Source organism: Haliotis cracherodii, unplaced genomic scaffold (genome assembly GCF_022045235.1).
Source record: "Haliotis cracherodii isolate W230 unplaced genomic scaffold, xgHalCrac1.p SCAF_9, whole genome shotgun sequence".
Taxonomy (NCBI): domain Eukaryota; kingdom Metazoa; phylum Mollusca; class Gastropoda; order Lepetellida; family Haliotidae; genus Haliotis; species Haliotis cracherodii.
Window position 1 is genome coordinate 54,985,698 of NW_027266343.1, and position 126,562 is coordinate 55,112,259.

At 41.4% G+C, this 126,562-nt stretch overlaps 2 protein-coding genes across 3 annotated transcripts; one reads left to right on the top strand and one right to left on the bottom strand.

Annotated features, from left to right (window-relative positions):
- Positions 1 to 24,751: 24,751 nt before the first annotated feature.
- Positions 24,752 to 77,269, bottom strand: LOC139452285 (armadillo-like helical domain-containing protein 3). 2 transcript variants are annotated; one of them, XM_071233695.1, is made up of 27 exons: positions 77,250 to 77,269; positions 76,277 to 76,420; positions 73,840 to 73,896; positions 68,254 to 68,319; positions 67,227 to 67,307; positions 65,023 to 65,130; positions 64,266 to 64,358; positions 63,448 to 63,522; positions 62,490 to 62,576; positions 62,062 to 62,118; positions 61,391 to 61,434; positions 60,718 to 60,778; positions 59,624 to 59,670; positions 59,361 to 59,436; positions 58,241 to 58,316; positions 55,987 to 56,091; positions 54,495 to 54,553; positions 54,066 to 54,131; positions 52,742 to 52,811; positions 51,591 to 51,651; positions 49,114 to 49,202; positions 48,485 to 48,567; positions 47,412 to 47,538; positions 46,699 to 46,774; positions 45,510 to 45,588; positions 40,583 to 40,699; positions 24,752 to 26,465 (listed from the first exon to the last, which is right to left on the bottom strand). In XM_071233695.1, exons 2-27 carry the CDS (start codon positions 76,394 to 76,396, stop codon positions 26,373 to 26,375), a joined length of 2,073 nt encoding a protein of 690 aa, XP_071089796.1. In that variant the 5' UTR covers positions 76,397 to 76,420; positions 77,250 to 77,269; the 3' UTR covers positions 24,752 to 26,372. The 2 variants fall into 2 exon arrangements, with proteins under 2 accessions (XP_071089796.1, XP_071089795.1); XM_071233694.1 differs by lacking the exon at positions 77,250 to 77,269 and adding an exon at positions 77,003 to 77,065.
- Positions 77,270 to 77,487: 218 nt separating this feature from the next.
- Positions 77,488 to 89,343, top strand: LOC139452589 (LRP2-binding protein-like). The gene is made up of 8 exons (XM_071234113.1): positions 77,488 to 77,565; positions 78,747 to 79,000; positions 81,427 to 81,540; positions 83,077 to 83,222; positions 84,650 to 84,807; positions 85,438 to 85,609; positions 87,200 to 87,365; positions 88,144 to 89,343. Exons 2-8 carry the CDS (start codon positions 78,785 to 78,787, stop codon positions 88,207 to 88,209), a joined length of 1,038 nt encoding a protein of 345 aa, XP_071090214.1. The 5' UTR covers positions 77,488 to 77,565; positions 78,747 to 78,784; the 3' UTR covers positions 88,210 to 89,343.
- The last annotated feature ends 37,219 nt before the right edge of the window (positions 89,344 to 126,562 follow it).

A 126,562-nucleotide genomic window follows, 5' to 3' on the forward strand; every position in this document is an offset into this window, starting at 1 on the left:
ATTAGGGGTCGTAAATATTACAGACACTCTCCGGTCTAGTGGGACCTCAGTATACAGGACCGCCGTGGTCTCGTGGATAGAGCGTCTGCCCAGAGAATGGACGTTCGGTGGTTCCATCCCCGGCAGGTAAAGAGATACTTGTTGTTACCCTGCTCCGCTCGGCATTAAGGGGGCAAAACAAGGAAAGATCGGCTATCCGAGTGGGGTATTAATGTTAAACTGCGGCATGGTATCTCAGTGGAATAGCACCTCAAATCAGCATCAGTCCGAAATAATACAAGCAGTCACACACACACACACACACACACACACACCCACGTGCATGTACGTCGCTAACATAGGTGCAGTAACCTTTAATCTTGAACGCGACGTTAACCCCATTGCACTTCATCTGATTACATAGCCCATGCAAGTCTATGTTTAGCAGGTCTAGATTACTGCAGATTACTTCTGAAAATGAAGAAAGTCTCTGGGCACTTTCTTATTATGTTTTATAACTATAATTTAACAACTATTTTTCTGTAAAATATGTTCATTTCAGAGACTAGACGTTACTCTAACTCTCCCCGTCTAAAGGGACGTGTTCCCTATTCACCACCGTCTACACGTCATGTATAAGGTTAACTCATAAAACGCACATTCCCCAAGTCTTTAAGCATTTAGAAGTTGTAAGAACATGAATACATAACACTTTTTATGGATACCAACGTCTGTATTCATTAAATAGGACGTGTAGCTCCTTCGTCAGATGACTGAGGAATGGATGAGGGAGGGACATTCACCTGATGAAGAGGCAAGAGATAGCCCTGAAACGCCGATAACAATGAATAAAGAAATTGTTACACACAAAGAAGTGTCATATATTCATACACCCCTAGTCTAGAGGGACATGTACAGAACGGTTTGCGTCGTGGGGTATGAGGTAACGTTCTGCCCTCTGTAAACATAAATTGTCAATGCAAAGAAATAACCAGTCTAGATTATCATCATGAGTCAAGGCCTTGCATCTTTGAGATCACTTTGACAAGACAAGTTTGAGATTCTTTCTCTGATCCTACTCCTGCCCCTTTTTCATTGAGTGAGTTAATGCTTTACGTCACATCGGCAATATTTCAGCCATATCGTGACTCTGTATATTGAACTTGAAAGGTATATATAGGTATGTTTGAAAGATCGCACCAACGTGTGTTGGGAGTCAGTAGAGATTTCATCATCGATGACCGATTATATACTGCAATTAGTAAGCTGTGCGCTTCCCAGAGTTTCTACGTTTATCATATTTAGAATTGTATCCCACAATGCAACTGATTGGTTTCGAGCGTGTTCTGTAGACATAATGAACTATTGAGCATTTGAATACACATTTGACATCAAATAAATAATTCAGGTTTCTATTATGGACGCTTTGTTAGAGATACAGGGTAACCATCAACCCCCGATTACAATCGATTATCTCAACATGTCTATTAAAAATATATAATGTCAACGCCAGACAATAACATATCTCGAACCATGGTATAAAAGGCAAAGTAGCGAAGAAAATTATATGAATGGATCCCTAAAAAAACCCAAAAAAACCCAAATATGAGAATATCCTCTGGTCCTTGCTTCACATTTAAACATTAACAGCCGGTGACAAAGTCTACCTTGTACAAACCTTGTTCCATGTATATATGTCTCCAAATATCTGTAATTTTCATGTTTATATGTTTATAAACATCAATGTATCTTATACATTTCATAAAATGAAGTAAAGCAATGATAAGACGTGTGACACAAACAATTAATCATGATTTCGGTAAACCTACTATCAACACAGATTTGTAACAGGCTGTTGCCGGTCAGAATTTCTGCAATAAATACTTGAACTTGGACCTACCAAGACAAATTCCATTTCATTCGACTTACAAATAACAGGCACCCATAATGACATCTTAATGTATGGAGCCGTATAACCCATCTAAAGTCAAGTGCCAGTCCAGGAAAGGAAGTATCTTGGTAAGACCATTTTGGTTTGGCGCCATATGTCTTTCTGCTTTTCTAATACAAGAAGAGTTCAAACACTTGGTTTATCCATTTAGGTTTTCTCCTCGTTCAATCACGTTTCTGAAAAAAAGAAACCCCTACAGTCCAGGGCGATAGTTTACTGTTGTCTAAGGGTTGCTAACCTTTGTCCTCAAAATCAAGGTGCAACCCTTAAAACGTCTCTCATAACTTCAGGGTGAAGGTGCGTTTTAGAAAAAGTGCGCCACGTGCATGACAACGCCCCCTACCTTGACCGTTCATCTCCATCAGGCGAGTTTCTTGTTTATCCATACGAGCGGGTACGCCAATGAGAGCCATACCCCGTCCAACTTCCTCTTATATATCCAAGTCTGGTGACGTGACCTCTACAGACACCTTCGCCACCTGTACAAACTCCTCACACCGTTTGGCAACAAGCCTAATAAGGTGCCGCTTCAAATGTCTTCAGGGGCTGCCGTGGTACTTTTACATGTCGAAGGTGTAAAAACAGTAATTCGCTGCTAAAAGTTTCCTTAAGCAAAGCCGAATCACCTTTGACCTGTCTTTTGACCTTTGACAAACTGTTGTACCAGCGACTGCAGTGACTGTGCGTAGAGCCTGCTACCCGAGCCGTGATCTAATCATGTGTGTCTCGGTCAGTGACCACATCCTTCGAGCAATCTCCTGAACAGGAAGTGAGGCACTGCCAGGAGCCCGGACATAACCACGCTTTGGAATTAAGAAGCAGCTGGTTCTAAGATGGCGCAACTTTAATTTGTAAACTCCTCACAGGGTCTCACCTGTGATTCGCATTGAACAAAGTAGTGTCAAAAAATAATCAGAGATTTTTTCTACCGGTGCTCAGGGAATATTTAAGCCGCAAGATGGAAATGCCAGAGAATGAAAGCATCATATCACTAGTACGACCCCTTGACATCGCCAGCAGATAATGGAGTTAGCTCCCGTACCAATAACGACAATATTAAAGGGTGAAAAAAAACTGAATACGATTCATAAAAAAAGTGGTAGTAATATTATTGACTTGTGACCATTGTGCCCACGAAGGATGGAAGACAATTGTTAAAAGATTGGTTGACTCGGCGTGAAGGGATTTCCTCCGCGCTGTAGCCTGGACGCTGTGATTGCTAAATAACGCCATCAAGTCCCTAGAGATATCACCAGTAGGGTGGAATTGTTGCGAGTTGATTACAATAATTGACAATTGTTCCTCTTCAAACCTGACATTCTTTGAGGACTTCCTGAAAGTGAAATAAAAAGAACACTAACGTAAATGGTGGTAAAATATACTGATGGTAAAAAATTAAGCAACTACATATATTCGCGAAAAAATAACTACAAGCGTGTACATATATCAAGAACCGAAAATATAAAGTACATTTGATGACGTGCTGCTGCAGGTTTTTCAGTCTTCAAAGTGTGTACACAACATTTGTAACAACACAATCTCCCGTAACAACAGTCGTGGATGTGTTCAAGCCTTTGAGAGCAATTCACACCTCAGATAATGTTTCCCTTGAAACTAGTTTGATTGGAATTGTCAATTACCAGACAATTGCGTGTGTACTGTACAGTAAAACTGATAAACGGCAAGTTGATATTGAAAATTCAAACAAACGTGTTTTTTTTTATTATGACACTCGCGAGAGCCATCTCACAAGGCATAAACTAAGCACCATTGCAGTGAAAGTCATCTTTAAAACAGATAACGACTGACACAATTTGTCCCGCTTTTCAATATTGTGTACTGTGTGTTTTGTTCTTGTTTGTTTGTTGTTAAACACAACTATATGACAGCGATGTTTAAATATTCGAGTCTGGACAAGACACGCCAGTGACTGACATGATCACCGATCCATGCAATTGGGATACGATGACAGGCATCTACCAACTCAGCGAGCCTCACGACCGATTCATATAGTCGCCCCTTGTGTACCCGGAATGATCTATTTCTAGGAGGGTGCACGGGTGGCCCAGTCGTCTAAGGCGCAGCGATTCGCTGTGCAGAGTTGCGTCCCTTAGACACGCCAGAAACCTATGATTGTGGGTTCGAATCCCGGTTCGCCCCGATTATGTTTCTAGGTTTGTCAGCACCATACCCGTGCTCGTGGGTTTCACCGAAGTGGTAAACGTCTTAGACCTGCATCACTTCGGGCTTTCCTCCCACATTAAGCTGAAACGCCGTGATATAACTGGAAAACTGTTAAAAGCGGTGTTAAACCAAACTCACTCACTAACTCTATTTCTAGGAAATTCCATGAAAACCACTTTAATACAGCTGACACGCCGTGATATAACTGGAAAACTGTTAAAAGCGGCGTTAAACCAAACTCACTCACTCACTAACTCTATTTCTAGGAAATTCCATGAAAATCACTTTAATACAGCACTCTATTGACAGATTAACTTTAGTGTAGTAATATGAAAGAATAGGGTGGTCCTTACCTCCTTTGAGTAGTATATATTGTTAGTTCGGTAAATACGGGTGATAACGTAAAGGATGTGAATGCTCTATGTATTGCCTGTGTTAATCTGGTGAAACTATTGGTAATGTGAGCAGAATACATTGTCAAGTGTGATGTGTCATCTCTCCCGAACATTATGATTTTTATCCGTCTTTTTAAACATATTTTTCATGGTAATATTTCGTTCGTTACATTAAACCATGTTTCTCCAGGTATTCATTTCACTGCAATATTATCTGAATTTTTCGTTTCGGCGATTTGCTTAAGTTAGAAAAATCAATAGTTCTTAGTTTCTTGAACTTTAGATGGTCAGTATATTTGCAGTGGCGGGTCGGTATCCTAAAGCCTTCGCTCGTCACGACGTAGACTCGGGTTCGATTCCCGACATGGGTATAATTTGTGAAGTCGATTTCTGGCGTTCCCCGCCGTGATATTGCAGGAATACAGATAAAAGCGGCGTAAAACCATACTCACTCACTCACTTACTCATGGTCACCACCATGGTGTCAGGTGATGGAGGCCTACAGCTCCACCTGGTGGGCAACTTGCCAGTCAGAAGATCGGGACTTCTGGTCCCAGATCGGGGTGCAGTAAGAGCTGGTCACTGGGGAAATGACTGGAAATAGCTCAACAACGCTGCCTCCTTCGTCACGTCCCCCAGTGACTTGACAGCTGCTGGTTCGCGGAAGTTAATAGTCCAATCGCGTCATTATAATCAGAGGTTAAGTTAGAAGGGAAATAAATCTCGTACCTTGATTTTTCATTTCAAATATTTTTAGACTGTGATTAACGTCTGTGAAGAACACGTGTTTTCTAATATCCTCGGTGAAATGTTTCTCTGCAAATTGCGACTAAAATGGCGATCAGTTGATCAAAGTGACTGGTTACAAATAAATGTAGTTAATAGATTTTAACCCCTCAGGCGATTTTCTGAACTGAACTATATTTATTATGGCCGCCATCAGAGCACAGCGCTGTATATACGCTACATACAATGGTACGTCTGGGTGTCAACATAGTTTACAATGAAGTTATGTATATACCCTCTAGAAATTCATAACTTTTCAGCATAATTTAAACGTAAACATGATTAATTTACAAAAATTTGGAAAGAATACACAATATGCCTAATTTTGAACTGCAGTCATTTTGAACATGTTCGGGTTTTTGATAGAGTGAGTGTTAAAGGATTAGTTGTTTCTGACTGTTTTAGATGCTGGGCGGAGAAGCAAATGGTGGAATTCGTCACCGGAATCAGTGAGGGTGCATAAAATACATTTTCGTTCAGTGCATACACGTTGTGTGTGTGTGTGTGTGTGTGTGTGTGTGTGTGTGTGTGTGTCTTTTTGGTATGGCACGGCCAGGGATCGAGCACCGGACCTTCAGCTCTCCGGGCGGACGCTCTACCACTAGACCACGGAGGCAGTCCAAGAGAGACAGGGGTCAGGTTATGACGACAGTGTATAACGAGTACTTGGACGGCTGGTCAACAGGGTATATCAACTCCCATCTCCGGACAGCGCAGACGGGGCATTGCTCTCACTATCACCCATTTTGATCACTTAATATAGAAACACCACCACGCTTTCATTTGAGCGCAAAATACATTCATGAAAGTTGCTACTGAATTGTTTGAATCGTTTTACTGTTGAATTGGTCTATAAAGTGAGTGAATATGGTTTTACGCCGCTTTAAGCAATATTCCAGCAATATCACGGCGGGGGACAACAGAAATGGGCTTCACACATTGTACCCATGTCGGGAATCGAACCCGGGTCTTCGGCGTGACGAGCGAACGCTTTAACCACTATGCTGTCCGACCCTGAGCCCAAAGAACTCTATGCTTGTTGGACTCAACTCCGGTAATTACAGTAAACAACGTTTATAACAAACACGCTTATAACCAACTAACGGACATGACGAACTTATTATTTTGTCCCGGTCACGCCTGTATATATGCTATCTTAGCTTAAAACGAACTACGTTTATAACGAACTAAAATTACTGGCCTCTTTGTGTTCGTTATAACCGTAGTTTACTGTACAATGTTTGACCTGGATGACAGAGTGTCATCGGACCAGAGGACCCGACACGTGTTGGTCATGCTGTCAACCACCCGCTAGTAGGGACTTTGAGCATGACAGTCCAACACATTAACCACATCCCCATACTGTCGGAATAGCAAGCGGCATCCCTGTCGCGAGAGGCCTAGCTGCGTCTTGATCTTCACGCGGGTGTGGATGAAGGTGAGGTGAGGTGAGGTGAGGTGAAATTGGGTTTAACGTCGCGTCCAAGATGATTGTAGCGTCCAAGACTATAGCGACGTGCATGCACGTGTGTGTGTGTGTGTGTGTGTGTGTGGCTGCTTGTACTAGTCCGGACTGATGCCGATTTATAGTGCTAGCTCACTGAGATACCATGCCGCAGTTTAACATTAATACTCCACTCAGACACAGTATACTGACTCCGAGCCGACCAGTCCTTGTTTTAGCCCCTTAATGCCGAGCTTCAGACTGGGTAACAACAAGTACCATCTTTTAACGTCTTTTGGTATGACGCGGCCGGGGATCGAACCCCGGACCTTTAGCTCTCCGAACGGACGCTCTACCACTAGACCACGTAGGCGGTCTTGTGGATGAAGGATAACTACATGTTTTTAGTACAGTATGTGGTGTTCTGTAAGTTCCGTTCCATTGATGTGTAAATCTCCCGGTTGAAACATTTGGTCAAATGGTCAATTTACTCTGAACTCGCCAACAAACACCTCAAGGGTCATCATCGACGACAACGTCACCAATGGCACAAGTCCAAAATGTCTGGTATCCTGGTCGGTGGGATTACTGGATGATAAAGAATCATTACACTGCATAAACAATCAGATACCCTCGGGGAAAGCACGAGCTCTTAATGTAGTATCAGTCTGTAAGCTCCGATTGAAGACCACGAATGAAATGAGTTGCGGTTATCGAATACGCGCATTGCTTACAGTTGGCTGCAGACGGCCAGCGAAGTGGGGTTGGGTGCGCGCCGGTCTCGGAACAACATGTCATGTGAATAGTTACGTTCTTCATGAAGTGACCACATTTAATGAACCACATCGTGGCTGTATTATGCTAGACATGTAGCAGTCCCTACACACACAGTAAAACATGTTTTACTCACGGATCTAATATACACGTTGGAAGTCTTCTCGCAGAATACGCCATGTTTGACATGGTGTTCGCTCAGGAGGAGAAACCCCTCCCAGACTTGTACATAGAGGTACATGGGGTCGCCTGCACGGACGTGGTATGCATACAGCAGGTACAATGAACCTACTGCCTGGTAAAATAATTACACAGTTAATTGAATTACAGACTAAGTATTCACAAGTTCTACTCACAGGTTTTTTGTTCACAGATGAACAAGTTCTACTTCCAGATTTAATAGTCCTACTTTTTTAAAAACTCTACTTACAGACTAAGTATTCACACTGTAAATAAATTTCCACTCACAGGTTCATTGTTCACAGATGAACAACTTCTACTTCCAGATTAAATATTCCTACTTTTAAAAAAGCTCTACTTATAGACTACGTATTCACACTGTAAATACAGTTATACTCACAGATTTATCGTTCACAGATGATTAAGTTCTACATCCAGATTTAATATTCCTACTTTTTAAAAAAATTCTACTTACAGACTAAGTATTCACATTGTAAATAAAGTTATACTCACAGATTTATAGTTCACAGTTGAACAAGTTTTGCTTCCATATTTAATATTCACACTGTTCATAAAACAACTTACAGACTAAGTCTTCACACAGTAAATCAATTTATACTTACATACTTCAAACACTCAAAGTTAATTAATTCTACTTTCCGACTAATTTAAATAATCACTCTGTTTATCAAGTTCTACTGACTGACTAATTAATCACAGAAGAATAAGTTATACTTGTAGACTTAATGTTCACTTTAATCCTTGCACAGATAAACAAGCTCTTCTCACAGATATAACGCTTACTTATTTAAAATCTACGATTCCGACTATATCGGGAGCATGTGTTTATGAATCACAGTCAAATAGTGGTGATGCCAGCTGTTCGCGAATAGTTAAGCGTATCCTGTCCCACCGGTAGCACACGTCACAAACACATCCAAATGCGAGTCAATTGCTCACCTGAAAAAAACACGGAATCATATGATATGGATCATAAGTCAAAATAGGGATTTGCATCGAACATCATGTTTGTCACTGATGTGTTAAATTTGGAAGTGTCATCCACGTGTCTACCTACCACAAGACGTTTTGAAAGCACTACTGAGGTATTGACTGTTGCAACCCTGATCAATAACGTTCTTAGCAAGAATCATATGACGCTCTTTGAAAGTTTGTATAAAGAGCACGCTCGATTGTACCTCAAAAGTTGGACACACCAAAGGCTGGAGCTGATGAAATATAGCTCCACATACAGGGAAGGTTGACAAGTGGAAAGTCACCCCTCTTGTCATACAGTCTTGTGGAGAGTGTTTTGGCACTCTGAATCTTAATGCATAGACCTAATTATGAAACAGATGAGGCGGTCTCACTGGTCTCCTTTATTTCCTGCTCAGGTAGGTAAATCAGTGAAAGGGCATTGACTATTTGATGGTTATTTAACGACATTAGACCATCGATATACCCCAAACATAAGTTAAACCTATTTGCCAAATGCCCTTGTTATGATTTTGCCAATCCGTGCTCACATTCGATACATATCCCAAAAGAAACCGATCAGCTAGAAGGGGAGCACAATTGATGCCCATGGGGATGTCTACTTTTTGCCTAAATGTTTTACCCCAAAATTTCAAATCAATAATGAGGAAGTCCCACTTTTGACATATTGCTTTCTCGGTTTACTTGAGATTTACTTCCTTCTTAACAAATTGTCCTGGTCAGTCTTTGAAGGTGGTGATATAACTATATCTATGGTCATCACGTTTAGTGACAAATGCCCCATGGATCAAGGAATGGCTTCTTTCCCTAAAGTACTGGCTCTGCTAATCTGACTAAATATAGTTTTCTTTAGGTGATGTGAAATGCGGTTCAACGTCGCGTCCAAGATTATTGCACTTATATATTCTCTCTCTCTCTCTCTCTCTCTCTCTCTCTCTGTGTAGTAGTAGTAGTAGTCCGGACTTATGCCGATTTTACAGTGCAGGCCACTGAGATATCATGCCACAGTTGAACACGAATACCCTTATAAGCCCAGTCCTTGTTTTAGCCCCTTAATGCCGAGCGCCAGGCAGGATAACAACAAGAACCATCATCTGACATCGTTTGGTATAATTCGGCCGGGGATCGAACCCCGGACCTTCCAATCTCCGGGCTGACGCGCTACCACTGGACCACGGAGGAGGTCGTGTTCTGCTTATAATATATTTAATACATGTCATATCCCCGTGGGGAACCTTGGCCAGAATCGGTCCCCAGCACCCTAAGAGGCGACTCAGTGGATCGGGTGGTCAGACTCGGTGACGGCCTTGGTCATAATATCAATCACTGTATTGTCTGGTCCAGACAAGATTATTTACAGGTCGCAATCATATAAGTGGAATATTGCTGAGTGCGGCGTGAAACAAGAAACATATAAACACACTGTAGAACATGTTCCTCTTACAGTGCATCTAAGATCAATCACTCTGCTGTTATTACATCGTTAACTTAACCTATTCAAAGATTTTATAAACTCACTATATAGACGATATAGATGTTATTACAACTCAATTTCCGAAGACTTCCATATCTACAAAACGGCTTTCGGGAACGACTTCGAATCTGAGACAAATTGTGAAGCAGCGTCAGGACCGGTTCGATATGGAAAATGGGCCAGTTAAATGGCGATATAGCACATAACTCAGCTTTCATGTAAATGTAAATGTCTGCAGCTCACATCAAATCCCTTTCTCAAAACAGGTTAAATGCTACTCAGCAAGCAGTTGGAAGTCAATTCTCTCCGAACATATCACTTCAATATATTTTATCGCCTATCCCCCAAAGCACGGCCCCACTCTGCTGAGTTTACCATACGAAAAGCTCCGACTGTTAGGGAATCTGGACGGATTGGAAAAATCAGAATAGACCAATAGCTTGGGGTGATGAGGTATCCGCACACCTCCTTGTCATTGCTCTGTAGTGAAGTGATGGGGCTGAGGCAGCATTACCAGGATTACCTAGTTCTTGTAATGGAGTCAATGCCAGCCTAACCTTCTGGCCAGTGTGCGATGCTCCATCAGATCGATGCGCTTTTTCCATTTCCAGCGACACATTCCCTATACAGCCATGTCGTAATGCCATCTTACGTCAAGGAGGCGAGAACTGTTCCTGGACGGGTTACGCTTGGGTCTAGCGCTGACGCAGTAGCTGTGCACCAGTTGGCAAATCGTTCAAATGATCTTATATCTTTCCTGAAGAGGTTATATTGGTGTGTCTAGCGGACGCGGGGCTTTTCCTGACTGGCCACATCTCAGTCGTGCGGACACTTGAAAATAATGGTTTTGCTTCAAGTGTCACACACGTTGAGCATATCGTTATCCCGCCATGTCACTCCGTCTTGCTACCAGATGATGGAGAGACGCTCGGTGATCCAGACGCTTCGCGCCCGACACATAATGACAATGATAACACCGGGAGACAATGTCACACAACCACTCGATAAACGCAAAGCTTTCTTACCATATAGGATCGCTTCTACTCAGACAGTTTGTTGGGAGAGGATGTGATTAACTGTTTATGGTCGTTAAGGCCTAAATCTGTCTCGGTGTTTGTGGGGCGCATGGCCAGCCATTGATGAATCTGCGCTGCAGGATTTTTGCATTCAACTAAATAACACCGCGATGAATATTGCACCTTAATAATACCGTGGCACATTTTGCAGTATGGGATAATTAAGTTTGTTAAGTGTCAGCTTGGTGTTTGTGGAGAGCCCGGGGCGATGCAGGTCGTAGAATTTACAAGATGAATACCACGAGCGTGGAAAGATGCTGACAGACCCAGGTTCACAACCCAGGTTAATCTTGTATTAACTGGACTGGATACGATACAATTACAACGTAAACGAGGCATCAAAACACTTGTCAACAGCATATTGATTATGTGATCTTCAGAATGTTTTATCAACAGTGACAAGCTGAAGGAAGAAGTACTTGTTTTTTAAATGGCAACAATTTCCTGATGGAAATTGCATTACAACGTCTCGTTATAACTCCCAGTTGACGCAGGCAGCATATATTGACTGACTATAGTCAACAATAGCCTATGAAAACATTTACATGACAAACAGAATTCGGCTTTCTTTTTGTAGTCATTGTGGGTCGCTTTTTAAATGGAAATTAATATGGTGGTGAAATGGGGTTTAACGTCGCGTCCAAGATTATTGCACTTATATAGCGACGTGCATGCACCTGTATATGTGTGTGTGTGGCTGCTTGTACTAGTCCGGACTGATGCCGATTTATAGTGCTAGCACACTGAGATACCATGCCGCAGTTTAACATCAATACCCCTCTCAGACAAAGTATACTGACTCCGAGCCGACCAGTCCTTGTTTTAGCCCCTAAATATCGAGCGCCAGACAGGGTAACAACACGTACCATCTTTTAACGTCTTTTGGTTTGACGCGGCTGGAAATCGAACCCCGAACCTTTCGCTCCCCGGGCGGACGCTCTACCATTAGAACACGGAGGCGGTCAAATGGAAGTTAATAAGGAAACATTACTATTAGACACAGTAAAATGGTATGCTGTTATGGCTTCCCAGCCTTGTCTACCAAATACGCGTTTCTTTTAGAGTGAGTGAGTACGGTTTTACGCCGCTTTTAGCAATATTCCAGCATTATCACGGCGGGGGACACCAGAAATGGGCTTCACACAATGTACCCATGTCAGGAATCGAACCCGGATCTTCGGCGTGACAAGCGAACGCTTTAACCACTAGGCTACCCAACCGCCCCGTTTCTTTCTGAAATGTGTTGAATTTGTATGGCTCTATTTCAAATGTACTGACAGTGGAGCTTATTTCCCAATATTTTTCATTGTTCCCTTATTTGTTTCCATCAGAATATTTCAACGCATCAGTAGGTCAACATTTGGCTTGACCCGGAGCTATGTCTATTCCTTCGTTGTACTGCATTCCAAAGCTCCATAAAAAACGTACAAGGAAAGATATATTGCTGGGTCCAGCAAATCTTCTGCCAAATCCCTGTCCCGTGGATTAACCGTAATCAAAGAAAGGGTTTCTTTATCTCCACAGCATATATTTGAGACAAGTGGAATGAATACCATGTGGATTCTCAAAAACTCAAAGGGTTGACTTTTTATAATTTCAGAAAAGTAGGTGTGCAGAGTTGCATCATTTGGGCACCCTAGACACCGTGTTTGAATCCATCTTCGCCCCGATAATGTTTCTCGGTTTGTCAGCACCATACTCGTGCTCGAGGGTTGCACCAAAAGGACATCAGAGACATGCATCACTTCCGGTTTTCCTTCCACATCAAACTGAGTGAGTGAGTGAATTGGTTTTAACGCCGCTTTTGACAGTATTCTAGTTATATCGACGCGTGTCAGCATAAAGTGGGGGGTAGTTTCTGAATAATCCTTGATTCTTTCTGAACAATCCTTGGTACTTTACGAGCAATCCTTGGTATTTTCTGAATAATCCTTTGCTCTTTCTGAACAATCCTTGGTACTTAACGAGCAATCCTTGGTAGTTTCTGAATAATCCTTGGTACTTTTGAAGAATCCTTAGTACTTTATGAACAATCACCCGAGTGGGTGTATGCAGGTGTATCACCTATACAAGAGTTCTCCCCTCGCTGTTTTGTCCATGTGGTACGGTACGCACACGACGTTTTCAAGAAAGATCCTCTTAAAATTGACTTTAATATATTTTCGTTGAAGGGGTATAACCGTAAAATGTCCACACTGTGTAAATCCGCGTAACACAAAACAATTGTAGACAACGATACGTATTCAGGGACGTCGTTCAGGGCAACAATGCAACACAAGCCCCGCCCTCTCTATCATCAGCCAATCAGGAAACAGTAGTCCACAAGTGGACGTGGCCTAAATGTTTAGGTTTATAGAAACATTACCGCAAGCTATGTTGCTTGGTTAGCCAATCAAATGTCACGAATCACTTGAACTTGTGTTTAAATCAACCCGGACTTACCAAATGATAAAACGTCTTATTAAACTAAGGTAAATCTCAGTCCATATTGACCAGATTCCACAAAAGCCAGTACCTTGAACAAAGCTTGCAACATCAAAGGTTTTACAACTAAAGCTCATCATTGTCGGAACATTATCGCAGTGGGACAAACCCTTTATTTTGACTACAGAAACCCTTTGTTCTTAAGTGTTAACCACAAGAGGGATGCACGTCGCTATGTGCAGAGCTTGACGTATCAGTAAGACGTTCTGGCTTTATCATCTAAAGCAAACAGAGGACCTTTGGACGATGAGTCTGACAGGTCATGCGATCCCAGGACAAAGGTCTGTTTTATCTCTAGTACTATCTCTAGAAATAGCTCCAACCTCAAAACATCAATGCCTACAGCAGGCTGGGTATTGTGTTTATAGCCCTTAAGCTTCAATGACAGTCTTCTATTAAGACGATGATGGTCATCAGCTGTTGGTGGTCATTGGCCTCAACTGGATAATATCCTGAAACATTCCCTTGGGAACTGTATGGGGGAGGCAATTGATCTGCAGGGTTTATTCACCGATTTGGTTCTGTATGGATATGAAGAGAGTGCATGAATTAATCACAGGGCTTTACTCCGCATGAAGCAAGTGTCTATCAGATCAGTGAAACACCTGAACCGGGCGGGTGCTACTGGTAGGGCAGCCGCCTCCGTGGTCTAGATGTAGAGCGTCCCCCCGGAGAGCGGAAGGTCCGGGGTTCGATCCCCGGCCGCGTCATACCAAAAGACGTTAAAAGATGGTACGTGTTGTTACCCTGTCTGGCGCTCGACATCAAGGGGCTTAAACAAGGACTGGTCGGCTCGGAGTCAGTATACTGTGTCTGAGTGGGGTATTCATGTTAAACTGCGGCATGGTATCTCAGTGAGCTGGCACTATAAATCGGCATTAGTCCGGACTAGTACAAGCAGCCACAGACACACACGTGCATGCACGTCGCTATATAAGTGCAATAATCTTGGACGCGACGTTAAACCCAATTTCACCTCACCTCACCTACTGGTGGGGCAGGACATGCTTTCCCGTTTGACGAACACCTGGTGGCATAACTGAATTTCAGTGATCTATTCATATAGTTATCACCACTATTTTGCCTTTTACACCCAGTGGGATAATCGAGTTATTCTCTGGCATTCACATATTGTATTCATGTAGGGTCGAACCAGAGTGGTCAGAGTGACGTGTCATCCTTTCTCTTCCTCCTACTAGTCTACCACCAAGTGCATGCATCTGAAGAGAGTGAGAACTTTGGTGTACACATCTGAGGTTCGGAAGACAAGACTACACAATATACTGTTCACAGAGGAGTCCAGGTTTCATCTAGCTCTGATAGCCGGGCAAGGAACTACAGGCACCGAGGAGAACGTTTCTGCGACGCTTGCGTTACTCAACGCTGTCAGTGAGTGAGTGAGTTGGGTTTAACGCCGCTTTTAACAATATTCCAGTTATATCGCGGCGTGTCAGCTTTATGAGGGAGGAAAGCCCGAAAGGATGCAGGTATCAGACGTTTACCACTTCAGTGAAACCCACGAGCACGGTTATGGTGCTGACAAACCTAGAAACATAATCGCGGCGAACCGGGATTCGAACCCACAATCATAGGTTTCTGGCGTGCCCAAGGGACGCACATCTGCACCGCGAATTGGGCGCCTTAGACGTCTGGACCACCCGTGCCCCCTCGCTGTCAGTTTTGGGGTGTAATGGTATGGGGTGGCATCACAACCCATGAGAGAACACAACTCAGGATTATTTCTGGCAAGCTGAAAGGCGTGCGCTTCGTGAGCTCATGTTCTTCCCTTTGGAGCAGGATAATGCCGCCCTCACGCTGCACGTGTTGTAACAGACTTTTGAGGGCATAATACAATTGCGGTACTGCAATGGTGGAGCGATGCTTATGACAGGACCGGCAGGTAACGCCAGCTCAGTTGGCACCATCTTTAGTTGACATTTGGAACAACATCCCCCCGGCTGTTTTCAGTCCCCTGGTGTCTTCAATACACCGCGGCTGCCTCGCCCTTATCAAAGCAAATGGCGGTCACACCCTGTATTGACGTTGTTGATAGAGTTGTTATGCCACCCTTATTTTAGGGCGTGTCGCTCTGCCTCGTGTTATCAAGCATGGGTTTTGGCAATGAATTTGTTTCTGAGCCACAATGCCAATTTAAAAAGTTCTACTAGACAAAGTGCCAAGTTTTAGAGCCACAGTGTCATTGTATACGTTCTAGTAGACGCAGTGCCATTGTATAAGTTCTACTAGACACAGTGCCATTGTATACAATCTACTAGGCACAGTGTCATTGTATAAGTTCTAGCTATTGTAAAAGTTTTTCCAGTCTTTGGCCTGTAGAGCTCTGATTACAGAAAACAGTCACACTGTTGGATTTCCCTCTTTATTCAATGACCCAGTAGTGAAACCCTCACGGGAGCTATTCAATAACACCCCTCCACACAGAGGGTGTACCGTGATTCATGCTTAGTGCTGATCTGCATCCTGACTTAAACAACTAATCCCAATCATCACAGAACTGGCGAAGCAGGATGAGAGGGTGACACAGATATTTTTTCGGTCACTGCTTTAAAAAATGCAAGATTGGGCAGTCTCTTAGTATATACATTCTGTCACATGCTGTAAAACAATCACAAAACATGGTTAGAAACTTATGGTGCTCTACAAGTGATTCTCATAAAAAGTAAATAACCACACAGTGAATCCTTGTTACATCTGGGCGTTCAAAAGATCGATCATAGGCAATACATTTATATTTTCATTCACAATTAGCAGATCAACAGTTGCCTCAAGCCAGGATAAAACATATTCAGATACACAACCTAAAACATTAATAAAATAATGCAAACCTAATGTAAAGTAACACAGTGTGGCATTAGTGAAACAGCCGTTGTAATGGGTCTATAAGTGTGTGTGTGTGTGTGTGTGTGTGTGTGTGTGCTAGTCTGTTTGTTGTGTGTGTGTGTGTGCTAGTCTGTTGTGTGTGTGTGTCTTGTGTGTGTGCTAGTGTGTTTGTTGTGTGTGTGTGCTTGTATGCTTGCGTGTGTGCGTGCGTACGTGCGTGCCTGCGTGCGTGTGTGTTTTTTTAACGCAGTACTCAGCAATATTCCAGCTATACGACGGCCTGTAAATAATCCAGTAAGGACCAGGCAGTCCCATGAGCAACCACCCATGCCCACATAGCAACCAAAGTCTGTAGGAACTTATACTTTGTACACAGTTATAGATCTGGCACTGCAACACTCCTTGTCCATACACTACACTAATTACCATATCAAAGTTCACACTGTGGAATGAATGAGGAGACATAACTAGTTTCCATACCTCAAAGACGTTTACAATCAGAAAGTAAGTTCTATTCCACAACTTTGTGTCCACCCGGATTGAGACGACTATTGACAACACATCAACTAACATCAAATGTACATTAAGCATCAAAGATAAAAAAGACTTAATTTTCATAAATATTAAGATGGGGGTTAAATAATTGAATCAAAGAGTTGAATGGCACTTATATGACCAAATTTAAAAAATACTTTATCGATATTATTTGGATATCAAGGTAAAAAAAAATGGCAAAAGAAAATTTGCCTTCTTGACTAGCCTGTATTTTCTGGACCAGGCAGACAGTCCAAACAATGGTAAAATTGTTTCACGAAAGTCTCACACAATAACTTTTGTTATTGGTTATACCAGAATCGGTTATTTGTGTTTCTGCATCAACATGACCAACCCTAAAAATGCTATTTACATATTTGTAAAAATCATGACAAACTGTGTCAAGCATAATTCACCTGATCATGTTAATAAATATAATGGCTCAGCTCTATAAATTGCACATTCAGCTTCACAAAGCACCAAGACAATTATGTAACAGATTTATCAGGCAATCAGATGATGTTTTGGAACCAGGTTTACTCAGATCCAACCTCCATCAGCCTTGACCTTCACTAAATAATCCTCCTTCATGGAACACAGGGACAGCAATAACGTTCTACAATTGTAAACTACCCAACGTATGTTTGGGCTAACTGACAACTTAACATGACTAGCCAATGATTGTAACATGAATGAGTGAGTGAGTGAGTTGGGTTTAACGCCGCTTTTAACAGTATTCCAGTTATAAAACGGCGTGTCAGCTTAATGTGGGAAAAAAGCCCGAAGTGATGCAGGTCTCAGACGTTTACCACTTCAGTGAAACCCAGGAGCACGGTTATGGTGCTGACAAACCTAGAAACATAATCGGGGCAAACCGGGATTCGAACCCACGACCATAGGTTTCTGGCGTGTCCAAGGGACGCAACTCTGCACAGCGAATCGCGGCGCCTTAGACGACTGGGCCACCCGTGCCCCCATAACATGAATGAACTAGATGGGGTGACACTTAGATTGCTGATTGAAACGGAGTTCCAATGTAAGGTGTTTGTTCTTTAATGCCACTCTCAGCAATATTCCAGCTATATGACAGCGGCCTGTAAATAACCAAGTCTGGATCAGACGATCCAGTGATTGACATCAATAATACAATTGTGATATGATGACATGCATCAATCAAGTGAGAGGGCCCGACCACCCGTTCCCATTAGTCACCTCTTATGACAGGCATGGGTTTCTGAAGACCTATTCTAACCCCTGTCTTCCCAGGCCTGTAAGATGTCTACAGCATGTGTGATAGTAACAGCTACAGTGCTAATAGGGATACACTGAAAATGTCCTGCTTACAGTGTCAGCTTTGTCTGCATCCTCAAACTAAATTTTCTTGGAACAAACTGTGACATTGATCTACAAGATCACTCTGTGATAAAGCCAGTCACAGTTTGAAACCTTTGGGAAAGAAATCCATTGCATGTCTGTGTGATACCAAGCAAGTTAGATGAAAAGTTTGGAAGGAAGCCATTGAGTTTTTCTGAAAATATTGAGCAGAATAAAACAACACACTGTAGAGTTGAAATTGCACAGTTGTCAGAAGAAAGAGGAGATGGAACATTTACTTGTTATTTATCATACAGGGGAGATTGGATGAAGTCAACTGCATCCTTCATAGCTGTTACAAGATATGAACATTCTCCACATAAACACATCTCACTGTCTGAGCAGCTTTACCGTAAATCATTGATTAAACAGCTTGTATATTGTTTTTGACCATCACTTGATACATAGGGTTTATTGAGTCAGGCTTATATCTATGGTAACATTCCTTATCTGATCTGGCTGGGACTGTACAGTAGGAAGGCTGGCGGCAGGACGAGTGGGTGAGTGAGTGAGTAAGGTTTTACGCCGCTTTTCGCAAAATTCCAGCAATATCACAGCAGGGGACACCAGAAGTGGGCTTCACATTGTACCCATGTGGGAAATCCAACCTGGGTCTCCGGCATGATGATTAAACACTTGGACCACTAGGCTACCCCAGCACTCCTTTATCAACTCGTGATGACAAGTTTGACTCTATTTACAATCCAAAATCATATTTCCAACTTTTTCTGTTCATAAGAAGTGTCACAAGTGCATAATGTACTCCTAACCAGCTTTAGTGACAGAGAGATTAGTGATGTCATTTGTCTGTGATGTCATGATGACTGATGATATGACAATGGTCTGCAAAGCATTGTGATGCAATGTCATTGTAGTGATATGTTCTGTGGAAGCCAGCGCTTTAACCGCAAGGCTACCCACCATCCTAACGACAGAGGACTAAGCAGTGGATAATGTTGACACTACAAGGTACGGTAGCTACCTTCCTATAAACAATGTTGTAAATAGTCTATCAGATACGGCACATATCATCCCTTATACCACTGTCAGTGAACAGGTGAGGTGGAGTACTGCTTTCAGCAAAGTTGGCAAAGTGAGAAAACAGTCAACTTCATAAATCATGTTCCCCATGTTTGGGTACAAATTAAATGCAAGAACCTCTAGGCCCCCTCAATGCACCCTCAATACCATGAGGTAACAAGAGATATACACAGCACAGCATGGGTTAATCGACACTGTGGTGGTACTCAGCATAGTATGGGTTAATCGACACAATGGTGATACCCAGCATAGTATGGGTTAATCCACATGATGGTGATATACAGCACAGTATGGGTTAATCCACACGATGGTGATACACAGCATAGTATGGGTTAATCCACACGATGGTGATACACAGCATAGTATGGGTTAATCCACACGATGGTGATGAACAGCATAGTATGGGTTAATCCACATGATGGTGATATACAGCACAGTATGGGTTAATCCACACGATGGTGATACACAGCATAGTATGGGTTAATCCACATGATGGTGATACCCAGCATAGTATGGGTTAATCCACACGATGGTGATGAACAGCATAGTATGGGTTAATCCACACGATAGTGATACACAGCATAGTATGGGTTAATCCACACGATGGTGATACACAGCATAATATGGGTTAATCCACATGATGGAGATACACAGCATAGTATGGGTTAATCCACATGATGGAGATACACAGCATAGTATGGGTTAATCCACATGATGGTGATACACAGCATAGTATGGGTTAATCCACACGATGGTGATACACAGCATAATATGGGTTAATCCACATGATGGTGATACACAGCATAGTATGGGTTAATCCACATGATGGAGATACACAGCATAGTATGGGTTAATCCACATGATGGTGATACACAGCATAGTATGGGTTAATCCACATGATGGAGATACACAGCATAGTATGGGTTAATCCACACGATGGTGATACCCAGCATAGTATGGGTTAATCCACATGATGGTGATACACAGCATAGTATGGGTTAATCCACACGATGGTGATACACAGCATAGTATGGGTTAATCCACATGATGGTGATACACAGCATAGTATGGGTTAATCCACATGATGGTGATACACAGCATAGTATGGGTTAATCCACACGATGGTGATACCCAGCATAGTATGGGTTAATCCACATGATGGTGATACACAGCATAGTATGGGTTAATCCACATGATGGTGATACACAGAATAGTATGGGTTAATCCACATGATGGTGATACACAGCATAGTATGGGTTAATCCACATGATGGTGATACACAGTACAGTATGGGTTAATCCAAACCGTGGCACTACACACCAATACATCACTCCCTGATGTCTACAGCAAACAAACATTCCTCCAAACAAGACAAAATCAATAGTCAGCATAACACATCTTTACAAATAACAATCCCATCAAATAGGAAGAAATATCTCCCTGCATTGGGACATAGGCTTGTTTTGCCCAATTGCTGGTTGAGCATGTCTAGGTTGGGATGATGCTAGCATGATCAGTAGAAATAGAGGGGACTAGCAGGGGACATTTAACTTGTGGCAAACAATGTGGACATAGTAACTCAGGATGAGTGAGTGAGTGGGTGAGTGGTCGGGTGAGTGAGTGAGTGAGTGAGTGAGAGTGAATATTGTTTTACGCCACTTTTAGCATAATTCCAGAAATATCGCAACGGGGAACACCATGTACCTACCACACCCTCCCTGGTGAAGGAAGTGTAGTCATAGGTATTATATTACAAAGAGAAAGGTTTCATATCAAGCAACAACGATTGGATAACTTGACAGGGTAATATTAGTTCTAGCGCTTAGAGCATAATCAACAGATAGCCTATAGCGCATGACAAAAATCTATTTATTTAAATATTTTATTATGGAGCAAATATTGTTAAAGCAATACAGTGAAGCAAGTATTGTGATACATCATGGAGCAGGCAGTGTGTGATATGCATGATTTAAGCCCTATTGGAGACATCAGTACAATATTGTCTGTAAGTACTGCCAGCTGAGGTATATAACACAACCGTAATCGGCGGTAAAATTCTCTCACTACATTTACAAGATTCAGCTTTGATTATCGTTTACAGAAAGGCCGACAAAACACATCCACCGATAAAACTTGGAAAGATTTGTAAATGATTTTTTTTGTACTATCCAGTTACTTTGTTGACTATGATATGTAACATGTATCAACTTGGATGATTATGTTAATCTAAGTGACATATGTATCGAAACAATTTGATTGCAGTGTTTATTCCCTGATCTATGTGTGAAGTGCTAGAATCCCTTGAAGGGTTTCGACAATCAATATGGATATATCTATATCAACACGATAAAGGGAGGCTCTAGCTGCGGCGCCATTTTGTTTGCAGAGAACCTAAATACATGCATGTTTAATGGAACAATACTTGCAATATTTGCACATATTTTTAATGACTAAAACATACACAACAAGAAAAGATGGTATAACTGACCATATACGTAAATATTCCCATTCATGATCATTTGTCTGCCAGTGACGCCATCTCAATTCAAATAACAATCCATTGGCTATATACTATACAAATGTACAACAAATTTAAATAGGGTTTATAACAGAAATGTACATGCATTTTGATTATATACACATATACAACATACCACGCAGTATTATAACACTATCAACTAGTTGACACTACCACAGCTGTCTGACATATACTGGCAATCAGTGTAATATTGCTGCTTCTTTGGTCACAAAGTCCATCATCACCGTTATTTGGCTAAAAAATATTCTTGGATCTCAGGCACCCAAAACACCTTGACTGAAAGCATTTTCTGTTCATTTGTACAGAGAATAACAGATTATTCACAAAACATGCTGACAGTCGGCACCAAATTTTAAAAATGGTACAACCCATGAAATAATCTATATGCTTCGTGTCCACAATTACAAACATCAGTGAGGTCAGCGGACACACCTGCACCAAAATGAAACACAATATCCAATATATACTACTCAAAAGAAGTTAAAGAACACCTGATTCTTTCATATAACTGTAGTTAATCCATCATGACAGCGATTCTTTCATATTGCTATGATTAATCTGTCATGGCATGACAGATAACTACAGTAATATCGAAGAATCCTTTAACTTCTTTTGAGCAGTATATACTACTCAAACCTTTACAGGGTTTTGACATAGTGAGTTGGGTTTAATGCTGCTTTGAACAATATTCCAGTTACCGTATTCAATGCAATAAGAGCCCAGGGTGCTCTCACAAAAAGAAATAGGGGGCTCTTGAAAGATAAATTTCGGGGTTTATGCTGACAGCCTGAAATGTTTATGTACGACATATATTTTTCTAGAATTTAATTGCCCATAATTAAGGTAGCAAATAACACACGGGTGCGTATTATACACGAATAAATAAGTCTTGTGTACATTGCTCAATCGGAAGGGGTGCTAATTGGGATTGTTCATTAGCCAATATATTAGCAAATATCCCCGTGGGCGCTTATTACGTCGAATACAGTATATCACGGCCTGTCAGCTCAATGTGGGAGGAAAGCCCGAAGTGATGCAGGTCACAGACGTTTACCACTTCGGTGAAACCCACGAGCACGGGTATGGTGCTGACAAACCTAGAAACATAATCAGGGCAAACCGGGATTCAAACCCATGATCATAAGTTTCTGGTGTCCCAAGGGACGCCAACTCTCCACAGTAAATTGAGAACCAAGACTACTGGGCCACCCATGCCCCCTTCCTGCGCTAGAAACTAACATGTTCAGTCCACTAGTAATAATGATAACATCTGTCAAAACCCTTACCAATGTCAAATTTCTACTAGTCTTTATGATACCTTAACTATTTGGCAGTTTGGCACAGACTACGGGACTAGTGTTAATGTCTAACGCTGTCTTCTTGACATAAGTTGAGCAATATATTTGTGAAAAAGCATGTGAATGAGAACACACGGTTGTAGTCTTCATGGACTGCCCCATACTCCCTTCAGTTACCAATCAGCAGAGGACCACGCTTGAACACACAATGTAGTCTACCGTGAATACAAACATTCCAAATATTATCTCTACACTGTGATGCTAACTGATTTGATCACAGGGACAAGAGTGGTTGGTTGATTTGTTGTTTAACGCCCCACTCAGCAGTATTCCAGCTATATGACGTCTGTCTGTAAATAATCGAGTATGGACCTGACAATCCAGTGATTGATATCATGAGCATTGATCCACGCAATTTGGATCAATGACATGCATCAACCAAGTCCGCGTGTCTGACCACCCGATCCTGTTAGTTGCCTTTTACGACAAGCATAGTCGCCTTTTACGGCAAGCATGCATAGCTGAAGACCTATTCTACCCCGATTCTTCACAAGAGTGAGCCTTTGCCACTTGCAACAGTGTCCAATCACCTCATGACAGGGATCTATCTCCACCAGCTAAGTGACCAATATTCAACCCCAAGTCTGCAGAAAATGTCTGTTTAAATTCCAAAATTGGAATTACAAATTTCCCAATTCATGTTACATGGTATTAACTAATGTTCTGGCTCTGTAGAGGGGACTTGTCAAGGGTGGATCCAGCATTATCAAAAGGGAGGGGTCCAAAATATCAAACACTCCCTCAGATAATCTTACTGCCTACAACATAACACATTTGGTTTTTTGAAAGTGGGCGTCTGGACCTCCTGGACCCTCCTCTCCTGGATCTGCCTAGGTTTGTGTTTCACAGACCGATTTGGGCATATAATGATTTTCTCCCAAACTGCATTCCAAGTACACTTAATTTGGATTCCTGGGTAAATCCCTGTCATGGTGTGTTGAAGACAGACATTCGACACTTTGTAGCAAAACCCATGAGCACAAACATGATGGATCACAATCGAGAAAAAAAACTGAATCTGAACTGGTGGATTTTGGAACTGCTAAGGGATGGAAGTCTGCATGGAGTACAGAACGCTAAGCCTTTGAGCACCTCTGTCTCCTCCAGACAAAGGAATAATGTTTTGTTGAGCAAGGACAGTTGCAGATCCGTTATAGACATAAAGTCTCCTTCTTAACATCCACATTGCATCATAGGCATGCAAGAGTAGTGACAGATATCATAGATACCTCAGTAACATATCAGGGAGGGACTGAGTTCATATCCTGGTTGCCTGGCAACAAACCAGTGGTTGATAGAGTGACACCCCCCAGCGGCGATGACAAACAATCAGTGTTGGTGTTTCCAATTGTGAGAATTTATTTAATTCGCTTCTGTCATTAGCCTTGATCCAAGGCTGCACTGAAATAAAAGTCCATACATGTGTAGTAATTCTATCCTCCTAAGAGGCAAGTCTAGATATGTGGACAGTAAGGACTCCAGCTTCTCATAGGGACAACTAGAATTTATGATTTCATGGCTGGACACAAATGGCACCCCAGTATGTTTCTGCCCTACAAGATCCCATCTCTGAGCTCTGAGAAATAATGACAAATGATTCAGGGTTCTGCTTCACCTGCAAAATGAAAGACTATCAACTTGTGAAGTAAAGGGGTTGGGGGAAACGAATCATATCACACCCATAGTATACATACCATATGCTATCGCAAACCCACCATATCGCTACACCTCTAGGATCTATACTGCATCCCTACACTGATACAAATGTGAACACACCAGACAACTTGTCACTCCCACAAATAAAACAACATATCTATTCACTATAACAAAATCGGACCACGACAAACATGACTTCCCCATGTCATGTTCCTACGTTCATACACCTATATACCCTCACAAACCCTCCATGTCCTGACCCAGGTGTGGCCAGGTGTGTTCCCCAACATCAATACACAAACACTACAGTTCATGCGATGTACTTTGTTGTCATGGTAACATAACAAGCCTCTTCACAAAAGTCTTCCTATGTCTGCTAGGACCAGTCAACGAACTCAATCGTTCCTGATCAACAGGATCAGTTTCAGTCTGTGTGAGCCACTCGTGTTCCCCTGGAGTCGAGGTACAACAGCCAGGTCTGGCCCTTTTTCCGGTGAAGCACAAAACTTGGATCCATCCGTTCCACAAACAAGCTCAATATTCCAGTTCTTCAGCAAGTGTCTTTGAGCCATCCTCATTGGCAGCAAACTGGAGGTATATCTAACTGTTTATGTTTAACAGTCCATGCTGACCAGGTTTGCTTGTTATAAGTTAAAGCTGTCCAGTTCTGCTTGCTACAAATTTAACCTGATCAGTTTTGCATGCTACAAAATTAATCTGATCAGTTTAACTTGCCATAATTGCATGCTGACTATTTCGTCTCTGGCAGTCCATATTATTGTCCTTAAGTATTAGAATAGCTTGAATCTGCTGTGTAGAGAACATCACCGAGGTTTTACTCAAGACTGAGTTCGAATCCATGAACCCACAAGTTACACAGGTAATCTCTGTTGCATGCTGACGTCCAGAACCTTGATCACATCCACAGAGCTGCTCCTTCACAATGCAACATCTTCACTGCAAGAACTCTCAAAGGATTTCAAACATCTTGTCCAATCATCCAACAGTACATTTCCACTGTTAATGTTGGCCCACATTTACCTTTCTCTATTGATATGATAAAGTTCTGACGTTTCAACCAAGCTTTGATAGTGAACTAAGCCTTGCATTAATCCACACAATACCAGTAAAACAGGATGGCCGGTGTGAGGACCGCTGTATAACCCTGTGGCAGTCACCAGGAACCATGTAATGCTGTTGTGAGAATGAGTAATATGTAAAGCCTGGCAACTGGAACCTGGCAATCAACAGCATCTAGACTCCAGTCTTCTTGCTGCATCTGGAGCCTGTATCCCAGCACCTGTTGCTAGGACAGGGTGGACAGTTCGTGGAGGACGTCCTGCTGGTGACCAGCCAGGTTGGATACACCGCGTCTCACGTCACAGATGATCAGACGGACCTGAAACAGTGAAACAGATTGTGTCACATCATCCCATCACAGGTGATCACAGTCTGATTTTTGTTTGTTGTTTAACTTACCACTCACCAGTATTCCAGCTAAATGACGGTAGTCTGCATAAACAATGAGCATTGACCTACACAATTGGGATAGGACAACATGCATCAACCGAGTCACCGAGCCTGACCACCTAATCCTGTTAGTCACCTCTTATGGCAAGCATGAGTTGGTGAAGATTCTAACCTGAATTTTCAGGGTTCAGAAAGGCAAATATCGGGAAGGCTGCCAAACGTCATAAATAAAATACCCCACTCAGACTCAGGCTGCTGGACAATATGAAACTTTTCAAATGTCTAACTGTGGACTACAGAAAATTCCTGACAAAATCATTGACAAAGTTACATTTTATAGCCAAGGACTGGAAACAGAAATATAAGTGTAGAATCTGTGCTAGAGTTAGTACCTGTTGGACTCTCGGGAACATTCCCATGTTAGAGTCAAACAAATATGAATTTTGAAAAGCAATTCTAGTTCAAGTCACATTTAATGTTATTGTGCTTCTGACATAACATCAATTGGTATTCACAAGCCTCAATTGCCACTCACCATCCTACTCTGATCAAATTACCTCATTCATTATTCAATCATTGAATTATCTGTGCTAGTGTGTTCCCTGGCTTCGTGTGAGTAATATCCGCTAATTCCCTTCACCGAGTGTCGCCCTTCCACGTACACCCCAGATGCTCTTTGAAGTCTGGCCAAGGGGACCTGTAGGTAGGAGGTGGGGGGAGACCCTGTGGGGATATCTAGACTGTACGATCTCGGTCTTTGGGGGGTGGGGGAAGGTGCAGGGCAGGGCAGCCTGGAAGTGGGGGTAATAATATTAACAGTATCGCTAGCAAGGGTGGCTATATATATGCATGATATGATCAATCCCCACTGGAGAAAGCATGGGTACTGCCTAATTTTGCCTTGAATTCAAACTGGAAACAGTTATGGTGTTCTGGAACCTCATCTGGCTTTGAATCCAAAGTTGAAACAGTATCATAAACCTATCACCATGTTACCCAATATAGCATTTGGTTCCTGACAACCTCGGGAAAATCTTGCAACCAGCTCATCTTCCAAACCCAGGTTTTGAAATGACTCACTTCTAAACCTGCTGTAAGGTTTAATATTTCTATTGTAGTACCTAGGTTTTAACAATTCATGTTTTGACACTTAATGTGAACACAATTGTGTTTGATGATTGGCTAAAAGTCACAATTTTTTCTACATGAAAATTCCATGATGCGAATTGAACCTGCAACCTCACATATTGTATTAAGTTTCGTAACCCCCTGTTCTCCCACTGAGCTACCATGGCAGGTGATGAGAAGTTGTTCAGTTTATCATGTCATGACTCCAACTAGTCCATGCTGCACATGGTTTATTTCTCGCACACTTTGAGCAAATTCCTTTTATACCGCAATACACTGTATTGTTTCGCTATAAGCATAAGGTATGTCAATGTTTTCTTATTTTTTCTGTTTTTTCTTGCCTTTAGATGGTTCATAAGTTGGATAAAACTGGCTTTTCCCACATCGCAGTTTTACATTTTCAACCAAAACCTCTGAGGCATGTTTTATCCTATACATAGAGTGCTGGGGACTTAACATGGTCTTGAATCCAAAGTAGAAATGGTCATATTTGGCTGGGACCTAACCTGGCCTTGAATCCCTACTGGAAACAGTTATAGTGTGCTGGGGGCCTAAGCTGGCCTTGAATCCCTACTGGAAACAGTTATAGTGTGCTGGGGGCCTAACCTGGCCTGGAATCCCTACTGGAAACAGTTATAGTGTGCTGGGGACCTAACCTGGCCTTGACTCCCAACTGGAAACAGTTATAGTGTGCTGGGGGCCTAACCTGGCCTGGAATCCCTACTGGAAACAGTTATAGTGTGCTGGGGGCCTAACCTGGCCTTGACTCCCTACTGGAAACAGTGATAGTGTGATGGGGGCCTAACCTGGCCTTGACTCCCAACTGGAAACAGTTATAATGTGAAAGGGACCTAACCTGGTATGGAATCTCTACAGAGTGTTTGTATTGAATGGGACTATACCGATATGCCACAGCCAAACAACTACACTTGGAGGTTACCATAGTTACCAGTGTACTAGGTCATACTAGAATAGGGATCAATCTTGAAAACCAAGCATTTCAACTAGCCTACGGAGAGATTCATTTCTAAGTGCAACCCTGTTATTTCCAGACAAAAACCTTGAAATTTCTTTTCAAATGTAGTCCCTGCTTCTGCTTGTTAAATGAACAATGACAAAAGTATTTTCAGCATATCACCTACATCCACATCAGAACATGATAAATTAGGAAACAATTATCCATCAAAATTCTCATATAATAACTAACATGTTTTCTACACACACATAGAACACAAAACCCTTTCACCATGTTCACAAAATAAGCTATGTACGTAACTGTATTCCACAACAGTTTTGATTGACACAAAAGCAACAGAGGACGTCCGGTGATGAACAAGTCAATACCTGAAGCACATTTAAGCATGTTAGCAAAAAGGAAATGGTGGCACAGAAATAGTTTTCTAGAATTAGAATGAACTATTTTAAGGAGACGTAAGTCATAGCACTAGAGCTTGCCGATCCTGTCTGAGAGGGTCGGAGAGAATGGCCAGGGATTGACAAGACCACACCACCAATAAGCCTGACTTTGTCATTTGCATCCCAGCGCAGTCGAGGACTAATCCTCGATCAATATGCAGTAAATCTCATCAAAGCAAACAAAGTGGCAAGTGCTTGGCTGTGGCTGCATTAATGCTGGAAATAAATACAGGTAGTGATACAATAGGACCAGCGTAACCTCACAGCCGGCAAACCTGCATACTCGGGATCTCTTCAGCGTGTAATGTACTCGGACATATTAACTCTTTACTTAAGCTTGGCTCAGATAGAAAACAGGTTGGGTTTAATTGTAAGTTTGGTATAATAGCATGAGGCAAAAACGTTTTTTACTCAAATGGAATTAGAAAATGGAAGACATTAGAGAGAGCTGAACAGAAATTTGAATAATATTGAACCATATTAACCAGAAGTTTGGCTTAATGAAAGATGTGAACTGACGTCAACCTCCTACGATGTTCTTGGAAAATATCGGGAGACAAACAAACTTCCAATCATTTTAATTTTTCTGACTACGTTGCTTGATTTAAATCTAATGCTATATTACGGAAGTTGCTGATCAAAGGAAGGAATGAGTAAAAGTAAATTAATATTTTGGCAAACATAACAATGAATGCAGTGGCCTACACATTTGATTTTAATGACATATTACCTGACAGACGCTTGAGCATTATTTATTGTTGACAGTGAACTTGTCATTTAGAATTTACAAATTTACTCAAACTGTATATATAATACCCTGAATAACAAGGCCACACCAACTGTATGTAACACCCTGAATAACAAGGTCACACCAACTGTGTGTAACACCCTGAATAACAAGGCCATGCCTACAGTATGTAACACCCTGAATAACAAGGCCATACCTACTGTGTGTAACACCCTGAATAACAAGACCACACCAACTGTGTGTAACACCCTGAATAACAAGACCACACCAACTGTGTGTAACACCCTGAATAACAAGGTCACACCAACTGTGTGTAACACCCTGAATAACAAGGCCATACCTACTGTGTGTAACACCCTGAATAACAAGACCACACCAACTGTATGTAACACCCTGAATAACAAGGTCACACCAACTGTGTGTAACACCCTGAATAACAAGACCACACCAACTGTGTAACACCCTGAATAACAAGACCACACCAACTGTGTGTAACACCCTGAATAACAAGACCACACCAACTGTATGTAACACCCTGAATAACAAGACCACACCAACTGTGTGTAACACCCTGAATAACAAGGTCACACCAACTGTATGTAACACCCTGAATAACAAGGCCACACCAACTGTGTGTAACACCCTGAATAACAAGGTCACACCAACTGTGTGTAACACCCTGAATAACAAGGTCACACCAACTGTATGTAACACCCTGAATAACAAGGCCACACCAACTGTATGTAACACCCTGAATAACAAGACCACACCAACTGTGTGTAACACCCTGAATAACAAGACCACACCAACTGTATGTAACACCCTGAATAACAAGGCCACACCAACTGTGTGTAACACCCTGAATAACAAGGTCACACCAACTGTGTGTAACACCCTGAATAACAAGACCACACCAACTGTGTGTAACACCCTGAATAACAAGACCACACCAACTGTGTGTAACACCCTGAATAACAAGGTCACACCAACTGTGTGTAACACCCTGAATAACAAGGCCATACCTACTGTGTGTAACACCCTGAATAACAAGACCACACCAACTGTATGTAACACCCTGAATAACAAGGTCACACCAACTGTGTGTAACACCCTGAATAACAAGACCACACCAACTGTGTAACACCCTGAATAACAAGACCACACCAACTGTGTGTAACACCCTGAATAACAAGACCACACCAACTGTATGTAACACCCTGAATAACAAGACCACACCAACTGTGTGTAACACCCTGAATAACAAGGTCACACCAACTGTATGTAACACCCTGAATAACAAGGCCACACCAACTGTGTGTAACACCCTGAATAACAAGGCCACACCAACTGTATGTAACACCCTGAATAACAAGGTCACACCAACTGTGTGTAACACCCTGAATAAGAAAGCCACACCAACTGTATGTAACACCCTGAATAACAAGGTCACACCAACTGTGTGTAACACCCTGAATAACAAGACCACACCAACTGTGTGTAACACCCTGAATAACAAGGCCACACCAACTGTGTGTAACACCCTGAATAACAAGGTCACACCAACTGTGTGTAACACCCTGAATAACAAGGCCACACCAACTGTGTGTAACACCCTGAATAACAGGGCCATACCAACTGTATGTAACACCCTGAATAACAAGGTCACACCAACTGTGTGTAACACCCTGAATAACAAGACCACACCAACTGTGTGTAACACCCTGAATAACAAGGCCACACCAACTGTGTGTAACACCCTGAATAACAAGGTCACACCAACTGTGTGTAACACCCTGAATAACAAGGCCACACCAACTGTGTGTAACACCCTGAATAACAAGACCACTGTCATAGCGACTGATTTACGACATCCATTGTCTGAAGAACATTTGATTGCAAAGGCTCATTACCCTGGAGCCATGACATCTATATGCCTTGAAACACTTAATTGCTGTTATTTATTAGATGCTAATCCTATTTGTTAATCCCCATTTTTGTGTACATCGACCGTCTGCCATCCTGAACAGGATGTGCAAGTATGTCACTGATGATTTACTGTTTACATTTATATTTATTATTTACTAAATGTCAGGTGACCTTGGCTATATAAGCCTTGGTCCAGAGAGGAGAGAGATTGGAAAAGGAGAAAAGAAAGGTCTTACCCTTAGCCTAGCTAGGGTTAGGCTGGGTGCTCCGGGGCACCTAGACAACAACCACTAACACTATGTGCTGACCAGGCACATAGTGTCTTTTGTATGTACATGTATATATCAACAGGTATAAAGTATAACTGTATATACCACAAGCCATCGTCTCCAAGTTGTCACTTCCTACTGAGAACCATACGTCGTCCCCTTGCATATACGAGTATGCAAATTGTTCATTAATCGACGTCAGACCGACACGCGTTGTTAATTTGGTGGAGCTATCGGGTATGACAGACTTCTTAGTCTGTCCTTTCCTGTACCTCTTTGCAGCATGGCATATGGTTCACAAAACTGTAGGAAGTGACAATCTCTTATTCAAAGGATATACTACCTTCCTGGGGGCCAATCACCAAGAACGAAGAAATGGCCTTTAACAAGATTGAAGAAAGAACAAGAACCTCTCCAATCAAGAACAAGTTCTCCGATCCCAAACCTTCCCTGCTCGAATATCTTAGCAACACTGCTAAGACTTCCCCTTCAAGATGTCGTTCCTGCACATGACCTAAGTAAAGAAGTATACACGCCTATCCCACAGAGACCCGACCACAGCAATCTTCATGCAGACCCTGCACAATACAGAAACCGTCTCACGGGCACCTACAAGATGGACACTGTGTACAAGATATCTCATTGTGACTTACTAATTTGTGTTTACTTACATGGACTCAATCAAGGATATATATTGTGTGACTGTTGAATAGTGCAACCAGGTATGTTTAATCAAAGCCAGTATATTAATGCCAAAATGTGTCTTTCCAAAATTCAGTTTTGTATATGTGCAATATACTCCAAATTACATCTTTAGTCAGCTAGATCTTTGAAGTTATTGTGTAGGGAATCTTTGAAATGTCTCCAGGCCACGCCAGACATATAGTTGCAGCTAGGGCCCAGACAAACCTAAGCTGTAGGGTTATCGAGTCACACCTCTAAGCTCGACTCGTAATTTCATAAATCTAAACGACAAATTTTGTCATTTGTTACAAGTAATTAATGTGCACAGTTTGGTACAAAATTGAATGTATTGTCTAGGACTTTGAATTCAGATTAGGGATATTCTTGGGTGAGCCACCCCTACACATATGTTTATTGTATGTCAGTATTAAGTAATTAACAGCACAGCAGTATTCAGCATTTCAGAATTTTGATGTCGGAATTAAGGATTTTTTTCTTGGGCATCGCACCCACAATATCTGGGCAAGCTCCGTCAAAGACACGGGAAGAGCACCCATTGTACTTAAAAGGGCAATAGTACCCACAAGTACCGTTTGAGTCACGCGGTAAAGCTAGACTCCTGGTTTCAAATTTCTTTATGCAGAATATTTGCTGAGATGTTTAATTTGTACTTTTTATGACATTAATCATTATCATTATTCGGTACTGAGTCGCACCGCCAAGCGTGACTCCTGAATTCAAAGAACCTTCAGTGATATATTTATTGAATCTGTGCAAAGCGGTAATTAACTTGTAGTGAAATTGCACATTACAAAGATCACTTGGTTAGTTTTCAAACTGGCACTAATTCAAATTGGCTAGATGATCACTTTCATACCGTCATTGCATAGATATATTTGTTACATAAGGATTTCATATAACTGATTTTGATCACATTTGCATGGTTGTTTTCCTTGGTGAAAAAGTTCACACATATCAATTTGGACTCATGTAAGCTTGGAGTCCAAGCTTCACGTAATGGAGGGAAGTTGTCATAGCGACTGATTTACGACATCCATTGTCTGAAGAACATTTGATTGCAAAGGCTCATTACCCTGGAGCCATGACATCTATATGCCTTGAAACACTTAATTGCTGTTATTTATTAGATGCTAATCCTATTTGTTAATCCCCATTTTTGTGTACATCGACCGTCTGCCATCCTGAACAGGATGTGCAAGTATGTCACTGATGATTTACTGTTTACATTTATATTTATTATTTACTAAATGTCAGGTGACCTTGGCTATATAAGCCTTGGTCCAGAGAGGAGAGAAGGGGTTTGACTCTCTTACCAAGCAGACCTCTCTCCCACAGCCCAGAGTGTGTACCGACTCTCTGTGGCACCCTCAGTTATTATCTAAGTATATTGTAAATTGTTAATTGTTCTTGTAAATAAAATTGTGATTAGTCTCCTGTGACTCTGGCTCTTTGCTGACTAATTCCCCAAGAAAACCAGCACGTCATTTGGAAGGTATTGTTCACCCAGAACAGTTCCATGATACCACACCAACTGTATGTAACACCCTGAATAACAAGGCCATACCTACTGTGTGTAACACCCTGAATAACAAGGCCACACCTACTGTATGTAACACCCTGAATAACAAGGTCACACCAACTGTGTGTAACACCCTGATTAACAAGGCCACACCAACTGTATGTAACACCCTGAATAACAAGGCCATACCTACTGTGTATAACACCCTGAATGAAAAAGGCCACACCAACTGTATGTAACACCCTGAATAACAAGGCCATACCAACTGTGAGTAACACCCTGAATAACAAGGCCACACCAACTGTGTGTAACACCCTGAATAACAAGGCCACACCAACTGTATGTAACACCCTGAATAACAAGGTCACACCAACTGTGTGTAACACCCTGAATAACAGGGCCACACCAACTGTGTAACACCCTGAATAACAAGGCCACACCAACTGTATGTAACACCCTGAATAACAAGAAGACACCAATTGTGTAACACCCTGAATAACAAGGTCACACCAACTGTGTGTAACACCCTGAATAACAAGGCCACACCAACTGTATGTAACACCCTGAATAACAAGACCACACCAACTGTGTGTAACACCCTGAATAACAAGACCACACCAACTGTATGTAACACCCTGAATAACAATACCACACCAACTGTATGTAACACCCTGAATAACAAGGCCACACCAACTGTGTGTAACATCCTGAATAACAAGACCACACCAACTGTATGTAACACCCTGAATAACAATACCACACCAACTGTATGTAACACCCTGAATAACAAGACCACACCAACTGTGTAACACCCTGAATAACAAGAAGACACCAACTGTGTAACACCCTGAATAACAAGGCCATACCAACTGTGTGTAACACCCTGAATAACAAGACCACACCAACTGTGTGTAACACCCTGAATAACAAGACCACACCAACTGTGTGTAACACCCTGAATAACAAGACCACACCAACTGTGTGTAACACCCTGAATAACAAGACCACACCAACTGTATGTAACACCCTGAATAACAAGAAGACACCAACTGTGTAACACCCTGAATAACAAGGCCATACCAACTGTATGTAACACCCTGAAATACAAGAAGACACCAACTGTGTAGCACCCTGAATAACAAGCCACACCAACTGTATGTAACACCCTGAATAACAAGACCACACCAACTGTATGTAACACCCTGAATAACAAGAAGACACCAACTGTGTAACACCCTGAATAACAAGACCACACCAACTGTGTGTAACACCCTGAATAACAAGGCCATACCTACTGTGTGTAACACCTTGAATAACAAGGCCACACCAACTGTATGTAACATCCTGATTAACAAGGCCACACCAACTGTATGTAACATCCTGATTAACAGGGCCACACCAACTGTATGTAACACCCTGAATAACAGGGCCATACCAACTGTATGTAACATCCTGAATAACAAGACCACACCAACTGTGTGTAACACCCTGAAAAACAAGACCACACCAACTGTATGTAACATCCTGAATAACAAGGCCACACCAACTGTATGTAACACCCTGAATAACAAGACCACACCAACTGTATGTAACACCCTGAATAACAAGAAGACACCAACTGTGTGTAACACCCTGAATAACAAGAAGACACCAACTGTGTGTAACACCCTGAATAACAAGAAGACATCAACTGTATGTAACACCCTGAATAACAAGACCACACCAACTGTGTGTAACACCCTGAATAACAAGACCACACCAACTGTATGTAACACCCTGAATAACAAGACCACACCAACTGTATGTAACACCCTGAATAACAAGGTCACACCAACTGTGTGTAACACCCTGAATAACAGGGCCACACCAACTGTGTAACACCCTGAATAACAAGGCCACACCAACTGTATGTAACATCCTGATTAACAAGGCCACACCAACTGTATGTAACATCCTGATTAACAGGGCCACACCAACTGTATGTAACGACCTGAATAACCAGGCCACACCAACTGTATGTAACATCCTGAATAACAGGGCCATACCAACTGTATGTAACATCCTGAATAACAAGACCACACCAACTGTGTGTAACACCCTGAATAACAAGACCACACCAACTGTATGTAACACCCTGAATAACAAGACCACACCAACTGTGTGTAACACCCTGAATAACAAGAAGACACCAACTGTGTAATGACCTGAATAACAAGACCACACCAACTGTATGTAACATCCTGAATAACAAGACCACACCAACTGTGTGTAACACCCTGAATAACAAGACCACACCAACTGTATGTAACACCCTGAATAACAAGACCACACCAACTGTGTGTAACACCCTGAATAACAAGAAGACACCAACTGTGTAATGACCTGAATAACAAGGCCACACCAACTGTATGTAACACCCTGAATAACAAGGCCACACCAACTGTGTAATGACCTGAATAACAAGGTCACACCAACTGTATGTAACACCCTGAATAACAAGACCACACCAACTGTATGTAACACCCTGAATAACAAGACCACACCAACTGTATGTAACACCCTGAATAACAAGACCACACCAACTGTATGTAACACCCTGAATAACAAGACCACACCAACTGTGTGTAACACCCTGAATAACAAGAAGACACCAACTGTGTAGCACCCTGAATAACAAGGTCACACCAACTGTATGTAACACCCTGAATAACAAGACCACACCAACTGTATGTAACACCCTGAATAACAAGGCCACACCAACTGTGTAATGACCTGAATAACAAGGTCACACCAACTGTGTGTAACACCCTGAATAACAAGGTCACACCAACTGTGTAACACCCTGAATAACAAGGCCACACAAACTTTGTGATGCTAAATTCTAAAGGTCCGCCGTTTTGGCATAAAAATGTACTAAATTAATACCTGGCAACTGGCAACTGATATTGTATTCATATGCTGGACCTAGATGGGAATTCCCATAGTCTGATCAAACAGGGTTTGAAAAAGTTATAAATGGCAAGTAATAACAGTGTTGAAAAAACCTGCCTGCCCGACAGACCGAGACAGTCTATATTGGGCGGTCAGTCTTTAAAAGTTGCATGTCTGTCAATGTAACAGGTAAATTAACTGTAAACGTTAAAAACATTATTGATGAATAAAATTTCAATGAGTTAAAGATACTAAGTTGACAATCCCCCAGTTTATTTTCTGAGAACTAACATTAAACAATAATATTCTCATGTTTACCCTTTTCTTACTTTTGTTTGTTAATCTAGAAAGTTCTGGACTGGCAACATTTTATCTGGTCTGGTAACGTTGCAAAGTTGCCAGTCCGATCTTCTAGGCGACATTTTAGGGAATTTATACACAGGTAATAAGTTAAATACTAAACTCACTCGTCAAATACCAATACTATTCACATGTTAAAATTATATTACACAAGAGCTTGTTTAGTATTCTATAGTTCTGAATACCTGTATTTATTTTGTGGCTCCCATTGTGCACTTTGTGTGTTCATATGGCCATCATCTCCATGTGGCATGTTTAGCTGTGGCTTCATATAAACACAAACATTGTCACAAGATGTTGTTGTGATAAAATAGGATTTCTAACTGTGTTCTTCACGCACAGAGAACTTCTTTTTAATCATGCCACGAACATTTTAACAGTACACTGAGAAACAAGGAATTTTGAATCCTTAAATGCTAATTGGGCTCTGTTCATAAGTCAAAACTGGCAAGTGTTTGAATCAAAAGGGTCCAGAAGTGTCCATATCATAGCTTGTTCTCTGGAGTTAATTTCTGGTGCCTGATACTTGTCCAACTTTCATACTTTTGTCAACATACTCCTGTGCTGGCTAGAGGTTGGAGGCTAATGACACCATGACTCCACCATACAAATATTTCAAACCAGATGTTTAGGCTGTAACCATCTAACTTTACACTTGTGATACTATCTAAAAAGTACTAGCAAGTGCTTTTACTCATATCAATATTACTGCAATACTAATGAAATTGTTTACAGCCACTTCTTGCTGTAAAAGGTGACTATGCTTGTTGTAAGTGAATGTCATCGTATCCCAATTGTATGGATTGATGCTCATGATATCAATCACAGGATTGTCTGGTCCAGACAGACTACATTATTTACAGACCGCCGTCATACAGCTGTTTTATTGGTGAGTGCAGCCTTAAACAACAATGAGTGAGTGAGTATGGTTTTATGCCACTTTTAGCAATATTCCAGCAATATCACGGTGGAGGACACCAGAAATTAGCTTCACATATTGTACATGTTGTACCTATGTCAGGAAACGAATACTAATGTAATAGTACTGCAATAGTAGAAATGCCCCTGATTGTCACAACAACAAGATACTGAACAGATTAAGAATCACAGGGCTAATTTCACCTTTAACATGAAAACAACTGTACAGAGGATGGCCCAACACAAATCTGTAAAGACTGAGAAACACACCGGGGCCTTCATCAGCTGCTATGAACATTGCTAAATCAGCATCAATGATAGCTTCTTATTCCCTCTGATACACAGGCTTAATCCATTGAGCATAGGCAATCTTGCCAAACAGTGTATCTCAGTATAATCACAGACAAATCAGATCAGGTTTGGGACATAATGAAGTGGATCGGGATAGGCAGAGGCTGTGGTGACAGAGGCCTCTACTGCTGGGGATAGGCACAGGGCCTACAGCACAGACAGTGGTGACAGAGGCCTCTAGTGCTGGGGATAGGAACATGGCCTACAGCACAGACAGTGGTGACAGAGGCCTCTAGTGCTGGGGATAGGCACATGGCCTACAGCACAGACAGTGGTGACAGAGGCCTCTAGTGCTGGGGATAGGAACATGGCCTACATGACAGACAGTGGTGACAGAGGCCTCTACTGCTGGGGATAGGAACATGGCCTACAGCACAGACAGTGGTGACAGAGGCCTCTAGTGCTGGGGATAAGCACATGGCCTACAGCACAGACAGTGGTGACAGAGGCCTCTAGTGCTGGGGATAGGAACATGGCCTACAGCACAGACAGTGGTGACAGAGGCCTCTAGTGCTGGGGATAGGAACATGGCCTACAGCACAGACAGTGGTGACAGAGGCCTCTACTGCTGGGGATAGGAACATGGCCTACAGCACAGACAGTGGTGACAGAGGCCTCTAGTGCTGGGGATAGGAACATGGCCTACAGCACAGACAGTGGTGACAGAGGCCTCTAGTGCTGGGGATAGGAACATGGCCTACAGCACAGACAGTAGTGACAGAGGCCTCTAGTGCTGGGGATAGGAACATGGCCTACAGCACAGACAGTAGTGACAGAGGCTTCCACTGCTGGGGATAGGCACAGGGCCTACAGCACAGACAGTGGTGACAGAGGCCTCTAGTGCTGGGGATAGGAACATGGCCTACAGCACAGTCAGTAGTGACAGAGGCCTCTAGTGCTGGGGATAGGAACATGGCCTACAGCACAGGCAGTGGTGACAGAGGCTTCCACTGCTGGGGATAGGAACATGGCCTACAGCACAGACAGTGGTGACAGAGGCCTCTAGTGCTGGGGATAGGAACATGGCCTACAGCACAGACAGTAGTGACAGAGGCCTCTAGTGCTGGGGATAGGAACATGGCCTACAGCACAGACAGTAGTGACAGAGGCTTCCACTGCTGGGGATAGGCACAGGGCCTACAGCACAGACAGTGGTGACAGAGGCCTCTAGTGCTGGGGATAGGAACATGGCCTACAGCACAGTCAGTAGTGACAGAGGCCTCTAGTGCTGGGGATAGGAACATGGCCTACAGCACAGGCAGTGGTGACAGAGGCTTCCACTGCTGGGGATAGGAACATGGCCTACAGCACAGACAGTGGTGACAGAGGCCTCTAGTGCTGGGGATAGGTGCATGGCCTACAGCACAGGCAGTGGTGACAGAGGCCTCTAGTGCTGGGGATAGGAACATGGCCTACAGCACAGACAGTGGTGACAGAGGCCTCTAGTGCTGGGGATAGGAACATGGCCTACAGCACAGACAGTGGTGACAGAGGCCTCTAGTGCTGGGGATAGGAACATGGCCTACAGCACAGACAGTGGTGACAGAGGCCTCTACTGCTGGGGATAGGGACAGGGCCTACAGCACAGACAGTGGTGACAGAGGCCTCTACTGTTGGGGATAAGCACAGGGCCTACAGCACAGACAGTGGTGACATTGTACCCATGTCGGGAAATCGAACCCGGGTCTTCGGCTTGACGAGCGAACGCTTTAACCACTAGGCTACCCGACCGCCTCTCATGATAGACTAACTGACAGCATGTCTCAGTCACTCACCAGTTGTGTGAAGAAGCCGGTTTCTTTTGGTTTCTCAGAGTACCTCTCGTACTGATCTAGACTGTCCTGCAGTTTGAGCGTCAGCGTGTCGTAGTTACTCTTCACAACCTCCAGCACCTGGAACATCACAAGGGCAATGTCATATCAGGGGTGGAGTTTCGTGTCATATTAGGGGTGGAGTTTCATGTCACATCAGGGGTGTAGTTACGTGTCATATCAAGGGTGGAGTTTCGTATCATATCAGGGGCAGAGTTTCGTGTCACATCAGGGGTGGAGTTTCGTGTCACATCAGGGGTGGAGTTTCGTGTCATATCAGGGGTGGAGTTTCGTGTAATATTAGGGGTGGAGTTTCGTGTCATATCAGGGGTGGAGTTTCGTGTCATATTAGGGGTGGAGTTTCATGTCACATCAGGGGCAGAGTTTCATGTCACATCAGGGGCAGAGTTTCATGTCACATCAGGGGTGGAGTTTCGTGTCATATCAGGGTTGGAGTTTCGTGTCATATTAGGGGTGGAGTTTCGTGTCATATCAGGGGTGGAGTTTTGTGTCATATTAGGGGTGGAGTTTCATGTCACATCAGGGGCAGAGTTTCATGTCACATCAGGGGCAGAGTTTCATGTCACATCAGGGGTGGAGTTTCGTGTCATATCAAGGGTGGAGTTTCGTGTCATATCAGGGGTGGAGTTTCGTGTCATATTAGGGGTGGAGTTTCATGTCACATCAGGGGTGGAGTTTCATGTCACATCAGGGGTGGAGTTTCGTGTCATATCAAGGGTGGAGTTTCGTATCATATCAGGGGCAGAGTTTCATGTCACATCAGGGGCAGAGTTTCATGTCACATCAGGGGCAGAGTTTCATGTCACATCAGGGGTGGAGTTTCGTGTCATATCAGGGGTGGAGTTTCGTGTCATATTAGGGGTGGAGTTTCATGTCACATCAGGGGCAGAGTTTCATGTCACATCAGGGGCAGAGTTTCATGTCACATCAGGGGCAGAGTTTCATGTCACATCAGGGGTGGAGTTTCGTGTCACATCAGGGGTGGAGTTTCGTGTCATATTAGGGGTGGAGTTTCATGTCACATCAGGGGTGGAGTTTCGTGTCATATTAGGGGTGGAGTTTCATGTCACATCAGGGGTGGAGTTTCGTGTCACATCAGGGGTGGAGTTTCGTGTCATATCAAGGGTGGAGTTTCGTATCATATCAAGGGTGGAGTTTCATGTCATATCAAGGGTGGAGTTTCGTGTAATATCAAGGGTGGAGTTTCGTGTCATATCAAGGGTGGAGTTTCGTGTCATATCAAGGGTGGAGTTTCGTGTCATATCAAGGGTGGAGTTTCATGTCATATCAAGGGTGGAGTTTTGTGTCATATCAAGGGTGGAGTTTCGTGTCATATCAAGGGTGGAGTTTCGTGTCATATCAAGGGTGGAGTTTCGTATCATATCAAGGGTGGAGTTTCATGTCATATCAAGGGTGGAGTTTCGTGTAATATCAAGGGTGGAGTTTCATGTCATATCAAGGGTGGAGTTTCATGTCATATCAAGGGTGGAGTTTCGTGTCATATCAAAGGTGGAGTTTCGTGTCATATCAAGGGTGGAGTTTCATGTCATATCAAGGGTGGAGTTTTGTGTCATATCAAGGGTGGAGTTTCGTGTCATATCAAGGGTGGAGTTTCATGTCATATAAAGGGTGGAGTTTCATGTCATATCAAGGGTGGAGTTTCGTGTAATATCAAGGGTGGAGTTTCATGTCATATCAAGGGTGGAGTTTCATGTCATATCAAGGGTGGAGTTTCGTGTCATATCAAAGGTGGAGTTTCGTGTCATATCAAGGGTGGAGTTTCATGTCATATCAAGGGTGGAGTTTTGTGTCATATCAAGGGTGGAGTTTCGTGTCATATCAAGGGTGGAGTTTCATGTCATATAAAGGGTGGAGTTTCATGTCATATCAAGGGTGGAGTTTCGTGTCATATCAAGGGTGGAGTTTCGTGTCATATCAAGGGTGGAGTTTCGTGTCATATCAAGGGTGGAGTTTCATGTCATATCAAGGGTGGAGTTTCATGTCATATCAAGGGAGGAGTTTCATGTCATATCAAGGGTGGAGTTTCATGTCATATCAGGGGTGGAGTTTCATGTCATATCAAGGGTGGAGTTTCATGTCATATCAAGGGTGGAGTTTCGTGTCATATCAAAGGTGGAGTTTCGTGTCATATCAAGGGTGGAGTTTCATGTCATATCAAGGGTGGAGTTTTGTGTCATATCAAGGGTGGAGTTTCGTGTCATATCAAGGGTGGAGTTTCATGTCATATCAAGGGTGGAGTTTTGTGTCATATCAAGGGTGGAGTTTCGTGTCATATCAAGGGTGGAGTTTCATGTCATATAAAGGGTGGAGTTTCATGTCATATCAAGGGTGGAGTTTCGTGTAATATCAAGGGTGGAGTTTCATGTCATATCAAGGGTGGAGTTTCATGTCATATCAAGGGTGGAGTTTCGTGTCATATCAAAGGTGGAGTTTCGTGTCATATCAAGGGTGGAGTTTCATGTCATATCAAGGGTGGAGTTTTGTGTCATATCAAGGGTGGAGTTTCGTGTCATATCAAGGGTGGAGTTTCATGTCATATAAAGGGTGGAGTTTCATGTCATATCAAGGGTGGAGTTTCGTGTCATATCAAGGGTGGAGTTTCGTGTCATATCAAGGGTGGAGTTTCATGTCATATCAAGGGTGGAGTTTCATGTCATATCAAGGGTGGAGTTTCATGTCATATCAAGGGTGGAGTTTCATGTCATATCAAGGGTGGAGTTTCGTGTCATATCAAAGGTGGAGTTTCGTGTCATATCAAGGGTGGAGTTTCATGTCATATCAAGGGTGGAGTTTTGTGTCATATCAAGGGTGGAGTTTCGTGTCATATCAAGGGTGGAGTTTCATGTCATATAAAGGGTGGAGTTTCATGTCATATCAAGGGTGGAGTTTCGTGTCATATCAAGGGTGGAGTTTCGTGTCATATCAAGGGTGGAGTTTCGTGTCATATCAAGGGTGGAGTTTCATGTCATATCAAGGGTGGAGTTTCATGTCATATCAAGGGAGGAGTTTCATGTCATATCAAGGGTGGAGTTTCATGTCATATCAGGGGTGGAGTTTCATGTCATATCAAGGGTGGAGTTTCATGTCATATCAAGGGTGGAGTTTCATGTCATATCAGGGGTGGAGTTTCATGTCATATCAAGGGTGGAGTTTCATGTCATATCAGGGGTGGAGTTTCATGTCATATCAAGGGTGGAGTTTCATGTCATATCAAGGGTGGAGTTTCATGTCATATCAGGGGTGGAGTTTCATGTCATATCAAGGGTGGAGTTTCATGTCATATCAAGGGTGGAGTTTCATGTCATATCAAGGGTGGAGTTTCATGTCATTTTGTATCCCGGTTAATTTGTATCTCAACACTTTCGTCACCTCTAGTTTTTGCATCTCATCAGTTTCATACACCTTCGTCAGTTTCGTAACCCGTTATATGTTTCATGCATTGTAGTGATTCAATGAGTTAAAATTTAATGTTTCATCAGCATTATTTCATACAGCGACTGATGTATTGTAACTTGTGTTCGAATCATTGCTGTACAAACACAAGCTGCTTGTCACTTCTATCATCACTCACTCTGTGACATGAACAGCTTAGTTAGACATGACAGTTCAATATGCAAATGTCTGCAGTATATGGCCTCAGTAAGTGTGTTTTTCTCCATATGTGCTGGTGATAACTTCAACAGATAATTTAAGATTTTTCCTATCATAAACATGAACATATTTAATAAAGTAATCAGTAAAATAATAAAATATGTCATCGAAGAAACTGACTGCACAGGTCGTCGTTGTTGTTGATTGTTCACATTTATTCACGAAAAAATGAAACTGGTGAAGGGATATGAAAATGACGAGATACCAAAAGAACTAGAGGTGACAAACTGCCAAGATGCCACTCTACTGAAATGCGAAATGACTGGTTACCCTCAGGGGTATGCAATATGGTGGAATGTAGTCATGATAATGGTCATCCCAGTTTACAACATCTTGTTATGAAACAAGCCACTGCTACCTATTATTTACCAGCTTTAGCAATACATGTGGTATCACTATGTCTGAGGGTCCACAAGGGCGAACTGATAAGACACAAAATAACACAGAAATGGCCAAGTTCTTGTAAATAATGACATTTTCAGTACTTCAAATGTCAGTTGTGAGCGATGGAAGATAAGCATCATAGGACATGTAAGTTTTTTCTGTTTTCTGAATACACGACCATGTTTGTGAAGCCAGTCTCATCATCCTCATAACAAGTTAGTTGGCTTTCAGCAGACTAGAAACTATAGTGTTGTTCAGACAATCATTATACCCCACGTCCACTTTTTGTTGTTGAGGTAAGTGGTTCCGTAAACCAATGAGAAAACAAAGTATTTCACTCAGAATGAGTGAGTGAGTTTGACATGGAACAGGGTTCCCGTTGAATATCACAGCTTGTCAGCTTCATCATGTTCATGCTGGAGGAAAGCCCGAAGTGATGCAGGTCACAGACGTTTGCCACTTCGGTGAAACCCACGAACATGTATATGGTGCTGACAAACCAAGAAATATAATCGGGGAGAACCGGAATTCGATATATTTCCAACAAGAATTATCATCAATTACAAACTCACTAAATTCCTTCTTGTCTACAAAACATATCTTTACATGGTTTATGCACAACAACAAAAACTGTTAATGCAAATTTTGATAAACAAAAGACAAGCCCACAACTTGAAGAATTTCTTTGCAGACTTTCCTTGGACGTTCAGATAAAGCAGTTGTTAAACACAAAATGATAAACTTTACATTTGAAACCAATGATCTGTTCCACAGACAGATGACTACAGACAATGATATCTAAAGCCATAGTTACCTGCTCTTCTGTGAGGGAGGACAAATGGTTGGCAGCGGCCCAGGAATCTACTTTTGGTGTAAAGTGGTTGATGATAGCTCTGAAGTAAAACAAGAGTTATCAGTCATTCCAAAAGAAACGCTAAATCAGGAACGATGTGTCAAAGTAATAGGTGTGACAGGTACTTTATACTGTATGGGGGAAACCATGTCATAAATGATTGTTTAATGAGTCTGCAATATTCCAGCTATATGATGGCAGACTGTGATTAATCAAGTCTGGGCCCACTTGCACAAAGCCATCTTAACGCTAAGATGATCTTAACTCCCATACTTTAACACAGACATACTACTGTCATAGCACTAAGATAGCTTTGCGGCCCAGGGCCCTTGCCAGACAATCTAGTGATTGACATCATGAGCATTGATTTACGCAATTGGGATATACTGATTAAAATTTCAAAGTTTGGTCCATATGTTACTTTGTAAACAATGACTACCTAACAACTGTACAATCAGTTATGCCAATTAATTCATCATTCATTTTAGTTCATCTGGAGTGAGTGAGTGAGTGAGTGAGTGAGTGAGTGAGTGAGTGAGTGAGTTGGGTTTAACACTGCTTATGACAATATTCAAGTTATATCACGGTGGGTCAGCTTCATGAGGGAGGAAAGCCTGCAGTGATGCAGGTCTTAGAAGTTTACCACTTCGGTGAAACCCACAAGCATGAGTAAGATGCCGACAGACCTAGAAACATAATCCGGTGAACTAGGATAGTTCATAGGTTTCTGGCAGAGCCCCTGGCCTCGAGGTTCTTTTAGATAACAAAGTGCATAAGATTGTCTTACGCCGCACTCAGCAATATTCCAGCCATATGACGACAGCCTGTAAACAATCAAGTCTGGACCAGGCGATCCAGTGATTGATATTGTGAGCAACGATCCATACACGCAAAGATCCAAGTCATGAGCGTGACTACCCGATCTGTTTGGTCTCCTCTTACAACCAGCAAAACATGGAATCCCCACAGGGTCAATTCTTTATACGTCTTGTCTTCTGCTGAAATGTCAGAGCATCATGTGCATCTGAAGCTTGATCATGTCCAACTCCGTCAGTCCTGTGCTTCAGTTGTTTGCGGATACTTACTCAACTGTTTAATGTAAGCATAATGTGTGAACATGTGTGGGGTTGCAGGATGATGGTTGCCGTACCTGACATTCACAAGATGGTTGGTGAGTCTGGCTGCTGAATCCCTGTGCTCACTGTCATTGGTGGTGTAACGTAGTGCTGAAATACATAATTCATACAGACATATAAAGTGTGTCGTTTACTCTACATGAGAAGCAAATGACTGCAGCTGGGGTTTACAGTTAACACCATTTTCAATTCAAATAACTTAATCAATTTGTAACCAAGCATGTCATTATTCATGATTGTTTGTTTGTTTATTGCTTAATGCCACACTCAGCATTATTCCAGCTATATCAGGGTGGTCTGTAAATAATCGAGTCTTGACCAGACAATCCAGTGATTGACATCATGAGCATCGATCTACACAAGTTGGATGCAATGACATTCATCAAACAAGTCATTGAGCTTGACCACCCGATTCCTGTTAGACCCCTTTTACGATAAGCATAGTCACCTGTTACGGCAAGCATGGGTTGCTAGAGACCTATTCTACCCCGGATCTTCACGGATCAATCCACAAGTAGCCACACAGACAGTCATTGTGACCACCCAATCTCCCATTTAATTAGCTTTTGCAAAGACTGTCTCTCTTCTGATGGACTGCAGAAAAGACATTCATGAAACGAAAACATTCTAACATGTTCTCGAATCACGGATAAATTGATGTATTTTTTATGTTATCAAGGACTTTGATGTATGTTTCTACTTTAATGTTGTGTGGCAGGTGACTTACCCATGGAGTAGAGGTTGTCAAAGACTTGATGCATGCGGACCAGTTCGTAGTACAACTCATCGTAGCTGTTGGGGTTGGGTAGAAACGTATCCCCATAGGTGATGAACAAGTTGAACACATTCACAACCTGCAAGGGGGAAACAGTTGCTACATCATCTAGATAGGCGTACAGAGTCAAGAGTGTCACATTATTCATGCTTTGTATGATCCGAGTTTGTTTGTTTGTTGTTTGATCAGAAATAGTCCAGCCCTATGACAATGGTCTGTCAATATACATGTAGTCTGGACCAAACAAACCAGTGTCGGATGTTATGAGTAGTCAGGGGAGTGTTGCTTCTTTGTTTGTTTGTTTGTTTGTTTGTTGTTTAACGCCCCACTCAGCAATATTCCAGCTATATGACGGCGGTCTGTAAATAATCAAGTCTAGACCAGACAATCTGATTGATATCATATTCTAGCTATATGACAACAGTCTGTAAATATGGTAAATAACCAAGTCTGGACCAGACAAACTAGTGATTGATATCATGAGCATTGATCAACACAATTGTAATACGATGACATGCATCAACCAAGTCAGTGAGTCTGACCACCCGATCTCTATAGTTGCCTAATCCCGAAAGTAAAATCGCCTTTTACGACATGCATGGGTTGCTGAAGATATTTTCTAACCCGGATTTTCACAGGTCCCGTTGCTTCTAACAACAAGTATATGTTGTTGGGGACCAATTCTAATTTGGAATCCCCCAGGGTCAACATTATTTCAGTTAGGTGTGCTTCATGTGGACAGAAGTGATGTAGAGAGCTGACGTTTACCACTGTTAACCCAGGAGTTGACCTCTCATTTAAAATAATCCAACAATTGGGGTGAATCTGGTGCATCAGCAGATCCTGGGACAACTAAGGGAGGCACCTGCAAATGGATGCCATCCTATCCCCTTGGATGCTGAGATCAATGTTTTAGGTAAATATGTTCAGTGCTAGAACAAGAACTTGAATAAAACATTTCCTATCATCAATTGAAGATTGACTTGACAGAGTTTAAATGTGAATGAATAACAAAAAAATCTCACCTTAGAACAAAGATGAAAGATGTTATGTTTTTTTACAAGCTGCGACTCATGAGACATAATGAACTTCAGGAGGTTGATGAGAGCTGAGGGAATAATACAGACAAGTAATAAGATGTGCATTCTTTTCATTCTTTTCATTGATGGACAACTATCTTATTACCATGATTACCAGTCGATGAGCTCCAAAATAATAGCTGTTTTTGTCAAGGAATGACCACATGAAAAGCGTAAAAACTCCAAAAGCTAATCAACATCTCGTAACAGAAATACCACTTCTTGTAACTTGTATCTTTCCTTGAAGAGACTATCTGTCCAGATAAATCCTGTTCCATCAAGTTTTGACAGGCATTGTACAGAGGTTACAAAATATTACCTTTAAAAAAATGCTGGGTTTAACTAAACATGCACTATGAACCTGTTTTGTTTTTTAAAACATTTTCTTGTAACTTTTCTTGGTGATATTAACCTCAAATCAAACAATAACTGTAGTGTACATTTGCTATCTTTCAAATTCGTTGGTACTTAACTAAAAGGTTATCCTTAGCAATAAAACCAATTGGCCTGGTGTTCTGTAAACACTAGAGGACAATGGACAGGTATAGGTGTCATCTTGTATGTAGTCATCTTACCTGTCCACATCTCCTTCCAAGGATGCTGTATCCGCACACGGCATCGCTTCTGGTAACACAGCACCCGGTGGATGATGCCCAGACACCTCCTACATCATCATCATCATCATCATCATCATCATCATGACTTTTATCAATCATCATCACCACAACATTCATCATCCTCATCATGACTTTTATCAATCATCATCACCACAACATTCATCCTCAGCAGTAGAAGCATTTATCATCTCATCATCATCATCATCATCATCATCATCATCATCACGACTTTTATCAATCATCATCACAACTAGATTCATCCTCAGCAGTAGCAGCAACATCACCTTCATCATCATCTCATCATCATCATCATCATCATCACCAACATCAGCAGCAGCAGCAACAACATCACCTTCATCACTCATCATCACCACCACATTCATAATCAATTATCATCATCATCATCATCTCCATCAACATGATCAAGAAGAAAAATTCTAAAATACTTTATTATCAAAATACTTCATGTCTATAACTCTAAAAACCTGGACCCAACACCCCCAAACTGGGAAAAAACATTTGAGGGACAGAGTCATGGATGTGTTGCAGGAAGTTATTACTGAATCATGTTTTTTTTATTTTTTCATCATTTCAAGAAATCCAAAATATATGTTCAGTGTTTAATCTATTCTATCAATAGTTGGAATATAATTTCATTCATCTCAAAAGCACTAGACAATGAGGCAACCCCGCTCCCTGCAACCACTGTGACCTGTCCAGTCATGACCTCATGGCGGCCAACTTCAGGGAGGGACGTAGGAGGGGGACACAGCCCTAGTTATAGACATAGTGACCGACCAAACATCAAGACAATGACCGTGGGATGTGGAGCTAAGGGAAGTAACTCTGCGCAGGGAGTTCTTGTACCTCGGACAACTACTAGGCACAAGGTCATCATTTAAGTGTCTTAATCAATGTTGATCTATCTAAACATTTATCACTAAATTATTTCATTACAGCATGAAAAAAAGCATGAAATGATACCTTCACAATCACACAGAAAGTAAGGACATAGGACACCGGAGAGAGTCACAATCACACAGAAAGTAAGGACATAGGACACTGGAGGGAGTCACAATCACACAGAAATAAGGACATGAGGACACTTGTGAGAGTCACAATCACACAGAAAGTAAGGACATAGGACACTGGAGAGAGTCACAATCACACAGAAAGTAAGGACATAGGACACTGGAGAGAGTCACAATCACACAGAAAGTAAGGACAAAGGACACTGGTGAGAGTCACAATCACACAGAAAGTAAGGACATAGTACACTGTAGAGAGTCACAATCACACAGAAAGTAAGGACATAGTACACTGTAGAGAGTCACAATCACACAGAAAGTAAGGACATAAGGACACTGGTGAGAGTCACAATCACACAGAAAGTAAGGACATGAGGACACTTGTGAGAGTCACAATCACACAGAAAGTAAGGACATAGTACACTGGAGAGAGTCACAATCACACAGAAAGTAAGGACATAGGACACTGGAGAGAGTTACAATCACACAGAAAGTAAGGACATAAGACACTGGAGGGAGTCACAATCACACAGAAAGTAAGGACATAGGACACTGTAGAGAGTCACAATCACACAAAAAGTAAGGACATAGGATACTGGTGAGAGTCACAATCACACAGAAAGTAAGGACATAGGACACTGGAGAGAGTCACAATCACACAGAAAGTAAGGACATAGGACACTGGTGAGAGTCACAATCACACAGAAAGTAAGGACATAGGACACTGGAGGGAGTCACAATCACACAGAAAGTAAGGACATAGGACACTGGAGGGAGTCACAATCACACAGAAAGTAAGGACATAGGATACTGGTGAGAGTCACAATCACACAGAAAGTAAGGACATAGGACACTGGAGAGAGTCACAATCACACAGAAAGTAAGGACATAGGACACTGGAGAGAGTCACAATCACACAGAAAGTAAGGACATAGCACACTGGAGGGAGTCACAATCACACAGAAAGTAAGGACATAAGGACACTGGTGAGAGTCACAATCACACAGAAAGTAAGGACATAGTACACTGGAGAGAGTCACAATCACACAGAAAGTAAGGACATAGGACACTGGTGAGAGTCACAATCACACAGAAAGTAAGGACATAGGATACTGGTGAGAGTCACAATCACACAGAAAGTAAGGACATAGGACACTGGAGGGAGTCACAATCACACAGAAAGTAAGGACATAGGATACTGGAGGGAGTCACAATCACACAGAAAGTAAGGACATAGGACACTGGAGAGAGTCACAATCACACAGAAAGTAAGGACATAGGACACTGGTGAGAGTCACAATCACACAGAAAGTAAGGACATGAGGACACTGGTGAGTGTCACAATCACACAGAGAGTAAGGACATAAGGACACTGGTGAGTGGGACAGGGAAGCAAGCTCAACTCACAGGTAAAGTTCCATGGGGAAAGTTTTCATCATGTGGCTCATGACGAACTCCACCAATAAATCTGCAACAACAACAAATACATCAAACAAACATCAACGTGTGTATGGTCATTGGAGAGGATTTGTTTGTTTGTTTGTTGTTTAATGCCACACTCAGCAATATACCAGCTATACGGCATTCTGTAAACATGGTAAATAATCGAGTCTGGACCAGACAATCCAGTGATTGACATTCAATTATTCACCTCTTACATTAAGTATAGTTGCCCCTAACTCAGATCTTAATAAACATCATAAACAAAGCATTATGAAACAACCTCTTATTGAAATGTTTCATCTCTAATGACCTTTTATCTTTGGCACTGGATTTATATTAGACATGTAGTGATCTGATGTATTGTCAAACACAGCAAGGTATCAAAGTCTGATCAGTAGGTACTAGAGACGGGTATTGGATGTTTAAGTGTATCACAATATTTATAATGCACAAGGCCGTATTGCCATACATATTACAATATATTGTATAATTCAAAATTTTGAATTCAGAAGCAATTTGAAACATCAATGCAGGAATTGAAGTTCATAATGGAACAAAACAAGATCCTGGAACAGCATAATGTTTACTCATTCAATAAATAAGCTGCAGGACAGTGATGGCTTGGTGTTACACCACTGCCACAGAAGAACTCACGAATGCAATCTGACATTTTGGAATTACGGCAACATTTCAAAGGTTCATGTATTTGGCAAGTGTATAACATTAAACACATGAAAAAAATCGCTATTTGAAAACACCCGATATACCGAGCATTAAAACATGATATTGTGATATGTATCATGGAAAAAAGTGAAACTCAATTTACCAATATACCGGTAATACTGCACACCCTTAGCGGGTACAATTGTCTTGAATAATGAGTGTGTATTTGGATGATCAAACACTGCTTTAAACTTTCAGTAATCATATCGGAGAAAAGTCCAAAGTGTAACGGAGATGGATATTAATAATATCGATGAAACCCGAGGATGAGAGTATGGACCTGACAAACCAAGGATCAGCAGCCCCAGATGAGGGGTGGAGCTCTGCTGCATCTTACACTGATGAGTCTACTGGGCCACCTGACCCTTCATCACAGTCACATGTCACCTCACCTAGCAATGAGCACACCAAGGGGCGGAGAATCATCGTCCTGTCCGCTTTCACTTTCCGGTGCCGCATCGGCTGCAGGTACAGAGAAATGACAAACTCAGACTAACTACTGACATGTGTGACTAATGACAACATACAACTGAACTTTGATAAGGATAATAACATATGTCATTCCATTTAAAAATAATAAAAAAACATTTTTGGTTTGGGTCTTCATGGAAAGACACAAATATATCTATCCAAAGTGGAGTATACATGATCACATGAACTGCTAACATATATCACTAATGAACAAAGTACCAAGGATGAGAGCAGGGCCCCATTCCACAAAGTGATCGTACTGCTAAGATGATCGTAACTTTCAGACTTTAACACAGACTTACGACAGTCGTAGTGCTAAGATGATTGTAACTCCCATACTTTAACACAGACTTATGACAGTCGTAGTGCTAAGATGATTGTAACTTTCATACTTTAACACAGATTTACGACAGTCATATTGCTAAGATGATTGTAATTCCCATACTTTAACACAGGCTTATGACAGTCGTATTGCGAAGATGATCGTAACTCCCATACTTTAACACAGGCTTATGGCAGTCATATTGCTAAGATGATTGTAACTTTCATACTTTAACACAGATTTACGACAGTCATATTGCTAAGATGATCGTAACTCCCATACTTTAACACAGGCTTATGACAGTCGTATTGCTAAGATGATTGTTACTCCCATACTTTTACACAGACTTATGACAGTTTTAGCACTACGATCGTATTGTGTAACGGAGTCCAGCTCTATGGTTCTGTGATTGAGTGAGTGATGTTTTATGACACTCTCTGCAGTATTATATGGGGATGGGATGGGAGTGGGGAAGAGATCAACCTTGAGCGTTTTGCACAATATGAGCTTGAACACCACACCACCCCCATGCTCCACTAGTGAGTGAGTATGGTTTTACGCCGCTTTTGGCAATATTCCATCAATATCGGCGTGACGATCAAGCGCTTTAACCACTAGGCTACCCGACCGCCCCCCATGCTCCACTAGACAGTTCTCAGTTTACATCACGATACATTGTTACTCGATATAGAGTAGTGGACAGTAAAGTCTCAATGGACACACCTATCATGTCCATGGGCTAAATGTTAATAGTTTCACGTTTCATAGATACAGTCCTTTTGATGGACACCACAAACATGAGTTTCATTGCACAAGATCTTATTTAAACGTAAACATAAATATTAGGATGTACACCCAGCCAAACTGGAATATCAAGGGGAGATAACTGGTGGGTAGTTACTCAATCTACATGTACTCCTCACCAGTCTGTGTAGAGGCACACGGAAGGTCATGTTGACGTCATGCATGAGGGAGTTGGCGTACTGATCCTGAAACAGGGATCCGTGTGTAGAGTTAACAACAACAACAACAACAACAACAACAACAACAACAACGTCAATTCCATTATTAATGTGCAGGAATCCACACCTGGGTGTGCTCAAAATACTTACATTAATGAAAATAATTACATAAAAGAAATCTGCTTTGAAGTTATATTATCGGCAAACGATATAGGTTTATCTTCCACTAACTATGTCTTGAACATTCACACTGCAAACGAAATACCGAATAGCTAATCAATTATAAAGAAATATTTCATAATCTCAGTGATGAAACAGTGTAAAATACTTTAAAAGTACTGTTTATATGCAGAACAAGTCCTACTGAGTCTATCCACAGAGTGGACCTACCTCAGCTATACAGGTGAGTATGACTATGCAGAGTTTAGCGTTGTTGTACCGCGCTGTATCTGCCAACACAAGAGACAATCAACACAAGAAATAGCATCAAGTCCACGGAGTAGGACAACTGAGAACAAGACACATCCTAAATATTTTTTAATCAATATTATTCCCCACCTTATAAACAAGATAACAGTAATTAATTACTAGTCATACACATTACATGGTGTGAGAAAACATGCTTTATATCATCTAAGTAACAAGATTTCAACTATTTCCACAGAAATGTAAATAAATAGGACACTCATTGTCTGACTGTCATTGCATGTTTCCATCTGTCTGTTATTTGTCTGTCTGTCTGTCTGTCTGTGCCTCAGCCTGTGCCTGTCTATCAATGTATGTCTGCCTTTATTACTTGCCCGTGAAGAGATCACCCGTTTAATATACATACAGCTTTATTACACATTGTGTAATACCAAAACGCGTGCTTATGTACTCTCGGAACACGTTTCGCGAACAAATATTGAAAGCTCTCAACATCCCTTGGCGTATTCAACGACATTGTGTGTGGAGATGATAGATCACTGGGAGGAGCTTATGCACACTCGATGACCCCAGCAACCTTGTTGCTAGGCTGACGTCACATTGCTTTGACTCGGCGATGGATCTTGCAACAAAATTCAACAAATTACGTCATCGGGTATTGTGACGTCATTGTAAACTTTGAGCTGCAAGGCCCCGTTTCACAAGGCGATCGTACTCTAGCGCAACGAGAGTCTTTAGTCTAAGTTAAATTATGTGAGTTGTGATAGTCTTAGCACTACGATAATTTTGTGGGACGAACGCCTGAATTCTAAAGGTGGACCATTGTACGATATTAAATTCATACGTTTCAACTTTTGACGTGTTTGAAGTATTATTCTGTTAAACTCAATTGGATTATGCCATGGATCGTGTAGGTGTCAGCCTATTTACACTCAACAGTATAATTCTAAAAACATTATAAATGACAAGTAATAAATAAAATACTAAACTCGCTCTCGTGTAAAACCAATTTTATGAAACTCATAAATAGTTGTGGTATCTGACGAGCGAAAGCGAGTCAGATACCACAACTATTCACTCGTTTCATAAAATTGGTATTACACGGGAGCTCGTTTAGTATTCTATATGTGTCTGCTGTTTGTGTCTGCCTGTGTCCATCTGTTCGATGTCTGTCTTCCTGTGTCTGCTGTTTGTCTCTGATGTCTGTTTGTGTCTGCCTGTGTCTGCTGTTGGTCTGCCAGTGTCTGTCTGCCTGTGTCTGCTGTTGGTCTGCCAGTGTCTGTCTGCCTGTGTCTGCTGTTGGTCTGCCAGTGTCTGTCTGCCTCTCTCTGCTGTTTGTCTCTGATGTCTGTTTGTGTCTGCCTGTTTCCATCTCTGTCTGTTGTACATCTGTTCGATGTCTGTTTGCCTGTGTCTGAGAATGTCTGCCTGTCTGTGTAGTGTGTCTGCTATTTACCCTTAGTGTCCTGGAAGATGATTGAGCTGTATTCCAGGAAGGTGACCAGGAGATTGGTCGGCTGTGTCGCTGTGGCCACTTCATTCACATTCTCCACTTGACCACCTGTACGGGAAGTAGAGCCACATTCAACCCACAGCAGCCAATGAAATGATTATTACCAAACTTAAAGCACTACAAATAATGCCAAAAAATAACAAAACCCAGCTTATCCTGTTTCAGTTATCGTGATGATAAACTCCCTTGTCTGATTGTGCTGTACGTGTTGGCTCATGAATCCTGCCTACACAGCATGCACAGCTGAGATTGTGGATCAAGTCAACTCATCACTCAGCATAGCTCACCTGAATCCACACAGACTGTACATCAGACCAGTGGTTGATGAAATGAGCATCCATATGTGCTGTTGGGATCAGATGCATTATCAACAAGGTAACACATTGTTACTACCTGATCCCAGGATGAGATGAGACAACTGGGGACCTATTCCTATCAGAAATACAAGCATGGCATACTGGAAACCTATTCTGTCCTAAAAACTCCACGGGGAGACAAGCATGGGATACTGGAAACCTATTCTGCCTGGAATCCCCACAGGGAGACAAGCATTGGGTACTGGAAACCTATTCTGCCCTGGAATCCCCACAGGGAGCCAAGCATGGGATACTGGAAACCTATTCTGTCCTGGAATCTCCACAGGGAGACAAGCATTGGGTACTGGAAACCTATTCCGTCCTGGAATCCCCACAGGGAGCCAAGCATGGGATACTGGAAACCTATTCCAGTCTGGAATTTCTACAGGGAGACAAACATGAGGTACTAGGGACAAATTCTGTCCTGGAATCCCCACAGGGAGATAAGCATGGGATACTGGAAACCTATTCTGTCCTGGAATCTCCACAGGGAGACAAGCATGGGGTACTTGAAACCTATTCCGGCCTGGAATCTCCACAGGGAGACAAGCATGGGGTACTTGAAACCTATTCCGGCTTGGAATTTCTACAGGGAGACAAGCATGGGGTACTGGGAACCTATTCCGGCCTGGAATCCCCACAGGGAGACAAGCATGGGGTACTGGGAACCTATTCTGTCCTGGAATCCCCACAGGGAGACAAGCATGGGGTACAGGAAACCTATTCCAGCCTGGAATTTCTACAGGGAGACAAACACGAGGTACTAGGGACAAATTCTGTCCTGGAATCCCCACAGGGAGACAAGCATGGGATACTGGAAACCTATTCTGTCCTGGAATCTCCACAGGGAGACAAGCATGGGGTACTTGAAACCTATTCCGGCCTGGAATTTCTACAGGGAGACAAGCATGGGGTACTGGGAACCTATTCTGTCCTGGAATCCCCACAGGGAGACAAGCATGGGGTACTGGGAACCTATTCCGGCCTGGAATCCCCACAGGGAGACAAGCATGGGGTACTGGAAACCTATTCTGTCCTGGAATCCCCACAGGGAGACAAGCATGGGGTACTTGAAACCTATTCTGTCCTGGAATCCCCACAGGGAGACAAGCATGGGATACTGGGAACCTATTCTGTCCTGGAATCCCCACAGGGAGACAAGCATGGGGTACTGGGAACCTATTCCGGCCTGGAATCCCCACAGGGAGACAAGCATGGGGTACTTGAAACCTATTCTGTCCTGGAATCCCCACAGGGAGACAAGCATGGGGTACTGGAAACCTATTCTGCCCTGGAATCCCCACAGGGAGACAAGCATGGGGTACTGGGAACCTATTCTGTCCTGGAATCCCCACAGGGAGACAAGCATGGGGTACAGGAAACCTATTCCAGCCTGGAATTTCTACAGGGAGACAAACATGAGGTACTGGGGACAAATTCTGTCCTGGAATCCCCACAGGGAGACAAGCATGGGATACTGGAAACCTATTCTGTCCTGGAATCTCCACAGGGAGACAAGCATGGGGTACTTGAAACCTATTCCGGCCTGGAATTTCTACAGGGAGACAAGCATGGGGTACTGGAAACCTATTCCGGCCTGGAATCTCCACAGGGAGACAAGCATGGGGTACTTGAAACCTATTCCGGCCTGGAATTTCTACAGGGAGACAAGCATGGGGTACTTGAAACCTATTCCGGCCTGGAATTTCTACAGGGAGACAAGCATGGGGTACTTGAAACCTATTCTGTCCTGGAATCCCCACAGGGAGACAAGCATGGGGTACTGGGAACCTATGCTGTCCTGGAAGGGGAAATAGTAACGAGGCACTGCTAGCACCTACCTTGGTTGTCCAACACGGGCGATGTTGTAGTGACTGGGGAGGACGGGGGAGTTGCAGGCGATGATGGAGTGTGAGCCTGAAAAGAAAATCACTGGTAAAAAATTGCCCCTGGAGTTGGTGATGCACCCCTTAACAGAAGCATGCCATAAAGATGCAGACATTGTTGAGGTTCTACAGACATCAGTGCTGACATAATGGGTAGATCTGTATAACACATCCTACTTTGATACACACACAGCATCATCATAATTTCCACGAGTCAGGATTTAACTTCCAAGGGCAGCTATTCTCACTTTGAAAGTAATGACATGAAGTGGTGGAATGCCAATTAGTATACTCAGCAGCATAATTCAAGGGTCAAGCAGATAATATAAGGGTAACACTATCCATTTTAGCTTTAATAAAAGATAAAACCTTTCCATATTCGAAGAGTGCAGTTCAGGAATGAACCTTTTCATACACACATTGCCTGTAACTTGTCATGTAGTGCACGTGCATGGGCCAAACTGCTGGTTGCACTCGGGTATGTGTTTTGGGTAGCTTTTTTGTTCACCTTTAATCTTCTACTTTTAACATTGTTTTTTAAAGTCTTTGTCCAGTTTTCCAGTTTTTTAAATATCATCAGTGTGACATAAGCATAAACGACATGTTCTTCAACTGTTGATCACATTGTCAACCTACTCAGATCCACTGACGCTGGTTGCCATATGTTTGACACCCCACATACATAGGGGGACAATACAACAAAGATGCTGAGTACATAAAACATGTCTTATCATTTTTGTTTACTTGTTGTTTAACGCCACACTCAGCAATATCCAGTTATTTTCAACATGAGTATCGATCTATGCAATTGGGATACGATGACATGCATCAACCACGTCAGCGAGCCTGACCACCCAATCCCGTTAGTCGTCTCTTACGACAAGCATGGATGCAGAAGATCAATTCTAACCCATACCTTCAGAGTTCTAAATAAATACCTCTTGTCTTTATTTATTCATACCATCACATGACGTCACCATACTATACTGGATGAATCCCGACACAAAGTACCACAATGCATGGATACTTGAACAGATACAGCCCTGTCTAATTCCCAGCTGACTGGTGTACGTACATGTGTTAAGGCGGTGATGAAGTTCCTGTTCAGGTGAATGGCTTCATACAGTGCCATAAGTATGGAGTCATTAGCTCTGCAAAACACAAGTCACACATAAACCATATATGAAGATGAGAAGATGAAAAAAACACATAGAAAATATGATTACAATTTCAAAAAGCTGTTATGAAAACAAAGACACCATCTTATATTACGTTCATGCAGGAGAGTTTTGTTACAAACATTTGTCTTCTTATACATGTTATAAGCAGACATTCTACCTCATGATTTCTGTTTTCTTCTCTTCTGCCACAAACATATTGCCCACCTGAAACGTAAGATAGAAACATACTGAACATCATTCTCATCTTAGTGAGTTTAACCCATGTCAGAAAATTTATAATAACATATCAGTCACACAAGAGCACATTCACCAAACAATACATGTTTGACATGTGACAGTAAAGCCAGGATTGTTCAGGTCAAGGATGTTTACCATTTTGGTGCAAGCAATAAGAGTTTGTGTTAACAAACCAAGATTCAAAATGGCTGGGTTTCAAACCAGCAGCCAGGCAGACTTAATGAAACAGTATTAACATGATAAAGGTATTTAACTTTTTCTTAGCTAGGTATTCTTAAAATCTATATCATTTAATCTAACTCTCCAAATAAAAAAGGAATTTGGTTAATGAGGAATTTATTGCACTTGTTAACTACTGTGGGGACTTCACACTACAAGGAAATCATTCACCATGTTAATAGTTTCGCAAAAACTTACAAAAAATATTATTTAACTTCTTAACCACATATGGATATAAAGTTTGTCTACCAAAAAAATTCATTCTTTATATTTGTTAGCATGTAATTTTTTTGTTAATTGATAAAAATGTGCACTTACATATGTCCCATTATTTCTAACATGCAGCGACAGACAGTACACAGTGCTATGATATCAAGTTGCGAAATAGGAATGCAGTGGCGTCAGAGTTTAATGAACTTTGGGACACTACTCCCATTTGGCTTTGCCATAAACAATATGTGACATGTTGTAAGATGCCAACCAAATCCCTGTCTTTAGAAAACATAACGATGCATCTTTGATGATTTGACTTATAGTCTAGGATTCTCGCTTACACCGCTTCATAACTGTGATAGGCTGATTTAGAACATGACATAAAGCACTCCTGATTCACGACAGTTAAGAGCTGTGCATTGAACACAAACTATACCCGCAGACACCCTAATATAACATAATTCTGCACAATACTGACATGCATTTATTATCATAATAAGAATACAATGTTAACTGATGAAATTTGCCACCAGATGCATACAATGGACCTTTTGTGTTTCAACAGTTGCCATAGTTACTCACCATATTAGCAAAGGCTGAAAACCATCCTGATTGTGGCTCGGACATCTGTACTTGGTAGTTCCTGCACACAAACTCAACTGTGTCGGTACATACCAAATAGTAACACATCAATACAAATAATTATTACATAATCAGTAATGTTATCACTTTGAGTCGTCATGAACAATGGAAGACATCATAATAATAAGTCCATTCATAAGGCACACAGTTCATCCAAGTGCATATCTCAAAACACGACTTCATTAACACCCATTCACTCAGATTTTCATTCTCAGCTCCCTGGGGAGTAATCAACCTGAGCTGCCTGTGAAGGGCAAGAAGGTTAACAGTCATTACTATCTCATCCTACCGGGTACCCATCCATTGAGTAATATTTCGAACAAAGTCACCTGTCACAGGAGACACTAAACATGCTGCATGTGCTTCAGTGTGGGGTAGGATCATGTCAACCTGCCGAACTCGGTCACCCATCTACCCCATTTGCTTAGTTTCACTCAATTTGTGACCTTTGCGCTGTCCACTGGACCACAGGCCATATTGTGTTTTTCTCAACAATGAATGAATGTGACGTTATATCTCTGCTTGTGATCACCTCAGACACAGCAAGTCATACATCATACAAGAGCAAGTTTGCTTAATGACAATCATAACTAACTCAAAGTTGTTAACTTACCTGTTGAAGTCTGACAGTAATGATGACACGATTTGAGCATACCCCTGTAATGTGGAACAATGTAATATGTTTAATGCTGTCCTGCTTATGACATATGTTACAAAATACTGATACACCATCTGAACCGACTAGAACAGTCTGTATTGAAAGAATCAAGTGGACACAACGAAGACAACAATAATAGTTTCTCTTCAATCATGTCCATGGTAGAAGTGCTCACTTAAATGACATATCAGATACCAAAACCTATTCTAATTCCAAAGCAGTGGATAACACTACACAAGGATATCCAGCACCTCTAACAAGTGGGTCACTGGACAACCATGTCCATGGTAGAAGTGCTCACTTAAATGACATATCAGATACCAAAACCTATTCTAATTCCAAAGCAGTGGATAACACTACACAAGGATATCCAGCACCTCTAACAAGTGGGCCACTGGACTACCATGTCAATGGTAGAAGTGCTCACTTTAATGACATATCAGATACCAAAACCTATTCTAATTCCAAAGCAGTGGATAACATTACACAAGGATATCCAGCACCTCTAACAAGTGGGTCACTGGACTATCATGTCCATGGCATGAACATCAAAAAGAGTTCCTTGAAGACGAGATAAATAACCAACATTTTGAAAATTATTTCATCATCATTAAGGAAGTACTTACCGTTAATGCTAATTCATCATCTAAAATTGACAGCTTGACAATATATGGGTTGGCTGACTGCAAAAAAATGAATATCTCTGTCAATACATTAAATGACTTTGTTAATTTATTTTAAGAGAGACTGAATGACAGTAACAACCACAAGTTACCCGACACAGTGATTAAAGCTGTCATATTGCTGGAACAATGCTCTAATGTTAAACAGCAAACAAACATAACACTTTGAAATAGATATGAAAACGCTCATGTTCAATACTGAAAGGTAATCCCAATAAACTCCTGTGGTTATGAGGTTATTAGGTTGCACAGATCAGCATATATAGTAAGGCTCAGTCAAAAGCTGGATCACATCAGAGTCGTTACTACAACATTAGATGTTGCTTCAACACTGATTTGAAGGATTCTGGCAACATTGTTGCCATGGTTACCTCGTGTTTCCTGTACTGAACAAGCAGTGTGAGGACGAGGATCGCATCATGGCCCAGCGACATGCGTAGTAGGGGATTCCCCAGAATCTGGAATGGAGGTGGATTATCACAAGGATTTACTCATTTGAAAATGACTTGTATTTGACTGTATAACCATGATAACACATCTTGGACAACAAAAATATCAACACAACATACAAATGTATTCTGCATGATGTTATTTTTAGAAATATTCGATGTGAGGTAGCAACACTTGATTCTCCATGATTACTTCAAAGTGTGTGAGTGAGTGAGTTGGGTTTAACGCTACTGTTTGAAGGTGTGGCAGCTAAATGTGAGAGGAAAGCCTGAGGTGAAACCATGAGCACGGGAATAGTGCTAACAACTTATAAAACACAATCAGGGTGACTCCCGCACTTGAACCTTCTATCATTAACATAGGAGCTTGGCATTCCTAAGGGAAGCAACTCTGCATGATCAACAGCTTCACCTAAGGTGACCAACAATGCCCTCTTGACCACAAAAGATATAAGGCTAAAAAAAATAATAGTCTTGGTTCTCAGGCACCGCCTGCATCATCATAAAGTCCACTGCACGTTTAAATAAAAATATATCTTTAAATATTCCGTGCCTCGTACATTGAAAAGCTACAATACTTAAGAACAACATGATTTCCCCAAAATTAATGTAAACCAAATTTGGTTACATACTAGCTTGAACAAAGAAAACTAAAATAAACAACATTTTTTTAAGCCTAACATAAGAAGTGGCAGGACATTTTGTAGGAATTGACCTTCTAGGTTCAGGGATTGGCAAAATATTTAAAAGAACAAATAGCCATGACAATGAAATGTGTTTAGTGTTAACCAAGCCATGTATGAAACTTAAATAGAATTGGAGGAATTGAGAAAAGATTTATTTAAACTCCGATTAGTGGTAACATGGCCACTGAGCCTACCTGGATGATGGACTCGAACACGCTGTTGATGAGGATGTACTCCAGCATGGTGTTCTGGCTGATGTTGTCAGTGGCCTGGAACAAACAGGCTTGGGTTCACAAGGGATACGCAGCTTTACTGTATCAATAAGGATGCAGACAGTGTAAGAAGTAAGAATAGAAAGGCAGGGACCATAGGAGTTTAGAGTGACTGAGTATGGTGTTAGGTGGGTATTCGCAATATTCAAGCAATATCCCGGTGGGGACAACAGAAATGGGCCTTGCACATTGTACCCATGTGGGGAATCGAACCCGCGTCATTGGCGTGACGAGCGAACGCTTTAACCACTAGGCTACCTGACCGCCCCACAGGAGTTTAGAATCACCCTATGTTGCTATTATATAGGTACAGCCTGTTCGTCCAAGTTTTATTCCGCTCAAACACCACAGCTACACAATTCCAAATGTCGCACACCACACGCTTTTCCATAACAACTGCCGAGAATAAAGGTTCATAATATCCCGTTTCCGGTAACATTGAAAACTTGGAATGGAAATGATATGAATAAAGATAATGTACATAGTACAGCCAGCCTTCTAGAAACTGCTACCTCGAAAGCATTTCTAATGGGATGGGTAGTCAGTTCCAGAAGCTTCTTTACAAAGTGGGGTAACTTTCCATACACTGGTTATCGCATAGCACTACGAAGGCCAGAGATTTTATGAGCTCTTCCTAATTGCTGTCCCTAACAATCAGAAATATACTTACAATATATACTAATACATTACAGTTTATGCTCTTCGAAGGTAACCATGGTAACCATGGTAACAAATCTCACCGTAATGAGCACCAGAAGGAACTTGAGCACCAGCTGTTTGACACTGGCGGGATAGTCGCCGGTCAGAAACCGGTTCAGGTTTTCAATCAAAGACTGTAATATAAATAATCAATGTTCAATCAAAAAATATGAGTGAGCGAGCAGCATGGATCGATGCCTAAGCCAAAAGTCCAAAGGTTATAAGAGTGGATGACACCTCATAGCGTACTCACATGAGGAATCAAACCTGATCGTAACCTGACGAGTGAACACTATAACCACTGGGCTATCCTACAGCTTGACTGCCACAAGGAGGCAACTGTGACAGACAATACACAAGGCCTTGCCCATGCTTAATGCTTAAAGATGAAACTGACATACCAGTAGTCATGCTAGAACGCAAGAAGGCAAACATTGATACATGACACTTTTTTATTCTTTGTACGAAGTTTCAGAGCTACTTCTTGCTCCTTCATCAGGTGAATGAATATGTGATTTGTTTGTTTGTTGTTTAATGCCGCACTCAGCAATATTCGAGCTATATGACGGTGGTCTGTGAATAATTGAGTCTGGGCCAGACACACAATGACATGCATCAACCAAGTCAGTGAGTCTGATCACCCGATCCTGTAAGTCGCCTCTTAGGACAAGCATAGTTGCCTTTGATGGCAAGCATGAGTAGCTGAAAACCAGTTCTAACCCGGATCTTCATGATCGATGGATATGTACATGACTATTGTTATGGAAACAAAGGAAACTCCATATGAATTTTCTTCACCTGCATGACAGACTCGGCTGAGTCAAACCCAATCAGGAGGTTGATGACATCGAATCCATAGTTGCCAAGACTCTTCCGAAATATACCTCGTATCAGCGCACACAGTGTCTGCAAACATCCAAACATCTCAGCCTTATCCAATGACTCAGATCATTACATGCACATGGGCTACAAAGCAGTGGCAATTATCTAAATCTTTAAATATATTTGTGTAAAATTGCAGATTAATAAAACATCATGACACAAGTACTAACATCCTGCAATCTGATTCCTGTCAACAGAGTGCTTGAGTTACCAATGTAGTGGTTACCATGGTTACAGATGGAAGCAGGATCAATAGCAGATAGAGATGAATATATTCAATACTGGAGTCGGCAATAAGCCAGCTATATCATGGTGGCACGTACTTCAGCCTGAGCACTGATCCACATCTCTGACTCGGACCACCCTACGACGCCCTCCTTGACACACAGTCTTGTCACTGAGTCAGACCACCCTACAACACCCTCCTTGACACACGGTCTAGTCACTGAGTCTGACTACCCTACAACACCCTCCTTGACACACGGTCTAGTCACTGAGTCTGACTACCCTACAACACCCTCCCAGACACACAGTCTAGTCACTGAGTCGGATCACCCTACAACACCCTCCTTGAAACACAGTCTAGTCACGGAGTCGGACCACCCTACAACACCCTCCTTGACACACAGTCTAGTCACTGAGTCGGATCACCCTACAACACCCTCCCAGACACACAGTCTAGTCCCGGAGTCTGACTACCCTACAATACCTCCCAGACACATAGTCTAGTCACTGAGTCGGACCACCCTACAACACCCTCCTTGACACACGGTCTAGTCACTGAGTCGGACCACCCTACAACACCCTCCTTGACACATAGTCTAGTCACTGAGTCTGACTACCCTACAACACCCTCCCAGACACACAGTCTAGTCACTGAGTCGGATCACCCTACAACACCCTCCTTGACACACAGTCTAGTCCCGGAGTCTGACTACCCTACAAGGCCCTCCCAGACACACAGTCTAGTCACTGAGTCAGATCACCCTACAACGCCCTCCCAGACAAACAGTCTAGTCACTGAGTCGGACCACCCTACAACACACTCCCGGACACACAGTCTAGTCACTGAGTCGGACCACCTTACAACACCCTCCCTGACACACAGTCTAGTCACTGAGTCGGACCACCCTACAACACCTTCCCAGACACACAGTCTAGTCACTGAGTCAGACCACCCTACAACACCCTCCTTGACACACAGTCTAGTCACTGAGTCGGACCACCCTCCCTGACACACAGTCTACTCACTGAGTCAGACCACCCTACAACACCCTCCCGGACACACAGTCTAGTCACTGAGTCGGACCACCTTACAACAACCTCCTTGACACACAGTCTAGTCACTGAGTCGGATCACCCTACAACACCCTCCCAGACACACAGTCTAGTCCCGGAGTCTGACTACCCTACAAGGCCCTCCCAGACACACAGTCTAGTCACTGAGTCAGATCACCCTACAACGCCCTCCCAGACAAACAGTCTAGTCACTGAGTCGGACCACCCTACAACACACTCCCGGACACACAGTCTAGTCACTGAGTCGGACCACCTTACAACACCCTCCCTGACACACAGTCTAGTCACTGAGTCGGACCACCCTACAACACCTTCCCAGACACACAGTCTAGTCACTGAGTCAGACCACCCTACAACACCCTCCTTGACACACAGTCTAGTCACTGAGTCGGACCACCCTCCCTGACACACAGTCTACTCACTGAGTCAGACCACCCTACAACACCCTCCCGGACACACAGTCTAGTCACTGAGTCGGACCACCTTACAACAACCTCCTTGACACACAGTCTAGTCACTGAGTCGGACCACCCTACAACACCCTCCCTGATACACAGTCTAGTCACTGAGTCAGACCACCCTACAATACCCTCCCTGACACACAGTCTAGTCACTGAGTCGGACCACCCTACAACAACCTCGTTGACACACAGTCTAGTTACTGAGTCGGACCACCTAGTCCAGCGATAGAAACTCACGGTTTTAGTCCACGCATGAGATACTTGGGACCTATTCTCTTTTTCATCCCAAAGCATTTAGTATTGTCATGCATACAGGGTAAAATGATAAGCCATCATGAGAGTAAGTCACATCTGACTTACATGTAACGCATTGACGACCCTGATGAGGTTGTCCTGGGCTAGAGCCTCCACACAGTGGTAGAACAGCATGTTCAGGTTGTCCTGGAAAAACAACATTAATAATAACAACACAAACAACAACAATAGGCCATTTACATTGCACATATTTCCACACAGGGGCATGCTCAAAGCGCTATTATTACCCCGGTCACTGTACTCTCAAGAATCTCATCTCCCTGGGGAATATACAACCCAAGCTACCTGTTAGGTATCAACCGAATTCCCATCACATCCTACCAGGTACCCATTCACAGCTAGATGAACAGCGGCACATTTCGAACAAAGTCACTTGCCCAAGGAGACACCACATGTGTTACATGGGCTTCAGTGAGGGGCAGGGCCGAGGCCCAAGTAACTCTGAGCAGCCTAGTTGCCAAATGTGGTCCCCCATCCAAGGACTCTCTGCGACCGATGCTGCTTAACTTCACCTGTTTGTTACCTGTGCGCTGTGCACAGGACCATGCACCACATCTTTCAGTGATATACATAACTAGCAGTGTCATGTTTCACTGATGAATCGATTCATCACCTGAAAATATGATATACAAGATGTTAATCTGTGTTATTGTGAATTAAGTAGGTCATGATGCAATGTATCATGCTGCTATTGTTGCAGCTGATTTTGAGCCAGGAATTGACATGTCATCCTGACTGAGTTAATATTTAACGTCACATTGGCAATATTATAGCCATATTGTGACGAGCACGTCATTCTGAACATGTATTTTAACTGATCCAACAATAGGTCATAATGCAAAATTTTATGCAATTTGATGTCAACCATAACATGGTTGGAGTCGGAGAAACCACTTCAGCAATCAACAGCAACAATTTCTCCATTACATATCACATAGCTTATTGGGCAAGATGACTTCCAAGTTGAATCACGGTGCGGTTCTTGGTCATGTGTTTGTTTGTCCCCAGTCTCCTATGATGATGCATACCTAGAGACGTTTCCGCCATTGTAACCATGGCAACAGCAGCTTACCTTCAGACTGAGCAGACCCTCGCCACTCAGCTTCTCGATCTCATTCTCCACGTAGTTGGTGTTCACCTGAAGATGATGGTACAACAGAAGCTGAACTTCACAGTGTCATTTATCACGTTAATACTAGTCATACAATAGGGGACAGATATTTATCATTTGGCAACAACTAGTACCACTATTCATTTATGAGTAAGTGAGTATGGTTTTACGCCGCTTTTAGCAATATTCCAGCAATATCAGGGTTGGGAACACCAGAAAAGGGCTTCACACATTGTACCCATGTCAGGAATTGAACCTTTGTCCTTGCCATGATGAGCGAACACTTGAACCACTCGGCCCTTATTAATTTATGATGATGGTATGGTTTGGGGGAGTGGAGTTCCATGGTTTTTTTTAGGCCATGTTGACATTTCTAAAACATCTAAAATATAACTATAAACATTGTAATAGTTGGATATCAGGTTATAATTGCTATTAAAATACTTTAAATAATTACATTTTTTTGTTTAAGTATTTATTTCAGCTTGCGAACTTGTGAAACTAAACTTTGTTTTAGGTCGCCGACACTTTCTAGCACACTTCTATTCTGGCCCCACTCATGAATCATATCATGTCATATAATCATCCAAACAAGGCTTCCCAGGAATGTAACAATCAGCTTAGAGCAAAACAACTTTCAACTATGACATCACTACATTGTAACATTGTTGCCTGATGTCATAGCATTAGTATCATGTCATCAATTAATTATCCCAATCACACAGGTTAGAAATATGAGTGAAATAAAATCTGCCAATCCTTAACCATTTGCTCAAAACTTGAAGAAATGAAGAAACCTTGATGCTTTCTCATCATGTCATAGGTGAATGTTTAATGGTTAAAACATTTACAACATTAAATACTATTAAATTTGTAATTTTTACAATAAATTGAATATTTATAATACTTATCCTATATCACACTATGCACTTCTACCTTCTTCTTACGATCCTATGTGTAAAAGTGCTTGAACAATGTTACGAGTTTCTTAAAAACAATTCACCTGAACACATCCGAGCATCACCATGCTTTTCAACCAAACGAAATCAATCGAAAATCAAAATCAATCGAGAGTGACCGGCTTGGTGGAAACCATGTTGTCTCACTGGATAATGAGATACGACCAATGGAGGAGCTCTGTCCATTGGGACACTGCCAGAATGACCCATTTAAACTCAAGGCAGTTGATATAGAATCGCTTGTCTTCAACGGACCAACACCTTGCCACCTGTAGATCACATAAGTGCGCTTAAACGCACAGTCAAGGCGTCGGCAAAGGGATGTAGGGTCGGGACAAATGGGCAAAGAGACCCAAGCACAAACATTCAAATGTTACTAGCCACCACAGAAAATGTGGATGCAGACGGATGGGCAGGAGGTCGGGACCTGGCAATCATCGCTCTGGATGAAGCACTGAAGATGTGGATGCAGACAGATGGGCAGGAGGTCGGGACCTGGCAATCGTCGCTCTGGATGAAGCACTGAAGATGTGGATGCAGACGGATGGGCAGGAGGTCGGGACCTGACAATCGTCGCTCTGGATGAAGCACTGAAGATGTGGATGCAGACAGATGGGCAGGAGGTCGGGACCTGGCAATCGTCGCTCTGGATGAAGCACTGAAGATGTGGATGCAGACAGATGGGCAGGAGGTCGGGACCTGGCAATCGTCGCTCTGGATGAAGCACTGAAGATGTGGATGCAGACAGATGGGCAGGAGGTCGGGACCTGGCAATCGTCGCTCTGGATGAAGCACTGAAGATGTGGATGCAGACAGATGGGCAGGAGGTCGGGACCTGGCAATCGTCGCTCTGGATGAAGCACTGAAGATGTGGATGTAGACGGATAGGCAGGAGGTCGGGACCTGGCAATCGTCGCTCTGGATGAAGCACTGAAGATGTAGATGCAGACGGATGGGCAGGAGGTCGGGACCTGGCAATCGTCGCTCTGGATGAAGCACTGAAGATGTGGATGCAGACGGATGGGCAGGAGGTCGGGACCTGACGATCGTCGCTCTGGATGAAGCACTGAAGATGTGGATGCAGACGGATGGGCAGGAGGTCGGGACCTGGCAATCAACGCTCTGGATGAAGCACTGAAGACGTGGATGCAGACAGATGGGCAGGAGGTCGGGACCTGGCAATCGTCGCTCTGGATGAAGCACTGAAGATGTGGATGCAGACGGATGGGCAGGAGGTCGGGACCTGACGATCGTCGCTCTGGATGAAGCACTGAAGATGTGGATGCAGACAGATGGGCAGGAGGTCGGGACCTGACGATCGTCGCTCTGGATGAAGCACTGAAGATGTGGATGCAGACAGATGGGCAGGAGGTCGGGACCTGGCCATCGTCGCTCTGGATGAAGCACTGAAGATGTGGATGCAGACAGATGGGCAGGAGGTCGGGACCTGGCAATCGTCGCTCTGGATGAAGCACTGAAGATGTGGATGCAGACGGATGGGCAGGAGGTCGGGACCTGGCAATCGTCGCTCTGGATGAAGCACTGAAGATGTGGATGCAGACGGATGGGCAGGAGGTCGGGACCTGGCAATCGTCGCTCTGGATGAAGCACTGAAGATGTGGATGCAGACGGATGGGCAGGAGGTCGGGACCTGGCAATCGTCGCTCTGGATGAAGCACTGAAGATGTGGATGTAGACGGATAGGCAGGAGGTCGGGACCTGGCAATCGTCGCTCTGGATGAAGCACTGAAGATGTGGATGCAGACAGATGGGCAGGAGGTCGGGACCTGGCAATCGTCGCTCTGGATGAAGCACTGAAGATGTGGATGCAGACAGATGGGCAGGAGGTCGGGACCTGGCAATCGTCGCTCTTGATGAAGCACTGAAGATGTGGATGCAGACGGATGGGCAGGAGGTCGGGACCTGACGGTCGTCGCTCTGGATGAAGCACTGAAGATGTGGATGCAGACAGATGGGCAGGAGGTGGGGACCTGGCAATCGTCGCTCTGGATGAAGCACTGAAGATGTGGATGCAGACAGATGGGCAGGAGGTCGGGACCTGGCAATCGTCGCTCTTGATGAAGCACTGAAGATGTGGATGCAGACAGATGGGCAGGAGGTCGGGACCTGGCAATCGTCGCTCTGGATGAAGCACTGAAGATGTGGATGCAGACGGATGGGCAGGAGGTCGGGACCTGACGGTCGTCGCTCTGGATGAAGCACTGAAGCGGATGAAGGTGAAGTTCAGGGCCTGTGCCGATGTCAGAAGGCTGAATAGCTGTTGAAGTTGAGGTGAAAAGAGAGGCTGTCTGAGTGCCAACGCATCGGCCACTGGTCCAAGGGAACAAACACCTTGCCGAGGCGGGTATCGATGAACTGGAGTCGTTGAGTGTGAGTCGCCTCGGACGTAACTTTCTCTTGAATGAGCACAACCGATGCACGAATGAAACCTTCTCATTAGAATGCATGTGGTACATTGACATGATAATGGTCTTAGAAGACAATCTGTCTAACAAAAGCCTGTCAAGGTTGGTGGCAATATCCGTCAAGACAGGCCTGGGAGGGAGTGTGATGTTTGAATTACCAGCGGAGGGAACGGCAAAACAAGACGGTCATCAGCCAAAGTACAGCGTTTGAGCTGTAACTTATCAGCTGTGCTTATGCTCAATCCAATGAAGAACAAGACCAGGATCCATATCCTTTTTAACTGCCTGAAAACAAGGTTGATGGTTCACCTGCTGGCGCAGGATCAACTATAAGAGGAACAGGAGCCGCAGAGCAAGTAAGAACAGTGGAAGTCGAGGAGTGTGGCGATTCACATGCGCCCCCGATGAAGACGAACAGCTGCGAGAAGGAGTGATCCATATGCTGATCTTGATGAGGAGAGTGGCGATCCACATGCGTGGCTGATGAATACAAACAGCTACGAGAATGAGTGATCCATGGGCTGATCTTGATGAGGAGAATGGTGATCCACATGCGCAGCCGATGAAGACGAACAGCTACAAGAAGGTGTATCCATAGGCTGATCTCAATGAGGAGATAACCACGCCAAGGAAGATACAATCCAAGTGTGAAAGGTAGTTCTCCCAGCCACGGGGATAGTCTGCATAGTCGCTATATCGATAGGAATCCCACGAGCGTGCGTCCAATCTATGACAATAATCATAGGAGCCGGGGCGATCTCGTTGACGATGACAATCTGTACAATTGTAGGACAGGGAGCAACCAAAGTAGAGGAATGTCTGACGGCGTCCATACACGAACCATCCTCCGAGTCAAGAGTGTGTTGTGAAGATGTGCCATAGTCCTTTTGAGAGTGTCGATCACTGGAACCTCAATCTCAATATTGTCGATCCTGAGAGAGTTGATCTGTCGCATTGATCCTGAGAGCAGCCAGGTGACCCAGAGCCACTTTCCTGAGAGAGTTGATCCCGAAACAAGATTATCTCATATCGCATATCTCAGTGCATGTCTCCACTATGTGGCCATAAGAAAGAGAATGATGTGGCAGCACATGAGCATATCGTGTTGGTCACTATGCACAGGATTAAAGTGCATGATCCATTTTTGAGGGTGGTAGCCATGGTGATGCTGGGATGTGTTCGGGTGAATTGTTTTTTAGAAGCTGGAATCATTGTTCAAGCACATTTTCACACAGGATCAAAAGAAGAAAGAAGAAATGCATAGTGTGAGATAGGATAAGTATAAAAATATACTCTCACGCAAAACTGCTAACACGATCCTAAATGTCTCAAAAGAAAAGTGTTCATTAGGTGCTGTAGTGCGCCTTACACAGCAAAATGCACAATAATCACTTATAAAATTAACTAACTAAGAGCAAGCTGAACACTCCTAACACAGACCAAGGAACACCTTAGGCATTGGACATTCTCATTATTTTATCAACTCTTGTCAGGACAGTTTTTATGACCATCAACTCTTGTCAGGACAGTTTTTATGACCATCAACTCTTGTCAGGACAGTTTTTATGACCATCAACTCTTGTCAGGACAGTTTTTATGACCATCAACTCTTGTCAGGACAGTTTTTATGACCATCAACTCTTGTCAGGACAGTTTTTATGACCATCAACTCTTGTCAGGACAGTTTTTATGACCATCAACTCTTGTCAGGACAGTTTTTATGACCATCAACTCTTGTCAGGACGGTTTTTATGACCATCAACTCTTGACAGGACAGTTTTTATGACCATCAACTCTTGACAGGACAGTTTTTATTACCATCAGTCGACGTCAAATTTATACAATCTAAAATCGTGTTAATAGCATTGTTAACCCTGTTAACATGGATAATGCTATATCATATGTATATACAGTCGGACCTTGTAATGTCAAATTTGGATGTGTCAAACTCCTGGCTGTCTTGAACTCATTTAACCCAAGTATCCAAATTAAGCATCCAATTTCCTTTATGTCTCAAACCCTGGATGACTCGGACTTTCTTCCAGGTCCCCTTGAGTTTGACACAAAGAGGTTCGACTGTGTTTAATAATAAATTTAGTTTGATATTAACTTTTTAATTAACAACAAACCTGAATTAAACATATTAATAAAGTCACGTCTACCTTTAAAAGAAACAGCTCATCCCAGAAATTGGCATTTCCTCGTGATGGATCTTCTCCCTGATAAAACAATGATCAAAAGTAACCAGATTTGTACAATGAGCATGATGAGGTACAAGCATAATAAACATGTATGTCAAGAATGTACAATAAAATCATAGACAGGTGAACAGGCTGGTCAGGAAACAAAGCAACATGAGGTTTTATGGTGTAGAGATTGACATTTTCATGGAAATGAATGTTGTTTACTTTTTGTGACAATTTGCTATTTGCGATCTTCTAGTGCAATCATCATAATCATGCAGAATAGCCATAACATTACTCACTGCTCATGTTGATCACAATTACCATTTTAAAGTATCATCCTTGTTTTTTATATTTAATATTGACATAACAAAACATTCCACTTTTCATCAGTCCACAAACCATAATACACACAATGTTTCAGACTCTAATGAGCTAAATTCTGTGATAATGAGCTGTTGTCTATACGATTCAATTCAAATATTCATGGGGTTCTCATCCTTGGACATGGTTTCATTGATCATGTTGATATTCATAACCATGATTCACATATAAAATTTGTAAATTAATGGAACCCATGCACCCAGTTATTGGGAAAACATTGTTACATGGCAGTGTAATTTATTGTTTAAAAATGATTGTAACTGTATCAAATGTTTCTGTTGAGATTCAGTAGAAGTGCATTGCATTGTACCTGGACAATGACTAGTTGTCAGGAATGTAGTACTATTTAATGTCAGCAGTGGTGAGGAAGTTATGATATTTAGATGCTCAAGTTGTCTATAAACTTTCGAAATAGCATGGATGTCAAGTGTAATGGAAAAATGTGGAATATTTTGTGATGTTCAAGTGGCAATGGGTAAAAGTGGTTAAAAGCTGGTTGACTATTTCAAGCTCCTCACAGTGATAACCTGTTTGCGGAGCTCTCTATACTATCGCTGCCACCACTCATAATTCCCCACTGTAATAGGTGGCCACAACCATGCTTGGAGTTGAACTCGCAACCGAATGACTGTTGTGTTAACAAACAAGTGACGACTGTCGTGATGCCGAAAACAATTATCGCTGCTAAATTACTGTCTTTGTTTGTCAGTTTGAATTTCTGTTTCATTAAAACTATCGTGTTATTGATATAGTAAGAATGCAAGGGAGAAGTTGGTTAATTTTCCGTTAGTCTGCAATCTCGAACCAATCTGATTATTGAAACAACAAAGTAAATTCATCTGGAAAAACATGGTCAGTCGTAAACCTTTTCAAAATGAAACATGATGGCATTCCCAAAGACATAAACAAAAGTTCAAACGTTACTACATTTGGGGTTCGAGGGCAAATTTCAAGATTCTTGTAATGGCCGCGCCCACAGTGGCGGCAGCGATGTTACCGAGAGTGTAACAAAGATGTCACACGCTGGGAAGGAGCTTGAGACTATAGGAGTGGAGCTGACGCGTCCCTGTCTCATCTGACATTACATCAAGACCGGCTTTTGTGTGAAGATCACTTTTCACCCTGGTGTTCAGCCAAGTCCTATCTCGGAAGCTTGACGCCTGTTGTGGGGAGGTGAGTGTTATTGTTGTCATTGTCATTTCCACTGCTCTCACATTTCATACTGCCATTGAACATTATACCAATCAATTGTATACTGCCATTGTAACTGTTGTGCAGTACTTTGTATTGATTTGTAAACCTAGTTAATTTTGTAATACAATTGTTGATTGTATACCATTTGTTTGTTCTTTGTTGGTTTCACACTAAACTATTTTACATAAAGATTTCTGGGTTAAAGCATTGTTTCAATTTGGGAATCGACACGTAACAACATCTATATACACTGATTCATAAAGTGGCATCTTGTTGTTGATGGCAACGTAACTGATAATCATCATTATGAGGTTAAAAAAGAAAACAGAAACAGCTTCCTGCATTAGTGGAGTGGAGGACTGGTTTGTTAAATCTTTATTAGAAAGTATAATGACTTTTTCAATATAATTACAACATTTTTCATCTTATATTATTGAATATCTGCAAGTACTGGTACAGTCTTTCATTCCGACTTCACCGTGTGTCATTGCCTTTCACTTCCTGGTTCGACTTATCTTATGCTTATCTACGGGTCACATCATATTCTTTCAGATATTATGGGTCAAGTTAATACCTCGGCTAATCTTCGGGGCCGGTTTATATGTGGTCATGTACGGTAGTTTTTTTAGAAATAATGGGAGTAACCTTTTCATTTCAGATTAGTGGTTTAATACAGCTTTCAGCATTTGTTCAGGTTACAATGCCTAAAATATATATATTTACACTGGTCAACAGACTAACTGACAAGTGACCATGTCCAACTCAAATTGTGTGGCAGATGATGATACAAAATGAGCTGATTACGATGCCACAGTCACTAATATGAAACAATACGTACCTGGAAGAAAGCTTCATATATCTGAACAATCTTTTCCTTAAGAGCCATCTTGGAGTGAGATCCCTTTCGGAGTAGGAGGGCGTGTCCCTTTTCTTTGCTGGGGGTTGTGTCTTGACTCATGCTTCTGTCATAACTGTCCTATTCCTGTTTTCACAACATATTAGAAGAAGAATATTGTCACAAAAGCATTTTTAAAGAGTGTTTTCAGAAATATTGAAACATTATATACATATATGTGCGTATCATCAAAATATTGTGAAGTAACCCTGCGTATTCGATTGGCATTCCGTCAACCTTTCCAAACTCCACAATGACAGTTACATCATGATCATTTGCCATCACTCTTTCTTGTGGAAGTATTGTGGTATTTTTTAGTCCTATAAAGCTCTCGAACCTACACGACACCAGTTTGCAGGGACTAGATGAATAGGGTTTTTAAATATTTAACTTAAATACCCACATGTGTAAAAACTAGAGGGTAACCAAAATTTTAATACCCAGATAGAATTACTGATACCCAATGATTTTAAAATGCATGGGTAAAATACCCACAACACCAAAAGCTTATCTGGAGCTCTGTATATATATGATATTGTGATTTTAGGGTGGCAATGGAATTTCTTAAACCATGACAAGACAGCTTCTTAAGATCGAGTTTCTTTGCTTTCACAACCGTACTATTACACTGAACATGGTCAACTTCGCGTGAATTTCGTTCCACGCTACCTTAAACATTGTTGCAAGGCAGAACTGCCTCAACAGTCCTTTGACACCGTGGGTGTGTACATCTGCAAAACAAAATTACGCATGAACCGATCAAAGTATTTGCTATCGCTCGGGAGGACAGCCAGGGTGCTAAATAGGGACACCGAGTATCCTATTCATATATGCAATAGAAAATAAACTACGGCATTACAAGATGAAACAAGAAAACACTGTTTATCAATGCCGTACACGTAACATTAATACCCACCATGGGCTTCTTCCTAGTAGACGAATACTTCCGGTAGATGCGCAGTTAATACTACTATCTTTAATATTAATAAATCGAATAATGAAATACATTCTAAGAGATATTTAATAAGAAAACAATTTATGATGAAATATGATCCTGATCTAAAATTATTTTACATATATAGTTTGGTGCTGAACGTTACGTTGCTATGACGATTACAATGAAAAAGGGAGATAACTCATGAAGTGTTCACCATGAACGGTTATTGATATTTATAACGTCTGAGCTAGTCTTGTAATGTTTGACAGATCATGACGAGACATCCCATCAGTGTGTATGTATATTCTTTAAAGTTTGTGATTCATGTTGCTTTTATATAACTTATTTGTGGTTGCGTGACTAGCAAACTCAGGGATTCATAAATAATTACTGAAAATGATGCAGTGGGATCAATAACAGACACCGCTAATTGTTCTACGCCAGGCATGTCATGGTGGTAAACCTCACGATAATAGGAAGCTCGCGCGTGTGATTACTTCACGCTTCCCCAGTTGTGCGTCCATAAGAATTTAAGAAGGCATTTGATGGCACTAATTTCATTATCATCAGTAAGTAAAACTATTAGACCAGTAAATAAAATTAATTTAGATTACATTGATTTTATATTAGATCGAACTATTGCTAGGCAATAATTTTAATTGTATAATTTAGATCTACAAGAAAACCGATGTTATAAACATGTTATTTCCATAGTATTTATCAGTTATGGAATCTGACTAATAAGACTACAAAAAAAGTTATTATTTCAAAAATGCAAAGAAATCTTATTCTAACGTATAATCAATCATTATCACAGTTCTGTATATATTATTTTCCTTCCTATCATTGGTTGTTTTATCCACTGGTGTCATTAATGTTTTGACAAAATGATGCACATATTTGGTGAAACAAATATTTATTTAAGATATATAACAACTTTTACAACTCTGACAGTACAATATCTTGGTCAGTTGATGTCTTTATTTACTGCAGGGCATTATTTATTCTTTTGCATTTGAACAAGTATTTGTGTTTTGACAGGCGGTCATAAAAGGAGGGTGAAAGTGAGTTTTTCCCCTTCTCAACATGTGGGCTCCACATGAAGGGGAGCTATCTGGAACGGACTAGGAAAGAACAAATCTCACAGGCTATCAATTAGTTATTCTGTGAGACTTTAATTGCTTCTTGGAAGAAAAAATCACCACATCCAATTTTCATACCATCAAACAACAGACACTTTCTGGCACTCCTAGAGTTCTTTGAGGGAGTGTGCATTCTATTCACTTTACACAATGCCAGGGTCTGACTCTTAATTAATATTTCACTTGCTTCCTTTCACTTTCACAACTTCAAACTTTACAGCAGTCTTAAATTGTGATCTCAAGCTTTGTTTCTTGTTTTGCGAAACTGGGAGATTACAGTGTAACTGACTTAACATCGCCAACTCATTGTTGAAATTCTATTAATTTCTTTCAGAGATCTTTATAAGTGGATTTGACAGTGCTACAATAGCGATGGAGATATCAAGGTCAGATGTGACTGCAGAGCATGCCAAGTTCACACAGGACAGTCACATCCTGAATGACATCGCACAGCAGACTCAGGATGCTGGGATGGGGAAACTGTCGGAGGAAGAGCTGGTGGAGAAGGTGGAGACACTCCTCCTGGAAAGGATAAAGAAGGGAGATAAATCTGCTTACTTTCAGCTCGCACTCTTCTATTTTGAACAGGTGAGAACTTGTATTTTATCAAGAGGTTTATGTGCTTCAAGTGGAGAATGATGTAGGATATGTATCACATTGTATAACAGGATACGATGTCCATGATATAAAACACGTCACAATACACGCTTTCTGAGTAAATTTTTGTTTGAATACAAAATAAAGCATATCATGTAAATATTTTTTAGTTAAATATTGCTGTGCATTTGGGAATCATTCAGGGATTCAGTTCTAGCTTTGGTATGATGAGATACAAAACAAATCACCATCTGTTAAAGGGGCACTGATCTAACGCAATTCCCCGGACTGGTTGTTGCCTTTGTTATTGTTTTTTCCCACGTGAGTACCCGGATGATACCCAACACAACTGAGCGTGACCAGAGACTGGGCTACCGTCAGCTAAATAAACTTGGAGGCTGGAGGCAATATTTGTTTTACGCATTTTTGCATAAATACTGATTGGTTAACTGTGATCTATAAAGATTCCGACAAAGGGCGCATGTTAAATAATTTCTTCAGCCTAAAAATAACAGACAAAAAGAACAGCGGAGCTCATCGGATGTCGTCATTTGGAAATACCCAAGATGGTTATAGTTTAATACTTTAAAAAAGTATCCATGCAGTGAAAGCATTTTCGGATTTCGGATTGCATCGATAATAAGATTACTACTCCCGTGTTGTCATCCACGTTTTCTGTATAACCCTACACTTGTGTATTTGTCGTCATTCACTTGATGCTCAGTTAATGAATTTATTACAGGTACAATTAGTGGTAGCACCACTTAGATTACCTGACAAAGGTTCCCATTTGGCATTTATTGTGTCTGGGGTAATTATTCAATCTAAATCCAGGTTTGAAGTGAGGTGAAATGTGTCTTATGTAATATGCACGTGGCAGCCCAGCAAGAGATGAATGATCAGTTGATTTACTTTTTTTTGTAAATCAACGGATCGTTCCTAGCCATCAAAAGATTAACAGAAAATACGTTGATTGATTAATCACTGTTATCTTGCACAGTGGATATGTCAAAAGTGAGTGTTTACATGTCTAGGTTTACTAAAACAAAGGGAATACACTCATATCATGGCGTGAAGTGCCGATGTAAAAACAACATACTTTGTTCAAAGGGTTAACTGATAATACGTTGATTGATTGATCATTGGTATCTATCACTCAATGGATTTTTTAGGAAGCGTGGACGTTATGAGACTAGTTGTCAAGTGGGCTTTCTCAGCCGACCCTTGAGACTTGACACCTATGTGAAACACCTGAAACAATCCAAGTGATCAGTTGAGAAACGAATACGGGTTATAATATCCGGAAACGATATATATCTTTTAAAATATTCGATTGTTACAGACACACGTGACATCGAATAAGTTTCTTTGTACAGCTGCAGACGAGTGAGATATTGTTCCTTTGTGTGGATATTCACGGATACATTCCTCGAACAAGGAAGCTGCCTAAAATTTATACACATAAATTTGGTAGGTTGTAATTATGGTATTTGCATTTTGTTTTCGTTCATTTGAACCGATTCTTGGTTGGGAAATTCTTCAATGCCCGATAGATGTTGTTTTCATAGGCCTTTTCCTTTGTAAGCGTGTATATATTACCGTCAATTTGTAAAATGTGATTCTCTCAGGCAATTCATAAAATGTGTAAATATTTCAGTCATTTTGACTAAAAAACTGCCCGGATTGATTAAGACGATCAAAAGGGCCTACAAACATCACAACAGATTATTATGTAGGATTAGAAGCCAAACAACACAGAAATGTACTTTTCAACGTAACATTTTCAGTCTCTTGGTGATGACATCAAACATCAAAATGTTTGGAATTCGTTATCATAATAATACAGATTGAAATGTTTTTCAGCCACTTTGTAAAATAACTGAATATTTAGACGTTTAATAAATTTGTTACACATTTTGACAGTAAAAAAATATACACACTATAAAAAAAGCAATGTTCAGGTGAAATATTTACTTTGTGTTGCAAGTCAAAATAGTGTAAACGAAAATCGCAAAATTACCACGCAAGTGACTTATCAAAACATCGTCACCATTACCGATGCTACCCACAAAGATACCTACATATCCTTATTATTTCGAAAACTGTATTTCATTTTGTTGATCAATGTGACCATACGCCCTTATTACTACCCATAAAAGTGACTAATGCGCTTACGAATGGAATTGCCTTAGATCAGTGCCCCTTTAAGATGGACTTTCTTTTTCAACAGAAGATGATGTGAATCTTCTTATGACTTAAACCAAACAGTATATTGGTAGTTCTAAAAATGTACTTTTATTTCAAACTTGAATGTGTTCTATTTGAATTTGCTGTCAGATTGTTTGTTTTGTGATATAATCCTTGCAATGTTGGCATCAACATCCCGACTTGGTGGTAACAAGAACTACTACTTTCAGGCCATATATGACAAAGCTCGAGTATATTTTGAGAGAGCGAAAGATTTCAACCACCAGTCCCTGTACCAGCTGGGTGTGATGCTGTATGATGGAATCGGTTGTGAACCAGACACAGTAAGTCCCCATTTTATATTGGTTCTTAAATGTTTTGTTTGTTTCTTGCTTAACACAGCACTCGGCAATAGTCCAGCTGTATGATGGCAGCCTATAACTAACTGAGTCTGTACCTGACATTTCATTGATTGATATTATAAACAACGATACATGCTGTCTGGGTATTATGACACATTATCAACTAAGCAGTGATTCTGCTGGAGACAAATGGAATACAGATATTAACAAATTGAAAAATTGAAAAAAAAGTTGTTCTGGACATTTTGGATGACAATCAGTCAGTGTGTCAGAATATGAACCAATCTGAAAGCCTGACCAAGTGATTGAGTCTCAACACCCTATCCATTTAGTCGCCTCTTACAATCTCATGGGTTGCTGCCAGCTTGCTCGGTACTTGTTCTATGCCAGAATCACACAGGGTTTTGGTTCTTAAGACATGAAAGCAATGATGTACTTCAAGGTCATATGAGTTCATCTGTACTTCGAGAAAACAAATCTTTGTCATCTTGGAAACCATTGTTTGCATGTCTGTGTATTACATGTGTGTGTCTCTGCGTGTTGTCTGAGTAATACTGACAGTAGTGGGTGACCTTGCCTGGATGAAACTACCAAGCTGACTGTCGTTCATTTCCCGATGTCGCATGATTACATTGTCAATCGAGCTGAGACATACAGAACTACTCTAGGGGAATCCCTCAATGTCTAAAAGTAACGTTAAATAAGGATGGTATCATCATACGATTCTGGCTATAAAGAATGCAGGTTTTGAAATCAGACAGATCATATATGTTGGGTCCATTCGAAGTATAAGAAATCACTATAGGCTCCACAATGTCGTGTAGGCCACTATGCATCGGGAATGTCAAACTGCACCACCTCAAGCAGTAATCCCCGTCTTCAGCAGCTCATCTACCCTCAGTATGGCTCAAACATATGTCCAAAGTTCACAGAACATTTATATTAATCCTTTTCAGAATCAACTTGGTTTGGATTTCTTTCCAGTTCTAGACATACAGGGTGAAACTTCTATTTCAAATGAATGACATTGTCGTAGCCACCATTTTATGGCTTTGTAAAACCAAGGAACGTAACTCCTATGGAATGTCTGGGACAGATAACGTCACAACAAAAACAACACTCCAAATTAGTATAGTTTGCCTTAAACAAGTAAATTTTTGTGTTTAATAGTGAGTGAGTGAGTTGGGTTTAACGCCACTTTTAACAGTATTCCAGTTATATCACGGCGTGTCAGCTTAATGTGGGAGGAAAGCCCAAAGTGATGCAGGTCTCAACGTTTGCCACTTCGGTGAAACACACGAGCACGGGTATGATGCTGACAAACCTTGAAATATAATTGAGGCGAACCGGGATTCGAACCCACTATCATAGGTTTCTGGCGTGTCCAAGGGACGCAACTCTGCACACTGAATCGCAGCGCCTTAGACGACTGGGCCACCCATGCTCCCTTGTGTTAAATAGGATTGCTTTGGTATGATTTCTGTATGTGTCAATATAAGGATTAAATGTGTTCCACAGAAGCAAGGCGTTGAGTACCTGATGCGCGTAGCAACATCCACGATGCGGCAGGCCAAGCATCTGAAGCATGCTGCTGAGTACAACATCGGCCGCGCCTACTTCCAGGGATACGGGGTCAAGCGACAATCTGATGAGGAGGCAGAGAGGTAGGGGCTCATGACTAAAATATTAAAGGTGCAAGTTAAAGTCGTTGTTTTAAAAGTTGTCCATATTGTCTTCATTGTGAAATGGAGTAATTCCTTTTTAGAAAAACCTTTTTGTATTGTCCATGAGGGAGCATGGGTGTCCCAGATGCCAAAGGCACTGCAATTTGATTTGCAAAGTTGCATCCCTTGGGTACGACAGAAACCTATGATCATGGGTTTGAATCCCGGTTCACCCTGATTGTTTCTAGGTTGGTCAGCTCCTAAACCATGCCTGTGGGTCTCACTAGAGTGGTAACTATCTGAGACCTGCGCCACTTCAGACTTTTCCTCCCACATAAAGCTGACTCTGGAAAACTGTTCATAAAACCAACTCACTCACTCACTGACTGACTCACTGACTGACTCACATATTAAAGCAGTGTCCGAAATAACTGCCTGCCAACCTGCCCGTGGCTGGTAACTTTTCTGTCAGGCTGCATGAAATTTTCCTCCACCTGCCCGACTGTCATGCAGATTATCTTAAGACGACTTACAATCTCAGTTTTATTATAACTCCTTGTAGATTCTCAAGTGATTGTTTGCATTATTTCAACAGAATCAAGATGCGAGTTGTCTCCTATCTTTTGGCAATTTATTCATGTTTATGACGATCTTCAGGCAGGTAACTTTGAAGATGGGCAGGCAACATTTATGGGTGACCTGCCCCACTGTCTTGTTGGGTTTAAAATTATTTCAAAGTCTGGTCATAATTCATGCTGTCATTTGTGGTCCAGTAACTGACTCGGGCATATTTTGCCACTTCTGCATATTTGGGAGCCAGTGCATTACTCATCAGCTACATCAGACAAGAAGAAAATACATCCTGTACAGTATTAGCAGCTTGGGGAACCTAGCCAGGTCACATTGACCACACAGTGGTGCGTTAATGACTACTCTTGACCAAGTTTAGGGTTGAAATAATAAATATTCATTATTCTTTTTTTTTAATCAAACTTAGATTGTGTTGGATGAAAGCGTTTGATATTAACATATTTAAGAACAAGTCATAAATTTAGATGTGTGATATTTCTACATGTGGTGGGGTAGCCTAGTGGTTGAAGTGTTCCCTTGTTGCGCTGAAGACCCGAGTTTGATTCCCCACATGGGTACAATGTGTGAAGCCCATTTCTGGTGTTCCCCCGCCGTGATATTGCTGTAATATTGCTAAGAGCGCCATAAACCATACTCACTCATTTTGCTCTAAGCTATTTTAATATATCTGTGTAGCCTTGTTTCGATGATTGTATGACATGATATAATTTAATGGTGTGGCCGGAATAGAAGTGTGCTAGAAAGTGTTGGCTACCCAAAACAAAGTTTGGTTTCACAAGTTCGCTACTCACTCACTCTTCATGTGGATAGCTGGTTCGTATTCCTGCTTGTGACAGATGGTGGCTGCTGGCTGCGGATGATGGGAACCCTACCGCCAGCGTCAAGGCACAGACCGTCCTGGGGATGTTCTACTCAAGGGAGGACACTCTGGACCTCAAGAAGGCTTCCTTCTGGCACTCCGAAGCTTGTGGGAATGGCAGTCTAGAATCTCAAGGTCAGACAGTTATTATTATGTACACACAACTCAAATATCAGTTGTCTCTTAAGCAGTGGTGTGTGATAAAATAAAATAATATAGATGTATGTATGTATGTATGTATGTATGTATGTATGTATGTATGTATGTATGTTATGTATGTATGTATGTATGTATGTATGTATGTATGTATGTATGTATGTATGTATGTATGTATGTATGCACACTCACACATATGGGTTGTAGATGGATTGTAGTATGCTTTGTTTGTTGCTTAACGCCACACTCAGCAATATTCCAGCTATATAACAGCGGTCTGTAAATGATTGAGTCAATTCAGTGATTGACATCATGAGCCAAGTCAGCTAGCCTGACCACCCGATCCCGTTTGTCGCATAGTCGCCTTTACGGCAAGTATGGGTTGCTGAAGACCTATTCTGCCCTGGATATTGTAGTGTGCACCCCTGGTATCAAATATAATGCAGTCTTTGCATACTGATATTATTTTTTTCCAGTGCCAGAAAAGAAGAAATATTTTTCGTCCATCGCTTGATGGATAAAACATTTTGGAACTATAGTGCTGCTTATGTTAGAATTAGCAAATAAACTGATCTTGTGTGATTATTTCAATTGTTGCGGCTGCTGCAGGTGCACTGGGAGTGATGTACGAACATGGCATTGGAGTCAAGTACGATCAGGACTCCGCCTACATCTGCCTGAAGGAGTCGTCCGACCGGGGCAACGTCTACGCAATGGGCAACCTCATCTCCCACTACTACCGCCGCAAACTCTACACCAAAGCTGCCGACCTCTCATCCAAGTATGATATACACCTACTAATTTATACCCTCAATTAAACCATGGAAACGGTTCTTTAATTCAGGTATATAAGATAGCTACACAATAAATCACAAAGAACAATGAAGAACGAGGCATGGTTTATTTCACAATATAACATATTTTTTCATGACGTCATGTCTGGAGATTCGAACATATGCTCAAAATTTGATGGCGTCGTAAATTGGACAATGCTATTCTAAAGATGTTAGTGAGTTATTCCCCTTAGATGTATTTGGGCATTGCAGATAAACGCAATGGCCAAAGCACCCAAAGAGGGAGACATATGGCATATTGCAAACAGCGGAACATATAATATGTTGAGCCCCTCTAGCTATGTATGTATATCAGTACTAAATTTCATGACAGTTTCTACAAAAATGACTGAATAAAGGCCATAAATAGGTTTCTCAACATGTCTGTCATTACAGATTTTTGACGACCTTACTTTGGCCTTTGCACTTTGACCATACTGAAAGCTGAAATCTCTTATGACCAATATCCAGCCCTTTACTTTCACAATATGTTGAAATTTGGTACATGTGGAGTTAGTAGTGGGCTCAACATGCTTGTTTCATTTTTCGGGATATTTTAGATTTTGACCTTTATTTGACCTTCACACTTTAATCATGCTCGCGCAGTGAACATCATATCCTCAGAACTGCTAGACCAATCAAGCTGAACCTTCACATGATTGTTCCCACCAATCATGAAAACTGAATAGGATCAAATCTGATTTTACATATGGCCACAACGGCAGCCATATTGGAAAAGATATTGATGGCCAATATTCAGCAATTGTTTTTAAAATGTAATAAAATTTGGCATGTGTGTAGTTTTATGTGGGATTTAACACACATTTGAACATCCACGCTGACAACATCTTTTGTGGAATGTCTGTACGCCATCTTTGTTGACAATTTAGACGGTTGACTACATATCTAGATGAGCTACAGTGCTCTGGCAGCGGTAGATTTAACAACAAATTCGTATATAGCCAGCAGGGCTTGCTCTTTTCAAAAGTTAATGGCCCCTCTCCAAACTGACCTACAACTAAAGATAGTAACTGTGTTACCCAGGAGAAATTTTAGAACTCTCACCCCAAAAGTGTCTTTTCCTGCACTCTGTGATTAAATCTTGGCTTCCATTTGCCTCATTTTGTGGCAATTTATGAGCGAAAATGGATGTTGTTATTGTACAGAACATTACAGAATGGCAGCCGGTTGTCATTCTACCAAGATGATCGGGATATATCTTTCTTGAGTTAACAATTCACACGACCTCATCCCCCACCTAAATTTTTTTTATCGAAATTACATAATTCACTAGCAGTGTCCAATTGAAGAAATTAAACATACACATAGAACGGGTGAAATTTTGACAAACCAGATGGGTCATCTACTTACATTTCAGCAAGCCGTTTGTAATTTTAACTGGCCACGGGCCAACAGCGCAGCAGTTAAATCAACCTCTGTGTGGCACTATTTTTTATACATGTTGATTTCCCATGCCATATTTTTGACAATAATGTTATTGAAAATGTATTGACTAAACATTTATGTCCAATTTTCAGAGTAGCCATGTTGGAAGATATACAACTTATCGCACAAGAGACAGAGTGCCTGCCAGCTTTCATTTCTAAGGGTATTGCCTTGGCCAGTTTCTACCATGGTCGTTGCCTGCACGAGGGGCATGGAATCAAACAGAACATACAGCTAGCTCAGCAATACTATTCCAGGGTAAGACAGCATGGGTTTAAACATCGTACAGCCACGTGACCCCAGTGTCCCTCCCCACTGGAATCTGTATGATGGATGTAGTGCTACAGTTGCCTTGTGGAATGTGATGGCACATGGTCCTGTGTAGTCATCTAGGATAAGGCTTGGACTGATTGTTAAAGTCCAGTTTCCACCCTTGCCGAAGTAGGCTGGAATTTACAGGCTCGATTGTAGCACCACCACTTGCTATTATGAGTTATGTCCCTTCTATGTCCTTCCTATTGACCAATCAGATTTAATCTCTCATATCACTTGCATTTGCTGCAAACAAAATGGCAGCGCCCAGTCAGGACAAGTCTCACCCTGCGAAGTGCCTCAAATCACTTGAGCGCCTTGATTAAAAACATATGGTACATATCCTTTACAAATCCTGCATTTGACCGAAATCCAAATGTTGAAATCCATGTGGACTACAAACCAGATCGTTTATTACACAATTTTGATTTGACTATGCATAGACTCGTTTGTCCAGTCAGATAACTTCTTTGCCTCGGGAAGATTGTGTACAATGAACAGGTCACAAATCAGGTAAAGATAAACAACCTACATCGCGGTAAGTAATGGGATGGGTGACCGTGTTCGGTACCTTGACTCTTGAGAATCTCTATGGCTTTGGTCCTCTCACACTGAATCACATGTAACGCATGTGGTGTCTCCTCAGGCAATTGAGCTTGTTCAAAACATGCACTGAACTGGGTTTACAATGAATTGTGCCTAATTCTGTATGCTTGTATTTCAGTCGTACCACTTCGACCCGGATATATGTGCTCGGCTCCAGAATGTGACACAACAAGGGGGGATATAGACTTGCTTCACCTCAACACCATCATGCTGTCAGCTGTGATATTATCTGAGGGTTGTTTCCTGGAGATCTCCAAACCTTCTATTGCTGCCTTCATCTTGTCAGTTCAAGCTGTGTTTTGTGCAGCAATACAGATTTCAGATTTCAAGCAAAGTTTGCTGAATGCTTAATTGATCACTGAATAAAGTAAGTCATTTATTAAAACCTATACTTGGTATGTTGATAATAAATATATTTTAATTTTTTTATTTTTTTTTAAATATTTTTATATTATAAAAACCGCTTTCCTGGGAATGTCTCCAAGAACCACTGTCCTGTTTCCTGCAACATGTCAGTTGGTCATTATCCACAGTGTGTATTGATCTCCTTATAAGTACAGTGTGCAACTTTGTCCACTAGTCCGAATCCTGTGTCTAGTACAATTCTGTATGGTCTGGTAAGATCAGTTAATAAATGCCATATAACATCATCTACTGATAATGATGCTGAGGGCAAAGATTGGAGCAAAGGTTTTGGTACAGACTGAAAGTACATTATTATAATTATTGTATATACCTGTTATATTATTATAATTATTGTATATACCTGTTAAAGTTTCTGCTCCCTCGAACAATGATCAATGATTTAGAAAGCATGCCCCTCTGCCAGTCACTTGAAGCAATCCAATAGTTACCTTTTATTGAAGATATTCATCTTTAATATCTTTCATAATACGCCACACTGCTGGGAACCAAACTCTTCCATGATGTTAATGCTGTTATAACCATGAGCTTGCAATGTTTTATTGATGATGTATCAGTTTAAGTTTTGTTTACTAACATTCAGCTGTTTCATTGTTATTTACAGAGGAAACAATTACTCTGACAGATCAATTTCATATGTTTGCTATTTACCCACTGAAACCACTTTTCGTAATATCCCCAATTCAGAATCCAAATCCGGAGTAGTGCCATTTAGCCCAGTATTACGGACTTCAGTCTGGAGATTGTTATATACATTATTTATTACTTGTTATTTATCATGACTTGTGTAAACTGTGATAGTGACTCCATGTGCCTTGAACTGCTGATGTGAATGCTTCTACCCTGTTACCATCATTGTTTACCAACATGTTTATATGTGACTTAATCCTTTACTGAAAACAGAAATAAATCCTATTTATGAATATGAATGTTTGTATTTGTGTTACTAAGTAACTTGCCTGTGACACTGGAAAAGGTGGACTTAGCAACTGTCATTTGTAACAGGGTGAGGGTGAGGGTGAGGGTGAGGGTGAGGGTGAGGTGTGTGCATGTGTGTGGTGGTGGTGTGTGTGTTTTTAAGGTACTGGGGTAGCATAGAATAATGTTACGTAAAATGTGTGTGTGTGTGTGTGTGTCTTGGGACTATATAATAATTTGCTCCCCCCTCCCCCCATTTTATGTAGGCTACCCCGTCATATGTTAGACTCCCCCTCCATATAATAAATGACCAGTCCCTAAACAAATAAAGTTTAAGTTATTTTTTTCTTGTTTGAAATAATAGAAGTATTTTTTCATTCCCCCATATATTTATGAAAATGTTTGGCGATTCCCTTTCGCTGTCCTTTTGATGACCCCCCCACCTACTTCATCTCACCCCACCCCCAATAAATTACTATGACCAGTCCTTTTGTCAACATTCTTCAACCTGAGTTCACCCATTACAAATGAAGCGGACATAAAATATTATGAGATATCTACACAATGCATGTGACGGTTTTCCATCGCAGATCCGTTGGCATCGTTTTTCACTAAAAGATCGAACTTGTTGAAAATGCTCGGCAGAAAGAACTAAAGGTACGTAGAGACTACTGTAGCTGTCGGTCACGGCAACAATTCCCTTTCTTCAGCAAGAAAACTCTACACTAGCCTATCTTACATTCGCAAACGTAGTTTTGGACCATATAATATCGTTCCTTGACCTGTAGCAACGATTTCACGGAATGACAACCCTCTGCCAATAAATAAAAGAAGGTTTCATTTAAATTTAATCACATGTGATGGATGTGATTTAAATGTTCACGCCAGTAGCTTCCAGAGCTAAGCATTTTCGCTTTCACGCACCGCTGTCTCCCTCGCTGTGACGTGTTTAGTGACGTTATCTTCCTGACGTCATCACTGTGTGTGTATCGATGACGTAGAACGTAAACATCCTGTTTAATATTATTGTACACTTGTATTATCGGATGCAGATTTATTAGTTAGTCTTCCGTTATTGTGTCTTCCTCAACTCCACATGAAGTTCCACCACCATGTCTTTCTATGATAAAGATAGAAAGGTGAGACTACGCCTAAGTTTTGAGCCAAAGGAACGATTTCCGGACAAACTTTTTGACGTGGCAAACGACAACTTCCTGATCAAGTGGGGGTTCAGTGGGGAATCTGTGGTTGTAGATCCCGAGGAATTTGAAGCCAATGTCCTGAAGTGTTACCCTGGTTTTCTACAGATTTCATCTTTTGCTAATCTTCGGAGACTTTTCAGACAATATGCCTTTGACTGGAAGATTAACGAGGATGAAACCTTTGAGTTTTCCCATGAATTCTTTGTGCGTGGTCACCCACAACTTTTGGAGGAGATTGTGACAAGACGTAAAACTTTCTCCCATCGATTCTATAACCCACAAACTGAACGTCCAAAAGCCTCAACGCTACAACTGACATCTACCCCGTTGAATAAACAAAGGACGTCCTTGAGAAGATCTACACTGGAAGCAAAGGTTTGTACTCACCGATATCCGGAAGAAAGCGACACCTCCTTGAGATCGACAGAGGATGAATCTCACGAACCTCTTCTTCCACCGTCTTTCCCCGCATCAGGTACAGCCGGGACCCCGACCAGGAAGTCAGAGTACCGAGAAAGACCAAAGCTAGACCCAGCTGTTTTGGACGTGTATGCCCGCAATGAACTGACAGAAGACGAAATATTGATGCTTTTGAAGCGCCGTGATACGATGCTTGGTCGGCTTGAACGCCCCGATCAGCCCGAGACCCCGGGGTGGGGCTGTGAGTGGATGTACATGTTCTGGGATGTAGAGGGCAGTGAGCCTGAAGCCTGGACATGCCAAGCTGTGCCACACAACAGGGACGATCTGGATTGTAACGTTTTGTGTGAAGGAGAGGTGGGTATTGGTCTATATGAAATGATACCACTACGAACTCTTGACCAGTGTCCAGTTACGCATACTGACCCGATAACTGTTACTGCTAGTCATGTATCAGGGTCAGGTGTTGCAGTGTCCACGACTGGAATGACCTCCCCCTGCTGTTCCTGCAGGTGCCACACGGAGGGCGAGAATACCCCCTAGAGAAAGAGTTAGCCTATAGACGTATTACATGTTTTTACATGGTTTTATAGAGGCTCTGAACATGTATGCCAAGAACAACCAGACAGAAGAACTGCGAATATATTGATGCATTAATAATCTGATTTCTACAACCAACCTCCAGACCGTGAAATATGTGACATAGAGACTGACAGTCGTCTCATGTGAACGGCCAGTTATAAATGTGATATACAGACACCATAGCATACATATTTAGAATGTGTTAAACCTGTACTTTAAACCTTACACTCAAAATGAAAATGAATCTATTTCAATTGTTTACAGTTATTCTCCTCACTACCAGTTTGACCCCAAGATGTGCGAGCAGGAGGGTCTGGTTACTATGTTCATTGTTATCGTATTTAACAAGAGATTATATGTATCTGAATGTGTATGTTTATCCATCTGTCTGTGAATGTTAACAAAGTGTTGGCACATACTTCACTACATTACGTTTCTTCGAGCATTATAGTGTTATTTAATTCTTTCATTACTGACAAATGCTGACACTGTCATATTACTCATGATAATGGGCCACAATCCCATATTCATGATTAAAAACCCCAAAAAGCGCCTTTATCAAAAATAGGATGTTCCACTGAAGAAGACGGATGCCTTATTTGAATTGCTTATGTAGCGACGAGTCCAAAATAATACCCGATTTTCATTAAATCTCTAAATAAATGGTAATATATGTAGCTTCAGGCATCCATTTCGTTGTGATAGGATTCATATCTGGATAATGACTTCCCGAAAAACACACTCGAAAACATTTCCAGTAGTAGCTCAACTAAAACAAGTTTAGTACATCGGTGTCAGTAAAACAACCTGTGGATTGATATGACTTGCACTTGCAGAGGATTGTAAATTTATGTTCCTACATTTTTACACGGTATATGTACTGTGTGTTTATTGATGCATGGCCTGACGATAAGATACTGTATCGTGGCACAGAGTTTCCTGATGTACCGGGCGGTGATCGTTACAACACAGGGGTCGATTTAACTGCTGGCCTATTGGCCCGTGGCCAGTTAAAATTACAAAGGGCTTGCTGAAACATAGAGAAGATGGCCTATCTGGTTAGTCAAAATTTCACCCCTTCTCACTGTATGTTTTCTTTTTTAAATGGATCATCTCGGTAAAATGACAACCGGTCGCCATTTTGAAACGTCTTTATTTGCCCATAAATCGCCATGAATGAGGCAAATGGAAGCCAAGACTTAATCTCAGAGTGCAGGAAAAAACGTTCTAAACTTTTCAAAGTCCTGCTTGGTGCTAGCCACCTCAGGCTCGGCCACTTCCCTCCCTCCACCATTTAGTTGAAGGCCAGTTAGTTTGGAGAAGGGGCAGTCACTTTTAGTTACAGGCAATTATGTTGTTAAATCTACCCCTGTCATCATTAGTCACGGATACCGCCCGAAAATGTATCCAGGGTTGTGATTTGATGTGTTCAGCTGTTCATGACACTATGAAGATATAATGCAGAGCATATATACATAGATCTAAGTATAATTGCTTTATGGGTGTTAATTAAAATATAATAAACCCAATCCAATTTCGTATTTTCATTCCCAGGTGTATATTGTTGGTTGAGGTCAAATCAAGTGGGAGTATAAATCCAGAATTTTACCACAGGGCTTTAGTTTACCAGCGATGAATATAGAGCTATAACAACAGGTATGCAGGTATGAATGCTTCACAAGGATTGCCTGGCACAGACTTGATTCGTTGTGCAGAGTAGCCTACCTTGGGTACGCCAGGAACCGGGCCCGCCCCGTTTATGTTTCTAGGTTTGTCAGCACCATACCCGTCGTGCTTGTGGGTTTCACCAAAGCGGTAAACGTTACACCTGTATCACTTCGGGCTTTCCTCTCACAATGAGTTGACCTCCATGGTATAACTGGATTACTGTTCAAAGCGGCGTTAAAAACCAACTCACTCACTCAAGTAATATGGAGGAAACAATATTATCTGCGATAAATGTGATTGTGAAAGGTAGTTGTGAAAGTGATTGTGAAAGGTAGTTAACGACGATGAATAAAATGTCTGTACAAGTTCAATCCGCACATGCGTAGTAATGACCTAGACGAGTTTCAAAGTTGAGTTTAACCTAAATCACTCACTCACTCACTCACTCACACATAGACTTGATTATTATTTTTGTAAGATTGGAATGTCGCTGGCTGCGGCGTAAAACAGCACTTACATCACTGTGGTATGACCGGACATGTGTATATATTTGCCTGCTCGTTTGCTCACAAAACAAAGGAACTAATGTTAGGAAGAGGAGTGGAAAGAAAAAACAAAGGTTCTATGTCGGCCCTGTTAAAAAATCATTACGTCATTCGTTTGCAGCAGCTAGCAGCTGTTTATCACTCACTCTCATGCACCGATCTTGTGTCAGCGTAGTCGGCGGCATGGGGCGTTGTTCATCAATCACTGGTTTGTCCCACCCACCCTGATTCTTGAAATGCCGTGCTGATATGGCTGGCTCACTCACTCACTCACAAATCCACCCACCCACACACCATCTAACTCACTCACTCACTCACTCACTCACTCACGTTATATACTGTTACAATGTGTATGGCGTCTTTCGTTGTTTTTTTACGCCGCACTCAGCAATATACGGCGGTCTGTAAATAATCGAATCTCTTGTCAGACAATTCAGTGATTGACATCATGAACATAGCTGTTTGTTTGTTTGTTTGTTTGTTTGTAGTTTAACGCCACACTCAGCAATATTTCAGCTATATGAGGCGGTCTGTAAATAATCGAGTCTGGACCAGACAATCCAGGGATTGACATCATGAACGCAATTGAGATACGATGACATTCATCAACTCAGCGAGCCTGACCATCCAGCCCTAGTAGTCGCTTCTCAAGACAAGCAACGGTTGCTGAACATAATGCGTATATTGACTCCAAATACAAACTCATTCAACAGTACATTCAATGTGAATGCCCGTTTGTTGTTTAACGCCGCACTCAACAATATTCAAGTTATATGACGGCGGTCTGTAAATAATCGAGTGTAAACCATACAATCCAGTGATCGACATCACGGAAATCTAGCAATTAGGATACGATTACATGCATCAACCAAGTCAGCGAGCCTGACCACCCGAACCCGTTAGTCGTCTCTTACGACAAGCATAGTCGCCTTGTACGGCAGGCATGGGTTGCTGAAAACGTATTCTCTACCCGAATCTTCACGGTTCGTAAATGCTTATAGATCTGACGCTACCTAAAGTAAGCTTAAAACGGTGGGTTCAACGTCTTTTCACCCCCATACACAAATTTAACATTGTTTATATATTAACAATAATTCTATCAAAATTGATCTCGAAAGTTTGCCAGGGAGCCCCTGTCTTGTACATATCCGCCCACTAAGACTCTGCAAGTTGGATGTGTAGGTAATATTTAACTGCGGCAATTCAACTCGGGGTCACAGTTCCACATAGACTCGTATTTTATCGCTTCGAGTGTGTCGTGATTAAATTGGGGGACATGCGAACGCGAGAGCACTGATATACCTGGACACCCTCCTTCCCTACAGGTAGGTAAGTAATTACTTATATTTCCCTTGTACTTTGCCTGATTAAAACTTGCTGGTGTGTGTAGTTTCTATAATATAGTGTTGAAAACATTTAATCTGGTATTAGACACCGGCTGTATGGTTGCCTATCCCATGTGTTGGGTATTTATAGTGATAGTGAAACAGATGCGTTGTTTTCTGTGCGGCGTTAGTCCGAATACCATTTGTGACGTTTGTATTTATAAACATAGAATCAATACTTCTAACTCATGATTAGTTCACGGGGTAGAACTGCCTGGGTATTGTTTCATCTCGTATAATTAAGTTTCGATAATCACAGTAGTATTTTCATGATGTTGACTGTATCCCCAAAATCCAAGATATTCACCCTCTAAACACAAACACGCACAAGCACACGCACAAAACACATACTCGCGCACAAAAAAACAACACAGATACGCATAAAAACACAAACACTCACGAACAAAAACACACGCACAATCACACACATAATCTCACACACACACACACACACACACACACACACACACACACGCACGCACAATCACACACACCCACACACGCACGCACGCACGCACGCACGTTGTCTATGCTTTTGCTTATTCACACCCATGCGAATTCATCCGGCTTCTCGTCCACAACACCATGTCCTAATCATTACTAAAATAACCAGAGAACATGTCAGTCGTTAAGATATGAAAATGTAAAGGAATCTTAGAAATTGTCTGTAACCGCCCTTCACTACGATCTGGTTGACAAGCGCCATTACTCATCTTTAAAACACAGCCTGGGTATCATATATAATACGTTTCTGCATGATTATACTTTCAAATGTATGTTTATTTACCTCACAAAAGTTCATCATGAAAAGATTTAGGCATGTTCATACATGGCGTGCAGACTGAGTAAAGGGACCTCCGGCTCTTCACACATTAGCCGACCCGTGAAGATCCGGGTAGAGTAGGTCTTCAGCAACCCATTCTTGCCGTAAAAGACGACTATGCTTGTCGTAATTGGCGACTAACGAGGACCGGGTGGTCAGACTCGCTGATTTGGTTCATGCATGTCATCGATCCTAATTGCGTGGATCGATGCTCATGATGTCAATCACTGGATTGTCTGGTCCAGACTCGATTATTTACCAACCGCCGTCTTATAGCTGGAATATTGCTGAGTGCGGCGTTAAACAACAAACAAACAAACAAACAAACAAACAAACTTTAGAAGATGCCGGATGCCACTAATGATAAAACAGAAGTGGATGCTTAGTGTTTGGGTGAAGGCTGGACGTTGTCAATCACTTGTTTCAGAATGATCTTAGAACCATCGACAGGTCGCGCGGTACAGTTGTAACACAGTGGACCACCCAGACGGGCAAAAGAAAGTATTCACTTTATGATTTGACCCAAAATTTAAACTTTATGAAAATGTTAGCAGGCTGAAAACGGTCAACGAAACACCACGAATGACCATGTCGTGTTTGTTAAATATGTAGCCACCATCAAACTCGGGTGTGTACGTTTTTTTCTGCCCAGCTGTAATCTTGTCATTACAGAGATTTAGGCGTGTGTGTCACTAACCCAGGATCAACATTAACTATTTTCTACCACAGGTTTCGATATGATCAGGTTGCATATATAACACATCACAAAAGAAAGTTGGATACTGATCGGCCCCGACTAAAGAGGTTCGGGTGGTCTGACTCGGTGACTTGGCAATCAGCCTACTTGGTCATTGGTTTGTCTTGCCCAACCTTAATTACTTACAGGCTGCTGAGATAAAGATAGAATATAAAACGGCCTTCATTCAGAAACAAACACGAATAATTTTGCTTGAAATAAAGACGAGTAAAAATAATTAGTAAATGTGAATTATTCATGTACCTTCAGGTGATGAAACACGGATTATGAAACTGTTTTACCTGTACCGTGTACAGAAAATACTTCTCAGATAGATGTAAACGTAAGAGTGAGTGAGTGAGTGAGTTGGGTTTAACGCCGCTTTTAACAGTATTCCAGTTATATCGCGACGTGTCAGCTTAATGTGGGAGGAAAGCCCGAAATGACGCAGGTCTCAGACGTTGACCACTTCAGTGAAACCCACAAGCAAGGGTATGGTGCTGATAAACCTAGAAACATAATCGGGGAGAACCGGGATTCGAACCCACAATCATAGCGAATCGCGACGCCTTAGACGATTGGGCCACCCGTGCCCCCTTAAACGTTAGACAATATATTGTCAAAATATTAACCTTATTGTGTCTGTATTGTTTTCCATAATTTCTTTTTCTTTTTTTCTTAAATAACCACGTTTCACCCATTGTTGTTGGCATGTATGGCAATGTGTCTGTCATGCGGACTTATTGACCGCGAACATCAACAACAACAAACAAAACGGCGAGGCCTAAGCACACTTTTCGACAGTAGTGTTTTATTTACATAAATAGTTTCATTTTTTTATCAAATTTGGCTCAGACGAAGGTCACGTTGAAGTTTTGATGAGATACCAGTTACTAATCTCGTATAACTAAAGTTGGTGTTTCGGGTGGAAGTTGCACGCCCACATTGACAAGTATCCCGACAACGGGGACAATGGGGTAGGCTAAACGAGGGCGGGGTCATTTCATCGGTGACGGGGGAAATCAGATTACTTTGTGTTATCTCATGTTTTATAGTTGTGTCGGTGTCATTGGTCTTACAGTATCAGTGCTTTATGTAAAGCACTACTTCGGCCCTGAAAGTATTCTGCGTGAATCAGAAAAACAACCCCCGTGGTATAACTTCATGAACTCGTCACGTAACTTGGAGTGAGTGAGTGAGTGAGTGACTTGGGTTTTACGCCGCTTTTAACAGTATTCCAGTTATATCACGGCGTGTCAGCTTAATGTGGGAGGAAAGCCCGAAGTGATGCAGGTCTCAGACGTTTACCACTTCGGTGAAACCCACGAGCACGGGTATGGAGCTGACAAACCTAGAAACATAATCGCGGCGAACCGGGATTCGAACCCACAATCATAGGTGTCTGGCGTGCCCAAGGGACGCAACTCTGCACAGCGAATCGCGGTGCCTTAGATGACTTGGCCATCACGTAACTTGGAACTCCTACGGGCTTTGTTATGGTGTCTTGTCACTTGTATAATAGTTTGTTTGTTTGTTTGTTGTTTAACACCACACTCAGTAATATGTCAGCTGTATGACGGCGGTCTGTAAAACATCGAGTCTGGACCAGACAATCCAGTGATTGGCATCATGAGCATCGACCTCCGATGGGATACGATGGCATGCATCAACCAAGTCAGCGAGCCTGACCACCCAATCCCGTATTAGTCGCCTCATACGGCAAGCATGGGTTGCTGAAGACCTATTGTACCCCGGTTCTTCACGGGTACTTGTAAAATGGAAGTAAAGTGAAGTCCAAATACATGGTTGCAGCCAGAACATGCTCGCATCCTTGCTTGCTGATATGTATATGGAATAACTGGGCCCCAGTCAACACAGTGGAATAATCTTAAATCCGCACTTAATAATTAGCTGTAGTGAAGAGGTAGTGTCAAATGTACTGGAAATCCCTTTAATATGTATTTGGGATGGAAAGCGTCACAATATTGAATAATGTCGATATAGGATTAAAAATGGTAGTTATAATATCTTTTTGTAAATCAAAGTTAAATGGATACTAAACTCTAACTTTTTCCAATTCTTTTTAAAAAGATGAGTTGACAAGTTGGGCAAAAGATCTTCAAACTGGAGAGTTCATGGTACTTATTTAGTGATATTGGTATGTTTATTGAATGGATTAGGAAGGGATTAAAGTTTATCTAGGATATCATTTCTGACACTGGCGATGTGAATCTCTTAATCCAAACAAACTTATTTCCTATATTTTAAATTTTACATTATTTATTGAAAAAATGGCTTCACTTTTTGAAAGAAATACATCCGGAATACAGGAATGAAGATTTAAATTGCAATTTGCTTACAAATATAGTCAACGAGTCTGATCGTAAGTTTTACTCAGTGTGTGAAAATCAAGGCATATACACAGACAACCTTCAGTTGGCGGAGGGAATTCACTTAAGGTGACTATCTGATGACTTGGTAATAGATTTGCAATGATAAATAACATTACTATTGAGAATAAAGCTAGAAAATTGATTCACAGAATCTTCTCAACAAAATCAATTTTAAATAAAATAGTCTTTAGTAAAATAGTGAAATAGAAACTGTCTAAATAGAGTTATAAGATACAAATTAGAAACACCTTTTCTTTCTAAACTGCCGGGAAAATGAAAACTACATTTGAAATCTGGATTTGTCCAAACGTTATAAAAATGCACATGCAAAAATGGTATAAAATGCAATGGATCATGGCCAAAACATCACAGGTAATCAAAAAGCGCACAAGATACACTTTGTTTAACAGCACTCTCTGGAGTGGCCTTGACCAATGAACATCGACTTCGAAGACGGCACAGGCCAAGGGCAGTATAACGCTGTCAGATCCATGTCTGGCAGAGAGAGCGCCGTTGATGACGATTCTGCTTTTTCCATAATGATGGCCAAGCTTTTGGTTTATCGTCGCACGGGGGAACGATTGGCACCAGGCTGCATTCAGGAAGTGAATCAATATGCTGGCTGTGGGATGGTTGGGGAGGAATTTATTGCAACCATCTGACGAGACTTGTCATCATCCGTGGCGATTTCAACGGCGAGATCTGCAAGGATGACGTTCTTAAACCTGTGGTTTGTTTGTTTGTTTGTTTAACGCCACACTCTGCATTATTCCAGCTATATGTCGGCGGTTTGTGGATAGTCGAGTCTTGACCAGACAATCCATTGATTGATATCATGAGCACCGATCCAAGCAATTTTGATACGATGACATACATCAAACAGGTCAGCGAGCCTGACCACCCGATCCTGTTAGTCGCTTCTTACGACAAGCATAGTCTTCTCACACGACAAACATGGTTTGCTGACGACCTATTCTAACCCGGGTGTTGTATTTACGGGTATTTACATGTATATTGTATACGGGGGTTTACATGTAAGCTGTATACAGAGATGTGCATGTTTGCTGTATACGGGGGTTTACATGTATGTTGTATACGGGGGTTTACATGTATGTTGTATACGGGGGTTTACATGTATGTTGTATACGGGTATTTACATGTATGTTGTATACGGGTATTTACATGTATGTTGTATGCGGGGTTTACATGTATGTTTAATACGGGCATTTGCATGTATGTTGTATACGGGGGTTTACATGTATGCTGTATACGGGGGTTTATTGTATGTTGTGTACGGGGTTTACATGTATGTTGTGAACGGGGTGTTACATGTATGTTGTATACGGGGATTTATTAAATGTTTTATACGAGGTTTTATTGTATGTTGTATACAAGGATTTACATGCATGTTGTATACGGGGATTTACACGTATGTTGTATACGGGGATTTACATGCATGTTGTATACGGGGGTTTATTAAATGTTTTATACGGGGATTTACATGTATGTTGTATACGGGGATTTGCATGCACGTTGTATACGGGGGTTTATTTAATGTTTTATACGGGGATTTACATGTATGTTGTATATACGGTGATTGAGTAAATGCTTTATACAGGGATTTACATGAATGTTGTATACGGGGATTTTTTGGATGTTGTATACGGGGATTTACATGTATGTTGTATACGGGGATTTATCAAATATTTTATATGGGGTTGTAATGTATGTTGTATACATGGATTTACATGCATGTTGTATACGGGGGTTTATCAACTGTTTTATACGGGGATTTACATGTATGTTTTATACGGGGGGTTATTAAATGTTTACACGGGGATTTACATGTATGTTGTATGCAGGGATTTTTTGTATGTTGTATACGGGGATTTACATGTATGTTGTATACGGGAATTTATTAAATGCTTTATACGGGGATTTACATGTATGTTGTAGACAGGGATTTATTGTATGTTGTATACGGGGATTTACATGCATGTTGCAGACACGGATTTTTGGGATGTTGTATACGGGGATTTACATGCATGTTGTATACGGAAATTTATTAAATGCTTCATACGGGGATTTACATGTATGTTGTAGACAGGGATCTATTTACATGTATGTCGCATACAGTGATTTACATGAATATTGTATACGGTAATTTACATGCATGTTGTATACGGGGGTTTATTAAAGGCTTTATAGGGGGATTTACATGTATGTTGTATACGGGGATTTACATGCATGTTGTATACGGGCGTTTATTAAATGCTTTATAGGGGGATTTACATGTATGTTTTATACGGGGATTTATTGCATGTTGTATACGGGAATTAACATGTATGTTGTATACGGTAATTTACATGTATGTTGTATACGGGGATTATATGTATGTTTATACGGGGATTTATTTTATGTAGTATACAGGGATCTATTTACATGAATGGTGTTGTATAACACTGTGTGCACTGTGTCGACTGACGTGTCTTGGCCCGCGTCACATATGCAGTACTTCAAGAAACCTTTGATTACAACTGCGGTGTCTGACCTCTCGTCAGATATGATTTATTGTGTGAAATAATTATCATTTTCCAAATATATTGCCGAAGCAACTAAGTACGCAACCCTGATGTTGAGAGAGCGAGAGCGAGAGCGAGCCTGTAATGAAATGTCGGAGGCTATATGGGGGAGATTTATAGACCCCTGTATCTTCATGTGTAACTTTGTTGTGAAAATAGTAATAAAAGAACTTGAGGTGGCGAATCCTATTTCAGGGTGTTATTCCTCACATTGAGAAAATAAGAGAATTCAATTTTGTCATCCAATATTGCTAAACGTGGCCTACTCACTCACGAATCCTTCTCTGTCATTTGACTTGGATTTTATTTTTACAATTTGTAATCTTGGAATTTGAAATTTACCCTACATGTTGATAACGAGTTATTCTTGGCAATTTGAATACAAATATAAGAATAATAATTTGTTTATTTTAATTTGTAAATAATTGACACGATTGAGGAAAATCATGGCAAATATGCAGACCTCGCTTTCGAAATGTCACGCTTGCAAAATCCCAAGTACCAAGTTGTCCAACTCCCCATTGTTCTCGGTGCCTTAGGTTTGGTACCTCCCGATCTGTTGACTGACATTGGGAGAGTACCCGGGTTTGCTACCAAGAATACAGCCCTTCTGACAATCTGGGTAATGCAGAAGGCTGCAGTGTTGGGGAGTCTTCACATTCTCTGAAAAGTTCTTGGTGGGTTTGACAAGGCAGCGCTTCAGGGGAGAAGTCCCATTCGCTGTCTGGGCGTCTTCTAGAGGGGGCAAGGGCCCTGAGCTGATGAAGAGCCTAACCTAGCCTGACTGTGCCAGGATCACCCAAACCCTCTTTGCTGCATTTTTTATTTAAACACCGTTCACTCACATTTAAAACACTCGGTGTACACATGAGTGGATGAGTGATCTTTCTTTGTTTATTTGTTGTTTTTAACGCCGCACTCACCAATATTATGATGACGGCCTGTAAATAATCGAGTCTGGACCAGACAATCCAGCGATTGACATCATCAGCATCGATCCACAAAATTCGTATACAATGACATGCATCAACCAAGTCGAGCCTAACTATCCGATTCCGTTGCGACAAGCATAGTCGCTTTTTACGGCAAGCATGGGTTGCTGAAGACCTATTCTACCCCGGATCTCCACGGGTCGAGTGAGTAACTGAGTGTGATTTACGCTGCGTTTGATATTACAGCTGAGCTATATCGGCGATCTGAAAATAATCTAGTCTCGATCAGGGATACCACTGGTTCATAACAAGAGCACCGATTATCCAGATCTGAAAACTGATCACCCAATCTATATTTTAGACGGCGCTTACACAGGTGTAAACTTGACTACTCGTAGTCTCCACTGGTGGTTGTTGTGTGTGATGAGATATGGAACAGTCCTGTCTTCATCGTGATTACATCCTCCGGTCGTTTTTAGGGTTTCTTTGGGTTTTTTAAGGGTTGTGGTTTTGATTTGATTTGTTTGTTGTTTAACGCCACACTCAACAATATTCCAGCCATATGACGGCGGTCTGTAACTAGTCGAGCCTGGACCAGACAATCCAGTGATTGGCATCATGAACATCGATCCACGCAATTGGAATCGATGACATGTATCAACCAAGTCAGCGAGCCGGATCACCCGATCCCGTTAGTCGTCTCTTACGATAGGCATAGTCGCCTTTTATGGCAAGCGTGGGTGAGACCTATACTAACACGGATCTTCACGGGTATAAGAGTTGGGACATTTCATTTTCAGTTGATAAGGCTTCTACCCTCTATCAGCCACTTTGCACGAAGTAGAAAATGATATCAAGACGTCAATGATAAAATACACCTTTTCACTCTCGACAGTATTATAATTCCTATCACGGTCATCATAGTATAGGAACTTTTTTAACATGTTAATCTCTTCAGTTGCATTGATTTTTCGATTTTACATTAACGTACAAAGAAACCATTATAATTAAACTTGCATTTTTTATAACCAAACAAGGAAGAAAAGGTCACCCCACCATTGCCTTGATGTGAAGAAATGTCGTTTGACATACTGAAATCAGCAATTGGACTCATTTATTACACTGCGTTTGTGATTTGGAATTCCAATCAATATCATATGGATCCCTTTCGACTGTCATGTATGTTATGCATTAATTATACCACTGACGCACCCCCTGTACGAGACCCCCGACCCCCGCCTCCACTCTCACCCTTGCCCCCGACGGAGACAAGTCTTCCGCGTTACAATATCTCCCAGGGTAGAAAAAACCCCGTTACGTTTTCCCCTAGAATGACATTGGCTCCCCTTAACTGTTGTAGTCAAAACACAAGAGAGGGTATTCCCCTAAAATCCCTTACTACAGGGAGATATTTAGGGCTGGGTACAATACACGGCTTTGGTCGAGAATATGGAGGTACGTTAAAAAATATTATATATTACATTGATAAACCTGCAATTCAAATTTTCTGAATGCGAATTTTTGAAAATCATGCTGATAAAAGTAATTTATTGTTGTGATTTTGGGTTTTTTTCGTATGAAATTACACGTTCATGCGTGGGTTCACTGTTCTGGTATTTCTGCAGTATGTTACAGAACAGATATATATATATATAAATATATATATATATATATATATATATATATATATATATATATATATATATATATATATATATATATATATATATATAGTGCGATGCATCAACCAAGTCAACGAGCCTGACCACCCGATCCAGTTAGTCGCCTTTTACGACAAGCACAGTGGACAAAAACGAACATAGGTAAAAGACAAAAATCCAAAGAAGATCTTTATAATTCACTCTACTGGTTTCATCATTGATATTATACATATATATAATCACAATGATATCAATGATGAAACCAGCAGAGTGAATTATAAAGATCTTCTTTGGATTTTTGTCTTTTACCTATGTTCGTTTTTGTCCACTATGCTTGTCGTAAAAGGCGACTAACTGGATCGGGTGGTCAGGCTCATTGACTTGGTTGATGCATCGCATCCCAATTGCGTAGATCGATGCTCTTGATATCAATCACTGGATTGTCTGGTCCAGACTCGATTATTTACAGACCATCGTCATATAGCTGGAATATATGCTGAGTGCGGCGTTAAACAAACAAGCAAACAGACATTGACTGGCATTTGGAAGTAGGAAGGACACGAAGACAAGACGCTTTCGGGGACAACAATTGATCAAGGGCAAGACGTAGAATGAAACGTCACCCCAAACAATAATGAAGTTGTTACATGTATAGGTGTCATGTCTTCAAGTTGTTACAGTGTCCATTCTGGGCCGCGCCATTGCACTAATCCCGATTTTCATTTATAACCAGAGCACAGTAAAATACTGCTGTGGCACGGCGATTCCAATAATTGAATAATAAATTCATTTGTAACTACGATCCAGGGGTGATTCTACTTATCACTGAGAGCCTTTAAATTCTCGGTATGACCTCATTACTGCAGGCAAGGCATGTCAGAGCAACACTCAAATGTTATAGCTGGCTACGGGGCCGTCGGGTAGTCTAGTGGTTAAAGCGTTCGCCCGTCACGCCGAAGACCCGGGTTCGATTCCCGACATGGGTACAATGTGTGAAGCCCATTTCTGGTGTCCCCCGCCGTGATGTTGCTGGAATATTGCTAAAAGCGGCGTAAGACCATACTCACTCACTGTAACTGGCTACAGTACAGTTTCACTATTGTTCTTGCTCTATCATGGGGCGTCTTTATTAATATGAATTAAAGGCTCCTTAACTGAACGTGTCAGCCTTGTGCCCCGTGAATAACTTGATTCCTCCTACCCCGCCCTGTGTGTTAGACTAGCCGTGTTTGCCCTGTATTGTCACAGTGCGGAGATAAGGGGGGCACCACTCGCCCAACCTTTTTACCATAAATCTGTTTGAGGGTTGAGGGTGCACGCCCCGGGGTTATAAAGAAAGCGATCTCGCCCTCTTAACGGGCTGCCACGGGTATGTGCCAGTAGCTTATCATCATTCAACAGTTCATTCACATTGGTAAACTTGACATCGTCATTTAAGCTCACGGGCAAAAGAAAGCCCACACTAAAAGTTGGATTTGAAAAGAATTCAAACGTTATCAGAACGTAACAAGGCTGAAAACATACGCCGAAACGATGTAAATTTAACGTCCAAAGACGAATTTGATACCCGGATCAAATACATCACCGTCGAATACTATTCCTTGTTTTATTTTCATTATTAGGTTCAATCAAACATGTGGTCGATGCTTTCTGTGTTTTTTTATGTGAAATAAATAAATAAATAGATAAATAAATAAATAAATAAATAAATAAATAAATAAATAAATAAATAAATAAATAAATAAATAAATAAATAAATAAATAAATAAATAAATAATGAATGAATGAATAAATGGCTGGACAAACGAATGAATACCTAAATAAATGACGAATAGACGTACACATTACATGATCACGCAGATATACACTCAAGGTGAAACAAGAAAGTTGTCAATGCAAATGATTTTTAAGATAATCAACAATTTATATCTGATGAATACATAGATATCTTGTACAGAAATTACCAGCGTAATTTCTGCCAGCAGCGTCCAGTTAGGGCGGGGAGTATACCGTCAGTGGCTACCTGCCCAGGTGTGGTCAACGCGATACTATATAGCATTGATTACCACATACTTTCAGTTCGTAGACCGCGTGATATTTGTAAGGAATACCATCATCCATCTTCGTTACCTTATCAAGCCATTTTCGGGTTGCCATATTTGGCGCTTGTAGTTTTGAAACATTTTGTACATTATATATTGCTTTATTCAAACATATGCATACTATTTATACATAGTACATAATAATTATACATAATACATACTATTTATACATAGTACATAATATCTATACATAATACATACTATTTATACATACTACATAATATTTATACATAATACATACTATTTATACATAAATTTACCGTAAGCATTGATATCATTCGATTATCATCTTTTCTGAGAGAACAACAATGGGCAAAAACGTTGTGCTGTCAGTGCGAGGAACAATAGAGGAAATAGAATTATGGCACGCCCAGCTACATCAAGTCAACCGTGTGAACACACCCTTAATGAGGACAGAGTAAAGACAACGTAAAGATAGCATTACAGAACATTGACTACGTTGTGCCTTGCTGAGAAATCCATCGGTTCATGGGGTTTATTAACTAAATTTAGAATGTTCAGGATATCAGATTCAGATGTAATCATGTGTGTGCAGTGTGGTTTGGCTCAGGTTTAAATCGTCTTACATTCGTAGGTCTTCAGCAACCCATGCTTGCCGTAAGAGGCGACTATGCTTGTGGTAATTGGCGACTAACGGGATCGGGTGGTCAGACTCACTAACTTGGTTGATGCATGTTATTGTATCCTATATTGCGTGGACCGATTCTCATGATATCAATCACTGGATTGTCCGTTCCAGACTCGATTATTTACATCCAGTCATATAACTGGAATATTGGTGAGTGGGAGAGAGGGATGAAAGCTGAAATGTAGAAGGATGCCAAGTACAAAAATTGAAGTCTTGAGGAATTCTCTTCTTAGAATCCACAAAGACCAAAGGACTAAAGCTTTATGAAGAGGTGTATGGCCCGAGTGTGACATGGCTTGTTCATGGCGTGGAATTGAATAAAAAATATTAGGGTTTTATTATCATTAATCGTCTAATGTAATTATAAAAGATAATTGCCATCATGGTCATCTACCAAGACGCTCAGAGAGATAATATGTTGATGGGTGATGCAGAAATACAACCAGGTTCAGGTTTATTCAAAATATCTAGAAAACGATTTATTTTTTACTTCCTTACATATGAAATAAAAATAATAATTTGAAGAATAGCACAGAGATTGTGCTGTAACTTTGTGTGGATGATAATGTTTAGAATTTTTGTTTTGCCACATATGCCGCGTCACATATGCAGTATTTCAAGAAACCTTTGATTACAACTGCGGTGTCTGACCTCTCGTCAGATATGATTTATTGTGTGAAATAATTATCATTTTCCAAATATATTGCCGAAGCAACTAAGTACGCAACCCTGATGTTGAGAGAGCGAGAGCGAGCCTGTAATGAAATGTCGGAGGCTATATGGGGGAGATTTATAGACCCCTGATTCTTCATGTGTAACTTTGTTGTGAAAATAGAAATAAAAGAACTTGAGGTCGCGAATCCTATTTCAGGGTGTTATTCCTCACATTGAGAAAATAAGAGAATTTAATTTTGTCATCCAATATTGCTAAACGTGGCCTACTTACTCGAGTGAGTAACTGAGTGTGATTTACACTGCGTGTGATATTACAGCTGAGCTATATCGGCGATCTGAAAATAATATAGTCTCGATCAGGGATACCACTGGTTCATAACAAGAGCACCGATTATCCAGATCTGAAAACTGATCACCCAATCTATATTTTAGACGGCGCTTACACAAGTGTAAACTTGACTACTCGAAGTCTCCACTGGTGGTTGTTGTGTGTGATGAGATATGGAACAGTCCTGTCTTCATCGTGATTACATCCTCCGGTCGTTTTTAGGGTTTCTTTGGTTTTTTTAAGGGTTGTGGTTTTGATTTGATTTGTTTGTTGTTTAACGCCACACTCAACAATATTCCAGCCATATGACGGCGGTCTGTAACTAGTCGAGCATGAACCAGACAATCCAGTGATTGACATCATGAACATCGATCCACGCAATTGGAATCGATGACATGTATCAACCAAGTCAGCGAGCCGGATCTCCCGATCCCGTTAGTCGTCTCTTACGATAGGCATAGTCGCCTTTTATGGCAAGCGTGGGTCAGACCTATACTAACACGGATCTTCACGGGTATAAGAGTTGGGGATTTCATTTTCAGTTGATAAGGCTTCTACCCTCTATCAACCACTTTGCACGAAGTAGAAAATGATATCAAGACGTCAATGATAAAATACACCTTTTCACTCTCGACAGTATTATAATTCCTATCACGGTCATCATAGTATAGGAACTTTTTTAACATGTTAATCTCTTCAGTTGCATTGATTTTTCGATTTTACATTAACGTACAAAGAAACCATTATAATTAAACTTGCATTTTTTACAACCAAACAAGGAAGAAAAGGTCATATCGATCCCTTTCGACTGTCATGTATGTTATGCATTAATTATACCACTGACGCACCCCTGTACGAGACCCCCGACGCCCGCCTCCACTCTCACCCTTGCCCCCGATGGAGACAAGTCTTCCGCGTTACAATATCTCCCAGGGTAGAAAAAACCCCGTTACGTTTTCCCCTAGAATGACATTGGCTCCCCTTAACTGTTGTAGTCAAAACACAAGAGAGGGTATTACCCTAAAATCCCTTACTACAGGGAAATATTTAGGGCTGGGTACAGTACACGGGTTTGGTCGAGAATATGGAGGTATGGTGATTATATATATGTATAATATCAATGATGAAACCAGTAGAGTGAATTATAAAGATCTTCTTTGGATTTTTGTCTTTTACCTATGTTCGTTTTTGTCCACTATGCTTGTCGTAAAAGGCGACTAACTGGATCGGGTGGTCAGGCTCGTTGACTTGGTTGATGCATCGCATCCCAATTGCGTAGATCGATGCTCTTGATATCAATCACTGGATTGTCTGGTCCAGACTCGATTATTTACAGACCATCGTCATATAGCTGGAATATATGCTGAGTGCGGCGTTAAACAAACAAGCAAACAGACATTGACTGGCATTTGGAAGTAGGAAGGACACGAAGACAAGATGCTTTCGGGGACAACAATTGATCAAGGGCAAGACGTAGAATGAAACGTCACCCCAAACAATAATGAAGTTGTTACATGTATAGGTGTCATGTCTTCAAGTTGTTACAGTGTCTATTCTGGGCCGCGCCATTGCACTAATCCCAATTTTCATTTATAACCAGAGCACAGTAAAAATCTGCTGTGGCACGGCGATTCCAATAATTGAATAATAAATTCATTTGTAACTACGATCCAGGGGTGATTCTACTTATCACTCAGAGCCTTTAAATTCTCGGTATGACCTCATTACTGCAGGCAAGGCATGTCAGAGCAACACTCAAATGTTATAGCTGGCTACGGGGCCGTCGGGTAGTCTAGTGGTTAAAGCGTTCGCCCGTCACGCCGAAGACCCGGGTTCGATTCCCGACATGGGTACAATGTGTGAAGCCCATTTCTGGTGTCCCCCGCCGTGATGTTGCTGGAATATTGCTAAAAGCGGCGTAAGACCATACTCACTCACTGTAACTGGCTACACTACAGTTTCACTATTGTTCTTGCTCTATCATGGGGCTTCTTTATTAATATGAATTAAAGGCTCCTTAACTAAACGTGTCAGCCTTGTTCCCCGTGAATAACTAGATTCCTCCTACCCCGCCCTGTGTGTTAGACTAGCCGTGTTTGCCGTGGATTGTCACAGTGAGGAGATAAGGGGGGCACCACTCGCCCAACCTTTTTACCATAAATCTGTTTGAGGGTTGAGGGTGCACGCCCCGGGGTTATAAAGAAAGCGATCTCGCCCTCTTAACGGGCTGCCACGGGTATGTGCCAGTAGCTTATCATCATTCAACAGTTCATTCCCATTGGTAAACTTGACATCGTCATTTAAGCTCACGGGCAAAAGAAAGCCCACACTAAAAGTTGGATTTGAAAAGAATTCAAACGTTATCAGAACGTAACAAGGCTGAAAACATACGCCGAAACGATGTAAATTTAACGTCCAAAGACGAATTTGATACCCGGATCAAATACATCACCGTCGAATACTATTCCTTGTTTTATTTTCATTATTAGGTTCAATCAAACATGGGTCGATGCTTTCTGTGTTTTTTTTATGTGAAATAAATAAATAAATAAATAGATAAATAAATAGATAGATAGATAGATAGATAGATAGATAGATAGATAGATAGATAGATAGATAGATAGATAGATAGATAGATAGATAGATAGATAGATAGATAGATAGATAGATAGATAGATAGATAGATAGATAGATAGATAGATAGATAGATAGATAGATAGATAGATAGATAGATAGATAGATAGATAGATAGATAGATAGATAGATAGATAGATAAATAAATAAATAAATAATGAATGGCTGGACAAACGAATGAATATCTAAATAAATGACGAATAGACGTATACATTACATGATCACGCAGATATACACTCAAGGTGAAACACTTGAGAAAGTTGTCAATGCAAATGATTTTTAGGATAATCAACAATTTATATCTGATGAATACATAGATATCTTGTACAGAAATTACCAGCGTAATTTCTGCCAGCAGCGTCCAGTTAGGGCGGGGTGTATACCGTCAGTGGCTACCTGCCCAGGTGTGGTCAGCGCGATACTATATAGCATTGATTACCACATACTTTCAGTTCGTAGACCGTGTGATATTTGTAAGGAATACCATCATCCATCTTCGTTACCTTATCAAGCCATTTTCGGGTTGCCATATTTGGCGCTTGTAGTTTTGAAACATTTTGTACATTATATATTGTTTTTTTCAAACATATGCATACTATGTATACATAGTACATAATATTTATACATAATACATACTATTTATACATAGTACATAATATTTATACATAATACATACTATTTATACATAGTACATAATAATTATACATAATACATACTTTTTATACATAAATTTACCGTAAGCATTGATATCATTCGATTATCATCTTTTCTGAGAGAACAACAATGGGCAAAAACGTTGTGCTGTCAGTGCGAGGAACAATAGATGAAATAGAATTATGGCACGCCCAGCTACATCAAGTCAACCCGTGTGAAAACACCCTTAATGAGGACAGAGAAAAGACAACGTCAAGATAGCATTACAGAACATTGACTACGTTGTGCCTTGCTGAGAAATCCATCGGTTCATGGGGTTTATTAACTAAATTTAGAATGTTCAGGATATCAGCTTCAGATGTAATCATGTGTGTGCAGTGGGGTTTGGCTCAGGTTTAAATCGTCTTACATTTGTAGGATCCCTGAAGATCCGGGGTAGAATAGGTCTTCAGCAACCCATGCTTGCCGTAAGAGGCGACTATGCTTGTGGTAAAAGGCGACTAACTTGGTTGATGTATGTCATGCGTATTGCGTGGACCGATTCTCATGATATCAATTATTGGATTGTCTGTTCCAGACTCGATTATTTACATCCAGTCATATAACTGGAATATTGGTGAGTGGGAGAGAGGGATGAAAGCTGAAATTGTAGTAGGATGCCAAGTACAATAATTGAAGTCTTGAGGAATTCTCTTCTTAGAATCCACAAAGACCAAAGGACTAAAGTTTTATGAAGAAGTGTATGACCCGAGTGTGACATGGCTTGTTCATGGCGTGGAATTGAATAAAAAATATTTGGGTTTTATTCTCATTAATCGTCTAATGTAATTATAAAAGATAATTGCCATCATGGTCATCTAGCAAGACGCTCCGAGAGATAATATGTTGATGGGAGATGCAGAAATACAACCAGGTTGAGGTTTATTCATAACATTTAGAAAACGATTTATTTTTTACTTCCTTACATATGAAATAAAAATAATAATTTGAAGAATAGCACAGGGATTTTGCTGTAACTTTGTGTAGATGATAATGTTTAGAATTTTTATTTTGCCACTTTCACCTGCACTCGGTCATTGTTACGGAAATACAATGTCTTTGGTCCCAGAAGATATATTCTGATAATTTATGTTACCATAATAAAGTTATATGTTACTTAATATTTCACAATGCATATCAGTCGGTATTCCACGAATGTACCTGGTTAAAGTAGGCGATATATCCTAACTGCATGTACTTACTGCCTAGTGTAGGCGTTATGTATAATTCTTACCTGATTATCACTAAAATTTGATTATGATCACACGTATTGGCCTATTTTGAACATTAATTACAAATGCACTTCGAAATGGATTTAGAAAATGTGGAACTAATAATACTGTGTCAATTTGTATTTTTTTATCCAAACATAAATGTTGAAGTAAGCCCCGCAGTTTGAACTCAATCGAGTTAATTCAGAACTGTAGGTCAGGCCAGTATGGCTGTGTAACGCTTTGAAATGTACGGTCATGTAAAATTTAGACACGTTATAGGTTACAATAGGTTACAAGTGTCCCCAAACCACCTGCCATAAATCGCCCCAAACACGTCATGGGCGCATGCTACACGCAACTGACATGCAAACAGACGACTGAGCAACACATGGCCTCGGATCACTTGAAAGGCGGGCACACTCGACTCCCGCAGTCAGAGGCCTTCTGTCAAATATCACCTGATCAGGATATGAGGTCGGGCTCCTGCAATGCAGCTCCAGCTCGTATTCAATTATAGGTAGAAAGAAACGTTGTGTTGATTTGCCACTCACTACCGTTTGACTTATCAAACACTTTTTTTCAATTTGCCTTCTACAAACGAATAGTGACGTGTCGTCCCGTTAATAATGAAAATTATATCACCTCGGTTCTCCTAAATCATTTATACCCGTTTCCTACACGTGGACTTTGAGATAAATCGTGTAATCAGCTAATTTTCAAATAGACGTCAGAAGTACGTTTCTCTCTGTGAACGAGTGCAGAGTAAACACGGAGTCGATAGTGCAGCCTTATCGCAGACACAATGATCTTCAGTCAATCGATTCCAGATTTTGTGCGTGTCGAACGAAATTGAATGCATTTTCCATTTAATTACGTACGGTGTGTGTTTGAAATTATTTGTATAAAATAATAAGGTAATGGAGGTTCATGTTTGTCCTGGGCACGGATCTCCATATTGTCACAGGGGCTTGTGGGTATAAACACAGCTTCATTTAAAAAAAGTCATCTGCATGTGCATAATGAGCCAAAATGGGCGTTAAACAATATAAAAACGTGAAACGTGTTAGTATCTAGTTCCTTAAACCAAAACTATTAGACATCCAATTGTAGACAACACCTGAAAAGGTATATGTTTGAAAGAAGATGTTGGATAATGAAAGGAGATCGCCAATTATAAACAAAATCATCGGCAATGAAAGGTGGTGGGTGAGGTTAAATGGGGTTTAACGTTTAAGATTATTGCACTTATATAGCGGCAATGGCGATGTATTGTGCGAGCTCACTGAGATACAATGCCGCAGTTTACATGAATACCCGACCAGTCCTTGTTATAGCCCCTTAATGCCGAGTGCCAGACCGGGTAACAAGTACCATTTTCTAACGTCTTTTGGTATTACGCGGCCAGGGATCGAACCCCGGACCTTCCGTTCTCCAGGCGGACACTCTACCACTAGACCACGGAGGCGGTCGACAATGAAAGGATAACAATGCCGAGTTCACATTCGCCTGGATAGTTCCTCTAAAACTAATCAATCGTTATTAAATTTGACAAGTACCTAATCATGTAAAGTTTTTTTGGCTGAACAGAAGTGACGTAATCGACCAATCGGATACATTTTCTGGACCAGACAAAAGTGATTGGTGCATGAAGAAGGATCCATGTGATCAGGAAGTTAGATTTAGTTAGACCATACAGGGTTACTTCCCTTTCCCAAGTGTCTTAATCATGCGGTCATTACACCTGGAGTGTTGAGTATCATGAGTGATTTATTTAACAGAACAAACAACGGCAGGTGTACTTGAGTCTCGTGTCAGGCGACCACTCCTTCTCTATGTGTCATGTAGAGGACTGTTGCGGGACTGTAATATATCTGGTATCTAATTTGTGATACATTGTATTGCAACGTTACTGACACTAAAATAACAACATGTCACTGAATGTCAAAGATATATGAATCAAATTATAGTGTGTCTGTACGTGATGTCAGCATTTGTCCTCCACGTGGTACGTCCATGACAGATTCATGAAGAGGAAAACGAAACAGACTACCTTCTTTTTTTTCTAACATTTCATTCAATGTTCCTACTGAATATGTATACTACTCAAAAGAAGTTAAAGAATTCTTTCCTTTTACTAAAGTTCCTCTCTCATGCCATGATATATTTCATAGTATTGTCATATGAAGGGGCGGTCGGGTAGCCTGGTGGTTAAAGCGTTCGCTCGTCACGCCAAAGACCCGGGTTCGATTCCCGATATGGGTACAATGCGTGAAGCCCATTTCTGGTGTCCCCCGCCGTGAATATTGCTAAAAACGGCGTAAAACCATACTCACTCACTCATATAAAGAATCGGATTTCCATTAACTTCTTTTGAGTAGTATATCTAGCAGTGGGTCAGCGTGTGCTTTAAGTATTTCGTGGTTACACTATTTATACGTGATAACTTCATATTTTAAATGACCCGTGAAGATCCGAGGTCTTCAGGAACCCATGCATGTCGAAAGAGACGGCTAACGGCATCGGGTGCATGTCATCGTATCCCAGTTGCATGGACCCAGGCTCATGATATCAATCACTAGATTGTCTGGTGCAGACTCGATTTTTCCCAGACCGCTGTCACAGCTGGAATATTGCTGAGAGCGGCGTTAAACAACAAACTAACAAAAATCGTGTATCCTATACGAGATAATACCAGAAGAGAATAAGCATCGCGTTGTTGTAGTTCAAGGCACAATATACACAGTGAAAGAACGAGATTCTTAGCTCTTTTCCCGAGAAGAGGTCGTTACAGATATGCAGATATTTATCAAGACTAAAACTAAATCCAAATAGACAGGAGGAAATATTCAATGCAATAGTTATCTGATAGTATCCTTCTTTGTATGGACATAGACATGATAGCGTCCTCGTTGAAGATGACAGAGACCACGAATTACGTCATTATCTTCTTGTATATAAATATAATCAGTGTAGCGAAGTCTGTTAGACACAAACTACTTCGGAATATACATACTATGTCTTAAGTAAGGATAAGAATTTATGGATGAACAACTTCTTTATTACAATTAAGAGCGACGTTTCGGTGTAGGTTCTAACACCGTTATCGGGGGCACGGGTGGCCCAGTCGTCTAAGGCGCCGCGATTCGCTGTGCAGAGTTGCGTACCTTGGGCACGCCAGAAACCTATGATTGTGGGTTCGAATCCCGGTTCGCCCCAATTATGTTTCTAGGTTTGTCAGCACCATACCCGTGCTCGTGGGTTTCACCGAAGTGGTTAACGTCTGAGACCTGCATGACTTCGGGCTTTCCTCCCACATTAAGCTGACTCGCCGTGATATAACTGAAATACTATTAAAAAGCGGCGTTAAACCCAACTCACACACACACACACTAACACCGTTATCAAGCAAGTGATTACAGAGTGCAGTAAGCAAGTATATATACACGTCGGAGGCAATGTTTATACAGTAGGGTAGATATACTGGAGTAGCGAAGCCTGCTGTGTACACACAAGGGCAGTGATGATTACCATGGGTGAAGTCAGTGCCAGTGGATTTCTTGGTGATGGTCTTTATCGTCTCTTGTACTAGTTGCTCAGGATAGCAGTTATGCTGTGTGAATACTTGTTTGAGGTGGCTAAGTTCAGTAGAAATCCAGAAATCCCCACGTCCACAGTCTGCACCCTTAGTGATCAGCCTCCCCTACTTTGGAACAGTTAGCCACAAAATCCAGAGACTCTTAAAGAAACAGGCCAACATTGATGTAGTCTTCAAAAGAAGTCAGACTATTCAGAACTCTATTAAAGCCACAGGGAAACCACCATCCAGCCACAAGCCAGAACCATCAGGAGCAGTGTACCACATTCCGTGCAATTGTGGACAAGCTTACATAGTAGAAACATCCAGGCCCCTCAAAACCCGAATTAAAGAACATCAAAGCTCAGTCTCCAAAGATGACTCTAAATCAGCTCTATCAGACCACATACGTGACAACCCAAGCCACAACATCCAGTGGGAGAGAGTCACCACCCTCGCCACCAACCTCAAAGACTTCAAGATCAGGAAACTACAAGAAGCCATCAACATCAAAAGACTTCAGCCCTCAATCAACCGTGACCAAGGCTATTACATACCCCTGGCGTACCATCAACTCATCAAAGACCCCAATCAGCCATAATCCCGTTGTTTACATTACTGGCTTCATCCTTTGTATCACGGCACTGACTTCACCCATGGTCATCATCACTGCCCTTGTGTGTACACAGCAGGCTTCGCTACTCCAGTATATCTACCCTACTGTATAAACATTGCCTCCGACGTGTATATATACTTGCTTACTGCACTCTGTAATCACTTGCTTGATAACGGTGTTAGAACCTACACCGAAACGTCGCTCTTAATTGTAATAAAGAAGTTGTTCATCCATAAATTCTTATCCTTACTTAGTACTCGAACTTCTAAATGCCTATCAAAGAAGTTACTACTGTCTTGACAACTGTCTTTACATATATGCCTGACTACTGTTTTGAAAACTTTCTTTACATACATGCCTGACTACTATCTTGACAACTGTCTTTACATACATGCCTGACTACTGTCTTAACAGCTGTCTTTACATACATGCCATACGACTGTCTTGACAACTGTCTTTACATACATGCCTGACGACTGTCTTGACAACTGTCTTTACATACATCTCTGACTACTGTCTTGACAACTGTCTTTACACACATGCCTGACGACTGTCTTGACAACTGGCTTTACATACATGCCTGACTACTATCTTGACAACTGTCTTTACATACATGCCTGACTACTATCTTGACAACTGTCTTTACATACATGCCTGACTACTGTCTTAACAGCTGTCTTTACATACATGCCTGACTACTATCTTGACAACTGTCTTTACATACATGCCTGACTACTGTCTTAACAGCTGTCTTTACATACATGCCTGACTACTGTCTTAACAGATGTCTTTACATACATGCCTGACTACTGTCTTGACAACTGTCTTTACATACATGCCTGACTACTGTCTTGACAATTGTCTTTCGTGAACACCTCGCATCATCACTATTTGATAGTGATTCATAAACATATGCTCATGATATAGTCGGAATCGTACCCGCGACTCTGCGTTAGGCAGAGATTTCTGTTAGATATGGAAAGGGTTTTGTCGCTTTATTTGTATACATGACTCCTGTAATGGTACATATGTCTGACGGTCGTTATGGTATATATGTCTGAAGGTTGTTATGGTACATATGTCTGACGGTTGTTATGGTATATATGTCTGACGGTTGTTATTGTATATATGTCTGACGGTTGTTATGGTTTATATGTCTGACGGTTGTAATGGTACATATATCTGACGGTTGTTATGGTATATATGTCTGACGGTTGTTATGGTACATATGTCTGACGGTTGTTATGGTATATATGTCTGACGGTTGTTATGGTATATATGTCTGACTCCTGTAATGGTACATATGTCTGACGGTTGTTATGGTACATATGTCTGACGGTTGTTATGGTATATATGTCTGACTCCTGTAATGGTACATATATCTGACGGTTGTTATGGTACATATGTCTGACGGTTGTTATTGTATATATGTCTGACGGTTGTTATGGTATATATGTCTGACGGTTGTTATGGTACATATGTCTGACGATTGTCTGGCTACGGTCGCGGTATACATGCAATGAATGAGGGAGTAAGTAGAGAGTGTTCTCTCTTCCAGACATGTTGAAGCTACTCCCTCTATTGGTGATGCCAATACTCCCCAAAGAGATGTCTCCATGTACTTGTCTTGGTGGGCAGGGGCTTTCGGGTAGCCAAGTGGTTAAAGCGTCGCTCGTCACGCCGAAGACCGGGTTCGATTCCCGACATGGGTACAATGTGTGAAGCCTATTTCTGGTGTCCCCCGCCGTGATATTGCTGGAATATCGCTAAAAGCGGCGTAAAACCATGCTCACTCACTCTTGCCTGGATGTTTGTTTGCTTATTGTAGGGTTTATGAAACCATGCGTGTCTCCGATGATCAGGTATTTTATATTTAAAATGTACTCTCTCGCAGAATGACACATGACACAGATGCCATCTCGTTACACATGTAGTTTTTTACATATCATGTGTTACTTATAAACTATTCTTAAATGTCTCGTGTCCGTCATTGTGCCACATTGATGTGATATGGAGCATATTCCTGTTTCGTATCCTGTATCACCGTTCACGTCGTACTAAAAGACGTTAAAAGATGGTATTTGTTGTTACCCTGCCTGACGCTCAGCATTGAGGGGCTAGAACAGGGACTCGTCGGCTCGGAGTCAGTATATTGTGTCTGAGTGGGGTATTCATGTTAAACTGAGGTATGGTATCTCAGTGGGCTAGCACTATAAAATCGGCATCAATCCGGACACACGCACACACGCGCACGCACACACACACACACACACACACACACACACACACACACACACACACACACACACACACACACACACACACACACACACACACACACACACACACACACACACACACACACATATACACTCACACACACTTGCAGACTTTCTACCCTCCAGTAATTGGTTCTGCATTCGCTACACGTGACTGAGAAGATCACTTGCCATCGAGTCATTGTGTTGCAAAATGAACGTGTTCATGTAACGTGTACTCTTTACTCAGACAAGAATCTCACATTTGTACAGAGCAGACGTTTTTCAAACTTAACACCATTTTTTCAGTTTATAAAAAATCAGTAAATGCCTTAACGTGTAACGGGATTCCCGGTCCATCACGTGATTGTCTGATTAAATGCCACCGTAGTATGGTAGGAGGGAGCACTGCCGTGGGTATCCTCGCTTTTGTCCCACTCCTTAATACAACATAGGGAAGGGCTGACTGATCGGCTCATCTTGGAATCCCTATTCTGTTGTCTACATCGGTGTGGTGGACTACGTCTTGGTGCAATACAACGGACTAGCGGCATCCTGAGATTACACTGTACGTAAATCAACCCGTTATATACCCTCTGTTAACATCAGGAAAGGAATGACATGTGCTGCCTATCATGTACCATACTCGACATGTGATATGTTTCATATTCTTGGTGACTAGATATATGACTGATGTGTTGACCAACTTGATGCTTAATTTTTCTCTTTGTCACTTTGTTGGAGAGAAAACCCGATATATATTTGGTCAATTGGTCATTAATGAAATCTATTTCGTCAGATAATCGTCTGGTGTGGACGTTTTTTTTATTTCAGGAAGCGAGCCTCCTTCTCATATCTATCTGTCTGTCTGTCTGTCTGTCTGTCTGACTGTCTGTGCGTGCGTGTGTAGAGGGTGAGTGTCTTAGATTAATGGGATACAGTCAACATTATGTATATGTATGTATGTGTGTGTTTGTGTGTGTGCGTGTGTGTGTGCGTGTGTGTGTGCGTGTGTGTGTGCAGGATCAAGTGTTTTGGACGTGTATAGGTGTTTATTGCAGATTATGTTAAACGTGTTGTACTATATCCTTAAATTGCCCGAATCTGTTGTCATTAGTTCGAATCCCATCAAAGTGGTTGACAAGCTAAAATAGGAGGTTCTCTTAGGGAATTGGCTTATCAATGTTTAAACATTTGTACATACCTACATTTATTGAATTTATAGAAATAAGTCCCCATCTTGAGAGACATTGTGAGAGATCGCGAAGCCGTTTATAGACTTCTTTCTACCAGTATTAGGTTTTACCAAAGAAATAAATTGTCCTGAAAAAATATGTATTTGTTCCCTCCTCGTTTCAAAAGAAGCATTGGCTAAAACTATTCGGTTTCTGACCACGAAAACAGCTGTGGAAAGCAGTTAGTATTAACTTTACACTTAATGGGGATTTTCCTTTTCCTTTACAAAGCAATTTAGGCTTATACATTCAATCCCCCTATCATTGCGATCATAGGCTTCTTACAGACAGAAAGGTGAAATTGTAGTTAGAAGTCCAGTACGGGACACGGCACTGTATGGTATTGTAGTTGTTATCTTACCCTTGCTATAGATTATGCAATAAATCAGTTTGATATGTGATCAAGTCTAGTGTAACTAACTGCTACATATAAATTTTACCTTTGACAGTATTGATATACTTTGATTTTTTTTGTTTTACATTGAACGCATGTTTGATAAATGTTTATGGTTTGATCTGGATTGTTGGAAATGTTACATCAGACCTGAAATTAAAATCGAAGTAGTCGAGGATAACATTTTCTCATGAGCGGTAAACCGAAGACCACAAACCTGATGTACGTGGCTGGTATCAGGTCAAAACTATATACAGTATGGTCATGCCAATGGTTACAATCAGAATAAAAGCCCAGTGAATTATACTAACCTAATTAGTAACAGCAGCAAGAAGGTTAGTAATCAGCGAATTTACCATCCTGTCTGGTAGATTGCTCGATGATGCTTACGATTAGTAAATATCACTTATTAAATTAGTAATATTCACTATTTAAACCACACTGTAACAAATGTGTTAAGAATGCACACATACAAGATATGTTTAGGAATGTGTCTCTATCCTAAACGGTATGCACATTTGGTGTGTTCTTTCTCTCATGTTTAGGGTCTAAACACATGAGGGCGGTCGGGTAGCCTAGTGGTTAAAGCTTCGTTCGTCACGCCGAAGACCCGGGTTCGATTCCCGACATGGGTACAATGTGTGAAGCCCATTTCTGGTGTCCCCCGCCATGATATTGCAGGAATATTGCTAAAAGCGGCGTAAAACCAAACTCACTCATTCACTCACTCACTCACTCTCTAAACACATGAAATGAGCTATCGCCTCATAGTCTAAACATCACCTAAACACAATATCCCTATAATCCAAACATGTTTAGAATTTAAACACCTTTAAGCATGTTTAGAATTTAAACATGTTTAAAAAAGTGCATATCATCAGTAGTCAAAAATGGATGAGATGAATAATATATATTGAAATTGAATGTTCAATTCAGATTCACAGGCACACGCATAACTACCAGATAAATATACTACCAGAACTTGTCTTACAATGGTACAATATTCACATAAAAATGTACTAATCAACCTAATGGTGACAAGGAAAATTGACACAAGTGATGACAATAGTCTTCGCAGCACAGGTGATAGCGTGACGGACTACACATCAAGAGGTTGCAGGTTCGAATCCCACTGAGGTTCACAATGCTTTGTGTCCATCAATGTGATGTTGCTGTATCCCTAATAGTATTTCTCCAATACAGGAATCTGACAATGAAAGTATATCTGATCACTACTAAACCTTTCTTAGTGAGTGACGAGAGGCCTCCTAGTAAAATAAATACGAACTGATCAGTAAAGTCTCTTTACATGTTAGTGTCTGCGTGGACAGTGAAATTCACTAAATGAGTAAACTTTACATAATATTTCTGGCAGTGGAACAGAAGCAAGGTTTTGTAGTTGCTAAAAGTAGGGGGTAACTAATAGTCCATGATCGACGACAAAGCTAAAAACACAGGTAGACATGAAACCGATGAGTTGGAAGGTGAGTTGGGTGTATCGTTAGTCTGTCAGTAGTGCGTTGGGTGTATCGTTAGTCTGTCAGTAGTGCGTTGGGTGTATCGTTAGTCTGTCAGTAGTGAGTTGGGTGGCGGGTGTATCGTTAGTCTGTCAGTAGTGAGTAGGGTGTATCGTTAGTCTGTCAGTAGTGAGTTGGGTGTGGGTGTATCGTTAGTCTGTAAGCAGTGACTTGGGTGTATCGTTAGTCTGTCAGTGGTGAGTTGGGTGGTGGATGTATCGTTAGTCTGTCAGTATTGAGTTGGGTGTATCGTTAGTCTGTCAGTAGTGAGTTGGGTGTGGGTGTATCGTTAGTCTGTAAGCAGTGACTTGGGTGTATCGTTAGTCTGTCAGTGGTGAGTTGGGTGGTGGATGTATCGTTAGTCTGTCAGTAGTGAGTTGGGTGTATCGTTAGTCTGTCAGTAGTGAGTTGGGTGTGGGTGTATCGTTAGTCTGTAAGCAGTGACTTGGGTGTATCGTTAGTCTGTCAGTGGTGAGTTGGGTGGTGGATGTATCGTTAGTCTGTCAGTGGTGAGTTGGGTGTATCGTTAGTCTGTCAGTAGTGAGTTGGGTGTGGGTGTATCGTTAGTCTGTAAGCAGTGACTTGGGTGTATCGTTAGTCTGTCAGTGGTGAGTTGGCTGGCGGGTGTATCGTTAGTCTGTCAGTGGTGAGTTGGGTGGCGGGTGTATCGTTAGTCTGTAAGCAGTGACTTGGGTGTATCGTTAGTCTGTCAGTGGTGAGTTGGCTGGCGGGTGTATCGTTAGTCTGTCAGTGGTAAGTTGGGTGGCGGGTGTATCGTTAGTCTGTCAGTAGTGAGTAGGGTGTATCGTTAGTCTGTCAGTAGTGAGTTGGGTGTGGGTGTATCGTTAGTCTGTAAGCAGTGACTTGGGTGTATCGTTAGTCTGTCAGTGGTGAGTTGGGTGGTGGATGTATCGTTAGTCTGTCAGTAGTGAGTTGGGTGTATCGTTAGTCTGTCAGTAGTGAGTTTGGTGGTGGGTGTATCGTTAGTCTGTCAGTAGTGAGTTGGTTGGTGAGTGTATCGTTAGCCTGTCAGTAGTGAGTTGGGTGTATCGTTAGTCTGTCAGTAGTGTGTTGCGTGTATCGTTAGTCTGTCAGTTGTGAGTAGGATGGTGGGTGTATCGTTAGACTGTCAGTAGTGAGATGGGTGTATCGTTAGTCTGTCAGTGGTGAGTGTATCGTTAGTCTGTCAGTAGTGAGTTGGGTGTATCGTTAGTCTGTCAGTAGTGAGTAGAGTGTATCGTTAGTCTGTCAGTAGTGAGTTGGGTGGTGGGTGTATCGTGTATCTTTAGTCTGTCAGTAGTGAGTCGGGTGTATCGCTGGTCTGTCAGTGTTGAGTCGGGTGTATCGTTAGTCTGTCAGTGTTGAGTCGGGTGTATCGTTAGTCTGTCAGTGGTGAGTAGGTTGTATCGTTAGTCTGTCAGTAGTGAGTTGGGTGGTGGGTTTTATCGTTGGTCTGTCAGTGGTGAGTTGGGTGTATCGTTAGTCTGTCAGTTGTGAGTTGGGTGTATCGTTAGTCTGTCAGTGGTGAGTAGGTTGTATCGTTAGTCTGTCAGTAGTGAGTAGGTTGTATCGTTAGTCTGTCAGTAGTGAGTTGGGTGGTGGGTTTTATCGTTGGTCTGTCAGTGGTGAGTTGGGTGTATCGTTAGTCTGTCAGTGGTGAGTAGGTTGTATCGTGAGTCTGTCAGTGGTGAGTAGGTTGTATCGTTAGTTTGTCAGTAGTGAGTAGGTTGTATCGCTTGTCTGACAGTAGTGAGTTGGGTGGTCGGTATATCGTAAGTCTGACAGTGGTGAGCTAGTTGTGCCCCAGGTGTAGGTGTACTACCCTTTACGTACTTCGTTGCGACCATTTTTGCGACCTCACAACTAAATCGTACATTGTTTACAACTGGCTAACATACCACCACAACCCCCAGCACCGTACACGTAACTGTTGATTGGTCCAATAAATCAAACAGCCAAGTGGCGGGGTGTCGAGACGAGAACCACTTCACACAAAGTGGTGAAATATTGAAGTGTTATTTGCAATAATGATTTTTGGAAGATGACAAAAAAAACATATCACGGGTTCTGTTCCTGGCTTGAATGACAGAACAATCACACGGGTGATAGCATATCTCCCGCGGATACCCCTGTCCCAGGTAGACAGGCTGAGGGGAGAGGCTAGGGGGACGCTGTGAACGGGTCGAGGAGAGTGTTGCAGTGAGGAGAGATCACGGAGACGCTGACGATTTGTAAACACCAGACAGGGTGAATATGTAGCAGCTATGGCATACTCCCTGACGGCTTAGGGGTATTTTTATTTTCACATAATCAGAAGGAAAATCATATAAACAGACTAGAAGCTTTGAAGCTTTTCGCGCGATATAAATGTGATTTATAGCTTTAATATTAACTAATATCTGTACAGTACAATACGTGTAATTTTAAGAAGGTGGTATATGCACACACACATAAACAAACACACACACATAAACAAACACACACATATAAACACACATACACACATAAACAAACACACACACATAAACACACACAAACACAAACACACACACACACACACACACATAAACACCCACATTAACACACACACACACGCACGCACACACAGAGGAATTTCATATATTCTGTGTTGGAATTATGACTATCGAAAGACAAGGAAGTTCGGGAGATTGCAGTTAGAGACCTCATTTCACAGATTGCTCACGGATATGAGAGATTATGTCTGCTGTGGCATAGCTCTGGCTCTAAACGGCCTACCTACAAGGGGGAAAGTACCAAATCTGACCCATAACTTCCTTGAGATAAATAATGTCGACGTCTTAACCCCGGAAGAAGCCGGATTTAGAAAGGGGTACTCCACAAATGATAACATCTTTGTACTGTATATGCTCATGCAAATTCTAAAATAAAGTAAGAAAAAAATAGTCCGCGCTTTTATTGATTTTTCGAAAGCTTTCGATAATGTGTGGAGAGTTGGGCTGTGGTATAAAGAACTAAAATATGGTATAAAGGGTAAATTTTTCCAGTTAGTTCAAAATATGTATGCAAATATAAGATCATGTGTGTCTGTAAATGGTGCTGTATCAGATTATCTCCCGTGTTCTTCGGGCGTGCGGCAAGGAGAACATTTGTCACCTCTTCTATTTTGTCTCTTTATCAATGATCTTGAAACATTTCTCGTGAAAGACGGATGCGTGACTGTGAAACCTGGCGATGTGAACGACTTACATATACATTTATGTACCTGTTTCCTAACCCTTCTGTATGCTGATGACACTGTCCTCTTTGCTGATTCCGCAACTGAACTCCAGAATATATTAAATTCTTTTAAACGTTATTGCAATATCTGGAAATTAGACGTAAACCTGAAAAAACCGAAGGTTTTGATTTTTGGAAGCGGGCCGTCCAAAAACAGTAGGTTATCTCTTTATTTGGAGAATACGGAAATTGATATCGTAGACAAGTATACGTACTTCGGTGTTATGTTCAGTAAAACAGAAATTTCAAGCCAGCAATAAAATGTTTACCGGAGAGCGCAACTAAAGCCATGTTCTGTCTTCTAAAAAATTCGAGAAATTATAACATTCCTTTGAATTGTTTACTTAAGGCTTTTGATGTAATGATACTACCAATATTATTTAATGGCTGTGAAAATTGGGCATACGAAAATATGAACATAGCTGAAAAGACCCACCTAAAATTCCTAAAACCAGCCTGTGGTCTTAGAAATGCTACCCCAAATTCTATGGTTTATGGAGAACTAGGTAGAATACCTTTATCGATTTATGCAGCTAAACGGGTAGTTAACTTTTGGCATAAACTTTGTAAACCCGGACCTTTGTAAACTATCGCAAATTATATATACGTTTGCTCATTTGCAATTTCTATCTGATAATGAACAGATAAGAAATGTGAGGCAAATACTTAAGACGAGTGATCTGTCATGTATTTTATGACCCACAAATCGTTTCCAGCCAGTGGCTAACTGCCCAGATAGAAAAATAATTAAAAGATCAGTTTTATCAACATTGGAGATCTGACGTAGAGAGAAGTTCAAAAGGGTATTATTATAAATATTTAAAAGATATTCCGTCACTTTTTTCTCCTATCTAAACAAATATATTATCCTATTCTAAAACATTGAACCTGTAACCATAATCTACCTGTCAAAGTTTGCCGTTGACAGAGAACTCAGGACATGTAAATTGTGTATGTCGCCAGCTATATCTTGTTAAGAAGCCTTTTCTCCTGTACCACCGTGGGTGGTTCTTTTTTTGTGAGAAATAAATAAATGATGATGATGATGATGATGATGATGATGGTGATGATGATGATGATGATGTGTGTAATCCCCGTATTAGAACATGAACACCACTTC

Coding starts and splice junctions, on each gene's coding strand:
- LOC139452285 (XM_071233695.1), bottom strand. CDS start 76,396: ATGAGTCAAGACACAACCCCCAGCAAAGAAAAGGGACACGCCCTCCTA. Junction 65,131..67,226: donor GGGTCGTCAATGCGTTACAT/GTAAGTCAGATG, acceptor GGATGTTTGCAG/ACACTGTGTGCGCTGATACG. Junction 48,568..49,113: donor TTGGAAGGAGATGTGGACAG/GTAAGATGACTA, acceptor TTATTCCCTCAG/CTCTCATCAACCTCCTGAAG.
- LOC139452589 (XM_071234113.1), top strand. CDS start 78,785: ATGGAGATATCAAGGTCAGATGTGACTGCAGAGCATGCCAAGTTCACA. Junction 81,541..83,076: donor TCGGTTGTGAACCAGACACA/GTAAGTCCCCAT, acceptor TGTGTTCCACAG/AAGCAAGGCGTTGAGTACCT. Junction 83,223..84,649: donor TCTGATGAGGAGGCAGAGAG/GTAGGGGCTCAT, acceptor TGCTTGTGACAG/ATGGTGGCTGCTGGCTGCGG.